The following is a 140,036-nucleotide window of genomic DNA, read 5'->3' on the forward strand; positions in this document are numbered from 1 at the left end:
ACTGACCAGCGCGTGAGGCTGATGAACGAGATCCTGAGCAGCATGAAGTTCATCAAGATGTATTGTTGGGAAGATGCCTTCGCGCAGAACATTCACAGTGAGTTCCCTGTCATGGTACATCAATGATTTCCAGCTTGTGGCCAGAAACGCAAAGTCATGCGGTCGCATGCTAATGAGGCTTGGCGTGGACTCATTTTAGCAGCTGTCCCTGAAGGTCCCGACTAACGTGAATTTACCACCTGGAAAAGAAAGTCATATGCTCTTAAATGGACTGGCAAGATAATCCCAACCATAAATCCATTTTCATTAGCTCGGTTAAGTCATCTCCCTGTGCTGCCCGCTATCCGAAAGGCCAATTTGAATCCCTTGGCCCCAAGGTTAATTTGCAAGGTGTTTGGAGCCTTACGATACAGAGAATGACTGTCGAGGTCCGCTCTACTTGCGCATGAATTAGTGACGGCCTTTTCTCACCAGGACCTTTGCTGTAGGTTGTTGATAAAGATCATTCTCCCCGTTTAAGTGGTATTCTCAATTAGCCTTTAGGGGCTTGTTTTAGCACTGTCCTGTAATTACTGGTTCGAATTATGATTCATCTGATTTACAAGATACCTCAGTCCACAGGGTTAAAGTGTCATGAAGTCATGCAGATTACCTTGCGTTTGGTGATGCTGGAAAAGCACGTTTAAGGAAATAAGCTAATGTGATTTTTGGATATATAGACCGAGCAGAAGCAGGACAGAAATAATTGATTTAGACTTGACAGGATTTTTTTTAGGGACCTTTGAAATAACATGTTTATTTTGGTCCGCTCATGTGTCCATCAGTGTGTCTACAGATACATAAAACTTTATAAATAATAACCACTCTCAAGCGCATTCGCTTTCAAACGGAAGACTACTTGAAAGACTGCTCGAAAGACAGTTGTGTCAAGACCGTTATGGAGAGAGACTTGTTGGTTGCACAGATAACGTAACCTAACAATGTCATCTTTTGATGAGCAGCATATACTTGATTGCTCAGTAAAATTGTCCACGCAGTAGGGAGCGAGGGGGTATTTGTTTTGGGCGATGTGGCTACTGCATGCGCCGCATATGCGAATCCACACACTAATTAAAAAAAGTGTAATTCAGGGCCTTGCTGATGAAATGCTAACTCCACAAGGGAAAATACAATCCATACTGTCTTTGTGAGGGATCACATTTGCCCGTAGTCATTGTGTTAAGGAAATCTGCACTCACCATTGGCAACAGCAGCGTATTATGCATGTGAGAACCGAGACTGCTCTATGACCCAGCAGCTGCAGGTAAGTAAGAGGCAACCTGCACGGGAATGATTCCAAACCAAAGTGAATTAAGCGACAGAATGGGACCATATGGCCCTTTGTTTCGTTTTACCCGGGGGACTTTTATCATCCAATTTAATATTAAATTTACATTCTAAGCTCGGGCTCACTTGCATGAGAGAAGGCCGCCCTTCCCCAAAAAAAGTAGGATGTGTGAAAGGGGTGCAATAATTCTTTGTTTATGGTTTTCCGAGTGTGATTAATATCAGTGAACTGTTTGAAATTATGGAGGAATAAAAGCATATGTATCCTTTCGGTTTGAACTTGCCTCAAACTTAGTCACTGACTCATTCGCATTAACTTCAACGATGGCAAATTGAGCTGAGTTCTGTGATGGTGCTGATTATTATTGTCTGGAGTGACAGTTGACCAGTCCAGGATGTAGTTCACCTATAGCAGGTTTCAGGCTCCCGCACCCCCGCGACCCTGAACGTGATAAAAGTATAGAAAATGGAATCATAGCGTGATGGCTTTAAACATTCCTGTTTGTCTTGTCAACAGAGGTGAGGTTAGAGGAGAGGGGGATACTGGAAAAAGCTGGTCTCATCCAGAGCCTCACAGTTGGTGTGGCTCCTATCGTTGTGGTGATAGCCAGCGTGTGCACGTTCACCCTGCACATGGCCCTGGGCTATGACCTTACTGCAGCAGAGGTATTGCACACAAAGACCATATTAATGAGACTCATACACTCACCAATTAGATACACATGCACAAACTAAAGAGAGCTGTTTCCAGAGATGTAGTAAATGTTAGTGATGACAAGAGAGGATCAAGAGAATAACTGATTTTTCCACACACAGGCATTCACTGTGGTTACCGTTTTCAACTCCATGACCTTCGCCCTAAAGGTCACGCCTCTGGCAGTCAGGTCCCTGTCAGAGGGCGCTGTGGCAGTGAAGAGATTCCAGGTGAGAAATACTCGTGAATTACCAATTTGTATTTAAAGCGCCCCCCTCCCTAGAAACTCCCACTTACAACCAGTCCCCCACCACACCTGTGTTAACAAATATTTTGCAAAAGTCACATGTTAGTGGCACATATTTTCACACAGACAGCAAGGGTTAAGTAAGCAAAAGCACCAAGAGGACATTCTGTTTATCTGCAGTTTCATGATGAAGACACAGTGTGCTTGTTGGTGTTGTAAATAGAGTGGAACTTGTAAACTTAGTCATCTTTGAATCCAGAATTTAGCACATTCCTGCCTCGCCGCTTAGAGGTTCAGGGTTTGAATCTCTTCTTCCCTTGTAGCGTATTTCTTATTGTGCTTCATCACATATTCACAAAATATGCATGTTGGGGTGTACTCAAAATTAAGTGCCCATACGTAGGTGCAAATGTGAATTTGAAGGGTTGAGCCCTGTGATTGGGTGGTAACCAATCTTGGGTGTACCTCTCTCATAAAAAAGGTCAGAGCTAGTGGGGCAATTGGGCGGGGGGGGGTAGAAACATTCTCGGGACCCCCAGAAGCAAGACATCTGGGTATTTCTTTTGGGGGGAGGGGGTGATTCAATTTTTTGCGGTCCCCCCTAAGATACACTTGGCCACCCTATGTGCATGCCACCCCCAAGGAAAAAATCCTAGTGCCACCAGTGCTCCAGCTGACTAGCAACCATGATAAGGGCTTTTTAGAAAATTGATAGTTAGTATGTAATCACAGTAAAACGTTTCATACATTTACAGTTACTAGTATACCTTTTGATATTATAAGTCCCAAATCCTTGTTTTTGATGAACACTGAGCCTATTATGCCAGTTAATTGTGGTCATGATGGTGGTACTTTAATGGGCCAATTTTTTATTTTTTTTTAGATGATACTTGCTCGAAAATGTTTTTGAACCCGAGTCAACATGCAATTGAGCTGCTTTTTGAGGTCTTAAATAAATCAGCCCCGTAATGATAACACCAGCTTTACCGCAACCTATACACAATCCTCTTGAAATCTCTATATTAGACGGGTGATTGATGGAGAAAAATTCCCTGCATATGGATCATAAGTCATCTAAGCTCTACTGTCTCCACAGAGACTTTTTAAGATGGAGACCCGACAAGCTGTGTTGATAAAAATGCAAGACCCTTGCAATGCGGTGGAATTCCAGGACGCCACACTGGCGTGGGAAAAAGCGCGAACCCCAGCGACCAAGCCTAACCCACCCCCCAAGAAGCAGTGTGGGGGGATGAAACGTATGCTGCGGCGGGAAAGGCTCAGCCTCTACATCGCCACGGATGACAGCAAAGAACACAAGGAGAACCTCAACGCCCTGAGTCTCCTCACCAACATGGAGCAGGAAAGTCCACAAAGTACCATCTCCTCCACGAAAAGCATCCGGCCTCCACTACACAAGACGCTGTACCGTATTGACCTGCGTATTAAGAGGGTATGAGAACCACCTTCAAAGAGATGTCTTCATTTCGTGTCAAACTCATTTTCACCATAGGCTACATCATTGATATGGTTACCCTCGGGGGTGGCAGTTATAACGCTGAGAGCAAACTGCCCATGGCGTGTAACGGTATCCCAAAAAACACCTTAAAAACTTGGTTTGAACTCATGGTTTCGTGACACAGTAAGGGAAAACTGTTCTTCAACGCTTAGTTTCAGCATGCAGACGTAGGAAACAGTAAACATACGTATTATGTTGTTTTATGTACAGTGTAAATATTTTTACTGTAGAACCTTTAACCTCTATCCCTAGAGGCCGAGAGTGGCTGCTGAAGTGTTGCGTTCGTACTGGACCTTGGCGATTATTAGAAAAGAATAATAATTGTGATTATTTTGCCTTACATTGATTTCATGTTTAATAGAAATAATTATTCATTGATTTGAAAACTATTTCTTCAACTACCAAAACTCAACGACTCAACACTACCATAATACCGTCAATTTTCTGTTAGCTTGTCAATGGGACCATACATTTATTTTTAGCATCAGCACCGATGATATTTTCCAAAGTATTTAAATATACATTTCGTCTAATTTTTGTTGTGTGTTAAGTGTTATTGTGAACACGTCACATGCTAGCTACACGAGCAACACAACGCAGTCAGGGTACCCCTCAAAACCTCCGGAGCTTGCAAACACCGAGCGCAATTCGGCACGTTAATCGTTTTTCTTCGATTATAACGTTTTTATGATCGAGGGAAGCTCAAATTGTGATTTAAAAGTTTTGTGTGACCAATGTTGTTCCTGTTTGCTGTCTAGGGTTCATTGGTCGGGATCTGTGGTGGTGTTGGAAGTGGAAAGAGTTCTCTTCTCACAGCACTGCTGGGACAAGTATGAGCCACATGCCGGAATTGTATCTATAGCAAGTAGTCCTTCAATCTTTTCATGCGCTGATCTGCAACGTGCGTCACAGATGACCCTTTTAGAAGGAAACGTCGCGGCCAGCGGAGGCTTCGCTTTTGTCTCCCAACAAGCTTGGATCCTCAATGACTCCCTGAAAGAGAACATCCTCTTTGGGAAGGAGTTTGAGCAAAACAAGTAAGTTATGATTACGTGCGTTAGCAGCAGACACAGTCAAAGGGATCACAAATTTAACCGTCTATTCCTCTTCAGATATGATGCTGTTTTGGAGGCATGCTGCCTCCTCCCAGATCTTGCAGAACTGCCTTATGGAGACATGACAGAGGTATTACTAAGTCTCTTTTCTGTCTGCTTCCTTTTGTGCCGCCAAATTAAATTCACCCCAAAAGTCAGAAGAAGCAGTTCCGATTCAAAGTTGAGTGCAACAGCATCAAGAGGATTGCCTTTTCTTTCTTTGCAGATAGGAGAGAGAGGAGCAAATCTGAGCGGGGGCCAGCGTCAGAGAGTGAACCTGGCCCGGGCACTCTACAGCCAGCGCCCCATACTCCTCCTGGATGACCCTCTCAGCGCTGTAGACGCGTGCGTGGGTGCTCACATCTTCAAAAAGGCAATACTGGCAGCGGCCAAAGGCAAGACTGTGCTCTTTGTGACCCACCAGCTGCAGGTGAGGAAGAGGCAACCTGCTCGGGAATGATTCCAAACCACATTTAATTGAAATACTGCTGGCACTTTGTTGCAGTTTTACCTTAGGGATGACTTTAATCATTCGAATCAATGCTACATTTCCATTTTGCCGTTTTTCAGTTCCTGCCAGAATGCGACGATATTATCCTCATGAAGGACGGGCAGATAGCCGAGCACGGCACTCATGCTCAGTTAATGGCTAAGGAGCGTGACTATGCTGCTCTGTTCAGCAGTATGCAACAGGAGGTAAGGCCAGGGGCAGCAAAAAGAGCTTCTTTTCAATAAGGCACTCACTCCCGCTACAAAATAACACTGCGATCTGAATAATTCATAATCTCATGGGAAAAAAAACAGCCATTAGCTTGGAAATGTTTATACAAACCAAACCAGGTCCTCCTTTATAATTGGCCCCATTGAGTTACTGGAGGGCTGCTAAAAATCCCGTCACTGCTAAAACTGTGTCACAGCCACCATGTACAGTTGTCACTTGCCTTATTACTTTCTTGTTCTTATTTCCATAGAGTCTGGTGAGAGAAAATTTTAAAAACAAACAGCATAAGGTCACTGCAGTGAAGGTTTGCCATGTTGAGGAAATAACTGAGGTCCACCAAAAGCCACCAGGCCAAAAAGGTGATCAAATTGGATGCTTGAAGGCTCGAAATCTTCTTCATTCACATGATGCATTTATTGTGTCTAATCAGCTGTTTTCTTGTTTTGTTTTGTTTTCTCTCTCTTTTTAGACCAACTCATGAAAGCTGAAGAGAAGGGTTCCGGCGCTGTTTCTTTTGCCGTGTACGGCACCTACATCAGAGCAGCAGGAGGTCCAGTGATTTTCATTCTCAACATCATCTTCTTTCTCAGCACCACCGGCAGCATCGCCTTCAGCAACTGGTGGCTGAGTCATTGGATTAGGCAAGGCAGCGGGGTGAGCCTGGATCTTTGCTCTTTTACTCTATTCTTTTTTTTTTTTATTGCACCACAACCAACTTTTCAAAGGTGTATGAATAGTATATTATAATCATACAAAAGGAACAAAGCAGGAAATGGAGACTGGAGACGCCAGAGGTTGTTGGTAATGACCACACAATTCATTGACCGCATTTGTGCAATCCCGCAAATTTGACTCGATATTTTGGAAGTTTTGATGCATTCTTGAAGTCACAAAACGTGTTTTTAACATTGGTTATTAACGTTCCAATTTCTGCTGGTGAAAAAGTTGTTCTTAGTCCTTTAATAATCGCTGTCTCTTTAACAAGCAAAATGAAAACAATGCTGTTGAGTCAGAATGCCAAGATAGCCCTATAAGCATTATTCTGAAGGTGGGTGATTAAAAAAATAAACCTAGTAAACTGCACAACTGTATGCATAATTAAAAACAAGCGCAAGCGGTGAGCAAGAAGATGTGCTGCAAAGCAGATGGCGCCTTTTGAGAAATGAACCCACAAATGAAAACAATGCAGTGATGAGTGATTGCGATGTTTTGTTTTGGTTTTAAACTAGAGTGCTTTCCTACATTAATTAGGGTGAAATGTAACAACATGGGACCCCAAAAAGTTTTGTTCTTCATTTTTTTAATTGACTTCACCTTATTAATGTCTTGCACCATATGCCTCCCCCCCCCAGAACGCTTCATTAATCTCAGCAAATGAGACGTTGGTGAAGGACAGCATGAGGCTCAACCCTCACATTCAGTTCTATTCGACCGTTTACATCATCTCCATGGGCACCGCTTTGTTTCTCAAAACCATTCGAGGCCTGGTGTTTGTGAAGGTAAGAGCCCCGCGGTGCTTTCCTCACAGGCAACCTTCTCTCATCCTCAAACCACAACCAACAAGCTTGAGGCCTTTAAAAAGCAAGGAACCAAATTTATCACTGGGGTTGTGCGTTCTGACCAAAAAATCATATCTCAATATTTTTGCTAGATACATCCAATTTTTGTACCAATTTTTCCATACACAACTCAAGTAAGATAAGCGCACCATACCTTAACTGCAATAATTGTCCAAATATACCAATGTGCGCTCAGTACATTTAGTGTATTTCTTTGAAAAATGAATCAACCTTTTTTTTTTTTTAATGTAAAGTTTTAATCGTAGTCTTGTGAAATTGCCTGGCATTGTCCTGGCTTCCACAGCCTCTGTTATATTAGAAAAATGCCTCTGGGCCAACTCCATTTATCCGTCCATCATTTTTCCCAGCTTCAGAATGTCTGCCATTGATGTGTCAGCAGATGCACCTTAGTGTGTGCTTTTTGCTTTTACTAGCTAACCCGCTGCCCCTGCCTTGCAAGAGGTTAGTTAAGTTGCCATGTTAATGTAGAGCACTTGAAATGTGTCAGTTTTCAAAGAGGTTCCTTTGATTATTTTCCCCTCATACCCTGAGCTACACTGACAACCTTGGGAGTGTTGAATCCGCTATTAATAGAATTAATCTGTTTCTCTACTGCCACGTCATTTCTCAACAAACTGAAGTGCCATCCGATTTAAAGGTCACGACCTTTATGCTAGAGGATTTGACAGCATAGAACCACAAACTTACACACAACTGCAAACATTAAAAGCATGAATCTTTATCTACCCATGCTGTGTGCATTGAACGTGACTAACTGTGTTTTTCCAAGCCGCAACAGTTTCTCTCAGCTGTACGGTTCCACGTATCGCCTCTCGTATTCTAACGCCCGTGTTGGTTTTGTTGACAGTGCACAGTGAAGGCGGCCTCCGTGCTCCACGACAATCTGTTCCACCGACTCCTCCGCAGCCCCATGCGCTTTTTTGACACCACGCCTCTGGGCCGCATACTAACCAGATTCTCCAAGGACATGGATGAGGGTGAGAACAGATAGGTTATATCATTTTCTACACTCTTGTCATCCTCTCACTGGATAGAGCATAGTTAGTAGCCACATTTATGAGCAAAGTCAAGCTGACTGAGGTGCATTATGTTTAGTAAGCAAAAGCGCTCTGACATTGTCACACCAGAAGTGACATCATGCGGACGACCCAGCCTGTGAATTTGGACACTGTTAGCTAGAGTAGCCTGGCTGTAATATAAAGCGTTAGCCACTGTGGTTACAGTGGCAGTGGCATTTGAGGCTACTGGCATGTATGGATTCCAATTTGTTCTAACTAGCAGTGGTAAGTCATATTCAATTCGTTAAAATGTTATTTAAGTAACGACTACTAAAAAATGCAAATTCATTCCCCCTGCAGTTTGTGAAGCAAATTATAGCATGAGATTACTGTATCTGCTATCACTCTTTACTGTAGAACCAAATTTGTTGAAGCAAAGATTATTATTATTGTTAGTTTACGAGTTTGGAGTTGACTTTGTAGCTTCTTCTTTTTGTCTTACGCTGCTGATGTTTTCTCCTTAAAGTTGATGTGCGTCTGACCATGCAAGCTGAGATGCTGCTGCAGAACCTCACTCTGGTGCTGTTCTGCCTGGCAATGGTTGGTATCGTCTTTCCCTGGTTCCTCATCTCCATCCTGCCCCTGGGAGCCTTCCTTTTCCTTGTCAACCGTGTCTGCAGGTCAGTCAGACTCACATTCTCGACAGTCTTGCTCCAATGTTTTAGTTTGACAACATTAAGGGCTTGTAAAATTGGCCTGCCGAGAGTATGATCTCATGATTATGGATTAGATAATGCAGATAGCTTGCATGCACGAGTTCTTTCCGAAGAAGTAAAAGCGCAGTAAGTGCATTGTTATCTTTATTTCCGAGCATGCCAACTGCTATCAGTAACTGGTTTCCTTTTTACAGCTTCTCTCTGATATAAATGATTTAGACCAGACAGGCGCTTCTCTTTTTCTGCAGCTCTGCACAAATTTAGCAGTAGATGTTGGTTATGAGCTCCTTGGCATCTTTGGATAGATGCAAGGTTTTCCCTTATAAAACTGATACTGCTGTTGTGATGACTGAAATCAAAAGGCATTGAGAAACAAACTGCATGTGTGTACTGACCACATGTGCTTCCCAAAACAGTTTTTAACATGAATGTTACTAATAACATACGAACTTTGGCAATTATATTAGGAGTTTTAGATCCACTTGAAGAATGGAAATTGACATTTTTGAAAACAAATGTTGTGTTTGTGCTTTTATCACCACTCGTGTTTTTATTTTAGTACTGTATTCCAACATTTTATGCCCACTAAAACCACATTACATTGATAGTAGTAGAATCAGTAACGCCTCACAATAATTTACTATACTGCTTGAATGCATATATTCATTTTGTTTTTTCAACCTCACAATTGACTGGGGGGGGGGTTAAAATGACAAGCCCCGTTTAATGATGACGTCAACCACTAGCCTGGCATGTACCGTATTGGCCCGAATATAACACAACCCCTAAGACGGCCCCCTCTTTTTCAATCTACTAGGCTAATAATCTTATGAAAATCTGAATAAATTAAAAATGTATGAAATAAACTGCTATCAAACTTGATTGCAAGTCCTAAAAAGGCTCTAAAAATGTCTGTAGTAATTGCTACAGGTTAATTAATAATTGGTTATATTATATTGTTCCTAATCGTGACTATTCTTTGCCCCTAATGAATCATAGCACAATACTACACAATCCAACTCTTGTCTTTGTGATACTGGATGCTTGACATTTGGACAAATCTCTGACTTATGAGCCCTTTTATTTTGTTCTCCAAGCAATGCAAGGTGATTTCCTCTGAACATGGTAGAGGCTGATTGCCTGAAATGACCCATTCAGAAAGAAGGGTGTACAAAAACAAGTTTCCTTTTCCTTCATTGATTGTGCTCAGCACACACTATGATTGTAAGACTGCCTGTAGTGTCTGAGTCTACAAACGAGCATACATTCAGCCCTGCAAATTTATGAAAGCACCTTTTATAGCACCTTGTTTTGCATCAGCAGATAAGCATCAGGCGCCGTCAACTATAAATCTCATTGCACGTGTGTGTGTCTGTGTGTGAGTGTGTGTATGTGCCGACGGCTGTCGTCAAGGCAAGTTTGAATCGATGTAAATTTATAGCCGAGCTCCCAATCACTGCACGGGCCTCTGACTAACAACTTAACGCGTCAAACTGCATTTTTTGTTTTTTTGCTATTTTTTTTCTTCAATGTAGGTCTGATACAGTTATCCTTACTTGAATTTAGAAAAGACTTTTTTCATGTGCGGTGCACTCACGAGAGATCTCATCTCGCTAATACGTAATGATCACCCTTGGCAATTTTTAAAGCGATCTTCCCAAGATTTGTGGCCATGTTACATCAAACTCCTGTCAAAATTACCCACTTCACTTCTAAAGCAGCTTTTTTATTACTAATACATTTTGAAATAAAACTGCCCAGAGCGTAAACATGTTTGTCAAGATCAACGCATCCAAGAGGCAAAGCTCGTTGCATCTCTTTTCTCAGGTTTTGGGAGAAAAGTAAGACCTTCTAGTCGAGGCCTCTAAAAGTAGATGAGACGACTCCCACCTTTAGTCAATATATCTCACTCAAACTATTTTGCCGTGTCCAGGGTCTCTCTGGATGTCCATCTGTTTTTGATGATGCTCAGAATATTATTATAATAGTGGAAAACAACCAGCACTCTGCCAGGAGAAAAGATATCTCAGGATAGAAAAGCTCCGCAGTCATTTGTCATCCTTGCTAATTCTAATACCCATTTCTCAAGGTTGGTTTTAGCACTGATGTGTTCACAAGATGTCTAATTCTTCTCAGATATTCAAAGGCACATCAGATATTGCCTGTATAAGTCAGCATTTCTCCACCTGAAAGGAGGGGGGGGGGCGAGAACGTCTGTCAGTAATGCTGTTTCAGCCGTTTATTGAAGAAAACAGTCAGACAGTATCATTAGTGAGGTGACATTTGCACAAGTTAGCTCACTAACAACTTAATGGGGAAATGTGGATGAAATAATTCTGGAAAAAATGAAGGGAAAAAAAAAAGCGTTTTCGCTGTCACTCTACAATATTGATGTGGATGGACGTATGAACCACAATGCATTTTCTATAATTATTGAATAATTTTGAAAAATTACAAATAATTTACTTGTGCTTAAGAATCTATGCGTATCTACCCAATCAAATGTCCTATGTGTGAATTGAGACACTGAGTCTGGATTCTGACAAATAATTCAAAGTAAAGGAGATCAATGTCCATTTTTTTTTTTGTCAGGGTTTTGATTCGTGAGCTGAAACGGCTGGAGAACATCAGCCAGTCGCCATTCACCTCTCACATCACCAGCAGCCTCCAGGGCCTCTCCATCATTCACGCCTATGGAAGGAAGCGTGACTTCCTCCAACGGTGAGCTTTAATAAATATAATGTCTTCCGTGCAAGCGCACTTTTACTTGCTTTAGCCTCACCTCCCCCAGTGGGGATTCTTAAAAAGTTGTCCTTTTATCTCTGCTGGTCATATTTCTCGAAGGTTTGTTCAGGAGCCCTCAGTGAGCAAGGATGAAATGAGTTTTTGCTTCTGTTTGGCAGATATCAGGAATTGCTGGACAATAACCAGGCCTCCAACTACCTCTTTAGCTGCGCTATGCGTTGGCTGGCCGTCCGCCTCGATCTCATCAGCATCTTGCTCATCTCCGCCGTCGCTCTCATGATTGTCTTCATGCACCAGCAGATACCTCCCGCCTATGCGGGCCTGGCCATGTCGTATGCGGTGCAGGTTCGTAAGCCTTTTCCAACATGTCGCAATTAAACCACATGACACCCGGAGCCTTTTCTCACATGATTAATGAGGTCACAAATACTGGGAATGCATTTCTATAGCAAGAGCGATGAGCGGCGTCCATTTAAAGCTCGCAAAAGCCACATCGTGAGCCAAAAGTGCAACACAGTCGCAGCGGCTTTGAAAGTAGGTCATAACCACATATTTAGTCTCTTGGTTATTTTTTACTTTTTTGTGGTATAGATTTGACATGAATAATTAGCTACACTATATGCCTTATTTCAAATAGTGGTTGGGGCGGTGAGGCGTCTATTTTTCTTCATTTTTGTATACGTTGTTGCTCGTGTACTGGAATTGATGTTAACTGAAATGGAGTTTAAAGAAATAGAGAAATGCAGCTAAACTGGGCCGAATAAGTGACAAAGAGTCGACTGGAACATTAACTCACACTGTCAAGTGGGCCGCCGCTCATGTACAGTACACTAACTGCCAAACTCTCACATGGTGGGCATTGGGGCGAAGATCATTCTCAACTTTCTCTCCACGCTTTATTTGGTCTACTTGTATGGGTACTGCTGTTTTGTTTAGCAACAGGGTTCAAATGGGCTCAGCAGTTCAACTCCACGTGAACTAAAATTATTGATTCAATTTTTTGTTTTTGCGAAAAAGCAGTTGCTTGCTAATATTTATCCATCTGTACCGTTTGTCCCCACGGCGGTCGCGGGCATGCTGGAGTCTATCCCAGCAGTCATCGAGCAGTCGGTGGGGGAAACCCTGAATTGGTTGCCAGCCAATTGCAGGCCACACAGAGATGAACCATCCGTACATGCACTCACACCTATGGGCAAGCATGTTTTTGTGCTGTGGGAGGACACTGGAGTAATCCCGGGAAAACCCACGCAGGCATTGGGAGAACATGCAAACTCCACACAGGGAGGGCCAGAGGTGGAATCCAACCCGCGACCCTCCTAACTGAGGCGGGCGTGCTAACCAGTGCCGCCAGCCGCTTGCTAGTACTGTATCTTTTTTCTAAAAGAAAACCAAGTGTCATTATTTCAGTTCATAGAGGATATTGTCGGTTTGAATGCAAAATTGGAATTATAAATGCACCCAGCCACTGTATCCATTGATTAATTGATGGGTAGCTGGAGTGTGTTTCATAATAATAATTCAAAATGCATCGTGTCAGTCGTTAACCTTCCACCTCTTTCTTTTTTGCTCTCTCCCTTTCTTTCTCCTCAATGCTTGATCTCACCTGCAGCTGACTGGCCTGTTTCAGTTCACTGTCAGGCTCCTCACAGAGACGGAAGCTCGCTTCACATCAGTCGAGAGAATTAATCACTATATAAAGGTAAGTGACAAATACACCGACGTACCCTGGTACTCCAAGCTATCAGATTCATGGCATGTCCCGGCATACCTGTACATGGTTTTCGGGGAAATGTTTTATTTGCGTGGTGGCAGGCTTCAACATGCAACACTCCTCATGACTGAAAATGTGTCATGGATGTGACTGGATGAGTCTAAATTCTTGAATTCTTCAAAACTTGCGTGTTTTATTATTTGTCTCAGTCTCTAGAAAGTGAAGCACCATGCAAAAGTCAGTCAAACACTCCCGCCCTCTCCTGGCCTGAGCAAGGAAAGATCACCTTTCACAACGTGGACATGCGTTACCGCGACGGCCTGCCGTTAGTGCTGAAGGGTCTGTCCTTCACCGTCCAGCCAGGAGAGACCATCGGCATCGTGGGCCGCACCGGATCAGGTCGGTACCCCGCAGCTTTCACTTTTTGAATCAATCTCTGCCGTCGTATTGACGCCCTCTCCTCTGCAGGGAAGTCCTCTCTGGGTCTGGCTCTATTCAGACTTGTGGAGTTGACGAGTGGCTCCATCACCATTGACGGAGTCAATATTGCCCGAATCGGCCTGGACGACCTGCGGAGCAAACTTGCCATCATCCCTCAAGAGCCCGTGCTCTTCATCGGCACTGTCAGGTGATTCGCTCTGACATATTTGCTCGAGCAAAGTTCAAGCTTTGCTATCTGATAAATGAAATAGATTTTGCGCTATGGTCCTTGCTTGACAAAACTGTGTTGATATTTCAAATGGCTCACAATGAACTAAATGTGTTCTGACATGCAGTAAGTTCTAAATAATGTAACAGTAACTACGTATCATAACCCAATTGTCAGATGGTCAATAAAACAGAACTTCCTTAAATGGGCGTCCGCCCTGCTTACATTAACATCTCTGAACAAGTGGAGTCTTCAATGAACAGAGATGTTTTTGAAAGAGAACTGAAAGGCTGCAAATTTGAACCCTCAACCTTTGAGTTGTGAGGCTGGTGCCCTCGCATAAAATCATGTTACAATGTGACTGGAGAAGTGTGTGAACCCCTCCTGAGTGTCCTAATGTCAAATGGGTATTTGTTTGTCCAACAGGACCAATTTAGACCCATGGGACCAGTACTCCGACTCGCAGATATGGGAAGCACTAGAGAAGACACATATCAAAGAGATGGCAAGTGATGACATGCCATGCAGCAAATGAGCCTCCATTGACACTCATGTGTGATCCTCCTCAGGTGAGCCAGCTGCCTCACTCCCTCCATTCCGAGGTGACGGAGAACGGCGAGAACTTCTCGGTGGGCGAGCGCCAGCTCTTCTGCGTGGCCAGAGCGCTGCTGCGCAACAGCAAGGTGCAGCTTGTTCACGTTTACCACTCGACCGTTGCTTGGAACGTATAGCTCAAGGAGACGTTTTATATTCGAGGTTCATGATTTAAATAAAGCAACATATTTTCATATACTGAATGAGTTAGCCTGAGACAGCATTGCCCCCTATTGCCCTGTATCATAACTGCAGGCCTTGACAATGAATGGGAAGTGCAATTCAGTCTGAGATGCTTATCCTCACAAGGTTGCAGACGTGCGACATTTTTCTTTATTCAAAACGCTCATTTAAAACATTTCATTCGTTCTGACCTTTCTTTCCTTTCTACCTTCCTTCCCTTGCCTGTGTTTTGTTTGGGCATCCTTATATCTGTTAGATTAGACCCCTTAATAATTTGATAGCTGACTTGGCCGTTGTGTCGATGTGATCTTTCCTGCTGGCTTTGTATCCTCTTATCTATGACACACATGGCACACTTATTAGTTGATTTCAGTTAAAGTCAACTAACTGAATATGTATTCAGTTACATGGGCTAGGCAGAGTCGCCTTCCTTGTTTTCTGTTTGTCTCCCTACTCCCTTCCCGTCTGTCACACCTATTTTTTCTTCATCCATCCTTACATTATTCTGTTTCTCATGTAAGTGTGCTTCTCCGTCTTTCTTCCACCTTCGACCTTTGTTTTGTCTTTCCTTCCATTGTTCACCCTTCATTGCTTGCCCCAGACCAGCTTTTTGTTTTCTTTTGTTTGACTTTTTATTATCTTATCTCACCATTGTTAAAACAACTACAAACTACTAATACGCTATTCAACATTTGCCGCATTGTCTCAGATCCTCATGCTGGATGAGGCAACGGCGGCCATCGACACCGAGACCGACGCGCTGATCCAGGAGACCATCCGCTGTGAATTTGGCAGCTGCACGCGGCTCATCATCGCCCATCGTCTCAACACCGTAATGAACTGCAGCAAGGTCATGGTCATGGACAACGGCCAGGTGCGGCGCCATTTCAAAATCCATTAGCACATTGAAACAGACCTGATGGTAATGTACACTTGCATCAATTACCACGTAGTCAAGAAGCCTGCATGCTAATCATGGTTCTAATTAGACTTTTTCAAGGAACTTCGAAGGTTCATCAGCTTACAATGGATCAGCCATAAAGTGGTGCACTTAGTAATTCAACCAAAATGTTCTGAAAAAAGTATGTCTCAAAAATCTAACGAAATTATTATTTGTAATGTGTATGACTTAAGCGCAGATGGTATTTAAAAGATAACTCTGGAGTTTTTGTTTTTGCTGTGGATGAGGAAAAGGTGTGGGAATAACTATAGAACCAGAACTTGCTGCAACTTTGGAAAGGGTTTGACTGCAAAGTGAATTATGTCTTATACGAAAAAAGTTGTAACAATTCCATCCATCCTTTTTATTGCGCACATCCTATTTAGAGATACCCAACGTAAACAGCGTGTAGCCGGAAGCATTAATGGCTAGTGACGAGCATGAAAACCACATCGTCACATCTCAGAAGTCAACCAGCTTCACAAAACCGATTGTTCTGCCGTGTAGTGCAAAACACTAGTCCAGATGGAGAGGCAGCTCTATTGTGATAGTCACCTTAAGGATCTTTACGCCTTTGATAACTTATTTCTGTGTGTCGTGGCACCCGTTGGCCCTCGTCAAATCCCGACGGAGGTAAACTGGCTTTGTTGTAGCTTTTGTTCTCTTTCTTGCTCAAAGAGTTGTTTTTGCGAGACTAAGGAGTAGAGGGTAGAAAGAGTCACACTTGCAAGAATTAAGTAGATGTGTAAACCACGATAAGCATGTAGCCTGAAATGACCTTTTTTTGCATACGTTTCGTGGCACACCATCAAAACGAAATTCCCAAAGCATATACCTACTGAAAATACTGACGTTGTGTTCTTTGCATTCCGGCCGGGTCTGATATTTTGTGATCTATTTTCTTAAATGATCTTTCTTTTTTCCCCCCTAGATTTTGGAGTTGGACCATCCCCTGACCTTGCTTTCAAACGAAAACTCCAAATTCAGAAACATGATCGAGGTGTCCTTAAACCAAAGCAAATAAAAACCTGGAAATCATGCACGCTATGCACAAAGAAAAATACAACTCAATAATCAAGTCAAGTCAAGTTAAATCCTTAAGGGAGTTCAAAACAACAAAAAAAGACAAATAACATATGGTAGATTGTTATACGTAGTAGCAATGACAATGTGACTGATGACAAAAACCAAAGATCCTGGGTTCATGTTTCTCTGAACAGCATTGCACGGTACAAATGACTCTTTTACTTCCACAACACCTGCAAGCCAAATGCTACTCTGCAAATGAAACAGAGCAAGAACTCTGTCGAAGGCACTTTATTCAAATTGATGTTGACATGTTTCTTTTTGGTCCTCTGCCTCCAAGAGGACCGCTACCTAGTTCTTTTCATAGTGTAGGTCCTTAACCTTCAAACATAATGATGTCGGTAGCAATTGTTTTCACTTTAGTTCATGTAAAATTATATATTCAGGAACCATATTTATGAGGCACTTAAGTCACGTACAAGGTTTTTCTCAGATGTTTGAATATGTGCCTAGAGCTGCGCAAAGGTACATTTTGCAATTAACCATGTCGTTTAACACTGCATATCAGTACTGTTACGCTCAAACTGTTCCTCTTAATCTTGATGCTGGAATTGAAATGCACCTATTGTTTGTAAGGCCACTGGTTGGTACAGTGTATCTACCTGTAGCTAAGTCAATGTGTCTTCACAAAAGCTGAGGATTGTTGTTGTCTGCCTTATACTGTATGATCGCGCTAAACAATCACGAGTGCAATACGATTGAGTGCATTGCTGCATTTTCCACATTGCCTTTTGTACATAGTTTAAATTTCTAATGTGTAGATTTTGTAAATGGTTGAGTTTAAGAGGAATTGTTTTCTTTTGTTTGCCAATAAAAAAAAAAATTCTATGATTTTCAACGTATTGGATTCTTTGTGCAGCCAGTATATAGGACTAGAAATTGCAGCAATATTTTTTCTAAAGTATGTCTGTCTTGTAAATTGGATATTGGAGAATGTTGGTTGAAACCACACCCGCTTCTAATTTGACCTGAAAAAACGTATGCTAATTTGTCTTGCATCTCTTGTACCTGTCTGTACATGCTACATGTTCGAATATCAAAACGATAGTGCCGTACAGCCTTCGGTGGCTGAAATATGATCTTACCCTTGTCCATATGCAGGACTTTTTCCCCCCCCCACCCTTCTTGCAACACCCTTTTCTGTATGATGTGTACAGGCTCACAACGAGGAGCTTTTCAGTACTCACGCCAGCCTGAAGCTAATCTTCTGTTTTTGGTGTGCACACACCACAACCTTGCTCAACACATTCATAATGCAATCAGGAGAGTCTAAGAAAAAGCAATATTTTGCCGGGCTTAATTTATTAGATGATACAATTTTGATCATTCATTTATCTTTTTCTACCTTTCTCTCCTGCACTTGTTTACTAGCTAAAAAAAACAAATATTGCAACCAATGGCCAACACCATTTTCCATACTACGATTGATGTGAACCATTCAAATCATGTAGAAAAAGCACAATGACAAAAAAAAAAAAAATCTTCATCCTTCACAAATCTCAAATCGTGCTTTTTTTACCTGGATTTATTCCTGCTTGTACACATCTGAATGTTGGAGAAGATTGCATGGTGTATTAGTGCAATTTATTTCAAGTCAAGTTTATTTGTATAGCCCTAAATCACAAGCAGTCTCAAAGGGCTTCACATAGACAATCAATTGACAATTATTCTCAAAGCATCCCCTGATCTTGGGCTCCCAAAAGGGCAAGGAAAAACTCAAAAAAAAACTACCAGGGGAAAAATGAGAAACCTTGAGAAGGGACCACAAATGGAAGGATCCCCCTTTCAGGATCACCAGGCTCACCATTGTTTCATGAAACAATGACTTGTCAGCCATGTTGTTTATTTGCTGCAGGGTCAAAGTCATCTTTTAGACTGCCATGAACTCTAAAAATGAAGTGACCGCCAGCAAATATGAACTCACCCGCAACCATTGTGCGGATGGATGGATGGATGGATGGATGGATGGATGGATGGATGGATGGATGGATGGATGGATGGACATTACAGCATTTTTAACACGCATTTCTCCCCATGTATTAACTATATGTTCAGGTTTTCAATTGACATGAGTGTAGACCCCAACTGAACTGGTCGCGAGCCACAAACAACTGTTTACACTCAAACTCACTCCTCCGGGCAATTTGGAGTGGTCAGTCGGCAAACTGCGTGATTTTGGAATGTGGGTGTGGGAGGAAACCGGAGCACCCGGAGGAAACCCACACTGGCACAGGGAGATCATGCAAACTCCAGACAGGAAGACCGGAGCCGGAATCGAACTCGTCACCTCTTAACTGTGAGGCAGAAGTCCTACACCAGTGATCACCGTATCGCCCTGTTAATATATGAAAAACACTGCACGGTGGAATAGTAGATGTGGAAATATGTCACTTCATTTATTTCTCTTATTTTGAAACGACAGACCCTTACCGGAAGTGCTGGTGGCTCTCAGCACTGCGTGCAGACGGGCTGAAGGAGGCAAGCAAAGCACTGGCTGTGATGCCGCTGGATGATGGCTGCCTTCGGAATCCTCAGCTATGAACACCGGCCGTTAAAGCGGCCCCGGCTCGGGCCTCCGGACGTTTATCCACAAGATCCGAAGCAGAAGGAGGTCAGAAAAATTTCTGCCCTTTGTGTTAAAGTAGACACGGGACTTTTTAGTGGAGGCGGCTGTGTGCTAGCTGCGAGGCTAAGGTTAGCTAGTGGCGGCTAGCCTTCTCCAGCTAGCCCACTCCAGAAACGACTCGGGCCTGGGCAATAACAATGAACAACACCGCAGGAGACTTGTCACTTCTCGAGCTTGCGCGTCGGCTCCAACAACGAGCTTGTTGAAACACCAGACTTTTACTATCTTAGCACCAAAGCGATGCGGTTTTTTTAAAAATGGAAATGACCTCATTGTTTGGCAAATGAAATGCGTTGCATTTAGGGAAGAGGGATTTAAAAGTTAAACATCGGCTTGTTAGTTGGCTAACTATGCGCGGTTAAGCGTGTTTTAACTCATTTACTTTGAACGTTTGCTCGGCGGAGCTATGGGACTTGGGTAATTGCTCCTGATCTATTATTAACCTCAGGTTATCCGTTGATGCGAATAACAAACGGATTGGATGTTAATCTGAAGGCATTGATGCAACGTGTTTATTGTCAAGAGCTATACATTTTACTGTTTCGTTTTGACTTGCACATAGTCTAAAGACGACGTCCATCCATCCGTTGTCCATACGATTTTCCTTAACCCGGGTCACAAGTGAGCAGGAGCCTCGCTGACACAGGGTACACCCTCAACTGGTCAGTCTTCAATTCCTGCCGACTGTTTTGAATATTTACACATCGACTTTCTCTGCCAGAGACTTGGAAGCTAGGCCAGCTGAAATTCCAGAGTCAAAAAGCCACAGTATCCAAAGAAGCCAAAAGCTCGAGGCATCCATCCGTACATCAATTTAATTTCCCATTTATCTTCCTCAGGATCCCAAGTGAGCTGACCTGCTACTTCAGAGCCCAGAATATTGACTTGCAGCTTTTAGTTAGTTATTAAGTTATTGTGCTATGTCAGCACAAACACTGTTGAAAATAAACTCCCCGTACCACCACGTTGAAATTAACAGGAAGGCAAGACAGTCCCTGGTACACACAACAAACATGTAGAATTTCATCACCAATCCACCAAAATACACTTGTCAAATATGCGGTGTGGCGCATGACGTCAAACACAAATAGGGTCGCATAAATAGCTGCAACAAAAGCTAACACTGGACTTTGGGTTGGCTTTGACATTAGCTAGTGTTTTGGCCACCATTTCAAAGACTTGAAAGCGCATGCAACTTAGGTGCCATGTCATTGGGCTGGTGGTTATTATGTTCGTTCACTGTGGAAGATGTGCAGAACGTCTCGTTCTAAATATATTGGCCTAAATGTACTTGGTAGTTGCCTAGGAACTTCGGACTAGGGCTGCAGCTGTCAAATAGCTGTTGTGAAATACGCTGTAAAAATAAAGTTATAAGTTGTTTTAGAATCAGGTTTCTACCGATGATCCCATTGATTAATCGTATAAAAAATAATTTTGCATTGTTAATCGCAATTTTACACGTGAGATGTTATTCTTGACAACTTGGGTCGCATTCCTCATGTTTGACTGCTGTATCTGTGACTTTGAGTGTGAATGGCTTTAAAAGGCAGGGACTGACCTGTCGATTGGTAAATTGCAATATTGCACGTGAGATGTTATTCTTGACAACGTGGGGTCACGATCCTCATGTTTGAGTGCAGTATCTGTGACTTTGAGTGTGAATGGCTTTAAAAAGCAGGGCCTGGCCTTTCCATTGTTAGTTGCAATATTGCACATGTGAAGTTGCAATATTGCACATGTGAGATGTTATCCTTGAAAACTTGGGGTCGCAATCCTCGTGTTTGAGTGGAGTATCTGTGACTTTGAGTGTGAATGGCTTTAAAAGGCAGGGCCTGGCCTGGTGAGTGACGTGAGAGTCAGCGAAGGACTGTTCATTCACTCTGCTTGTTGAGTTACTCAGCATTAGTTGTGGCCACTGGCAGCTCGTGTATGAATGTGCTGATAACATGTTTGGTTTTCTTCCGGTTTGTTCAACTAAGCCATTTAATGAGCACCAGACGGCTGAGTCTGTCGTTGACCACTTTGTGGGGGGCTTTACGATATGTTCTAACTAGCAATGGTAGGCGATATTAAATTAGCTTTCGATACATTCCTTGTGTTGGCGATCATTAAAGTGTTTGTGGTATTTTGTCATCTTGACTCACGGCCATTGCTCCAACCTCGATCTTTATGACTACTTTTTTACAGTTTTAGGGATAGCCGGGATTATTTCTGATTCGGAAAGGGGGAAGTTCACGGAAGCACCTCATCTACATAGTAATTCGCAAGTCAAAGAGCATGGTCGGACACTGTAGTAGAATAAGTGGCTGTTTTATTCTCGCTTCCATCCAAATCACATAGCATCACAATTTACTCAATCTGCCTGATATTGTCTGTCTGCATATTGCTTCTCTTTTCATAAAATGTCAACAGACTTCGATGGGTGGCCAGCATTCACAGTGGCTGATGACTTCGGCTGCCTAACAACATTGCCTTACCTAAATTAACGTAATAAAGGACCCCTTCAGCTGCCTAAAAACATGCCTTTCGAAAAAAAGCAAGACTTTCTATACAACGCGCTTTCAGCATTAATGCGACTCCCAAATTCTGGACCCCAAAGTCAGCGTAAAATTAAGATTTAGGTGTATTTAACAATAAAAAGGACAGACTGGTTTCTTGACCATCCATCCGTCCATTATCTGTACCACTTGTCCCCACGGGGGTCGCGGGCGTGCTGGAGCCTATCCCGGCAGTCATCGGGCAGTAGGCGCGGGACACTCTGACCTGGTTGCCAGCCAATTGCAGGGCATGCAGAGACAAAAAAACATCCTCCCTTGCACTCACATATTATCCTAAAAATAATTTGACAATACGTACAAGCATTTTGAAAACTGTTACCTTGAACAGAATATTTCAATTTATTTTGGGAAATGTCACAAGCAACAAAAATGTGTTTGTTTAATTTCACACTTGATGGATGTGCACTGTTCAGGTATTACAGTCTAGATACACATTTACTATTTGTATACATGACAAGACAAAGTAAATATGTTTTCTCCCACTAGGATGAGCTGACTGCATTGAATGTGAAACAAGGATTCAACAACCAGCCAGCTGTGTCTGGTGATGAACATGGGAGTGCCAAAAATGTTAACTTCAACCCCTCCAAGGTTACTTTTGTATTTTTTAAATCTACCGTGCTTCTCCCCACATTTAATTACTGTTTCCGCTTGACATTTTGTCCGACTTTACAGATCAGTTCCAACTTCAGCAGCATCATCGCTGAAAAGCTACGCTACAACACTTTTCCCGACACGGGCAAGCGTAAGCCGCAGGTCAACCAGAAGGATAATTTCTGGCTGGTCACAGCCAGGTCACAGAGCTCCGTCAATAACTGGTTCACGGATTTAGCGGGCACAAAGCCACTCACACAACTGGCCAAAAAGGTAGGAAGACCCCAAATTGAGGTCTCTGGAATTCTCATGAAGGCATTGATTAATATTGATTTAGCAGACAGTATCATCACAATGAATTGATTTCCTTGCTTCATCTGTAGCCTCTGTAGATTCTCCACAAGTGTTACTGTTATAATTTCCTGGGTTGAAATAGAGGATTCTCTTTGGATTGCACTGTTTTTATTGAATCTCGCACCCAGTGATTAATTGGGGCACTGCATCTGTAAGAAAATATGAGTTAATGTGAGTTAGAGGAACCATCAACAGTATGACGTATATATATATATATATATATATATATATATATATATATATATATATATATATATATATATATATATTTTTTTTTTTTCCATGTTGCCATTTTTTTTTTCATGAACTCGTTTTCCCAGGTGCCAATTTTTAGTAAGAAGGAGGAGGTTTTCGGGTATTTGGCAAAATACTTGGTCCCCGTCATGCGCTCAGCGTGGATGATCAAGATGACATGCGCTTATCATGCTGCCATCACAGAGACGAAAGTCAAGAAGAGGCACGTGATTGATCCTTGTATTGGTAAGAAACACGTGTCTGCTCTCACCATTTTGGCTTCACGCAATGCGAGAATTTCTTTGACATTCAAATACGCGTCTATAGAATGGACCCAGATTATCACAAAGTACTTGTGGGAGCAACTCCAAAAGGTGGCCGAGTTCTACCGGCAGTACCCAAGTCAAGGTTGTAGCTCGCCGCTCCCAGCCACACCCACTGACGTGGAGATGGCCACCAAGCAATGGGAGTACAACGAGAAACTGGCCATGTTCATGTTTCAGGTCAGTGCCATTGATTGAAATGGTAATACCAGTGGCTAAAAATGATGCCTTTCTTTTTGGATGAACTCTTCTGCAAAGGGCTGAATAATATTTGATGAAACTATAATTTATCAAAAAATGGTTACAATCGATGAGTTTTCAATAAATGAATTGATATGTTTAGGACGGAATGCTGGACAGGCATGAGTTTCTGACGTGGGTGCTGGAGTGTTTCGAGAAGGTCCGACCCGGTGAGGATGAGCTCCTGAGACTCCTCTTGCCACTTTTACTACAGGTAGACCTTTCTCACCTACCACTGACGGCCCAATTTCACTCCCTGAATCTTTTATTATTGGTCCTGCTGGACCGCACGTGCACAAGCACACACACACACACACACACACACACGCCTCAGTATGTGGTGATAAGTTGTCAAGATTTTCTCATAGCAGCTGCTTACCTTCATCCATGAGAAAGCCTTTCATTATGTTTCTTTTAAACCTCATGTCACAGGTCAGCGTCTAGATAGTATGTATTGTAATGCCTCTGCATTTCTTCCCTTCCTACAGTACTCGGGGGAATTCGTTCAGTCGGCCTACTTGTCACGCAGGCTGGCTTACTTCTGCACGCGACGCCTCAACCTGTTGCTAAGCGACGGCAGTCTGGGCCCTGGCGCAGGCGGCGGGCACCCGACGCACGGCATTTTGACGCCACAGGGAAATGCCCTTCCCCCGACACCGACTACCCAGCCAGCTGGAGGGAACCAGCCCCAGACGCCCTTCACAGATTTCTATATTTGCCCCCAACACCGGCCTTTGGTGTTTGGCCTCAGCTGCATGTTGCAGGTACAATGACGCTTGAGTGCCATCAAGGAGCTGATGCTTTCACTTTTGTTTTGATGCGTGCGTGCGAGTAATGTCATAGTATAGAAATAGTCCTCATCATACAATATAATGTAAACAAGTCCTCTTAAGACAGAAAAAGACAAGTCGTTAAACAATGACACCTTTGAATGGGAAAGTCAATTTTGTGAATGTCAAAAAGGTATAATATATTCAAACAAACAAAAGAACTAGAATTAAGACCCTAATTTATGCTATGATGATGAGTTCCAACAGTGTTTTGCCATCATTCATGTGATATTTGTTCTCAGTACTACGTCACTCACTGACTGTTGTGTTGTTGTCTTTCAGAGCATAGTGTTGTGTTGCCCAAGCGCACTGGTATGGCATTACTCTCTCACAGACAGCAGAAACAAGACTGGCTCCCCTCTGGACCTCCTCCCCATTGCCCCCTCCAGCTTACCAATGCCAGGGGGAAACACTGCCTTCACACAGCAGGTACGTTGTTCTGCTGGAGAAAAATATATTATAACTTCAAAATATTCATTCGCCACCATCCACCGCAGGTCCGTGTAAAGCTAAGAGAGATTGAGGAGCAAGTTAAGGAGCGAGGCCAGGCGGTGGAGTTTCGCTGGTCGTTTGACAAGTGCCAGGAGACCACGGCAGGTCGGGAAAAGTGCCCCCTTGTCTGCCTTTGACATCTGTTCGCAGCATGAGGATTATGTTGGGGAGCACTGGACCGTTGTTTGACAATGTTCTTCATTCCGTGGTCAGGGTTCACCATCGGGAGGGTGCTGCACACCCTGGAGGTTTTGGACAATCACAGCTTTGAAAAGTCCGACTTTAACAATTCGCTGGATTCCTTGTACAACCGAATATTTGGCTCAGGCCAGAGCAAGGATGGCCATGAGGTACTATTACAGCTGTCTTAAACATTAATAAAAGAAAGACAAATCACATAGCGCAACGTTGTTGACTATAGTGCTGACAAAGTACGCTCCTGTGCAGATGTCGCCGGACGACGACGCGGTGGTGACCCTGCTTTGTGAATGGGCCGTTTGCTGTAAGCGGTCAGGTAGACACAGAGCTATGGTGGTGGCCAAGCTGCTTGAGAAACGACAGGCTGAAATAGAAGCGGAGGTGAGTAGCCCGCCTTCTCCCCGGCCTCTTTGCAGGATTGACCCGTTTCCTACCACTGTCTTGTTCGCAACGTAAACTAAGCATGTCGCTGACTTAAAACCAACTTTTTATAACTGGTCTCAACGCAAACATGCACTTTGGACAACTTATTCTTCCATGTGCAATATATTTATACTTTAACCTCCTTAACTGTGCATTTGTCAATTTGCAAACTTGTCTACATTGTATATATATATAGTTAAACATCGATCATATTTTTTGGTATACTTTATTTTTTCTATATACTTCATAGTTTTATTTTGCGCTGTTGTGTTGTACTTGTGGTTGACAGGCACCCAGAATACGGTGCAGTTTTAACTTTTCCTCTTAATCCGATGAGATATGGATAGAAGTGACAATTCCAGTTTCCATCAGAGAAGACTAGTATACATAGCAATTGTGAAACTAGCCCTCAAAGGCTTCTATTCTGCCCATGTATGAGTCAGCGATGCGGTGAGTCTGAGGTAGTGGATGAGAAGGGCTCAGTGTCGTCGGGTTCCCTTTCCGCCGCCACGCTTCCAGTCTTTCAGGATGTTCTGCTTCAGTTCCTGGATACTCAAGCCCCCACTCTCAGTGAGTCTCTGCCTCTTATTATATCACCCAGAGTACATATATTAAAGAGGATTTGAAACAAGCTTGAAACTTCTATTCAATTATTCATAACCAATTTTTGTCCTTTCTTTAGCGGAACCCGGCAACGAGAATGAGCGAGTCGAGTTCTCCAACCTGGTGCTGCTCTTCTGCGAGCTCATCCGCCACGACGTCTTCTCGCACAACATCTACATGTGCACACTCATCTCCCGTGGCGACCTATCCTCCGATGGCCACTTACCACGCCCTCGCTCTCCAAGTGAAGAGCCCTCAGATGAGTCTGATCGCAAGGAGCAGGACGCGGGCGGCAGCATTAAGATGGAGGACACCGCCCTGTCGGAGTCTATGGAAATCGACCACAACTCGAGTGCCAATTTTGATGAGGTATGCCGGTTATGAATAATACCAAGGGAAAGGCTGGGAAACCAATTTGAATTTGACAGCACTTTTTTTTTTTTTTCCTGCTCGAGTAGTTCAAAGCACAAGACTGCCACACGGCTGCAGTTGAGCTAGTTTACAAAAGTAAACTGTTGCCGATTCTCAACTCCTCTAACCCCTTCATTTTTTGTAAAAGGTGGCTAGTCTATCGTGCTGACAACTTCCCAAGAGATTGTGCGAATGTATACAGTGATCCCTCACCACTTCGCTCTTCACCTTTCGCTTAGGCTCTAGTTAGCGGGTTTATGAGTGACGGGACAACGGCATTTAAATACACGCTGATAGCACGGGCCGTGCCTCTGAGCATTGTGCAGGAAGCGCGGCAGCCAGCCTGTCATGAACGAGGCAGGACAACCATGAGTAACACGAACTGTTTATTTAGGGAATGCGAAAAAAGGAAAAGGGTGGGTGGCTGGGATGCCAGCATAGCAGGTAGGCAACTGATGATCTGGCGGCTGCTTCTTTTTTTTTTTATCAGCGATGGGAAACATTCATTTCTTTATTTTATTTTTTTTTACAAAAAAATATCGCATTTTCTTTTAGGGCCATATCGCTCAACCCAGATCAAAGGATATAGGCTTTGTCTCCCTCCTTGCACTGTTATTGCTGTAATAATATGTGCTAAACTATAAACTATATCTTGTGTGTCACATTTCACCACAATTCGCCTTGCAGATGTTCTCTCCTCCGATGCACTGCGAGTCCAAGGGCAGCCCCTCCCCAGAGAAATCAGCACCTGAGCATGATGGCAAAAACACCTGTAAGGACAAGTGCATGGACCCTGCCTTCCCCCAACTATACGACCAGCCTCGACACATTCAGTACGCCACCCACTTCCCCATTCCTCAGGTGAGGAAAAAAAAATATTTCAGATCTCAATTAGAACAAGATTCCTGTATAGTTGGAATTAGATCAGAAAAAAAGTGATTTCATTGGCTTTGTTATGCCGCGACTCCGGTTATTCGGGTCATCTCTCCACCGGTGGTGCCTTGTCACGCGTCACCAAACCTGCCTCATCACAGGAGGAGAATGCCAGCCACGAGTGCAACCAGCGGCTCGTGGTACTCTACGGCGTGGGCAAACTGCGGGACGAGGCCCGACACACCATCAAGAAGATAACCAAAGATATCTTGAAGGTGCTCAACCGCAAAAGCACTGCAGAAACAGGTATTTGGCTCTCTAGTTCAGTGATGAGTCATTTGTTTGGCACTTTTTAGTCCTTAGTCCGGGTGTTGATGCCTGCAGTCAAATTCATCCTCATGATCTGTGAATGCAATTGCATCACTCGGTTTTACATTACATCCATATCAGTCTTAGCTTTGAATATTTTTTTTAGTCTTGATAATTCATGAAGATATTTTAAATATTCATAACAAGATATTCTTGGCATGACTTCTGAAATTTTGTTCTTTGAAAAATTAGTGCACGTCACGTTTGGAATCTATTATTGGGTTTAACTGAGTTTGACACCGTCAGACATCGATTGTTTCATCCCCTTTTGTTTTGTACAGGGGGTGAGGAGGGACAAAAACGAAAAAGGAGTAAGCCAGAGGCCTTTCCCACCGCAGAAGATATATTTTCCAAGTTCCAGCACCTCTCCCACTTTGACCAGCACCAGGTCACCTCGCAGGTTAGGTTGCTTCTACTAATTTTCACAATGTTTCTTTACCGTGACATTTCAGTGTGAACTGAAGAGGTTTCACTTTTGTCTGAGCCGAGGATGTATATCACCAACTGTGACCACTGTTGTGTGTGTGTGTGTGTGTGTGTTTTACCCCTTTCCCTGGTGCAGGTGTCCCGAAATGTGCTGGAACAGATCACCAGCTTTGCCTTAGGAATGTCTTATCACTTGCCTCTCGTGCAGCACATTCAGTTCATCTTCGACCTCATGGAGTACTCCCTCAACATAAGTGGCCTCATCGACTTTGCTATTCAAGTAACTGCACTTGTCAAATTTTTAAGCGGTCGCTGCCGTGGCTTCGTCAACGAACAGTTTGTTTTTGTAGCTTCTGAACGAGCTGAGCCTGGTGGAAGCCGAGCTGCTGCTCAAATCGTCCAGCCTGGTGGGCAGCTACACCACCAGCCTGTGTCTTTGCATTGTCGCTGTTCTGAGGAGGTACCACTCCTGCCTCATTCTCAACCCCGAGCAGACGGCACAGGTTTTTGACGGGTACGTCGCTCATGAACTTTTGACCATCATCAGCAAATAAGCGACACGCAGAACAATTAAATGCTTTTCCACTAGTCGGCAGATGGTACACGTAACCCGTGTCAGAATAATAGCTTTGAGTTCAACTAAACAGAGCCAGATTTCACACTAATAACATTTTTTAAGCATTGGGCTTAGGATTTTATTATTACAGTCACTGAAAATACTGACAAGGTAAGGTTAAATATTTCTCACGATGCTTTAGCAATGTCTGAATGTGGCTGAATTAGGATGACTGCGACTAAAATATGAATCCAAAAACCCTGCTCAACTGACATTGGTTTTTTTTGTCAAATGGTGCCCTAGGCTACGTATTGTGGTGAAGTCTGGTGTGAACCCAGCCGACTGTTGTTCTGCCGAGCGCTGCATCTTGGCCTATTTGTATGATCTCTACACCTCCTGCAGTCACCTCAAGAACAAATTTGGCGAGATCTTCAGGTACTGAATGAGTTTACGATTCATGAGAAAAATCGATTAATATGCTTATGAAGTACATAAAAGTGTGTAAAGTATTAAGATTTAAAATAAACATTCATGCATTTTCTTTCTTTTTAGTGAGTTCTGCTCAAAGGTGAAGAATTCCATCTATTGCAACATCGACCCCTCCGACTCCAACATGCTGTGGGACCCCGTGTTCATGATGGAGGCCATTGCCAACCCTTCGGCACACAACTTCAACCACTCCATGGTGGGCAAGATCCTCAACGACAGCCCGGCCAATCGCTACAGCTTTGTGTGCAATGTGCTTATGGACGTGTGTGTGGATCACCGGGACCCCGAGAGGTACTACATGTATATTGAGATATGGGGATACATAACCCAACTTATAACTTGTCCCACAGTGGTTGAGATAAGAGTGATGTTTCTCTTCCAAGGGTGAACGATATTGGGATCCTGTGTGCCGAGCTGACGGCGTATTGTCGCTCCCTGAGTGCCGAGTGGCTCGGCATCCTCAAGGCGCTCTGCTGCTCCTCTAACAACGGCAACTGCGGCTTCAACGACTTGCTGTGCAACGTCGACGTACGTTTGTGTTTACCTAACTAAATGCCGTTTCTAACTTTCAACACCCAGTCTCCAACTCAAACACAATTGGTTCCCTCTTAACGGTTGAATTGCAAGGGTTCAGTTCTAAGTTGTATACTTTTGATTGTTTGACTTTGGAAGGTCCGCTGTAAATTGTCAGTAAGAAAAAATTTGAGAGTGATTGCTTGTTGTTCTTTATGTTTCCTGCAATTGGCTGACAAGCAGGTTTTTGTTTTTTTTTGCTCATATGTCCCTCAGGTTAGCGATTTGTCTTTCCACGATTCCCTGGCAACCTTTGTGGCCATTCTCATCGCAAGACAGTGTCTTCTTCTGGAGGACCTGGTGCGCTGTGTGGCCATTCCATCACTCCTCAATGCAGGTAGTCTATATCTGCATGTTTCCTCAAATAGTGGCTGTCCCTCTAATAGGTCCCCAGACTCAATTAGTTACTATGTAGTCTGTGTAATATTTAAGATTAACTGACACCCCCCCTTCCCAGACTTCTTATATATTTTGACAAGGCACGGGTTGGGAAATCCTTTTCCGCCCCAGCTTGTTTACAGTGTATTTAGCGGAGTTTTAAAGTCTAAGAAGAGGAAACCCGGTTTCCTTGAACGACAGTAAACCGCCGTTCAAAATCACTCATTGGCCCCAAAATGAAGCGCGTTCACAAAAACGCTCACGAAGCTCAGTTCTAAGTTGTTCATCCAAAATATGAACAAGTTCATGAACTTTTGTTCATTTAGAACTGCGTTTTAAATATGGGCCAAAGCTCCACTCTGCGGACACGCGTAGCGGTTGAGTTGCGCATGCACGTCTCAGAACAGAAACACCAAATTATCATTTTTCCTCGATCATATGAATTTTGAGATCGTCTGGAGCCAAAATCGGGATCATAATTAAAATTTGGTTAATTAAGCAACCCTAAGTGTTCCCCCCACTTTGTACTCATGTTACCTTTGTTTCCTCCACTTCTGGTAAACAATTAATCTAAGAGGGACATATTTTTGAATTCTGATAGATTTTGCAGTAGTTCATTGTGTCTTGTTTTGAACAACCTCATCCTTTTAGCATGCAGTGAGCAAGACTCGGAGCCTGGAGCGAGGCTCACCTGCAGAATCTTATTGCACCTTTTCAAGACGCCGCAGCGCAACCCTGTGCCCCAGGATGGCATTAAGTCAGGTAATAAAAAAAGATTATATACTAATGTTTATGTTATGTTTCAAAAAGAGGAGGGAAAAAATAAGACTTTGCAACAACTTGCAGATAAGTCTTCTGTGGGTATCCGGTCATCATGTGACCGCCATCTCCTGGCGGCGTCACAGAACAGCATAGTTGTGGGAGCTGTTTTTGCTGTTCTCAAAGCTGTCTTCATGTTAGGTAAGGAAGCGTTTGCGTGGTAGCTTACCAGAACGGCGGCCACAAGTTGACATTTGACACCAGTCTTGTTGTCGTTGCAGGTGATGCTGAGTTAAGGGGCTCCGGACTGTCTCACTCGGCTGGCCTTGATGACCTGTCAGAGGGCCGTAATGTCTCCATAGAAACAGCTAGCTTGGACGTGTATGCAAAGTATGTTCTGAAGACCATCTGCCAGCAGGTGAGCGTATCTGGCCGAACCCAAAAACTTTTTTTCCCTTCATTAATTAATTTAAGCATTGTGGAGGAAGTGAAGCAAAATCCAAACCTAAGCGATAAACATTTGTATGGAATATGACTTGCAAAATGTGACACAAGTGACTTACACTGTCCTTGTTCTGTGCTGACCTCTCGTTTTTCTTCTGTACAGGAGTGGGTGGGGGAGCGCTGTCTGAAGTCTCTGTCTGAGGACAGCAGTGCCCTTCAGGATCCGGTGCTGGTCAACATTCAGGCCCAACGGCTGCTGCAGCTCATTTGCTACCCTCACCGGCAGTTGGACAGTGATGACGGTGACAACCCCCAGAGGCAGCGCATCAAACGAATCCTACAGGTTGACCATCTTTTTTTGCTTGTGCTGGAAGGTTACTTTCTGATATTAAAATTTGAGTGAACATGCAGCTTATTTTATAAAAAGGGGCAATTTGAAGTGGGCCCTCTTCTGGCAGTGCCATGTCCTAATCTCCACAAATTAACAGAATGAAAAATGAAATAAACTCTGTTCTTATAGAATATGGACCAGTGGACAATGAGACAGTCATCTCTGGAACTTCAGCTGATGATCAAACAGAGCACAAACAATGCAAGTCACTGGACCCTTACAAGCTAGTAGCATCCATGACCACCATTTAAAACACATTGTAATTTCCCTCTTGCAGGAGCTCTATTCTCTTTTAGAGAACATAGCCAAGGCCACAATCGAGGTCTTTCAAAAATCAGCTGAGATGAACTCCAATAACCCCTCAGGAAACGGCGCAGTGCTCCAAAGTGGCTCTGCGTCCAACAGCAGCACCACCACCAGCAAGATAAAACCTATTTTAAGGTGAGCGTGTTGAAAAGTCTGGGCGATAAGACCTTAAAATAAAGAAATGAGATTTTTTTTTCTTCTTCTTTAGAGATGACATTATTTTGTGCCGTTTGTTTCAGTTCGTCAGAACGGTCAGGTGTGTGGCTGGTGGCTCCATTGATAGCCAAGCTTCCCACTTCAGTTCAGGGTCATGTACTGAAGGCAGCCGGAGAGGAACTGGAGAAAGGACAGCACCTTGGTTCGTCCTCACGGAAGGAGAGGGATCGCCAGAAGCAGAAAAGGTAACTGACAATTATTTTTCATCACTGGATCCCTGTTGATGCTTGTCAATCCCCCCCCCCCCTCTCTCTCTCCATTTCTCAGTATGTCCCTGCTAAGCCAGCAGCCATTCCTGTCTTTAGTGTTGACCTGCCTGAAGGGTCAGGATGAACAGCGGGAGGGTCTTCTCACCTCCCTCTACAGCCAAGTTCAGCAGATTGTCACTAACTGGAGAGAGGACCAATATCAGGACGACTGCAAGGCCAAGCAAATGATGCACGAGGCCCTGAAACTGCGGCTCAATCTTGTAAGGAAACTTAAAAAAAAACATCTGGATTAAAAATCAAATTGGGCACCTTTTATAGATACACAATTTAATGTTTAATTAATTGATTCAATGTTTAAAATGTCTACGTATATAGCATACTGGATGAGCACTTTATTTTTCATTAAATGACTGTCAGTAAAAACAAATCCATCTGTCTGTGGAAAAATATGGCTAGAGCAGAGTCAGTTGTTGCTGCCATTTTATAAATCGTGCATGAACATTAACTGTACATTTGCCCGCCACTAACAAGGTGGGCGGCATGTTCGACACGGTACAACGCAGCACCCAGCAGACCACCGAGTGGGCCGTCCTCCTACTCGACATCATCAGCAGCGGAACGGTTGACATGCAGTCCAATAAGTGAGCCAAGCCACTTTTTCACCACCGTCAATCATGTGTGGATACGTAACATGGTCTCAAAGTTTCTAATTCTGTCCAACAGTGAGCTCTTCACAACCGTGCTGGACATGCTGAGCGTACTGATTAATGGCACATTGGCCGCAGACATGTCCAGCATCTCTCAGGGCAGCATGGAGGAGAATAAAAGGGCCTACATGAATCTAGTCAAGAAGCTCAGGGTAAGAACAACACTTCTTTCTCACTCTAGCTGGAACGATAGTCACATTTTAGTTCCTGGAGTAATTTGTATTAGTATTTGTACAGCATATTTATGATCTATCCAGAAAACCCCAAAGTGGTGTCTGAGATGCTAGCCTAGAATAATGTAGTTAAACAGTAAAGCACTAAAATTCCTGAAACTTAAGGCAGAAACATCTGTCGCGAGCTCTGATGATATTTATAGGGTTATCTTGCTAGGAACAGAACGATTAAACTGTTAATATGATCTGTTTTAAATTGGAAGCCAATAGCCATACAAATTCCACATCACCCACTAGTCAGTGTAACCACAACAATGACTGCATCAAAGGAGGCATGGTCTATTTCTGAGGCTACACTTTTCTGAATATTCAAATTTGGAGTTACAGAATTTCTAGTTGGCCTGGAATGGCAGAAAAGTGCCAAAAGTCATAACGTAAGTATAAAAGTAGTACAACAAATAATGCCAAATCTAAGTCTCAAGTTATATTTTAATTTTTTTAAAAATCATTTCTTATTGTTTTATGTTTTTTTTTCAGCATGTCCAAAATTATCTTAATTCATATCACATCTTAATGTGTAGTTGGTTAAATGTTGATCACACTACAAGTTAAGAGGATCCTTTAAAATGTTTTACTCAAAATCATAAGTGTTTGTGTGGTTTAAAATAAAGAATCACTTTAAAATTGATCACTGGTTTAACAGCTTAAGCTTTCTGCCATTTGGCATGAAAACAGTTAATAACTTATCATTGTAAATGAATTTATGAATTGAACAACCTCTATGGTACATGCACAAAAATAAATCAATAGGGCGATGCCTGGTGTGATATATTGAGCTTGTTGTGCATTGTCGTTTTTTTATTCCAGTAAGTGCTGCAATATTTGCCATGTCTCCAAAAGCTTAGTGTCAGTTCTTCAATGTTTAGAGGCGTCTTCACCACTCAAGATTAACACATTTCTACAAATATTCATGCATCTGCAGAAGGAGCTTGGGGATCGGCAGTCGGAGAGTTTGGAGAAGGTTCGCCAGCTGCTGCCACTACCTAAGCAAACACGTGACGTCATCACGTGTGAACCTCAGGGCTCACTGATCGATACCAAGGGGAACAAGATAGCTGGTTTTGAGAAAGAGGTAAGCTGTTGTAGAGTGACAGGTATCAATCACCAAGCTGTTGTTTTAAATCAGGGAAGAGCAAACTATGACTACCTTGCTACATTGTATACGGCCCACAGAGTGTTTGCTATCAAGAGTCCTGTAATATCTGTAGCATTAATTTAGCATCTCACTAAGTTATTTGTTGATCAAGTTATTGTAAGTAATGAAATAATAAAAAAATCATCAGGTTTACTTATACATGTGCATTTTTTTCAATTCAGTAATCCATTGACAGTTTTAAATATAGTTATATTATTCTACATACGTTATTTTAAATGTTATCATTTTACCATTATTATTACCTGATTATAAATAATTCAACTGCAAATTAGAGTGAATTATTTCAATTTGAACAAACTATTTTACATACTCAATTCCACCTAACAACCTTAATGCTGACTAAATGTCTAATTTCCATCAGGGGCTCCAAGTGTCAACCAAGCAGAAGATCTCCCCTTGGGACGTCTTTGAGGGCCTCAAACACTCAGCCCCTCTTTCATGGGGCTGGTTTGGTACAGTGCGCATGGACCGCAAGGTGACCAAATTTGAGGAGCAGCAACGCTTCCTACTCTACCATACGCACTTGAAGCCCAAACCGCGCAGCTACTACCTGGAGCCGCTCCCGCTGCCGCCCGAAGAAGAGGAGCCGCTGACACCCATCTCGCAGGAGCCCGAGAAGAAGATGCTGGAGGCCGTGAAGCCGGAAAAGAGCGTGCCCTCCGTGCCCTCTGATTCCAACAGGAAAAAGTCAAACAAGAAAAAAAAGACTCCGTCGGCAAAGACGGAGGTTTGGAAATCTTCTTGTGCTCTGTTTCAATAGTGTTAGAAAACAAGCTATACTCGGTATTTATTTGACGACTGATCTTGTTCACTCTTACTTCCGAAAGGATTACGTGAACCGTACGCCTGGTGTGAGCTACGGAACAAACATGCCACCAGAGCTCATGCAGAATCCTTACAGCAGGTTACCCTATGGCCAGCAGAACATGGGCATGTACACGCAGAACCAGCCTTTACCTCCTGGTCAGTACTTAATACCAGCATATTTAAAAGAGACATATTATGGCTCACTTTTTAAAACTGTTCCCAGATGTCTTCAACAAAAGTCTCTGGCATTCTTCTACTAAAAAAAGACTTTAAAATTATGGCACACCTAATATCCTCTCGTCACTCATTGGTTCCAATCAGTCTATATATTATTTATTCTCAGCAAAAAGCGTCATTTACAGCAGCTGAACAATTGAGAGAGTCCTCTTTGTCACTCATCACCCAAAATGGAGGAAAAATAAGTTCTTAACTAATATTCAGTAACTTCCTGTTTTGTCATTGCGCTCAAAGTTCTTTCAGAGTCTCCGCTTATGCATGATCTGTCTGTCATGATGACTTGTTAGTTTTGGTAGTCTTTCCTGGCGCCTCTCTGAATGCTGCTCCTTGCTGTGCAGTACGCGCACATTTTGACCAGGCACGGCACTAAGCGCTGCTAACAGGAGAAGTAAACAAAAATTTCCTTCAGCATGTTACAGGAAATATGTTTTTTTTTTAAATGTATGTTAAGTAATGTACAATATCAGGCCCGTGTATCACGATACATAAATATGCTGTATTCTCAATCCCTTCAATATGGCATAAGACTTTTAGGAAGACAGTTGGGAATAGATTTAATTAGTGGAGGAATGCCATCATGTATGTACCTTTACGTCATGCTTGCGTCATCGTCCTGTTTCGCACTCTCAAGTGGGTTCTCCTCCCGCAGGGGGACCTGGTTTAGATCCTCCTTACAGGCCTGCTCGCAACCCCCAAATGAACAAAATGATGACCACGCGGCCCAGCTACCCGGGCATGATGCCCACAATGCAGGGCAACATGCCAGGAATGATGGGTATGGAGAAACCTTACCAAATGGTCTACAAGCCTCAGCCTAACATGCAGCAGAACCAGATGCTGCGTCACCAGCTGCAGGTCAGACTGGTGAGTCAGGCTCCACTGACAGGTCAAACTGCTCCTCACCAGGTAGAGTTCATTCAATGCTCTAGTTAAGATCAAGTAGAAGTAGCAAAGACTCCTAGTTGCTCTCATCAGCCCTTCAATGGTCTTTACACACTGGAGATGTGATCAATGATAATCAACTGCGTCTATCTTAGTGCAAAACCGCTTGACAAGAATAGATAGTATATAAAGTAATATATATAATATATAAAGTGTGTGTGTGATTGGCTTCTTCACTGCAGAATAAAATCACCACCCCGGTGTTTGAGGACCTGAATTGTAAACCTCAAGGATCATTTGTTTTAATTATACACTGAAGCTGTATTTGTTGTTTCAGAATCACAGCATGATAGGGCAACAGATCAGACAAATGGCACCCAACCAACCTTACTCTTCAATGCAGCCATCTCAAGTAAGTTGATTTCCTCTTTCTTATCGTCTAATTGCGTTAGCCAGCTACGACTGTAAAACACACAAATTAATTGCATACACCATTCCGTTACCAAAACTAGTGGCTGGCCCTCTAATAAATGCTGTGGCCCAGTTAAATTCCATCCACTTAAGACAAATTAAATCCTCCCTCAAGTTTTATTTTTCATCTGTAAATGCTATCATTCATGTGCGGCGTTAACTCCTCAGCACATTTGAACTCCGTTGCTAACCAGAATAGCAGAACCAAAGCATGTGAACAGTGTTTTAAAATAAGTCTTGTGTCAAACTTTGTGCATCGCGGAGGAGCTAATTGGGCCTGGTTTGTTAAGGGAATGTTTTTGCCAGATGGTTGTTTTTTGTTGGGTTTTTTTTGCAAAATTTTAAATTGTGATGCTGTAAAATGAGTTCCAAAGTGAATAAGATGTCTCGGGATCATCGTTTCTGGGGTATTTATGCATTAAATAAACTATTAATATAGCCAATTGCGCATAGATTTAGCTATTTGCAGCAGGGCCTGTATTCTCTAAAGGTGGGGGATCTAAGATTTGATATGACTACAAAAATATATTTGTCAAGATATAAGCCTCCCTCTTTGAGTAGTTGACCCCAGTAATAAACCCTTGGCAACTTCTTTCAGAACTAGAGTACTATACTGTATTTTAGAAAATGTTCCACACTGGTCACGGTCACATTTTCCAGCTCATCCACCGTCTCCTGTTGTTTATCCAGAACTTATCTCAGGGCTACACGTCATACGGCTCACACATGGGGATGCAGCCACACCCGTCCCAAGGTGGTGCCATAGTTCCCTCCTCTTTCGGGAACCAGAACTTCCAGGGCGCCCACCCAGGAGCCAACCCAACCGTGGTGGATCCTCTAAGGCAAATGCAGCAAAGGCCCAGTGGTTACGTTCACCAGCAGGCACCGGGATACGCACACAACATGCAGAACGCACAGAGGTCAGTTTGTCATGCGTTTTTTTCTTGTGGACTGCCATGATGAATACACGCTTTACTTTATCAATGTGCCGCCAAGCAGGTTTGCCCACCAGCCCATCCAACAGAATCCCATCATGCACGGTCTCAGTCACATGGGAGGCCAGGGTGGCCCTCCGGGCATGAGGCCCAATCAGATTCTTACAGAACAGCAGCAGCAGCAGCAGCAGCAGCAGCAGCAACAACAACAGCAGCAGCAACAACAGCAGCAGCAGCAGCAGCAACAGCAGCAACAACAACAGCAACAGGCAGCAGCACAACAACAACAACAGCAGCAGTACCTCAGACAGCAAGCACTCAGAGTATGTAACTCACAATAACCTTTCCACACGGGGTTCTGGAGATCCTTTAAAAAGTCTTAAAATCTCCAAAGAGGTCTTAAATGGCATTAAGATTTTTTAGATCAGTCTTTCAAAAGTCCTAACGAAATGTTCTCGTGAGAGCAGATAGATGCACATTAGGAATTTTGATAAAGTCAACTTTGGACAACACTGGAAAACCCCAAAGCCTTTATTTCTTTTTAAATTCTTGTCATTTTTGTTAGTCTTGTAATATTTGGTAAGAAAAGCAAGGGCATGTTATAAAAATTAAGAATATTGCCATTGTTTTACTATTTACGTCAAGTTCAAATCGAGATCTATTATGGAGAAATGCAGAAAACTGTTAAGAATAGGCTGACTGAGTGAATGCCACACATTTTTCTAAAAAAATAAAATTAACACAGTAGAGCAGAAGTAATAAGAGCGTGTGTAAATGTGTCCAAACAGCAGCAGCAGGCTCAACAAGTTCATCAACAACAGCAGCAGCAGCAACAGCAGCAACAGCAACAACAGCAACAACAGCAACAAGTCCAGTCACAGCAGGTCCCTCCTCAACAGCAAGTCCCTCCTCAACAGCAGGTTCCTCAGCAACAACAACAACAGCAGCAACAGCAACAACAGCAGCAGGTGTCAGGCGTACCTCCACCAGGGCAGCAACAGAACCAGGGTCTGGGCATGCAACCACTGCCTCCACAGCAACCCATGGTACGACCCAGCACAGTAAGACTCGACACAGTGTGTTTGTGTTTGTGTGTGGGTTGGTGTTTAATAGAGTACCTTAAAAACAAATAGGCATGTAACGTTTAAAAGTACTTGCAAGCCCAAGTATCACAGTTTAGAAAAAAAAAATAATAAATCAACTCTAAATTTCTTTATTAATAGAATTGCATCTGCTGTGTTTTTTTTCCACAAGGCAGTTCTCGATACATGGGATACTGTACGATTCAAGCACTTTACAGCATTTGGTTAATCAAAACTCAATTTCAATCAAGTCTGTTTTTACTACACTCTGTGTGTATATAGTTGATTGTTTGTGTGGTTTTATTGATTTAGTCTTTCCTATTGAAGTAACACGTTCAAAGTTTTACAGGATATTGGAATCTAAAGCTGTACCCGGTGCTCCTACACAACAGTATCATATGCGTATTCATGTTTTTAGTTCCCGCGTCAGGGCATGCAGCAGACACAGCAACAGCAACAGACAGCCGCTCTTGTCAGACAACTGCAACAACAACTCTCAAGTAAGTTCCAGTCCCTTTCGCTTGTTGCCTCATCTTCTCAAACTTGTTCTGTATAACTTTCTATTTTTTTTTATTTTATCAATAGATACACAGCCAGGACAGAGCACCAATTCATATTATTGACCATGAAAGCGCATAGCTGTGAATGGTTTATGTAGAGGCACAAATCTGGTGGGAGGTCCGAGGGTAATGGCAAAAAAAAAGTGTCTTTACGTCACTTTTGTCACCGTCGGAATATGGAGACCAAGATACAAATGGAAAAGGCCATGTAAAAAAAACAACAACAAAAAAAAACTGAAAGGACAACAATAATGCATTTTTCCTGTATTTTATTTTTCTTTGTACATTTTCAGTTTTCTGTATTTCTCATTAAATCATGTCAAGTTTTTGTCTTGTAACGTCTTGTTTGCTACCTGTATTCTGTATTTAAGTTAAAAGAAATGTGAAATGGAAAATTTTGATAAAATCAAAAGCAAAAAAAGACTTCCCTGAAATTGTGTTTTTATTTGTTTAGACACTTGTACCTTTACTATGACTAAACTACAAAATCACATTTTGGACATTTGTTTATGGAAAGATCAGCAGCACTGGACTTCCAGCGAGGAGGACGACCCTTCAGCTGAGTTTGGCCGTTTAAAGCGCCTCCTTTTCGGATAGGCGGCTGAGGTGGTACCACATGTGGACTTAAGGGGAAATGTAAGTCAAATGAACCTTACCAATTTCAATTGACTATATAATGACATATAAGCAATTCAGCTTACATAAATTCTTTCATGTGTGTAGCACATGGCTCAGGAGCTTTCCGCTCTAGTCTGCTTTTTAATTTTCTTAGTTTTTTGCTGATCTCCACTAGGACTCTCCAGTCGATTAAATAACACTCCTGTATCAGGTCCGAGCATTCTACCTGGGAAAGGACAGGCTTTGCCACGGTAGCTCGGCAGGAAGTCCAGGTCATTCAAGTTCCTCTCGTTGGCTCGCACGCCAAGTCTGGACAGCAGCTTGTCAGCTACCCGCGGTACGGCGGGCTGTAGGAGGGTCCCGTAAATCCTCAGACATTCCAGGGAGACGTGGACGATGGTGTCCAGCCAACGTCTGTCACTGCCGTCCATCCTGTTTAGCTTCCAAGGCGTGTGGCGTTGAACGAAGCCGTTGGTTTGCCTAACGCAGGAAACGATGGCCTCCAAACCTTTGTATATGTGCAGGCTTTCGTAGTGACGCTCCACCACCGTTGGAAGTTTTCGCACAGCGTCCAGCATGTGGTAGTCTTCTGGCACCGCCCGACCATCCCGATCATTGGGGAAAGAAAATGGGCAGAAGGGCGGGTAGGTCTGTGTTGGATTGAGAGCGGGAGCGGTGCAGCGGTTGAGGAGGCCGCCCAAGGAGTCGGCCAGCTCTGCGTTGAGCAGTTTGGTGACTTTGTGATCTGTGTAGTCGCAGTCGGAATCGGGCACGCCTTGACGCAGCAGGAAGTACCGCAAACCATCGGTGGTGAACGCCAGCGAGCGCTCAAAGGGATCCACCACGTTGCCCAAACTTTTAGACATCTTGGTTCCGTTGACTGTCCAGTGAGAGTGCACATGTATGGACCGCGGTGGCGGCAGTCCCGCACCAAGGAGGAAAGATGGCCAGTAGATGGCGTGAAATTTCAGGATGTCTTTGCCTACTATGTGGTGGGCCACGCTCCACCAATGATCGTGGTCGTTGGGGTAACCAGCCACCGTGAGATAGTTGACCAGAGCGTCTAACCATACGTAGATACTATGCTCGGGATCACCTGGCACGGGGATCCCCCACTGAAGGCGGCTTCTTTGGCGGGACACGGAGAGGTCCGGAAGGTCTTCCTGCAGCCACTTGATGACATCCTGGTGGAAGCGCTCAGGCTGGATGGCACCGGGGTTTTTCTGGAGCCATTCCAGCAGTTGAGTCCGAAATGCCGACAAACGGAACATGTAGTTCTCCTCTTTTAGCCACTCCACCTGACAAAACAGGTAGGTAAAGATGTTAAAACTATGAACATTTGTCATTCAACAGTAGAATTATCATTTATTTAATTATTTTAAGTTGTTTGTGCATTTATATTTGTGTAAATGTCCTTTTTTTTGAATAAATGGACACAATGTTTTTAATTAATTGATAAGATAATCAACAGATTAATCAATCATCAAAATAAAGCAGCACTACAAACAAATGACAAACATTACGGTAGTTACCAAGCATGCCTTCTTGTGCCATATGAAAACATTCTCTCTATGCAACACAACGCTGCAACTATTTCCTCGCCCACACCTAAAACAACTGTTTCTTGTTGATGAGAGGCTCAAGATGGGGCCAGAGATGTGCTACTTTTTCAAATGTACAAAAAAAACAAAACATTTTTGCTTTAAAATTGCAAACTCCAATTTACACATATCTTTGTAGATGCACCTTGTGACCACTCTCCAGTGACACCTTGATAGCCTGGCCCTTCCCGTCAACAGCGTCGGCCACCTGGGACTGCGTAAGGAAGCTCTCATCCGGGGTGGAGTACCAGCCCTCATAGCTCCCCTTGTAGATGAGCCCTTTGTCGCGTAGCGTGCACCAGAAGTGCTCTACGGCACGCCGATGCCTCTCCTCAGTGGTCCTGATGTAGTCCGTAAAGGTCACGTCACACTTGCTGAAGAGCCGCCGAAATTTGTGAGACACGCCTGTGCAGAAGGCCAGGGGGTCTTGTCCTGCTGCATCGGCCGCCTGTTGGATTTTTAAACCGTGCTCATCTGTGCCTGAAATGAACAGACGGACGGACATCACCCACCATGAAGACATGCTACTTTTGAATTTAAGAAGCAGTAACGGGATGCATGTAAATTAATTATTACCTGTTGCAAATTTTGACTTGAATCCTCGTAGAAGCTTGTATCGGTGCATGCAGTCGGCTATAATGACTGAATACAGGTGGCCCACATGAGGAGAGGCATTGACATAGAAGATGGGAGTGGTTATGTAGTAGCTTCTTTCCTCTTTGCACACAGCACTGCTTGAGCGCGAGACGCTTAATTGAGTCGAAAGTGGTGATAAAAAGGTGCCAACCGCTTTGTAGCCTCCTGTGATGAAGCGTAAAGACGTCCTCATTTTTTAATTTTACTCCAGCTACGTAATGTTTTGCTAAGTGCTCATTTAGCTAATAGTAAACATAGGTAACGTAGAAACACCCGCGACAGGCTTCGTGATTACCGGAATATCACATTTAAATGCGAAACGTAATAAAAGGCTTGAGTGTTTACAAAGAAGTGCATTCCAATAAATTACAGTATAAGTGATCAAGTTTGCAGCATGTGAGCCTCGACAAGACCCTTCTCAAGGGTGGACTTTCTTCCGGATTTTGATGTAATTGTCTTCCAATCAAATCGATGGACAAGTGCTGTCATGACCTCTAACGAGCCAATCAAATTGCACCTCAGGAGCCTTGGTGCGTTCAGAGCCCAAGTTTGGATCGGAATTTTAAAACACGACTAATATATTACAAGTGTTGTTCTTGTTCTTAAACAAATAAAATAAATGCAACTATTTAGAGCTCATTAAACTTGAGTTCTTTGCGTGGTCTTGTCTGAAAGAATTGTGGTAAGAGTTGCATTGGGTTGAATAGACCAGACCACAAACGTTGGCTTGTATGATCACGTAGCTCGGCTGTCACGGGTCACATGACGGTCCGTGAAGTGTCGCTGGACGTGCCGCCCCCTGACAGCGACGAAGACGGATGGAGTCGACTTGACCAACGAGGTACACTTTTTGTTTTTGTCCTCTATGAACGTTTCTACTTTTAGGCTGTTGAAACTTTCTTATCAAATTGTTTGTTTTCCCCACTCTGACTTACCACACCAAAAAGTAGTTGAGTTCATTCGCCTCGCAGACAGTCATGTGATGTGGAAACAAGCTTGTGTGTATGTGAACGGGAATGGGCGGAGCGGTTTCTTTTTACTGTCAAAAATGTGTGCCTTAGTTGCGGACTCTTATCTTAGATGGAAGCGGGTCGTGTAGACTTCTACATTGGCCTCTCTTTGGCCGTGTCCTCCAGTCTTTTTATCGGCGCAAGTTTCATCCTGAAGAAGAAAGGCTTGCTGCGGTTGGCCAGCAAGGGGTCCATGCGAGCAGGTACTCAAACGCCAGGAATAATAAATAAATAAAAAACTATGACTGCATTTGTAATGCTAAAATAGTTTGTTAATGTTAAAATACCTTCCAATAGAATATATGAATTCTACAGCGTTCCATAACATTTTTATTTAATTATTAAACCATGACTATTGTAATAGTTTTACTGTTGTTTAAAACTTCACACTTTAAAAGAAGTCTATATTATAATCGACATCTTTATTGTCTTCAGGTCAAGGAGGATATGCTTACCTGAAAGAGTGGTTATGGTGGGCAGGGCTTATTTCAAGTAAGTGAATGGTGTTATGAATTACCTCCTCAAAAAATACATCTTCAGTACCACAAAAATGAACAATCAAACTGAGTAAATGTAAATACAGGATGTATTGATACTGAAAAAAAACAACTGAACTGTCGTTACGGGGATAGTCAGTTAACGTAATAGTTCGGTGGTGCTCTTTGTTTTTCCAAAATGAGCACAAACTAATTGTGTTGCAGTGGGAGCCGGAGAGGCCGCCAACTTTGCCGCGTATGCGTTTGCGCCGGCCACGCTCGTCACCCCTTTGGGAGCCTTGAGTGTGCTCGTAAGGTACGTCATTTGGTTCTAGTCAGTTGAATGGTGAAATCTAAAATGTTGGCCATGTAGGAAAATTACGTATAATATTTGGTCCCCTGTTAATCATACAACTTTAATGTCGGAAAATGTTTTTCCTATCCTGCCTGCATTTTATTCTACTGATATTACTTCAATCTCATAATTCTAGTTTTATATTCCCACCTTCTTTACTCCATTTACATTATCCACATGCTGTTCTAACTTTGAGTATTGTTTTGCTTCTTAGTGTAGCTCTAATATTGTGTTAGCATTCACGTGCACTGTAGCATTAAAATACCCTTGCATCTCAAGAGAAAGCTTTTGTTCAATATGTTTGCCTGCAGCGCCGTGCTGTCATCGTACTTCCTCAACGAGCGTCTGAACATTCACGGCAAGATGGGCTGCTTGTTGTGCGTGCTGGGCTCCACCGTAATGGTGGTGCATGCCCCCCAGGAGGAAGAGGTGGCCTCCCTCAGTGCCATGGCAGAAAAGCTGAAAGACCCAGGTGACGTGTGCTTAACCAACGTCTGTGTACTAGTCGGGGAGAAGTAACCATGGTCCAAATAAAAGAACTGATGTTGTCGGCAACAAGATTACCAGCAGTTGCTCCTTCCACTATGTACTAGTCTTTTTGTCACTGTTTTTGGACTCAAGTATATGTACCTTCACTTAAGTATCTTTTACTGAAGTACAGAATGTGAGTAGTTTTGCCACCTGTGCAGAACACGACCTAACATTTTGTTGTTGTTGTTGAATGCTCCCAATAGGCTTCATTGTTTTTGCTGTGTGCGTTGTGGGTAGCAGCCTGGTGCTTATCTTCGGCGTGGCGCCTCGCTTTGGACAGAAGAACGTGCTGGTCTACATCATGATCTGCTCCGTCATCGGCTCCCTGTCCGTGTCTTGCGTCAAGGGGCTGGGCATCGGCATTAAGGAACTGGTAGCCGGGATCGCCGTGCTGAAAGATCCCCTCTTCTGGTGCTTGCTGGTGAGCCTGGCACTGTGTGTCAGCATCCAGATCAGCTACCTGAACAAAGCCCTGGACATTTTCAACACCTCCATCGTCACGCCCATCTACTACGTGTTCTTCACCACGTCCGTCATGGCCTGCTCTGCCATCCTCTTCAAGGAGTGGCTGCGCTTGAGCATCGGCGCCGTGGCGGGCACCATCAGTGGCTTCCTCACCATCGTGCTGGGCATCTTCCTGCTACACGCCTTCAAGGACATCACCTTCAGTTGGGACTCCATGCCCCTCTATTTGAGGGCGGGGCCGCGGGACCTACGCTTGGGGCCCCGGCCTTACTCCGCCCTCCCGAGCCTGGACAGCCCTGCCGGGGCGGGGGAGAAACAGCCTTTGGAAGAAAGTGTCAATGGTGGAAGGGCCTCGCGGCAATAGAAAGCCAATTGAAAAAAAAATACACTTTTTTGTATATACACTGCACTTACTAGAAAATAACCCAAATTGAGTCAAAATGGGACTAACCCAACTTTTTTACTTGTTCATTTCACCCAAAAAGTTGGATCAAATCAATAACCCATAAAATTGGGCTTAAAAAAAAAAGGTTGGGTCTATCCTTTTTGACCCAACTCGTAGGTATTATACTCTGTGCTCTTCTGACCCACTTTATTTTCATCATCTTTTCTCCATGAATTCAACACAGTTTTACATAATTATCTAGTTTTCCTTGTCAGAACACTGGGTTATTTAACTTCAGGCAAGATAATTGCATAACCTGCACTTCCTCCAAATGTTGCCTGTGATGAATTCATATTTTGGTGGATGCATGGCTAATGCAGCTACATCCAACCTAAAATTTTGCTTTGTCATGGATTTCCCAACATTGTGACTTGTTTTTTCCCCCCATTTATTGATGACTGCATCATAAACCAAAAACTGCACTTCATTCACATTAGTGGACACTGGGCAAGTTGGAATAATAGTTCCAATAATTCTAATACTGTGAGACCAAAGATTCTCCTCCTGTTGACTTTGTCTCTTTTGTTTGCAAGCAAGCATGACAGACTGAAGAATCGGTAACATTATTTATTACTTATGTACAATCCAACTTAACAATTTAAGCACATGTACATCAACACTCAAGGTGTGTCGTCGCAATACGAACCCATCCTGCAGTTTTGGTGGATTGTGGGCACAATGTCCCACATGTTTGCTTCTCCTAAAATGTTTATGGCTTGCAATGTCAGTTGACACCCATGTAGTTACTGAACTGATCTCCATGTTGACATGATTAAAGAAGAAGAAAACCAGCCAGCAACTGAACAGTGTTGCAAGTCAAAAGGGGAAAACAAACATGCTGTGGATGGGAGGCACTTTTGACAACAACAAAAAAACCTTTTTGTTTATATCTTTCGTCCAAACGTTGGCGTGATTTAACAAATGTCCTTCAGCGCACACGTTAGTCCTCCATGCTGTCCGAGAAAGATCCTCGACTCCTCTGCGTCTGTTCCAGTCTATTGAGTATGAACTGGCTGGTGTCAATGAATCTCTCCACACAGTTGACGAAGCACACATCTGTCCTGGAATCCAGTTTGGGCCCCGGTTTGTCCATGCACTTCTCCTGGTGTGGAACCAACACAAACTGTGAGGTTAATAAATCACCCAAAACCCCCACATCCATCAAATTAATCAACCATTGGACGATATTAAACGCACTTAAGTGCTGGGTGGCAAAACGAAACCAGTACAGCGGTAGTAATTCCGACCCTAGCACAGGCACGTAAACACATCACATCAGATAAACTACGATTAGTTTTGCCTAAAACGGCCTAGATAATGTTTTGATCATTTAATTTACCGTATGAAGTTATTTTTTTAAAGGTGGTAACATTCTGTCTCCGTTGGACTGTTAAGAGTCTTAACAGTACTTGGAAAATGAACGACGTTTGGACCTACCCATTAGGATCTATGATTTGCAACTCTTTAATTCTACTTTGTACAAGAGCAAAACAACGTACTCAAGTTAACTAGCCCACAAATTACGAACGACTAGCCCACACTTACCCAGCACACTTCCGTCATTTGGTGCACCAGCTGCTGAAACTTTTGCTTCTGAGATTCAATCTCGATGAACTGTTGCAACTGAGGGTCCGCGCTCGCCGATTTTCCGTCCATGTTATGATAAATGTTGGCGTTCGTCTGAAGAAATCCACGACTGAAGTATGCTACAAATGCTGACCTTCACGTGGATGTATGGGCGCTCGTGTTGGCTCGTGAGTGAACGATTCGTTCAAATGAACGAATCTTTTTAGTGAACGAGTTTTTCAGTTCATGTGACTCAACCAGTGGGTGTCGATAATGCGCATTGAAGCTGGTGCCACCTCGCCGTAAAACAAAACGAAGATTTTAATAAACATTTATGTTAAAACTTGTCTGGTGTTTTAATCCATGTTTTTATATTCGCCAATTAAAACATAAAAATCAGACATTTGATTAACATTTGGTTAAGTGCTTTATATGACAATACGTATGTGTTTTATGTTGTTATAGGAGTTGGTGTCCCCCAAAATAACAAATGTCGGCATAACGGATTTGTTTTTCAACCTTTATTTCCATCACAAACACATGCAGTATAATAACACCATCACCATCAACTGCAATGTTCTGTCACTCACTCGTGAATCTTCGCGAACGAACCTGAAAATGGCGGTGTACCTAATAGAGTGTCCAAATGACGTCACAGATCAAACAGCCAATCAGAAAGTGTGGCACTTATCACTTTCATTATGCTTTTTCCCTAATGAAGTGGCCTGTGATGAGGAACACCTGAAAATGGAGGTGTACCTAATAGAGTGTCTGAATGACGTCACAGATCAAACAGCCAATCAGAAAGTGGGGGGTTGTTTGGGTGTGGCACTTTTCACTTTCGTTTAAGCTTTGACCATGATTTTTCCCTAATGAAGTGGCCTGTGATGAGGAACACCTGTAAATGGCGGTGTACCTAATAGAGTGTCCGAGTGACGTCACAGATCAAACAGCCAATCAGAAAGTGGGGGGTTGTTTGGGTGTGGCACTTTTCACTTTCATTTAAGCTTTGACCATGATTTTTCCCTAATGAAGTGGCCTGTGATGAGGAACACCTGTAAATGGCGGTGTACCTAATAGAGTGTCCGAGTGACGTCACAGATCAAACAGCCAATCAGAAAGTGGGGGGTTGTTTGGGTGTGGCACTTTTCACTTTCATTTAAGCTTTGACCATGATTTTTCCCTAATGAAGTGGCCTGTGATGAGGAACACCTGAAAATGGCGGTGTACCTAATAGAGTGTCCGAGTGACGTCACAGATCAAACAGCCAATCAGAAAGTGGGGGGTTGTTTGGGTGTGGCACTTTTCACTTTCATTTAAGCTTTGACCATGATTTTTCCCTAATGAAGTGGCCTGTGATGAGGAACACCTGTAAATGGCGGTGTACCTAATAGAGTGTCCGAGTGACGTCACAGATCAAACAGCCAATCAGAAAGTGGGGGGTTGTTTGGGTGTGGCACTTTTCACTTTCATTTACTCTTTGACCAAGATTTTTCCCTAATGAAGTGGCCTGTGATGAGGAACACCTGTAAATGGCGGTGTACCTAATAGAGTGTCCGAGTGACGTCACAGATCAAACAGCCAATCAGAAAGTGGGGGGTTGTTTGGGTGTGGCACTTTTCACTTTCATTTAAGCTTTGACCATGATTTTTCCCTAATGAAGTGGCCTGTGATGAGGAACACCTGTAAATGGCGGTGTACCTAATAGAGTGTCCGAGTGACGTCACAGATCAAACAGCCAATCAGAAAGTGGGGGGTTGTTTGGGTGTGGCACTTTTCACTTTCATTTAAGCTTTGACCATGATTTTTCCCTAATGAAGTGGCCTGTGATGAGGAACACCTGTAAATGGCGGTGTACCTAATAGAGTGTCCGAGTGACGTCACAGATCAAACAGCCAATCAGAAAGTGGGGGGTTGTTTGGGTGTGGCACTTTTCACTTTCATTTAAGCTTTGACCATGATTTTTCCCTAATGAAGTGGCCTGTGATGAGGAACACCTGAAAATGGCGGTGTACCTAATAGAGTGTCCGAGTGACGTCACAGATCAAACAGCCAATCAGAAAGTGTGGCACTTATCACTTTCATTATGCTTTTTCCCTAATGAAGTGGCCTGTGATGAGGAACACCTGAAAATGGCGGTGTACCTAATAGAGTGTCCGAGTGACGTCACAGATCAAACAGCCAATCAGAAAGTGGGGGGTTGTTTGGGTGTGGCACTTTTCACTTTCATTTAAGCTTTGACCATGATTTTTCCCTAATGAAGTGGCCTTTGATAAGGTACATCTAAAAATGGCGGTGTACCTAATAGAGTGTCCGAGTGACGTCACAGATCGATCAGCCAATCAGAAAGTGGGGTTGAGGGTGGGTGTGGCACATTTCACTTTCTGTGAAGCTTTGACCATGATTTTTGATTATTTGATTTATTACAACAACAACAACAACAACAAAAGGATCAGTGTATGTGTGGGGCGATTCGTTGAAGGAATCTCTTGAGAACTGATTCTAAATATTCAGTTCACTTAAAAGAACTGGAATGCACATCACCAATGGGCGCTGCTTAAGGGACCGGAAGCAGTCGAACCAATTGCACGGCGCAATCGTATGACAACGTCAATACGTCATCTTTCATCGCATGCACACACAAGTAATAATAGTAATAATAAATTGCTAGAAATTAATCACAGTAAAAGTAGACACTGTATATTAAAAAGATGAACAGATTTTTTTATTCATCCAATTAGATATGCATTCAAAAGCACTGTTACACTTTAACATTCATCTATTTTTATTAAGACAAAAGCACAAAATCAAAAGTTCATTTTCCGGTCTGCTGTTGTTGTAATCTACTGGAGTTCATACAGCAAATCCTGGACAATGTACACCAGCTCCTGGAACGTGGGCCTCTCGTCAGCCCTCTTAAATGGGAAGAAAAAAAAATTGCTAAACCCCCGTCTTAATTATGTATACATTGAATAAATAAACAAATACGTTCCAAAATGAAAAAAATATTAATTGTTATACAGAACAAAACACCAGAACCTCATGAGTGAATTCAAATTGTAAATAATTTCTTTCAATTGTAATTTTCATTATCTATTCTACATTGGAAAAAAACCTGTGATTTCACATTACATTAAAAGTAAAATATTCAAGGCAAGATGGGGCCTATTCCAAGAACTACTTGGACTGGTTGCCAGCCAATTGCAAGGCACATAAACAAATTCAGAGTTTTCATTGAACCTAACACACATGATTTGGAATTGTGGGAAGAAGACAGAATACCCAGAGAAACCCCACAAAAGCATGGGGAGAACTTGCAAAGTCAATATTTGAACCCAGAACCTCTGGACTGTGAGACAGACACGCTACCCTCGAGTCAGGCGGGTCGCCGCTCATATTTCTCTAAATCCAACATTTCCGATAGGGATTTGTACTTACATCGACCCAACACGACGACATGATGCTATAGACCTTCTCACATGCCATCTGAGGACGGTACAGTCGGAGGCCTCCGGATACTTGAGACACAATTTCGTTGTTGTTCAGACGGTCGTACGGGAGCCTCCCCAAAGTGTACACCTCCCACATCAGCACCCCTGGAAACACATTGACACATTTACCGCAATTTATGAAGCCAAACACAGGGATGTAAAGTGGATTTTCAGATGATACAATCACTCACCGAAAGCCCAAATGTCTGACTTGCTGCTGAATCTGCAGTAGAGGAGAACTTCGGGAGGCGACCAACGGACGGGGAATTTGGAACCCGCAGAGCTTGTGTACTCATCATCTAGGACGTACCTGAAGAAGAAGGCCGATCAGATGACTGTGACGTAACGGCCCTCCTCGGCCTTGATCGCCCTGAATTTAAGTAGCATGATTCTACCTTGACAAGCCAAAGTCTGCCACTTTGACTGTTCCGTTGCCATCCACCAAGCAGTTCCTGGCAGCCTGGGGCGAAGATGAATAAACATTTGACTGAAAAAAGTCCACCCAAGCGAGTCAGATGCTTTAGTCTGCGCCGTCTTACCAGATCCCTGTGAATGTACTGCTTGGACTCTAGGTAAGCCATTCCCTCTGAGACATCCTTGCACATCTCTAGGAGCTGCACGGAGGTGGGTTGCTGCCTGAGGCCCTCCCTGAGGTAGGTGAGCAGGCAGCCGTTGGAGAGGAACTCTGTGACAATGTAGATGCTGCTCTGCTTGGTGCACACGCCGTACAGTTGCACCAGGTTCTCGTGGTGGAGCATCCTAGCTTGAAATAGGGGGTGGGGGGGCTTGTGATCCAACGCATATCACTTCATCTGTCCCGCATGGTTGGGGGCTTACGGCTGATTGATTGCTCACATCATGACCTTGGCTTCCTCAATGAAGTCTTCCTCTGACATGGCCCCGGCTTTAATCATCTTGATGGCCACATCATACTGACCCTTCCATTTTCCGTACTGCACCACGCCAAACTGACCAGTACCCAGGACCCGAATGAAAGTGAGGCAGGAGGGGTCGATCTCCCACATGCCTGTGGAGCACAAACAAGATTTGTGTCTTCTTTGTTGTGTTTGACTGTTATTTCAATGATAAAATATCATCTAGACTTCCTTTTATATATTTTCGTGTTGCATGAAAAATTGTCCTACGGTTTTCTGTCTCTCCCTCCGTCTGTCCGTCATCTAGCTAGCTAGCTAATTGCGTTATGTATATAGCTATTTATAACGCTATCTATTTTGCTAAGAAGCATCATTTCACTGTTTCCTCAATGCCACTCACCATAGCCAAGACCTGCTGTCGATGGAGGCTGTGCCCGGTCGGACACAATATATTTCAGCCTGCAAAACATGCCTAGTGATGGAGACAATATGACAGCGTCACATAAAATCAATCTCAAGGTAGATACAATAAGGGCATCCTGGTCATTTCCGAACAAAATGATCTTGCAACCGTGATAAAAGAAATCAAAGAATATTTTTCCAAAATGATGGCATAGGATCTTAAAAAAAGGCTTGCTTGGGTGATATCAGTTGTAGATTTAGTAACTTAATGTAGTGAACCTGCGGCATTATGCTGATGATAGTTGATGAGCTCCGGGATAGTATTGAAGTTGTGCGTCACGGCTAAGAAGAATTGTCCTTGCGGGGTGGTGCAGATGTTGTAATGTTTGCAGCTGCCACCAGCCTCTCTGCGGACAGGAAGAAGGAAATGATCACATGGTGCATGAGATTAAGTAGAAGTATTATTCTTATGAACCACAGAGCAGACGGTGTCAGAGATAAAGATGGAGTTTTGCATTGACAATTTTCATGTGACTGCCATCCACTGTCTACTTCTTTTTTTGTGTTTTATCCAAAGTGTGCAAGAGTGAAACTCACCCGCCTCCTTTACTGAATAGAGACACCGTGTACTTCCCTGGCTTGCTGGAGTCTCTCACTAGGAAGCCGCCATCTTTATTCTAAGGGTCAGAAACGCAAGGCAATACAAATAAAGTATGTTGTGAACAACTATGAGCATGCGTTTGTTTGGTGTTGTATTTTTTTTTTCCTTACGAAAACAAGCACGTGATCATCAGTTTACAATAAATAATATCATTATTCATTGTATGTACATTTTTTTATCTTATAGGTTAGGGTCATGTTAAAATAATAAAAGTAAACTAAATTAATGAATGAATAATGAATTAATGTGAAAGACAGTTTTAATTTCTTCTGCAATTGGAGACATCTTGGCTTGCAGGCTTTTGAACATTCGCTATAACAACTTCACAAATGTCTAACATCTAAGTGTAATGTAAACAGATATGTCAGATTACAATAATATTGGCAACAAATATGTGGATTTACATTTTACTTTTTATGTTTCATTGAATCAGAGTGACGCTAACCCTAACCCTACCCGAGACTCTTGTGAGGATAAGGGTAAGGGTTAAGGGTCCATTTCAGTCATTGACAGTCCTGCAACGGCCATACTAAAAATGTATGCAAACATTTTATTGTGTGAAGGCGAAGGCCTTCACACATATGTTATTCTACTCCATTCACTTTATTATTATTATTATTGTGTGAAGGCGATGGCCTTCACACATATGTTATTCTACTCCATTCACTTTATTATTATTATTGTGTGAAGGCGATGGCCTTCACACATATGTTATTCTACTCCATTCACTTTATTATTATTATTATTATTATTATTATTATTATTATTCTATTTTATTCTCCGCGATTTCTGTCCTTCTACTTCTTCCACACAATTCAACCCATTCACTCCATTCCACTTTTCACTCATTCCAACTATTCCCGAGATGAGCGCTTCCATTTTTGGTATTCCGTAAATTCTCAGATTCCGCAAAATTCCCAAATTCCCGACAATTTTTTCCCCATTCATTCTCAATGGCACATTCAACATTTCACATTCACGTCATTCCAGTTTGAAATTCACGTCATTCCAGTTTGAAATTCACGTCATTCATCACATTCACGTCACATTGGGAAAGATTCCCAACATTCCCCAAATTCCCACTTCCCAAAAATTCCGCCAAATTCCACCAAATTCCCCAAAATTCCGTTTTTCACCTCTAAATTCCACGTTTTTCAACCCATTCAACCCATTCCAGCTTTCAACTCTTCATATTCTTCCACGCTATTCCCCAAATTCCCACTTACCAAAAATTCCGCATTTTCAAATAATAAATTCCACCAAATTCCACCAAATTCCACCAAATTCACCCAAATTCCACCAAATTCCACCAACTTCCCCAAAATTCCGTTTTTCACCTCTAAATTCCACGTTTTTCAACCCATTCAACCCATTCCAGCTTTCAACTCTTCATATTCTTCCACGCTATTCCCCAAATTCCCACTTCCCAAAAATTCCGCATTTTCAAATTTGAAATTCCACCAAATTCCACCAAATTCACCCAAATTCCGTTTTTCACCTCTAAATTCCACGTTTTTCAACGGATTCAACCCATTCCAACTTTATTCACCTTATGCTTCCCATATTCACCCCCTTGACCCCCACTTCCACTATGTGGCGGCCATCTTGGATTGACCCTAAAGTGACCCCAATGAGCCCTGATTGGACCGGAAGTGACCCCAGGGACCCCGGAAGTGACCCCAAATAGACCGGAAGTGACCCCCAATGAACCGGAAGTGACCTCAGGCAAACCGGAAGTGACCTCAGGCAAACCGGAAGTGACCCTAAATAAACCGGAAGTGACCTCAGGCAAACCGGAAGTGACCCCAGGTAAACCGGAAGTGACCCAAATAAACAGGAAGTGACCTCAGGTAAACCGGAAGTGACCCAAATAAACCGGAAATGACCAAAATAAAACCAGAAGTGACCCAAAAAATATTCAGCTTCTTCGCCTTCACACGCAATTTCTCCAGAAATTGCAAATTCTAGTTATTATTATTATTCTATTTTATTCTCCGCGATTTCTGTCCTTCTACTTCTTCCACACAATTCAACCCATTCACTCCATTCCACTTTTCACTCATTCCAACTATTCCCGAGATGAGCGCTTCCATTTTTGGTATTCCGAAAATTCTCCGATTCCGCAAAATTCCCAAATTCCCGACAAATTTTTCCCCATTCATTCTCAATGGCACATTCAACGTTTCACATTCACGTCATTCCAGTTTCAAATTCACGTCATTCAGCACATTCACATCACATTGGGAAAGATTCTCAACATTCCCCAAATTCCCACTTCCCCAAAATTCCGCCAAATTCCCAAAAAATTCCCCAAAATTCCGTTTTTCACCTCTAAATTCCACGTTTTTCAACCCATTCAACCCATTCCAGTTTTCAACTCTTCATATTCTTCCACGCAATTCCCCAAATTCCCACTTCCCAAAAATTCTGCATTTTCAAATTTGAAATTCCACCAAATTCCACCAAATTCCCCAAAATTCCGTTTTTCACCTCTAGTTTCCACATTATTCAACCGATTCAACCCATTCCAGCTTTCAACTCTTCATATTCTTCCACGCTATTCCCCAAATTCCCACTTCCCAAAAATTCCGCGTTTTCAAATTTGAAATTCCACCAAATTCCACCAAATTCCACCAAATTCCCCAAAATTCCGTTTTTCACCTCAAAATTCTACGTTTCTCGAGAAATTCAACTCATTCCAAAATCATTCCACAGTATTCCCCAAAAAAAAAATTCAGCTTTTCGCCTTCACACGCAATTTCTCCAGAAATTGCAAATTCTAGTTATTATTATTATTCTTCTTCTTCTATTTTATTCTCCGCGATTTCTGTCCTTCTACTTCTTCCACACAATTCAACCCATTCACTCCATTCCACTTTTCACTCATTCCAACTATTCCCGAGATGAGCGCTTCCATTTTTGGTATTCCGAAAATTCTCCGATTCCGCAAAATTCCCAAATTCCCGACAAATTTTTCCCCATTCATTCTCAATGGCACATTCAACGTTTCACATTCACGTCATTCCAGTTTCAAATTCACGTCATTCAGCACATTCACATCACATTGGGAAAGATTCTCAACATTCCCCAAATTCCCACTTCCCCAAAATTCCGCCAAATTCCCAAAAAATTCCCCAAAATTCCGTTTTTCACCTCTAAATTCCACGTTTTTCAACCCATTCAACCCATTCCAGTTTTCAACTCTTCATATTCTTCCACGCAATTCCCCAAATTCCCACTTCCCAAAAATTCTGCATTTTCAAATTTGAAATTCCACCAAATTCCACCAAATTCCCCAAAATTCCGTTTTTCACCTCTAGTTTCCACATTATTCAACCGATTCAACCCATTCCAGCTTTCAACTCTTCATATTCTTCCACGCTATTCCCCAAATTCCCACTTCCCAAAAATTCCGCGTTTTCAAATTTGAAATTCCACCAAATTCCACCAAATTCCACCAAATTCCCCAAAATTCCGTTTTTCACCTCAAAATTCTACGTTTCTCGAGAAATTCAACTCATTCCAAAATCATTCCACAGTATTCCCCAAAAAAAAAATTCAGCTTTTCGCCTTCACACGCAATTTCTCCAGAAATTGCAAATTCTAGTTATATTTATGATTACAATTATGAGCACTGGGCGGAATGTTTGTTGGCTTTTTAATGAGACTTACCTCAGTCTTCAGTAGCTTCTCTGCCTGGCTGCGGTTTGTATTCTTGCAGTACCAACTTTGAAAGGGAAGAAACTGTAGTTTGTCTACATTTTTTGATCAACTACATAACATGCAAAATATGATATGATGAATTCTGTCAAAGCACACATGTTGATACTCACTCATATCTGTCTAAGCCGTGTCCAGCTTCCACCACATAGTTACTGGGTATGTAACCCTCATTTCTACAAAATAAAGTTGTTGTTTTTTAAAGACAAATTTACCAATAAGGCAGCCGCCCTTCGAGGAGAGTCTCACCCACCCGTATTTGTCTCTGGCTTGCCACCAGTTGGGGTCAGACATGTCCAGGATGGTGTACTCCTCGTCCTTCTTTAGCTCCAGGTTGTGGGGCATCATGGCTGGGTGGTTGTACTGAGCTATGACCCTAATCTCCGGAGAGGGCTCTTTGGCCTCCGGTAGTTGCGGAGGTAACCGTCGGACGGGCTTGTCCTTAAAAAACAACGACGTGCTGTTACGGCGGTCAAACGCAAAAAAAAAACAAAAAAACTAACAACCTCAAACCTCAAAGACAATCGTGATTTGGTTGGCTAGTGAGCAAAATTAGGCAAACAAGCGTGACAAGTAACACAACTAACTCTTGATGATTTGAATGTGACCTCCTGGGCTATACTTAGCCTAACATAGCTTTAGTGAGTGACATTCAACTTTTACACATTTTTACAAAGAATTCATAAATGTGTGTTTACCTCTGAAGGAGTCGGAGGCAGAGGTTTGCGGGTTCCCCTCCGACACATAAAGCCTATTGGGAAGAAGATGTTCAGTAGTGCAGCATTTCCTAACCTTTCTCGGGCCAATTAGTCTCAGAATGTAGATTTGAAAAATGTCATTGCACACAAAATGTACTATTCATGGTGAAATAATTTTGATAGTGTCAATTATCTGTAAAATTGACTCATTCTGTGTAAAATATTTGGTATTTGAAATTGGTAGGAGTGCCTGCAGTCGTGCCATCTTTCAGAAATGGAGTGTGCCTCATTCTCACCATTCTTGCTATCCAGAACTTTGCATCCCATTGCCTGCTTGACTTCCTGCTGGCAGCACAGCCAAATACCGTCGATCCAGAAGCACGGGTGATACTTTAGCATCAAGTCCTTGTTGCTCTGCACCACTACACAAAAACACACACATGGCATTTGCATGAGCGCACACTCACTTCCTCCATGAAGTGACGATAGTGGCGATGTTATCTGTTTGCATGCTAACATTCTTTCAACTTCTTTATCCACTGAGCCCGAACTTCCTCTGTCTTTGCGAAGATGTACAGTGGCCCCTCATCGTAAATGACCTAAAAAAATAACCACACTATTAGTTTTAATTTTGTGTTTCACCAGTGCCTCACGCTCGTCCTTCCTGTATGGAAGGATACACCTGCAACCACCACAAAACCACCCACATCTGGTCCACTACTTGCACTTCTTGCATTAATTCACTGATGTCAAACTCAAGGCCAGATACGGCCCGCCACATCATTTTATGTGGCCCGCGAAGACAAATTGTGCATCAAATTCGTGTGTCATTACTAGAATTGCAAATTGTCTTCACTTTTAATAATATATATATATATATATATTTTTTTTTTTATAAATAATTGACCAGATTTTACTTGTCTGATTTAAAAACGAGTTATTTGTCAGTTTGTTTTGTAGCTTTTACTGTATATAATATGAGGTGCTCATACATTTATTTGGGTTGATAGTCACAATGGCCCTCCGAAAGAAGCTATGACTACAATGCGGCCCGTGAAAAAATTGAGTTTGACACCCCTATTAGTATTGAATATTGTGCAATTAGTGACTAATTGCACAATATTCAATACTAAACGGGCGGGCTATCTGTAACCATGACAACTGTCATCCAACATGGTAAAATCAATGAATGGTACCTGGAATGCATACATGCGCTCCTGCGGGCTGTTGGGCTCCGTCTGTACCGTTTCTACACACTTGATCTTCTCCAGGTCCACCGAGCCCCTCAGGCCTTTCCGCTTCTGGGTGACAGATGGGAAAATATAATAATGTTTTGTTTAATGAGTAAATTGAAATATTAATCATGTACCAAAGTGGTGTTTCCAAACCTTACTGGAGCCAAAGCAAGTATTTGCAAAATCTCATACCACCAAACAGAAATGTCAAAAAACATGCACAATAATTACATAATAATTAAATTGTTTGAATTTACACGCAAATTTACTTGGTGTGGAATCTGGACCTGTTTAGTTAAAAACAACAACTTTGAGAAGAGTTAGTCACCTTGTAGAATATTACTTAACTAAAAGTCTGAATGTATCTGGCAGTTGGTGAGCAAGTAATGTTCTGATATTAAGTGCACAAGTCTTGGCGGACAAATTAAAAGTACAACAACAAAAAACAAGTGCTTTTAAAGAACAATACTCACTGAAATGGCATTTTGTAACAGTATTATAATTATTGCAAAAATCTCCATTATTTTCAACTTTTTTGAATTGTCACTTAATCATTCATGAGCTTTCAGGTTCATGTAAATATTTATTTTCATATTACTGCACGGCCATACAGAAGAGGGTTGAACATTTATCCAGGAATCGTACTTTATATTACTTTATTCGACAATACTTTGTGATTTTTTTTTTAAATATTTGACTTAGCTAATATGCCATATGAATACAAAACTAAAACTAGTAATAAGACAAAATTAAAACAAAGTATTTTCCATCAAATAAAAGCTAACAGTAAATGGAAATCACGGATTATTTATATTAAAAAAATTCTTGAATTGCTTTAAAACAGTCAAGTAATAAAGTTCCACTTGTAATTTGTCATTGGCCTGTAGGAATTGCTCAGGTTCTCTACGTTCTCATTTAGTGACTGACTAGTAAAGTGCCAGATGTTAACTTTATAATATCACTAATATCACACAGCTATCAAGTCATGCACAGTTTTTTTTTTCCTCCACACTTACCCCTTTGTCGGCGTCGTAGTCGTAGTAGGAGAGTTTGTCCCGCGTAAGGATGAACCATCTCTCCTTGTAGTTCAGCGGTGATGTTTTCCTCCTCTGTTGTGAACGCTTGATGAAAATGTCTTCCAAAATGCTGTCACCCATGGTTCACACCCTGGTTAACCTGAAATGAGTGAGCAACAAAGTTGTAAGGTCATTGAAAGTGGCTACTGTAATTTGTTGTGCATATATGGTGTCGCAGTTATTCAGATACTTGGGCTTTTTATTGTGCAGTCATTGTGACTACTTCCTTGTGTCGCTCATGCGTGTGGTCAGTCTCCCACAAGTGGCAACGCTGTTCATTTGCGTGATTATCAGGCAAGATTAGCAACACTTTGTCATTCATGCTCATTTTCATCAAGCTACCTTTTGTCTTTTTGATGATACAGTAATGTACAGTGTCAGTGCTATATGGCAAAAAAAGTAGTCACGCTGTACCAAAGTAGTAAAAACAATAAAAAAAGAATGGTCAAGTCATGAAGTCAACTCCACAAACGCTAGCTCTCGGCCAGTTAAAAACTCGGACGATTGTGAGGTAGCATCACGTAAATTAGAAATTCCTCCATTGTTTTCAATAAGATTTCAATGAAAATTTAAACTAAAAGCATCTTTTTGTAATATAAATGCATTTTTATTAATACACAACAGATGTGATTTGAGAAGATGCTAATGTATGACTTTATGTTGACGTTGATGTTGACGTTCACATTATTTTTCAACTTTATCTTGGAAATATATGGCCATTTTTGTGATATTATTATTATTTTCTTGAAAAATACAGCTGTATTCTGCTACCTCTATTCCTCTAAAACTCAAAATTTGGTATTGTAACATTCAGACTTTTTTTTCTTGAAAAAAGAATCCTATAGTAGTCATGTTTGTTATATTTGGTTGGAATTAAGCTTATGTGTGTCTGGAGGGGGATCTGCCATGTAAGGGAAAATAAGTCTGAGAACACAAATGAAGTAAAGCACCAAAACCTCATCTTTGTGTCTGTTATTTTTTTACGAATATGAACGGCAGTTGACTCACAGTGACTCCAGAAATGCAGACAGACTGATGGGGAAGTTGCGTCATGCTTGCAGAGCAGCGATACTCTTTGTCAACTAGTTTCAAGTGCGTATATGTATATCTGGTGCTCTTCTCTTACAGCGTGAGATGCCACATGGCCTCAAAGTCCCGGCTAATAGGATTGATTGACTGTATGGCACACGGGCCATTGCTTGCCCACCTCAGCTCTAGTCTTGTATTATTTGTTCACTTTTACACTAGCATACAGTATAGTCAAGATTGAAAAAGATTACTCAGTGATGATAAATATTAACATGTATACAATTTATTATATTAATGTATATTGTAGCAATAATTTAACTTTTAAGAATTGTGCATTGTACTCATATATAACGTTTTTTCTTTTCTTATGTTCAATGTGTACTTGCCATTGCTGCTTTTCTATACTGTCTCTATCTCTCCCCTTATTTGTTTTTTTACTAATGGGATAATGACTTATAAATTGAATAAATAAATTGAATAATAGAATAAATTGATAGATTTGTATTCATGCCATGAGGAAAAATGAAATTGTTATCGTCGCAATACACAGGGTAACAGAAAAATACAGTCGACAGAAATATTGAATTGAGTTGAATTAAAAGAGGCATGTGACATACCCAGGCATCAAGGAGCGGAGATCAAGTTGAAAAGTGGTGTCGTGAAGCTTTACCCTGCTTCTTCGATAGAAAATGTATGCCGTCTGTGATGCGAGAAAAAAAACAAAAAACACTTACAGAGGAACTCACACTTCCCATTTCTCCTCCCTCTCTTTCGCTCTTGCTGCTCATTTTGAGTGTCAAGTGAAAGACGGGCTAAACATTAACACAGGTTAATATTCCTGCGTGGTTTATACTAAACGTTGTTTATTGAAATAATTGCAATTTAGAAAGCCATGAAAAAGATCGTAAGAAAATAAAACAGTTTTTTTCTATGCATATTTCAATTAATTATCTTTGACATGTTTCAGTTCAAGATGTTATTTCACATCCAAGAAGTTAAAATAGAGTTTAGTATTATCATTGTGTGGTTTGTGCGCTTGGTCCTCCTTGTAGATTTTGGTCGTTAGGGGGCAGTGTAAGTAAAAATTGCAGCGCCGCACTAAATGTAGTGCTTCCTTTTTCGGGACTTCCTCTTTTGCTCTGCATCGGGACGCAAACATGGTAGGAAACCAATACACTGAAACACTTAGATGAATCCACCTCAATCTTACAGTTAAATACGACATCGGCACCATTTGGTTGTTCATATAAATGTGTCATGGATCTGTAGGCACAACGACCCCGCTATTTGCCACGTATGTTGAGTTTTCGGACCAAAACCGACCTCTGACGATGCTACATTCTGAAGCGGCAAGGCTTTTTATGCTGAGCCGGCCTTTCGAATGATGGACGTGTCCTTTTTAAATTGGCTGAAGTTAATACTCGTCACCAACAATACATGTATTAATTTATTTTTTCAATGATTTTGGTTTCAACGGTATATCATGCGCTAATGCTATGGCGCTATGTGCGGTCTTCACTAAGACGTCCAAAATTATACTAGTTGTACGTTTTTAAAAGATAAATCTGATTATTCCGTACGTACAAACTGTAAGCTTTTGAAAAGATGAATCAGTTTTTTTCAGTACCTGTTTATACATTACAACGATTTCGCGCTGTCATCAGGTGAACGTCCCGAAGACCCGCAGGACCTACTGCAAAAAGTGCAAGAAGCACCAACCACACAAAGTTACCCAGTACAAGAAGGGCAAGGATTCTCTCTATGCTCAGGGTAAGTGTCATGTTGGGTGTGTACTTTGGACGTGGTATACACTACACGCATGACGTGATCCAATTGATTGAAACTTTATTGATTTAATTCAGGATCCCAACAGTAGGTATATAAAAGACTCACAGATGACATAAATAAATGCAAAAGGTGAAATCCATCAACAAGACAAGAACAAAAGAAAAAAACAGCGGGCCAGCTGTGAGAGGCCTAAATACTGTAAATAGTCCTGCCAGCCAGTTTAAGGTGTAAACCTTTTGTAGATCAACTTTTATGATGCATTTGTTTACCCGTGTCACTGCAATCAGTATTATATTATCCAACCTTTGTGTTGAAAAACTTTGGATGGAGTGGCAAAGACAAAATGCAATGACAAAGTGGTGATCATATACATACAGAAAGGATGAACCTTTAATTGCAACACGCAACAGAACAGGATGTTATATTGACACAACAAACTGAATGGCTCAATTTGACCACGACTAATGAACGAATTTCCTGCAGGAAAGAGGAGATATGACAGGAAGCAGAGCGGCTACGGAGGTCAGACCAAGCCGATTTTCCGTAAAAAGGTAAATGACTATCAGTCATCCTGATTGCTAAGGTGCATGTGAGCCCACGCGTGCTATTATCACCTTGTTTCCAGGCGAAGACAACAAAAAAGATTGTGCTGAGGCTCGAGTGCATGGAGGCCAACTGCCGTTCCAAGAGGATGCTGGCCATAAAGAGATGCAAGCACTTTGAGTTGGGCGGTGACAAGAAGAGAAAGGTAAGTCCATTCAGGAGATTGACAATTGCAAAGTATGAACTTTATTTATCCCACAGCAGGGAAATTTACTTGTCACAGTAAATTTCCCTGCTGTGGGATAAAGTTCTATCATGCTTTGCAATTGTCAATCTCGTGACTTGAAATTTGAATAGGAACTTGAAAGATCTCCACGTGTAGATGTAAATTTTGGCGACTGTGGAGTGGGCATTTGGAGATAGAGATCCTTCTCCCCTGATTTTTTTACTCTAGTTCTAAACAGATGTTTGTGCTATAACGATGCCCGAAAAGTCAGCGTAATTTCAAGTTGGTAGTCAGGTTGCCTTTTGCACAATGACATAAGTACAAAAGCTCCAGAGTTGACGGAAAGGCAACAAAAAAAGTGGAAATTTTACTCTGGTTAACAAAAGGAGTGTAAATCAAGCATATACTGTATTTCTCCTGCCTTACTGTCTAAAGGTCAGAACAGGGTTAACTGGTAGAATGACTTGCGCAAATCCAAATTTGGTTTCTATTGTTCTGCCTTGCGGCCTGCTATTGACATATTGTGAGAGCAGCTCAAAGAAACATGCAATTGTTAATGGTGTGATTTAACCCTCCTGACATGCTTGTGTTCTCTCAACAGGGCCAGGTCATCCAGTTCTAAGCTGTGGGCCGCTCTTCTGGGTCAAGTCGTCACAATTTTCAATAAATGTGTTCAAATTTACCATACCTTTTCTCATTCATTTTCACCGTACTAGAGCTGCGAGTTGCATCAAGTGAAACGTTGATGGCCTAAAATGGAAGCTCTCAATCCATAGCATCAGATTGTAATTGAGAAAACCAAATTGTCACGGTCTAGAGAAGTGTCTGTTTTTCTGACCATTGCATCCGAAGGAGTCTTTTGTCCTGCTTTTTTCTGCTGTTGGGCGTGATTACAAGCAGGGCGGTACCTGCAGGGTTAACGGAGACCTGGTGTCCAATCTGAAGCCCCATCTCCTCATACTGGGGCAGAATCTGGCTGACGTTACAAAGCGGGTTGCACCTCTCCCAGCCGGGAGCCGCTTGTAAGGAGAACTTGCGTGGGCCTCCTATCTCCAGTGTGTTGAGTACTGCTATAGCAAGTCGGCCATTGGACAGTGGCCTTTCCCACACCTCAAAACGGTCCACCTGTTGAACAAACAATCCTAATAATTCCGTTGTGTGGTGTTAAAGGACTAGATGTGCAAATTAAATAAATATTTTGATGGCAAAAAGTGTTTTCTGTATGCACAAAAAGCTGTCCCAAAACCGTACCAGAAACCGTGGCGCAAAAACTGATGTACGGACCGCTCCGTGGGTTATCTGTGATGTTGCACCCCTTATAAAAGACCAACCTTGGCTGTGCAGTGTCCCTGCTTGCCCAGCTCGTCCTGGCTAATGCTGATGATGTGGTGGTTCTGCAGCAGCTCCTTAGCGTGCCGACAGATGGACCTCAGGTCGTTAGACATGAGCAGCGGGGCAGCCATAATGGCCCAGAGTGCCATCTGAGACTCCTGCTGGTCCCGACTCAAACCGAAGTTTCCAATCACCAGCTAGAAACCATAGAGCATGCAATTCTCAGGAGCTCAACCGCAGGCTTAAATTAAAGACATTAGTACCATATCTGGGTCATTCCAGCCCCCGAGACCAGCTGAGGGGACAATAATGTCCTGGTGAGTAGCAGTCCAATCCAAGATGGACTTGATGCTGCTCCACGAATCGTACACGTCTGCGAAGTTGCGCCACTGGTTGCATGTTTCCGCAATGGTGTTGTAATTTGGCTGAAAGGGGGGGTCACAAAAAGGCGACAACTTGAACCACATCTGGGGGATTCAGAATCAATACGTCAGGGATCAGGTGTTACCTTTTGGAAAGGCCACTCATACAAAGGCCACTCACAGGAATATAGGATGGGTCTTCCTGTTCTGTTTAGTGCTTTGGACATGTTTATGTACCCTGAAGAGAAACAAGTGATGCGTTAAAGCGCCTTCACTCCATGCGGAATGGGGGGCGTTCTGACCCGTACGAGGCTCAAAGCGTCATCAGGTCAGACAAGGGAAAGAAATGCCATTTCTGCTACGGTTTCTAATGTGGCCACCGCAAATTACAAAGATTGAGAAAACAATCATCTCAAATTGTAGCCTGAATGATCACACAATGGACATGCTCGCCTTCCTCAAGCAAAGTAGCGTCCATGGAGCAGCCGTCAAACTTGAGCAGGTCAACTTCCCACTCAGCAAAGGTCTGGGCGTCCGTATCGTAGTGGCCCAAACTGCCAGGGTATCCAGCGCAGGTGGTTGTGCCGACATCTGCGTAAATGCCCAACTTCAGACCCTTGGAGTGCACCTGGAAACCAGAGCTTTTACTTTCAGACAGTCTCAGGAAAAGGGCAGTGTTGCAATAAGAATCAGGCCTAAATGTCCAAAAACAGTCTTAAACGATCAAATGCAACCATACTGAAACCTATTTAACGTTAAACACAACTGTACATAACAAATGTACTGAAGTGAAAGTGAATTGCCACTAGGGGAAGCCAAGTATCACACAGAACATTATATAAATTGAGACCCGTGTGCATCATGATAAATATTCACCACACACTTATGTATATAAAGCACTGGCTCACTCACATAGTCAGCCAGTTTCCTGATGCCTCCCGGGAACCTGCGGGGGTCTGCTTGCAGCCGGCCCCCATCATCTCGACTCTGACCCATCCAGCAGTCGTCAATGCAGACATATTGGTAGCCAGCCTCTCTCCATCCCTCTGTTGCTATGACGTCTGCCATTTGCATGTACAGACGTTCACTGGGAAAATGACACAGGTGATTAACTAATCTGTTCACGTCGTAAGGTTAAAAAAAAAACGTAAATACAAATTTCACCCAAATTCCTGTGCACAGGGACAAGTTTATCCTAACCATAGCCTGAAAATATTACAATTTTAGTTGCAATATTTTGGATTACACGTATTGTTATATGATGTGTACATACATTTTGTTCACAATCAGTCACGGGTTTTGTACAACTGGACTATTAGGGTGCTTGCTGGCTGCAGCCTGTTACTGACGCTGTAACTCTCCTAACTCTCCTAATTTTCTTTCTCCAAGGAACCGAAAGATCCTGAGATTGTTAGGGGTGCCAAACTATGGCCATTTGGGAGAAAATCTACAACTAAGGAAATGTGCGAATCCAGAAATTTGTTTTGACTTGTACATATAATTCTCAACATGGTTACAACAGTTTCCGTAGTGTAGTGGTTATCACGTTCGCCTAACACGCGAAAGGTCCCCGGTTCGAGACCGGGCGGAAACAAGCTTTTAATTTTATGACAATTGCAGGTTACCTTTAAAGCAATGATTACTATATAAACATGGCAGGATAGGATACAGCCATTATGAGCAGTCAGCAGTTTCCGTAGTGCAGTGGTTATCACGTTCCCCTCACACGCGAAAGGTCTCCGGTTCGAAACCGGGCGGAAACATATGCTTTTCAATTGGTGACAATTGGAGGTTGCCTTTAATTCAAATAAAAATGATTACACTACGAACATGGCAGAATAGGGCATGTCTTTATTTTTCTGTGCGACATAATAATAATAATAATAATAATAATAATAATAATAATAATAATAATAATAAATAAAATCACAACAATACCTTCGTCTTCAACTAGATGGGAGATTTAACCTATGTAACCACCTGCTGGCGTTCATACAACAGACTGGTGTACTGTATTTTTGTGTGAAACTAAACAAGCCCATTTCACATAAAGTAAAATTGTGAAGGGATATTGAACATTTGTGTAATTAGAACGGAATAATCACCACTCGACAAACTAGCTCCTCTATTGGTCAATAGAATATAGAATAGAGTCTATTCAGTACAGCCATTTTGATTACCTGTCTGTTTCCGTAGTGTAGTGGTTATCACGTTCGCCTAACACGCGAAAGGTCCCCGGTTCGAGACCGGGCGGAAACAACCTTTTAATTTTATGACAATTGCAGGTTACCTTTAAGCTTATTACAATATAAACATGGCAGGATAGGATACAGCCATTTTGAGCTATCAGCAGTTTCCGTAGTGTAGTGGTTATCACGTTCGCCTAACACGCGAAAGGTCCCCGGTTCGAGACCGGGCGGAAACAACCTTTTAATTTTATGACAATTGCAGGTTACCTTTAACTTATTACAATATAAACATGGCAAGATAGGATACAGCCATTTTGAGCCATCAGCAGTTTCCGTAGTGTAGTGGTTATCACGTTCGCCTCACACGCGAAAGGTCCCCGGTTCGAGACCGGGCGGAAACAATATTTTAATTTTATGACAATTGCAGGTTACCTTTAAAGCTGATTACAATATAAACATAGCAGGATAGGATACAGCCATTTTGAGCAATCAGCAGTTTCCGTAGTGTAGTGGTTATCACGTTCGCCTCACACGCAAAAGGTCCCTGGTTCGAAACCGGGCGGAAACATATGCTTTTCAATTGGTGACAATTGCAGGTTGCCTTTAATTCAAATAAAAATGATTACACTACGAACATGGCAGAATAGGGCATGTCATTATTTTTATTCTGTGCGACATAATAATAATAATAATAATAATAATAATAAATAAAATCACAACAATACCTTCGTTTTCCACTAGATGGGAGCTTTAACCTATGTAACCACCTGCTGCCGTTCATACAACAGAATATTGTACTGAATTTTGTGTGAAACTAGCCCATTTCACACAAGGTAAAATTGTGAAGGGATATTGAACATTTGTGTAATTAGAACAGAATAATCACCACTCGACAAACTAGTTCCTCTATTGGATGAGGAAACCGGGCGGAAACACATGATTTTCAATTGGTGACAATTGCAGGTTACCTTTAATTCAAGTAATAATGATTACACTACAAACATAGCAGGATAGGGCATGTCATTATTTTTCAGTGCAACATAATAATAAAAATAAATAAAAACACAACAATACCTTTGTAGATGGGAGCTATAACCTATGTAACCACCTGCTGCCGTCCATACAACAGAATAGTGTACTGTATTTTTGTGTGAAACTAAGCAAGCTTATTTCACACAAAGTAAAATTGTGAAGGGATATTGAACATTTGGGTAATTAGAACAGAATAATCACCATTCGACAAACTAGTTCCTCTATTGGATTCGATAATAGAATATAAAATTGATTCAGTTCAAAACAACTATTCCAGGCTTTCAACGGTTTCCGTAGTGTAGTGGTTATCACATTCGCCTAACACGCGAAAGGTCCCCGGTTCGAGACCGGGCGGAAACAATCTCTTAATTTTATGACAATTGCAGGTTACCTTTAAGCTATGATTACAATAGAAACATGGCCGGATAGGATACAGCCATTTTGAACAATCAGCACTTTCCGTAGTGTAGTGGTTATCACATTCGCCTCACACGCGAAAGGTCCCCGGTTCGAGACCGGGCGGAAACAAGCTTTTAATTTTATGACAATTGCAGGTTACCTTTAAAGCTATGATTACAATATAAACATGGCAGGATAGGAAACAGCCATTTTGAGCAGTAAGCAGTTTCCGTAGTGTAGTGGTTATCACGTTCGCCTCACACGCTAAAGGTCTCCGGTTCGAAACCGGGCGGAAACATATGCTTTTCAATTGGTGACAATTGCAGGTTGCCTTTAATTCAAATAAAAATGATTACACTACGAACATGGCAGAATAGGGCATGTCTTTATTTTTCTGTGCGACATAATAATAATAATAATAATAATAATAATAATAATAATAATAATAATAATAAATAAAATCACAACAATACCTTCGTCTTCAACTAGATGGGAGATTTAACCTATGTAACCACCTGCTGGCGTTCATACAACAGAATGGTGTACTGTATTTTTGTGTGACACTAAACAAGCCCATTTCACATAAAGTAAAATTATGAAGGGATATTGAACATTTGTGTAATTAGAACGGAATAATCACCACTCGACAAACTAGCTCCTCTATTGGTCGACAATAGAATATAGAAAAGAGTCTATTCAGTACAGCCATTTCGATTGCCTGTCAGTTTCCGTAGTGTAGTGGTTATCACGTTCGCCTAACACGTGAAAGGTTCCCGGTTCGAGACCGGGCGGAAACAATCTTTTAATTTTATAACAATTGCAGGTTACCTTTAAGTTGATTACAATATAAACATGGCAGGATAGGATACAGCCATTTTAATCCGTCAGCAGTTTCCGTAGTGTAGTGGTTATCACGTTCGCCTCACACGCGAAAGGTCCCTGGTTCGAGACCGGGCGGAAACAATATTTTAATTTTATGACAATTGCAGGTTACCTTTAAAGCTGATTACAATATAAACATGGCAGGATAGGATACAGCCATATTGAGCAATCAGCAGTTTCCGTAGTGTAGTGGTTATCACGTTCGCCTCACACGCGAAAGGTCCCTGGTTTGAAACCGGGCGGAAACATATGCTTTTCAATTGATGACAATTGCAGGTTGCCTTTAATTCAAATAAAAATGATTACACTACGAACATGGCAGAATAGGGCATGTCATTATTTTTCTGTGCGACATAATAATAATAATAATAATAATAAAAATTATAATAATAATAATTCCTCTATTGGATTAGATAATCGAATATAAAATAGATTCAATTCAAAACAACTATTCCAGACTTTCGACGGTTTCCGTAGTGTAGTGGTTATCACGTTCGCCTAACACGCGAAAGGTCCCCGGTTCGAGACCGGGCGGAAACATACTTTCCAATTGACTATTGCAGGTTGTCTTTAAACCTATAATGATTACAATATAAACATGGCAGGATAGAATATGACTTTATTTTTCTGTGCGACATACCACCTTCTGCCGTTCATACAACAGAATGGTGTACTGTGTTTTTGTGTGAAACTAAGCAAGCCCATTTCACACAAAGTAACATTGTGAAGGGAAATTAAACATTTGTGTAATTAGTACAGAATAATCACCTCTCGACAAACTAGTTCCATTGGATTAAATAGAATATAGAATAGAGTCTAATTAATACAGCCATGTCAGTCAATAAGCAGTTTCCGTAGTGTAGTGGTTATCACGTTCGCCTTACACGCGAAAGGTCCCCGGTTCGAAACCGGGCGGAAACACATGCTTTTCAATTGCAGGTTACCTTTAATTCAAGTAATAATGATTACACTACAAACATAGCAGGATAGGGCATGTCATTATTTTACACAACAATACCTTCGTATTCCACTAGATGGGAGATTAGACGTAACGTTAAATGTAACCACCTGCTGCCGTTCATACAACAGAATGGTGTACTGTATTTTTGTGTGAAACTAAACAAGCCCATTTCACATAAAGTAAAATTGTGAAGGGATATTGAACATTTGTGTAATTAGAACGGAATAATCACCACTCGACAAACTAGCTCCTCTATTGGTCAATAGAATATAGAATAGAGTCTATTCAGTACAGCCATTTTGATTGCCTGTCTGTTTCCGTAGTGTAGTGGTTATCACGTTCGCCTAACACGCGAAAGGTCCCCGGTTCGAGACCGGGCGGAAACAACCTTTTAATTTTATGACAATTGCAGGTTACCTTTAAGCTTATTACAATATAAACATGGCAGGATAGGATACAGCCATTTTGAGCCATCAGCAGTTTCCGTAGTGTAGTGGTTATCACGTTCGCCTCACACGCGAAAGGTCCCCGGTTCGAGACCGGGCGGAAACAATATTTTAATTTTATGACAATTGCAGGTTACCTTTAAAGCTGATTACAATATAAACATAGCAGGATAGGATACAGCCATTTTGAGCAATCAGCAGTTTCTGTAGTGTAGTGGTTATCACGTTCGCCTCACACGCAAAAGGTCCCTGGTTCGAAACCGGGCGGAAACATATGCTTTTCAATTGGTGACAATTGCAGGTTGCCTTTAATTCAAATAAAAATGATTACACTACGAACATGGCAGAATAGGGCATGTCATTATTTTTATTCTGTGCAACATAATAATAATAATAATAATAATAATAATAAATAAAATCACAACAATACCTTCGTTTTCCACTAGATGGGAGCTTTAACCTATGTAACCACCTGCTGCCGTTCATACAACAGAATATTGTACTGAATTTTGTGTGAAACTAGCCCATTTCACACAAGGTAAAATTGTGAAGGGATATTGAACATTTGTGTAATTAGAACGGACTAATCACCACTCGACAAACTAGCTCCTGGCAATAGAATATAGAATAGAGTCTATTTAGTACAGCCATTTCGATAGCCCGTCAGTTTCCGTAGTGTAGTGGTTATCACGTTCGCTTAACACGCGAAAGGTCCCCGGTTCGAGACCGGGCGGAAACAATCTCTTCATTTTATGACAATTGCAGGTTACCTTTAAGCAAGCTTATTTCACACAAAGTAAAATTGTGAAGGGATATTGAACATTTGGGTAATTAGAACAGAATAATCACCACTCGACAAACTAGTTCCTCTGTTGGATTCGATAATAGAATATAAAATAGATTCAGTTCAAAACAACTATTCCAGGTTATCAAGGGTTTCCGTAGTGTAGTGGTTATCACGTTCGCCTCACACGCGAAAGGTCCCCGGTTCGAGACCGGGCGGAAACAAATTTTTCTCCTACCAATTTATAACAATTGCCGGCTGTCTTAAAGGCAAGTGCGATTAAAATACCCATATGGCCGCATAGGCCATGTGATCATTTTAAAGGGAGTGTTGCTTTAAAATCTATGGAATGAATGTTCAATGTCACAAAAATTCATAGTCCATTATGTTGAGGATTATGGTGGCGGACATACACAGGTTCACATCAATGGTCCTTCGTCATCCACTAGACGGCAGCTTTAACCTATGTATCAACCTGCTGCCGTTCATGCAACAGAATATTATACTGTAGTTTTTTGCGCAACTTAACAGGCCTATTTTTCACAAAGTAAACAGAAGAAACATCTGGAATCTTCTTCCCTTTGCGGTCTTTTTTTTTTTTTTTTAACAATGATAGTAGCAGTTTCCGTAGTGTCGTGGTTATCACATTCGCTGCAGGATGGGGCAAAGGGAAACGAGGAATAGGGAAGGTAAATTGGACCAAATACAAGTTTCCGTAGTGTAGTGGTTATCACGTTCGCCTCACACGCGAAAGGTCCCCGGTTCGAAACCGGGCGGAAACACTTTTTTTTTTCAAACACTTTTTTTTTTTTCAATGATTGCCGGGTGCTTTTACGGCTGGGTATAACGATTATCGGCAAAGGGGAAAAGGGAAACATTATCTTACAAGTTTCTGTAGTGGTTATAGCCGTCATAGGATTAAATGGGGAAAACTAGACCTTTTCAACAACAGTTTCCGTAGTGTAGTGGTTATCACGTTCGCCTCACACGCGAAAGGTCCCCGGTTCGAAACCGGGCGGAAACATTATTTTTTCACAATGATTTCTGGGTACCTTTACGACTATAATGAGTAGAGGGAAATGTTTCCAAGTTTTAGTTTTATTTTTTAAACTTCTCACTATTATTTATCGTTTATATTTCATTGGTCATTTTTTAACCCCTGAAGTGGATTTCCTGTTTATCGCGACGGTTCGGGCGCCCCCACTATTCGCGGCGGGCCCTTGTTTTCAAGGGTCTTACCTAATGCAGTTATCCGGGTCCGCCTCGCAGTCGGTGTTACACATGAACCTCTCCCAGTGCAGCCAACCCATCGTGGGGGTCCTCGCCAGGCCGTTGTCGAGAGCTATGGTGGGCGTCCACAGACCCACAACAACAAGCATCCACACACCGACCGTCAGGAGCATATTTATGATTTATTCCTCCGGCATTTCATTACATTTACAGGCCTTTTTTTTTTAATTTACTTCCTGGTTGCGGGATTACCCCCGCCTTTATAGTTGATTGACATGAATCTTACCCAATAAAGTTGAAGTCCGTCTTTAAGGGTTTGGTTTTCAGCAAGTGTTCCACCTCACCACCAGGAAACAGGGAGTTCACGCCCCCTTCAAAAATCCTAACAAAAAAGTAATGCATTTTTTCACCTCGATTTTGCTTATATATGCTAATTAAATAATAGATAAATCAATAAATAAATTTAAATGTCATTAATTTGTTCCAAGACCCTGGAAACTACCACCAAAAACTGGCAGGGTTTCTGATGATTTGTTTTCTATTGTAGACTATCCACAAACAAAATACTTGTTCATCTCATTAAATGAAATACAGATTGGTTTGTTAATTTGACACCACGCCATGAAACCAAAGAGGACGCTTTGTTGAGTGAAACTGCCTCCCCTCCCACAAACACGCAGAGAGATAAATGAATTTTACTTGGCAACTCTGCCGTTTTCTGCGAACGCAACAAGACAGCTGCTGCTTTGATTATTTGCTAATTGTTGCTGGCGCGACGACTTCATTTATTTATAAAAAAAAAAAAAAAAAACCCAGCAGCGTGCATAAACACTGTTTTCAAGTCATCACAAACTCTCAGTTGACACAATAGGGTACCAGTAATGGAAAAGATGAAAAACAACACGGTAACAGAACAACTGGAACACGCATTTCAGTCTTGGCTATTCAGTATGGTATGCCCGCGACGCTTATGTGGATTAAGTCAATAGATGTAAATGTAAATAGTTCAGCAAATACATAGATGGATGACTAAAGAGAATAATAATTGTGTCCTCAGACCTGACTGTTTGGTCCGCTTTAAACGATTCAATCAATTTGATTTCCAAATAATTGGATCATTAAGAAATGTGACATGCAGTGGAGGGCGTCAAAGCCCTCTCTGCTGCCCTACACATTATCAAAAGCACTGAACTGCATTTGAAACTGACGTGAAATTTTATTAATTTATTTCCAATATGATGTATCTCCATTTCATTGTGTTTGTGTTGCCTATGCAGCTTTATGGATGAATTCAATCAGATTTCAGCCTGTAGTATGTGTTGCTGTATGAACGTCCTCTTTCCAGGGCCTTGAGGCTCAAGATTGTTGGCTGGTGCCAAATAGACAAATTGAGATGTCTTGTTTTGTTGTTATTTTTTAAAATCAATCTAAACCCGTCAGATTTCAGATTGAGCATGTCGGAAGGCATAAGGTGACATCAGCATGTTTTTGTTCCCTAACAGTTTCAGAGCTACTTGAGTTGGATTCCTGTTCATTGCTTGAACTGAGACTGAGAAAGAACAGCTGTCGGACATTATTGAAAGTTCATTTTCAAGGTGGTCTTTAGGGGTTCAAAAAGATGTACTGATAATTCAAATAACATGTTGATGGCTAGTTTCAACATGGTCAAATTTCCAGAGTGGCAACTACTATGTATGCCACACGATTCTTTTTACACTTTTATCGCAGTTAACAATGCCTCATGTCTCCTCTCTGATAGAATACAAAAGAAAACCAAGGATGACATTTCAGCAAAGTGTGGCATGATCAGAGGCCTCCGCCAGGGACAGGGCTGATGGAAACAATTTGTCACTTGCTATAGTTCATATGTGAATCAGTGAGTGAAGGCGTGGAGGCTCTAAATGTCAGATTTCAATTTGACATGCTGGCCTCTGCATGATGGATGCACGCTTTTGGATGTGTTGTTTCATGCTTGTAAAACACAAAACAAACAAAAGATCTTTTTTTTTTTGGTAACCACAACGGCATTGCTATTAATTGAGAGAGGTGACGGATTGCTTTGCTTTTGTCTGCCCCTAAGGCCTGCGACAGCCATCCATCGCCTTCCCTTTTCTTGGGCGCCGTCCCGTAATTGAAGGAGATGTCACAGCTGGCTTATGTTGGCAATTTTTTGAGGAAGCTTTGCAATTTTGTAATCTATCATGACAGACGCAAATGTAGCTATTCTGTAAACACATCACCTGACACACTAAAGCACCATCCAGCTATCCATTTTCTAAACTGCTCTTTTTCTTCATTAAATTGGCGGGTGACCTGAAACCTACGCAGTTACCTTTTGGTGCAAGATGTGGTGTACACCTTCAAGTAGTTGATGCCATTCCCAGAACATATAGTATTTGGAAAAAATATTCAGAATCACACTCATTTTCAAAACAAGGCAGATTTTGAGCACCGGCCGAGTTAGAGTTACATTTTATTAAATATTGGCAGGTTTTTTTTATTTTAATTTTGCCAAAGAGTTAGAGTTACATTTTATTCAATATTGGCTGTTTTTTTTTTAGTTTTGTTAGTTTTAATTTCCTTTTACAGCAAGTTTGCTTATTTTTATTTTCTAATGCTTCATTTTTGTATCGTTTTGATTAGTTTTAGTATTAGTTTTAGTTTATGCATTTAGTATTTGTCAAGTACAAGATGAAATAAAAATCATATTAAATATGCATGTTACACGTTCCTTGTTCTATACAGCTGTCTAGTAGTCCTGATATAAATACATGTAAAATGAACCCCAAATGTGCTATAATTTAATTTTTATATTTTTTATGTACATGAAATGTAGTTTATCTTTCTTTTTTTTAAAGTATTGTATTTTTCTCTTTTAGATATAAAAACAAACAATGTCGCTCTGCTGCTCCTTACCTCATAGATTACATTGTTTTATTGCTATGTTCAGTGATGAAAGTCAAAAAGGAGCCCAGAATAGAGCAGGTAATCCACTCACATTCTTCTTCTATGATACACAATTCAGCGAAAGCAACAAAAACTTTTTTTTTTCACCTCTTCCTTTCCAGATTCCGAACTCCAACCACTCAGGTTATTTTAACACATTTGACCGTTATTGAAAAAAGTATGGGTGTAAGCAATAAATTGGAGCTTTTTTTGTGAATTTCAAATAGCACCCCAAAAAAAAAGCATCTGGAAATGCAGCATTTTATGAATAGCATCACCATGGTAACTAGGCATCCCAGATCCCATGATATCAATTCCATGTTGCTCCACACATACGCTCCACTGTTTACAGAGCTGAGGGTCTCTGCTCATTACTCAAACACTTGAAGCCTGTGGCAAAAGAATAATTAGGTTGGACCCATAAAAACAAGAGCATTGAATCTGAAATTTAGCGCAGATCTGATTATGTTCTCAGAACAACAGATATATCACATCCTTGTTGTTTTTTAACATTGACAGTACCGTTCAAAGGTTTTGGGTCACCCAGGCAATTTAGTGTTTTCCATGAAAACTAACATAATTTCAAGGGTTTTCTAATCATCCATTAGCCTTATAACACAATTAGCAAACTCAATGGACCATTAGAACACTGGAGCAATGCTTGCTGGAAATGGGCCTTTATACAACCTACATGGACATTGCATTAAAACCAGCTAGAATAGTCATTTACCACATGAACAATGCATAGAGTGTATTCCTGATTAGTTTAATGGTAACCTCGTTGAAAAAATTGCAATTTTATTTTAAAAATAAGGACAATTCTAAGTGACCACGAACTTTTGAACAGTAGTGTATATACATACTTATATATGTGTATAATTACAATTACAGCAGTTGACTTAGTATTTATGGGCACATAGGAACCGTCAAGCATGTTTCATATCCAAAGCTGGTTCATTAGCAGGTGAAGTAGTTGTGATGAATGTATGAACAAATGTTCCCATTCTGTACTGTTGTTGAATACCATATTGTCAAACTGTAGTTGAAATCATTTTTTAAAAAATTGCTCATTTCTATTTTAAAAACGTTATGCAACGTAACTTACTGTTACTATTGAAATGTATGTATGTATGTATGTTTTTTTTTTTTTTTAAATCAAATGAGAGGGTCTATTTCATAAGATATACACCCAAGACAAGTGACTCATGTTAAATGTCAGAGCGTCTTTCCTTTGTCAGCACACTCAGCTGCCAGAGAGAGTCATTTTGACTTTGCCATTTATTTCAAAGCAGAACTGCGATAATGCTATGCGGGCGACTGCGAGTCTTACTGCAGTGCTCTTGCAGTGAGATTAGATTCACTTTGTTCTCAACACTAGTGTACAAAACAGAAAATCCTGACATGAGAGGTTCTTGGTGAAAAAAAAAGAGTTCATCATCTGGCGCTTGCCCCTGGCTATAACTTCACCCATCTCAGCAAATGAGGGTCAACAACAAGAAAGGCAGATTGCAGATAAGGAACTCAACTAGCCTTACACATCATCACTGTCTAGTTCATGCTGCAATACTAGACGAGACTGTATTGTTCCGTTCACGTATGAAATAGTATAAGGCCGTTGCTATGTGCTGTGCGATGGGTCGATTGCTATTGATTTATTTTTAGAGCCTTCATGTACATTTCAGCATGCTAATACAGTCAACAAAAGGCTTTGAGATGAGAGAGACCCTTCAGGACTAAAGAGTTGTATTTTTTAGCAGCCCTTATATGTGAGAGGTGAAACACGTCGTTTTGAAACTAATTAAGTGTGAGAAAGAAATCTGACAGGGTCTTGCCACTTCGGCTTTGCGTTTGACCCAGCCGGTAATAAAACAAAACAAAAAAACAAGCATGATGAAGATAGAAAGGCTAACCTTAAGAAGCATCACAATTCATTATCTTGCTGTCTTTGGCATTCTCAGGAATACATGGTATTTGAAGAAGCGTCTTTTGAATTTTTTTTTTTTTTTTATGTAGGCTTCTTTTAATGCGGACCCTCTTAATGAGTGCCAACTGACCTTTTCGATTGTCAAAGCTTTTGTCACCCTTTTTCAACAGGAAACAACATCTCTCAGGTATTTTTGCTCCAAATGAACAGCGGCTCTGATCACAAACTTCTGAGCATAAACGTCACTGTTCTTGTCAGCAAATCGAGAGGTTTTATTTCTTTACTATGCTTTCAAATGTCTGTAAAACCTTTGCTTGTAAATGCTGTTGTCTATGCACTTAAAAAATAAGAATTATTGGTAAGCTACTTTTTTTCTCCCTGCCCTGCCTTTGAATGTTAGGTGTTTATTTGAAAATGCTTTTAGTACTTTTATTTTGGTTGTGTGAACCATATTAGGATTGAGTATGATATGTGCTATATAAATTAAATTGCCCTGTGATAGAAATAAAACTGCCTTGCCTTGCAATCAGAGGTGATATGAAATGCTTCTTTTTTACTTTAAAATTTAAGTACAAGCCACAAGTATGTGGTCAGGAGCAAAGACACTCCTGGGGTGTGAAGTAGAACAACTTTCAAGTATCTTCAAATGTCCTGTTGTGACTGATCCATCCCTCCTTGGACAATGCGAGAATCAATAAAGAAGTCTTTTGACTTTTCTGCAGATTTGGCTCTTTCAAACTTAGGTAAACTCCGCTGGGAAACGGTGTGAAGTCTGAGGTGCAAAAATACAAGCTCGGAAAGCTCAGCAGGAGGATGTTCTTGCAGATTTAGGGAAGAATTAGTTATTGTTCAACACCCGGCACACAACACGCATGCATGTGTACATGCCGGCATTGTCTCCTTGGGGATCCAATGAATACCCTCTTGTCTTGTCTCCACCAACCAAGCTGCAGCACCGAGTCGGAGCGTCGAGGTAAGACGGCTCTCGTGGGCATTAGGCTCACTGCGACGGGTGTGTGTGATGGACAGGGGAGACAGGCTGCTGTAGAAAAGCCTATGTTTACTGAAATAGCAGCAGTAGCTGATGTTTGGTTGCTGGGAGAACAGCATGAAGGATGTAAAGAAGGAAGCAACACTATGCTGGAATAATAATTCATTATCTGGGAATTCAGCGGTAGGCTTCTTAATTGTTAGCGAACAATAGAGCAAAACAAATCATAAAAGTTCGATAAGGTGAAACAACAAGGCAATCATTTGTAAGTCAAGGCACCACTACATAGGTGTTTGGAATCTTCTCATTCCTTGTTTCTTCTGTTGGTGCGTCGCCCAAAAAATTCCTGTTGAAGCCTCTTCAGCAGCGTGGGCTTTCTCCCAGATGTCGGAATTACAGGGAACGTTGTAGCACACACAAGGGATTAACGAAAAGGAATCCACGTGTGGATTACTTTCTCAAACAGTTTACACAAGGATGAGTTTTTCAGTGATGCTTGAAATGTGGAATTTCCTCTTGAAAGCTTCCAATGTATCTGTTTCTTGTCCAATGATTTTCGTATTATATTTTTCATTTAGAGGGAAGGAAGAACTTTCTGATCAATGATGTTAGGATAAAGTGCTTTTATACTTCATTGATTCCTTGCGTTAATCCCCAAGATCAATACATGTAACAGAAACTGTCATCTATTTATTTATTTATTTATTGGGGGATCAATTTTGTATTGAGACTGTCCACAATTGCAGTGGTTACATTGATTTTGGTGTCAATCGATTATTATTATTATTATTTTTTGTGGTGGGGAAAAAAAACCCTGCATGTCATTTTGTGTTCTAATTGACTTCATTATTGCATTGTGACTTGGACACAGGTTTTTTTCTTGTGTTTCTTGATCAGTATAATTATTTTGTTTTTCAGTATTCTGGATGAAATAAATGAATGCAACATTTTACGAAAAAAAAAACCATACTTTGGTTGTCACACGCAATTAGCAAAAACAACTCTACAACAACACTATTCATGTAATAGATGTTTTGGTCAAGGTTATAGTTCTATCCTGATTTCTCCAAGTTTTACCTGGAACATAATAGAAAAAAAATCTCACACTTACAGATTTGTTGTACCCATTTCATAGCCTGTCAGCATAAAAGACATTCATGATACATTGTTAAGTAGCATACTCTGGCGAACGTATTGTATAATAAAATAGACACTACAGCAACTGTTATTGCCCACTGTTAAAATAGCTGAGACATGTTTGTAGCTTCAAGGGGCCATGAATAGAAGAAAAGAGAAACCGCAAGGGAGCGGTGATACACAATGGCTCTATCAAAGCATGTGACATTGCACTTAAAAATGTCACGCAGTGAAACAATCCAACGTAAACATGAGTGTGTGAGTTCATGTGCTGATGTGCATGGAAGAGTAAGCGCTATCGATTGGGAGGACTTAAAGGAGGCTTTGGGTTGGCGCCACATTGATGTTCAGCTGGGGGGGCGGGAGGAAGAAGGGGTATGCTGATTATCCCCCGGAGACAGGACAAGGGCACAGTTTGGACACAAATGGACCCACGGATGCACACATTACAAATCAGATGACTTAAGCAGGCTTGCAAGAAGCCTTTTCATTTTCTGGGTTTGTATTTTGATATTTATGATGCGCATTTATGAATGTAATACTTCTTTAAAGTAGGTCTTGACATTTATTTGGTTTTAGAATTGCAATGCAAATAATCCCACGGTATGTTAATGTAAGGCCTGAGTGATGTATGTTGTCCACTTGTGTGGCTTGGGGGAAATATCATACAGATCTTTCAATGTCAGGACCTGGAACAATAAATATTTAATGTTCTCATTTGAGTCCACACTTCTATGGATCAGATGGTATTTATTTAAGACACCACAGTGTCAGGAAGATGTGTTTAATTTAGCAAGTGAATGCCAAGGTCTCGCGTTATTGGAATCCATCAGTCATCCGACAGTGTATAAGATCTGACGGGGATACGCTGATTTCCAGCAAAGGCGATGGGTCGGAAATCAAGGGGCCAAACAAAAACGGTCATGGTAGGCTGCTGGATTTAGAAAAGCTTCTTATGTTGTCACCAATGTGCTCTTACGGTCATCATGACATTAGACAGACCATCTCTTGACTTTGAAGGCAATGTGTGCTTGTACGGAAAAGGGATACTGTAAAAGACATTCCTTTCTGTTTGGGGTTTTGGATGTGAGTGTGTCAACAGGGACACTCTTTAATGTATGGATGAGAGAAGTGGTCCTCAACAGGAAGACTCTGGTCTGGGTCTGAACCAGGATGTTTTTCTTGGGAGCCGGACCAAAGATCTGCATTATAACTCCACCCATGTGAACAAATTGCTGATGATAATTTTGCGTGGCACACAAGCTCTGTGGCTACTTCTTGGTACTGTTGACCAATTGTTGAATGTTGTCTTGGACTCATGATGTCAAAATGGGAACATGATGAAGTGGGCTGCTCAAAACCTGGAGGCGCTCTATTATTTTTTTTTTAAGTCATCAGTGCAGGCAAATTGACTCGAGCCCTCCCACTGCTGGTGCTATTGAACTTGTTGATGTGCATTCAAATGTTTTGCTCTGTCTCTGAAACTACCTGTGTGATTGATAGTTCTAACTTCCTCCATTGTGTGTCAGTGCACTATTGTGTCAAGGCAAAACAGCAGCCAAATTTTGAAGGCACCCTAAAAGTTAATGCTCAAGTACAATGTACTGTAATACGACTAGTTGACCTTGATAGTAATATTTTTTATCAGAATCAGAATCAGCTTTATTGACCAAGTTTGTGCATGCCAAACAAGGAATTTGACTCCGGTTGATCTCAGCCTCTGTACAACATTTAAGTGACTAACAACATTCAGGGGACTAACAATATTTGGGTGGCAAGAGGTGCCCAGTGATGTCTTTGAGACTCTATGAGTGGTGTAAGTTCATCAGAGTGACAGCCTGGGGGAAGAAGCTGTGTCTGTATCTGCTGGTTTTGGCGTACAGCGCTCTGTAACACCGTCCAGAGGGGAGTAGTTCGAACAGACTGTGACCTGGGTGAGAAGGGTCTGTAGAGATATTACTTGCACGTTTCCAGGTCCTGGACAGGTACAAGTCTTAGATAGATGGGAGGTTTGTCCCGATTATCTTTTCCGCAGTCCTGTTGCAGTCTGTGCTTGTCATGTTTGGTGGCTGATCCAAACCAGACAGTGATGGAGGTGGAGAGGATAGACTGGCTGATGGCAGTGTAAAAGGTCTTCAGCAGCTCCTGTGGCAGGTTGAACTTCCTAAGCTGTCTCAGAAAGTACAACCTCTGCTGGGCCTTCTTCTGGACAAAGTCTATGTGGCCAGTCCATTTCAGGTCCCGGGAGATTGTGGATCCCAGGAACCTGAAGGTGTCTGTGGTGGGAATAGCATTACTGAGGATGGTGAGGGGTGGGAGTGGCGAAGGGTCTCTCCTGAAGTCCACTGTCATCTCCACGGTCTTAAGCGGGTTCAGCTCCACATGGTTTTGGCTGCACCAGTAGACCAGCCACTCCACCTCCTGTCTGTACGCAGTCTCGGCACCGTCCCGAATCAGTCCGATGAGAGTGGTGTCGTCCGCATACTTCACGAGCTTCAAAGAAGTGTCTCCTCAGGGCCTATTGTTGGTTTAGAGAAAGAAGAGCAGTGGGGAGAGTACACACCCCTGGAGGGCACAGTGCTGGTGGTCTGGGTGTCGGACGTGATGGTCCCCAGCCTCACCTGCTGTCTCCTGTTGGTCAGGAAGCTGGTGATCCACTGACAAACTGCTGCTGCTGGCGAAGATAAAATCACCACTTCCAATCGGGCATTATTTTTGGAATTAATTTCAACTCACTTTAGTTTCATTGAAGATCAGGAGATCAACAGTATTGTCCTTCATGAGGTGCTGATTGCAACCCTCCAGCCAGTGTCTGATCAGACAGTTCTTCAAGGGTACCTTCCTCAGCCCAATAAGAACCACATTCCTACAAATATGGACTCAACTCCAGGTGGAGGTTTGGTAATAGAGTATGTGCTGCTATTTTGGGCTCTGCAGCTAAGTGTCTATGAATTTAGGTAATTACAATTCCAACCTTTTTTTTTTTAATCCACAGAGCCGGTTATGAATTGGGGCGTCGTATCAGACGGATGATCACTACTTTGAGAGTTTCAGCTTGTCCTCGTCATCTCGTCACGCAAAAGCAAAAGTAAAAGTACCATAAAGTAAAGCGCCAGCGATTTCATCTTGTTGGAAACGGAAGAGCACACGCAAACAAGAGTTAGCATAGGATGGAAGGACACTGGATACGGATGCCTCTTTTGAATTGAAATCATTTTCATTAGCTGGGGAACATTGAGCCCATTTCGAAGTCATTAGTTGATAAAACAACACTCTGATTCCCCATTAAAAAAGTCATTTGTCGTCTCTCTCTCTCTCTGGGACCACCCCTTCTCCACCTCACCCCTGAGCTTTTCCACCTCCTATGCCAAGCTGGCAACTTGGAATGGGAATGTCAATGAATTCTTGGGCTCTGATGAGAATCCAACTGGCAAATAAACCAAGTCTATCCCATTTAGTTACTACTGTAGAACCACCAAATACTTCCATCTTCAGTTCAGCATGTATTTTTGTCTTCTAGCACTTTTTCACTTGCTGGTCCATACACCAAAGTTTCTTCCTGCTAACACGATGAAAACCAGTTATGTGGGAGTTCACTGTCTACCAGTGAAAGCACCTTGAATGTGATGAAGGTATTCTTGTATTTGATTTCATAGGAATACAGTTATCCAAGCAGAAAAAAAATATTTATTTTGACTTGACATGAAAACCTTTTTGTGCGGTTCTGTCACGGCTTCTTTTATTATTTTACAATTTATACAATGTCAATATATCTATGTATATAATCTCATTACAAGTAGCTAAAATCACCACTTACAGAATACTTGTAAATATCAAAGACCTTTTTCAGACACCCTTGCCTGTAGAACGTAAAGTATAGAAAAAGTCACCGTTGTTAGAATTTTGGAAAACATTCAGATACACAAAGTGTTGAAATTCAAGTCTCATCAGTCCTCACTTGATGAGATCGCCGCCAAGGATCAGCCAATGGAATCTAACCTGAAGCAAAAGCTTAGGCCTGAAACCACTCAGTTACATTTTTTTTATTTTGGCTTGGAAAACTCTTGAGAAACCGGAGACGCTCTGGAGTGCAACGATCATGACCAGTTCCAACAGGAGCGCTGCCGCTCCTCGCCCCAATAGAGGCAAATCCTGGCAAAATCCATAGAAAGGTGGACGCCCTTTACAAATTGGCATGGATGTCCTCGTGCCGCAGCACTTTGTATGTGACCCAGTAGAAGATGTTGAAGAAGAGGAAGCTCAATGGGAAGACAGCTCTGGAGATGGTGTCGATACGCTTGGCCCGGTCCACGAAGCGCTTGTGGAGGAACTCGCTGTCGTGCACAGTCACGGGACGCTGTGGGACGAAAACAGTGGGCGCCTCCACGGCGCTGCCGTCTTTGGACTGCATGCAGTGGCCCAGGCCGTAACCACGGAAATAGAAACCACGACTCTCCCGCAACATCTCCTCGTCCTGTGGAGTCGAGCCGAGGCGTTACTCATGTAAAGAAATATTACAATAATTTAGGTTACGGTCATTTGTTTATTACCACATGCGTCTGATAGTAAGAGTACTAAGAACACAACTCATAATGGGTTATTAAATTAATATATATTTGGTTTTAACTGTGTTTTTGGACTATTTTCACATTAAGTAAATATTGCAAACAAGTAACGACAGAAATACAGAACATGCTTTACAACATGCTTTTTTGTGACTATAAAAATATAATATTAATATAAAATATAAACTTTTAACTATAGTGATTGAGTGAGTGCATTGGTAATATGATTTTGTACATATTATCTAGTGCTCATCTGATTGTGGGTCACTGATTGTGGCCACTGATTGTGATCGGCCGATTTAATGATCAGCCACTGATCGTGATCACCCAATTTCCATTGGAAAGTGTGATGGGCATTTGTCAATTAATGCCTTTCATTGCCAATCACAAAAAGATCACTCAATTTTGATAAATTGATCTGATTCATCAATTAGAAAAATCCGATATATTAATGTGAGCATCACTAAAATTGAAAAATGTGCAGCTAATCTATGGAATAAGTATTGATATCGGACATTCTCACTCATGGACGATTGGTACCGTAATCGTCAGCATAAAACCCAGATTGGAACACACCCCGTGTTATCAATCCCGAAGGTTTATAATTGTACTCAAAACCAAATGTTTTTTTAAAGGATTTGTGAAAATGAAGTAAAAAGAAAATGACTCACTGCAGTTTTGCATCTAGGTAGACAGACTGTTTTTTTCGTACTGTGACAGCAAAATTATTTTATTATTTAGTTTTAAAAAGTTGTGAGATAGCGCAACTAAAGTGGAAAGTTGTCATCAATGGGGAGAACACATTAAAATAACATTATAGCTTTTGACGGTTCCTCTTTTGGGACTTGTGAAGTCTGCGTTGTGACTACAGGCGCTGAAGCCGTTTACATACTGGTAAACAATGAGTAATGGCATGCATATAGCCCTGTCTACAAATTGGACCAACTTGTAACAAAACTCACAAATGCCGTGTTACAGTTTATGAACAGGTAGCAGATAATAAAATAATGATATAGTAATAATAAAGTTTCTTTTACTGAAGAAGAATGTGGGTGATTGTCTTAAAAATGATAAAATTGGTTAGAAATGTGCACTGAGTAGAGCACAATCCCTAAAAACAGGCAACACAATGAGAAAATGTAGGGGAAAAGCACACATTTATAAAGTTAGGAAACAAACACCACGTCAGTAGGGTTGGATTATAACACTGTTGTGGACTCAACACAAAGTGCGTGTTAGGGTAAATTGAACTTTCAGCATTTTCAGTAAGTGAGGGTTCAAAGTTGAGGGTTCACACAGGGTTCACGCTTTACCCTGATACAGGCGTTGCAGTGCTCAGTCACATTGCTGCAGGTGGTATCGTTAGCAGGAATGACGTTCACGTTCCGCAACGACTCGACACTCCCTTTCAGATGGGCGAGTTCCTCCAAGACACACAGTTGCAATTATTACCATTATTATTGCCAGTGCTCCTTTTTAATGGAATCGTTTTTTATAAGATAAAATATTTTGATTAGGGAAGATAATTCTAGGAGCTGATTGGTTTTGGTCCACGCATTGAATGAAACAAATAGCAGGTATGACAGAAAATGAATTAAGATCCAAAGCATGTCGTCAAAGGTACACAATCGGACTAGATAGTATGGATTCAGCGGATGTTGAGGAATTACTTTTTTTTTAATATGAGTTATGTGAAGGAATATTAATGGAAGATCTGATTTAGTGCTTCACTTGATAATTACATACCATATTTCCTCCATTTAGTCATTAGTCACCATCCACTTAGGACAAATAAATGCTTCCCTTTTTTCTTTTAGGAAAAAAAATGTGTTATACACACTGTCAATTTGAACTCTGTTTCTTAAAGATGATCTGATGAGGAAATTTGATTTAGAAAATAAATGGCCCTGTCCACCACATGAGGAAATAAGGTAAATGAACAGGCAATAGAGGAATCCATCATAATAACCAGGGACTGTTTATCACATGGCTAAAAAGCGTTTAAGAGGACATGCAAGAAGCATGTTTCCTTATCTATAAAAGCACATGAAGACCATTCCGATCAGATTATCACTATGAGTAGAAACTGTGTGATCTGCACAAGGATGTGTGGGATACTTTAACATGATTTATTACTGTGTACTCTCTGTTGCTTACTTGCAAGATACACTCAATAGGGGAGAAAATAAATAAATTGATTTTACACACCTCACGTGCACCTCTTCAGAGTTCAGCATTACAGGGATCAGCTTGTAATAACAGCCGCTGGGGTTCTGATTATGTTTGCTAGCAAAGTCAATAAAACGTGATAAAAACACACAGTTGGAAATAAATGAGGTTTTGAGTGAAGGCTGAAAGATTTTTATCATTTTGTTTTGTTGATTGATTTTTTTTTTTTTGCTGCTGCTGCTGCTGCTGCTGAACTAATTTAAAACCAGGATTTAAGTTTTAAAGCGACGTCATGTACTGATTAGACACAAACAACTTAAAATATATGGTTGTGGACCCTACGATGTAGCCTACCACGACCTCTCCATGTATAATGTTGAAAATCCAGGTCCATTAAAAGTATCAGATGGAATGAGAAGGTTAAACCGTTTGAATGACATTGAATTTATGACAGAAAATGTCAGAACCTCTTTCTTGCTTTAGTTATTGTATTGTAAGTTTACAGGATTGCCGAGTGCAGGAATACCTGTGTGTACTCTGGAATAAACCCATTGTGCTTTACTTACAGTATGTCTGTTGCTGTTGGGAAAATAGACCATTTAGAATGCAAAGTGATGGACAGCGCCCACATTCCATTGTTATTATCGTTGACTCGGCCATATTTTACTGAGCAGCCGAGACCGACACGCATGCATCGTTTACCTACAAGTCCCATTTGTAGTGAATTTGGTAAAATGGATTTTGCCGGTTTGAGTACCTGCAGGATTGTCCAGGTTAGCTGTTGCGCTGTGTCAAATGTAATTTTAGAAGGGAAAGGACAGCAAAAGAACATTGAGGGTCATTGGTCACCATGACAACAAGGGGCAGCAAAAGAGCTGATCTTTTTCATCTGACATGACAGCCAGTTGTAGCGTATTGATGGTGTCACTTCCTAGAAAAATACCTCGCTTCACCGTAGCGGGAGGAATAAGTTAAAGTTATGGAGTCTTTTTTTTTTTGCATGCAGTCTGCAGTTTGTCTTTGTTTTTTTCCTTACCAAAGTGGTAAGGCCCGCTTGATTTACACTCACGATTCTTTCCTGCCGCTGCTTTTTCCTCAGCCGAATGAACTCTTTGTGCTGCCTGGAGACAAAGTTGACCGCTGCGTACTCCAGTAGGGCGGCGAACACAAACAGAAGACACACCGCCATCCAAATGTCAATGGCCTTCACGTAGGACACCTGCGGAACACACACAAACGCGCAAGGTCACGTGGGCTTTGTCAATACGAACTAAAAGGAAGCAGCTGTGCCCAGACTCGACAGAATGGTAATGAGTCAGTGGGTTTCTAGGGCAGTTGACACATAGCCAGGAGACAAGTCACGGTGAGGGCTCGGGGAGAACCCCCGGTCCAGTCGCTCAGGAGAAGAAGTGTCATGGCGCATCAGGCAACAGCCGCCGAGCACATGTAGCAAATAGATTTCATCTAGTGGAGTGGTACTTTGCTGACTGTCACAGACACAAATACTGAAGAAGATAAAAAAGGGAAATGACACCCCATCATTGACTCGCTCAACTGTTTGAGAGTAAAGGATAAATGTATTTGAATTCCATTCCATTGAGTTTTTGTATATTAGGACGACTGGTTTTCATAACTGCAAATTGATGTTGGTGATACTAGGCGCTGGATTAAGTCAGGTACGTTGCACATAAAGGCCCAAGTACCAAATACAGAGCCTGCCACTGTGTGAAAGTTCGAGTGACTTAGTGATTTGTATCAAAGGTTCATGCAAGTGAGACACTGACATTTGTCACGTACAAACAGAGCCCAAAAAAAAAAAAAAAAAACAGCGGCTGGCATCCATACAGACATTAATACATGTGTACCGCTCGGTTATTTTTTGACCTGATCTTTAAGCTGTCTCACCTGTCTTCCTTACCCACATGTCCCTGGTGTGATTCCAAGTAGGGTTGCAGCGAGTTTGGTATTCTGTTATTCTACTGAAACCTCTGTCAAGAAATCAAATATTTGGCTGAAATTATAAAGCCATACATACTGTACATAGAATATATATATGTGTGTGTGTGCTTACTCAAAGGCCACTGGGATGCTGCAGTCCACTTTCAACCCAAATGAAAAAGAGTCTTATAAGAAGTGCGCACTATAAAAAGCGCAAGATAGTTGTTTGATGTCAGAGACATATTTCATTGGTAAAATAAGAGCCTTTCAAACATCTCCGTGCCAGCATTACATTCCGGGGAGTCTCTAAACTCCTTTACTCATCTTGATTAATGCCACATTATTATTCATAGCATTATTTAAATGTTGTTGTTTTTTTGAAAACCCATCCACTGCACATCTCTACATAATACAGCTTGAGGCCAAATACTCTAAATTTTGTCATAAATCTAGTCATAAACTGTTTGTCACATTTGAGGAGGAACTTGCTGTTTCTTTTTGCTTTACAATCAAATTAAAAACCTGATGTTGAAATAAAAACATGTGGGCAGACTTCCAGCAGCGATCAAACGTAATGGATGCGGTTAGTGCATACTTAACGAAACAGGTGTCTCCATCGCGTTTGTGGTCACTAACCCTGATTACAGCCGATGGCGCGGAGGCAATGTTTTTCTCCACCATCTGTTGGGTCACTGGTACACTAGTCGTACTTTATATGCTGAGAAGCAGGTGACAATTAATACTGATTTTGTGATTTCGAAAAAAAAACACAAAGTGCACTCTGTGAAAGAGATGATACTGTATATATTTAAATATACAGTGTTTACTTTTACAGTACACTAAACGTCAAGTACGAAAATAACATTACACTTCCTTTTAACAGTGCCTAATGTTGCCTTAAGTTGTGGCTGGGGGACTAGAATGTAGAACATGTGCAACCTCGCAATCCATTAAATCCTGGTCATAATTCCGAGTTATGTTGTCTTCAGTTGTAAGTGTAGCCGTTACATCCCGTGAGGTGGAAATTCAGTTGCCATGGTTACATGCTGCAGTTTCATACCCTAAAACACATTGATCCCCTGGCCAATCAAGCAGAACATGTGTTTGGTTTTTCCAGATGACAACAAAACAGCCTGACTTTATCACACACCAAGAATACGACCTCATCATCTGTGTTGTTGTTGTTATCCTCACCTCACCAGAGACTTTTGTCTCATATTTTCCGTCTTGAGCTTTTTTCTACATTCATTGCAAAGTCACGGGTTCATCACCGAATAACCCACCTTCCCCGTCCGCCCCCACTCGAGAGTGCCCTGCCCCCTCTTCGACATCTTTGGAAGACTTTGGAGGACGAGGCCAGTCAATCCCTTTCCTGATCCTCACTTAACCAAATGTGAACTCCTGACTTTGAGCATTTGAGTTGGCCTTTTCCAGGCTGGGCTATATCAACTATGAAACAAAATAATGGATCACTCTTTGGCAGATGAACCGTGTGAACAGCCTACAAAGACATCCAAAGGAAAACGAAGGTGAGACGGCGACTATATTTAACCACTCTGATTCCCCAATTGTGCAAAGTATGTGGAATGAGTTCCTCAAGCTTTTGTTTTTCCTCAGAAAACTGAGTGGGCATCTTGATGATGGCTCCATTATTGGACTATCCATGCAGTAGAATACAGACACGTAGTGATGATGTCAAAGGTCAATGTGAAATGTGATTTAAAATAACTTTTTTTAAACCCATTTTGGTTGGGAAGTATGCCATATGTTACAAGCTCAAAAACACAAAGGTTGCCTCATTCAACATTTGTGCTTCGCCCCAGTCATCATGATCCTAAAGCTCTCTCATTTGCATGAGACAAATATCGACTAATTAAAAAAAAATATATATATGGTCAGTAAATCATGCTCTAATTCTGTCACTTTGGGATATTTTGACATTAAGACACTAAGAAAACAAATCCTGCCAAATCCTCTGAAAGAGTTTGCAGCAAATGATAAAAGGTTGCGCTGTCAATCTCTTAAGCGAAACACATCACTTTTAAATTTTCATCGACACGACTCACCTTTGGCAGGGAGGCCCGTGAGCCGGAGCTCTGTGTGGTCATGGTGAGCACAGTGGTGATACCCAGGCCCACTCTGGCGGGGGCGGCGTCCATGTTGATCCAAAAGGACACCCACGAGAGGATGACGATGAGGAGCGAAGGGATGTACATCTGGATCAAGTAGTAGCCCATCTGGCGCTCCAGATGGAACTTAACTTCTATGCAGGTGAATTTACCTGCATTTTACACCGCATAGGTATCACATCACTCAATGTGACAGTTAAATCAATCACAGAGCTCTGTGGTGTGTTACCTGTGTTGTAATACTTTGTGCAGTAGCCCAAATCCATCTCGTCTTTAAGCACAAACTGGGGCAGGGTGAGGTCATCGGCTACTTGGACGGGATTCTCAGAAAGCCACTCAAAGATCAGGTCATTCATGGTGTAGCCGACTGTGGGAAGAGCGGCAAAGAAGGGGTTACACTTGTACACCATGGCAAACTACAACTACAATTAAAGAGAAAATAACCTAACAAGAATTCATACGGTTCAATTAACAGTGTCACTTAAAACGGTAATTTAATTTGGGGGCAGAATGTTTGAATTGGATCTCATTTAAATGGGGATCCCCAAGCACCATGCTGTAGTCTGTCGCAAAGGTTTTTGAACAGTGAGAAGGCACACGACAAGCATATCGTTTTGTAAAATAAAAAGTGCTTTGAGCAATTTGGCAAATAATGTGTGTAACTCCAGTATACGTAATTGATGAAAAGACATTTTCTTTGTTAAGCTTTTGAAAAGTCTCACTAAGTGCAAGTCCATTAATGGAGCTCACACATGCAATGTTTTGTATATGCTCTGTAATTTATTTTCTCAGCTGCCTGATTATACAGTAGATGTGTTAAAAATGCATGCCACATGCAACAACAATGCAGAATGCTGAACAGATTTGAATAATACTGATGTGTACACGGACCCATAAGGCCTCACATAAATTATTCACGTTGTTCTAGCCTTGCCAGTAGCAACTGGCTGGAAAAACAACTCCAGTGAAATTCACTTTATCTTGTTCATGAGAGGAATTTTCTGCCATTCACCTCCTATAGCAAGTGAAGGGAATGACAATGCTTCACTGAGATAATCAACGATATATTTTTTGTCTTTCTCTACGCGTACGCACGCACGCACACACACAGCTGGCTGTGTTTTATATATGTGTATATATATATATATATATATATATATATATATATATATATGTGTATATATATATATATATATATATATATATATATATACACATACAGTATACACACACATGTATGCATACATATATGGCTACACACATTATATTTATACATTAGGAATTTTCTCACCCTCTAGCATGAAAGAGGCAAGAAGAAAAATATTGGATTTGGCAATCCCTTCACATTCCCAAAGGTAACGTCTGTTGTTATTGTTCCCCCTTACTCACTTTCATGTTGCCATGACGACACTAGTAGCAGTAAAACCTCCAATGTCCTCTCGACGTCCGGCACTAGCCAAGGTGATTTTCCCCTTGGGTGGTGCACTAGTGCTCGTCAACATACATTTTTGCCATTGTGGCTTTTTAATCTCATAACAGCAACAAGTGTGAGCATTAACTTTTATATTTTTATTCATATATTTTTCTCATGTGCTGTATGTAATACACAGCGTGGAGCAGTGGGCTGGGGGTGAAAAATAATATTTGTAATGGTCATCAATTTTCACAATTTGACGTTGGGGTGAAAAAATATATTTACAATGGGCATCCATTTCCAGGAATTGTGGGCCGGCCCGGTCACACAAAATAGAGTGGGTCCACTACACGTGCAGAACAATTTTAGGGTTCGCAATTTTAATCGTCTTTTAACTCCTTTTGCTCATTGTCAGTATTGTAGTTCAATATTTGTTCCAATATTTTTATTTTATTTTCCATTTATTTGTTTGTCGGCCGAAGCACATTCTGCACGAAATATACCAGATTTTTTGTTTTTTTATGACAGGTTTGAAATAAATCATATTGACTCCAGCACAAAGAGGGCGTATCTAGCTTGGAGCAAAACAATACCTTTTGTTTGTGTCCCATCAGATAAGCACACACGGGCAGAGATGGCAGCGCCAAGCTTGAATTGTTTATTTGTTTGTTTGTGTGTGTGTGGGGCACCTTTGTCCTTATGACAAAGGGACGGGTCACGGCCAGGCACCAAGAGAGGGGTCATGTTTCATAACAGCCACAAAAAAATTGAAGTGTTATTATTTATATGCTGGAAATTGGCTCCACGGGGGCAGATGCTATCTCTTCCGTGGGTAAGGGGAGCCCATTATTTCTCCCACTGACTTTATCAGTGAAACAGAAAATCACATATAAAAGTGGTTTAATATACCTAATGCAAAGAAGATGCTTTTTCTTACTTCACGAAACTTGCAGAAATAGTCAAGGCACAGGGGATGCAATTAGGAAAAGATCAACGAGCCCTCCATAAATGAATTTATGAATACAAAATATACCATCAATAACGAAACACATTTACTCTCCAGTGGAGAAACAGTGTATCCCCAAACTCTCCTAATTGGACACTTTACAGAGTATATGAGGCATAGAGGGAAAACAGGAAAAAGAGAAAGCCAGACATAAAGGTGAGGGAGGAAGAGAGGCAGACGTGAAGAAGACTCACAGCTCTCAAGCTGCATGGTGCATGTCTGAATGTCCATGGGGAAATTCTTCAAGTCCATGGGGCAGGAAAGGATGAGAGTCAGCCTGAGATGGAGAAGCAGAGTGAAAGGAAGGAGAAAGAACTGCAACAGGGGACAGCAGAAGGCACGAAACAATGCACAGAAATAAGACAGAAAGCTGGGAAATGATCAAACAGCGCTTGCTTACATAAATAGACCTTTTCATCATGTATTTTATTTTACAACATTATATATATAAATAATCAGGGTTTATTATTAATGTGTAAATATATATATATATATATATATATATATATATATATATATATTAAAAGTTCCAATATTAAAACCTAATTAAAACGATAGCAAGCTCAAAATAAAAAAACAATGAAAACAAAACAAGCAAGAATTAACTAAATAAAATCCCAAGCTATTAAAACCCTGCTAGTGTGATGGTAAAAATGATATTTTATGCAACTGTGAGCTTGTTTGTTTGTGTTTAATCCAGCCCAATAGCTGAAAACCCCCACATATGGACCACTTATTGCCCTGTGCATCTCCGCTTATTTGTTGTGGCATCGATACCACGGAAATATTGGGAGGAGAGGGAGCAATTTGGGAGCATGCCGAGAGCTATGTAATTACCTGCCGAGGCACGTTTGCCAAAGGCGACACTCTTGCTGCCACTGGTAAAATGTTCAGCGACGAGCATTTGACAAATGTCTCAGACTCCACTACAAATGATTTCCTCACAGTGTTGCTTGACAATTAGGGATGGGAAATTCTTTTGTGCCATATTAGAACACATCAATTTCCTTTCAAACTCATCGTCATTAGGGCCACAGTGGGGCTGGAGTCTATCCCAGCTGACTTTGTAGTTGCCCACCAATGGCAGGGCACATAGACAGACAACCATGCACAAACAAACATTCACACCTCCGGAGATTTAGAGTCTTCAATGAATCTAATATGCATCTTTTGGGAACATGGCAGGCTAGCCTACACTACACAATCACTTCCAAATATGGGCAAACTTGCACTGGAGCACTGCCCCTTGGTGAGCACCAACAAAACCAGGTGCAGTGGGGAAAGCATTTTGTCATTAAAGTTTGTTGTATCAGCCTTTATTTGTTCTTTACAAGAATGATATCCAGGTTTATACACTTGTTCTTAACTTCCATTGCTTCATTCCAACCTAATTTGTGCCTTTTAGTGATATCTGTGATGTCCAGTTTGACTTAGCTCTATGTGACCAAGTGCGGCTGGTTTATAGCGGCGATACAACAAATACATCCAATAAATAGTTGTATGAAAAATGCTCCTAGGCCATAAATGTTATTGTTTAATCAGATGTTTCAAAGACAAATACGTAGTCTTTACCTGATGCTGTACAGAACGCTGCCATCTTGGAAAATCCTCAGTAGCTTGTTGTCAGTGGTGACCTCATGGAAGTTGGCGCCCTTTTCATTGGCAAAAAACAAATCAGGCTTCCAGATGGAGTCAAGCATAGACGGATCCAGATCTAGCGAGTCGTCCGGGTATTCGCTGTACGCCAGACGGGGATCATTCCATTTTTGCCGTAGGAACACATTGAGCCTGTAGTCCTGTATAGTAGGTGGGATAGCAGTTAGTACGCAATAATTCTTTTAATAGTTGCTGGGTGCAGCATCCATTTTGGAGAAAAGAAAAATATTGTTCACTCATGGACATTCTCACACTGTGTTTAAAAAAATTAGACAAATAATTAATTTACAAACATTTTCTACTCTTAATGTTAACAGACATAACTATTTTATAATCATTTTGAAGGGGGATTGTCTAAATGGACAACTGATATATAATAATGTGCTTGCACACTCTCGAGTAACTTGGATGTGGCTGTGGTCAGAATAAACATATCACATTCAAACTCATGTAAAATGAGAGTCAGCGCACGCCTGCCACCATTTTAAGTGGTTCCAAAATGCGTTTAGATGTTTGAGTAGGCTTTTTGTGATGTCTGGCTTATGCAAAGCATGTTTATGAAGAACTGCATGATTTGATGAAAAGTTCTCCATTGCAAAATGGGCCCTAGGAGACCGACTTCACTCAACTGTATATACGAGTGCGAACATGCGTAATGTGTCAGAAAAACCAGTAAAAATGTTGATAATTGTTTTCAAAATAAAACTGATGTTTGCAAATGTCTTATCCTTACTACTGCTTACATACACAGTCCGTCTACTTTCATTGAGGACTACACAAATCTGAGAAGAATTGCTGTTCAGTGGCTGAAAATGACAAATAAAACATGGCACCTAAATGCTTGATAGATTGAAAAAAGAATTAATTAATTTGATAATCCATTAAATATTGCACTTCTAGTTTTGTCGAATTATAACAAAATCTCCTAAAGGTGGGAAATAATTGTAATAATCTCACTTCACCATCTATTATCACTAGACATGCAGAAAGTCTGTGTAAGCGGTAGTGAAGATAAGCAATATAGAAAATGGATGGATTTCTCATAAATGCATACAAATGAAAGCCTCCCCCTCATCTGGAGAATAAAAATATGGTAGCCATGATTTACAACTGAGGTGACATATCCATTATGATCTTTGCTTAAAATTTGAAAAATGTTGATATTGTGCCTTTTTCTAGAAAAAGGTTTGCCAATGCATGCAATATCATTGTCATTCTTGTTATGTCTTGATGGGAAGTCCAGGGGTCCAAACCTCCTGTCAGACTCGGTTAAATAGTATTCCACTCCCTAATGCTGACCTAGCAGCTAGATCACTGCGCTTGTAATTCCCGAGGGCAGTCGTTTCAACATGTAGCGCTTTGGCCCCCCACCCCCATTCATTTTCCCAGCGTCTCATTTTAATTGCAGAGTGGACACTTCATTATCCAATGTGTTGGTTTCGGAACGTTGCACTGCTATGCTCCAGGAAGCGTAGAAATGAGGCAACCGGCTTTAATTGTTAGAAAGCAAGCAAGCGTTTTTGTCATTTTGAAGATGCGAGCAAAAAAAAAAAAAAAAAAAACAATGGCGCTCCACGATGCCAAATGGATTCCAGTGAGATTTAATGAGACAGCGGCAACGATGTTCCGCACTGAAATGCGGGATTTTCTCACCATGGTGGTTTCCGTGATGGAGCCGAAGCTGTTGATGAAAATATTGCAGGTGACATTCACGGGTGGGCCTGAGGGAGGAAGCATGTATTTTTTTTACAAGCAGAACTCACTTCTGAATTCTTCTAATATACGTACATCATAATAGCAATTATAAACTGTTATCAACTGACTCGGGTCAAAAGTTTCCTACATGTGGATAAACCCGTGTTTCCACAACGCATGACTGGATCATCATGGGTTGCATATCATGCCCACCTATGAGGACCAGATCTATAGAAAATGGCTGGATTTAGATCACAACTCAGTATAGCTTCATGCTGTCTGGTTAATATTAAAGTCAGCATCGGAGCCAATAAAGAGCGCATGCTAGAGTGTCGTCCGCTTTCTGCCCCTTACATCACATATTTGCTCCGCTTTGTTTTCCCCATGTCTGGGCTCTCTCTTCTTATTTTTTTCATGGCATGTCTGCTCTTGGCTCCCTCGCTTACCTTTGAAGTTGGGTCTGATGCGGGCATCGTACCCCGACGTTCGTCCCATGAGCTTGTCCAGGAAGTCGGAAGGCGAGAGTTGTGGTGCCCTGCCAGAGGGCTTTATCTCCTCCTTACAGGAGCTCAACCTGACAAGTTGATGGAACAAAGACAAAGATGAGGAGAAGGGGTGTTAATTGAGATGATGTAAATTGCCTCTACAACCACCTCAGTTCTAGTTTAGTGTTCGATGCTCGGGTTCCTGGGCACCAAACACATCCAAGTGCGCTTTTAGGGACCTTGATTTATGCACTCGGTAAAGGAACAGTTTGTACATTTAAATTTTACAAAACAGTATGCTTTTGGGCCTTCAATTAATTTCAAGAGAGAATATTAGTTTAGAGCTTCATCATGAAATGAATCAAACTTGTAATTCAAGGTACAATACATTAAAACATGACGATTTTTGATGAGCCTGGAACTAAAGAAGCCGCTTGACACGATTTCCTACTGAAAAACTGTTTTGCAATTAGCACAACTTCAAAATCAACCAGTGTCACAGTGGTAAGTCTTTAGAAAAGGAAGATTCTTTAGCTCAGCGGCATACAAAACAAAATAAATATCATCTTCTGCTTGGCCTTCTCTTGTTGTTTTCATGACAGATCGACCGCTCAATCGCAGCTTTGTGAATGTCACAGCACAGAGAGAGGGAGGTGTGTAAGGAGAGGGTCAGGGCGAGAGTAATCAACAGCAAAGAGAAAGGCGAGGCAAAAGTCATAAATAAGCAAAATACCAACAATGGAGGCTTTGGCAGTGAATTAGATTTCTTAGATGGAGGATGTATGCACACAGTTCATAATGTAAAAGGAGAGCGGATTTAGTTCCCTCTTGAGTACAGTTTGACTCCATCCATTTCTGCAAGGTTCACACGCATCGGGCCACACTTAAGCATTCTCGCTCGCTCAGTCAGCAAAGGCTCACTTGTCAGATAACCCAAGTGCAAATGCTTATTATATGTGTGGTCACGCATTTGCACCGTTGCATTGTGACCTGAAAGCCAATAAGGAAAGAAAATGAAGCTTACCCTCTTGTCACACATAAAGAGAGGACAAACTGCTTCTGTTGAGATGTTGTATAATGTGTCTCTCAAGTTATTTGCCACTATCGTAATAATAACAGTTTGCAACCACATTTGCCAGGTGAGAGAGCAAGTAGCCTAGCTTCTTTTATTACGTTTACTCGAGTCAACTCCCCCCTATGTTACATTTGAGCTATTTCTCACCCTGTTTTATTGTAGATTTTAAAGTGATCATTTGAAAAGTGGATTTACAGTACACACCCAAGTCCAAATTTAGCACTGAGGTTCAGTGTTGTAAAATGTGCAGCGACATTCCAGGCAGCACTCTGGAATAGATACTACTGGAATAGATGCCCTCTATTTAGAGAGCAAGAAGAAGCGAGAGAGATGTTGTATGGTCGATTTGTATGTGCTGCTCTGTGTATGTTAGAATAGCAGTTGTCTGAAGGTTTACAATTATTGTTACATTAGTTTCGGATTAAGCTAGCAGGTTGGTAGGTTGGTCAGTCAGGTGGGTGGGTGGTTGGTTGGTTGGTTGAGCATGTTGGTGTGCACAGATCGTAATTTCCCCTCTTTTGTCTGTTTTTCACTCATACACATATTTACTTGTTTATAATGTTGACTCACAGTTTAAAATTTCTTTACAAAGTGTGTTTTAATAAGTTCAAATGTGTTAATGCATGAGGGAGAGGTATAATTATCAGGATACAGGTATTGGAGATATTCCTAGTGGTAACTGTATTACTCTTGTTCTTTTTTTATTGCCCTATGGCAAGGGATGTGGTTAATTGTGCTGTTCTCGTAAGCTTATCTACACAACAAACCATAAACGCAGTAAGCACAGTAAGACACACATGGCAAATATTTCCTCATAAAAAACAGTAATTAAAATTTGGTTTGTGTGTACTCCCTGCATTACATACTGATAGCAGTTCCAGGAAACTCAGAAAAGAGATAGTTTGGGGTGGAATTTGGAGAGCCATCAGCTAACAGAACAATATAAGCCTCTGGGGTGGGGTGGGGGCTATAGTCACGATTGCAAAAAAGTATTATGATTCCCCCCCTGGGACCAATTAGGCTTGAAACTTTCTCGCATTGTTACTCGGACTGTTTTTTTGTGTGCAAATTTTATGAGCAGATTCTCACGCACGCACGCACACAAACACACACACACACACACACACACACACACACACACACACACACGCACGCACACACACACACACACACACACACACACACACACACACACACACACACACACACACACGCGCGCGCGCACGCACACACACACACACACACACACACACACACACACATCTAGCAGATGTTTAAATGGTGAGAGAACTACAGATGGTAAACAGAGTTGCGGACTATGTCTTTTGTTAAGTACATGTATACTGTGTGTGATTAGCATGTGGTTATACCTACACTGTGGCTGTAGACCACACTCTGAATAAGAATAAGTTGCTTGTAATTATCTGTCCAGTTTGATGATCGATAAATCAGCAATTCTTTGGGGTCTGTCTAATCTTCTTTAACACAAGGGCAATTTTAGGGCAGATTACTAATCTTGGGGGAGCCATAGAACCCAAATTACCCTAAAGCTAAATGTTCCTGCAGTCGTACAAATCAAGCAATAGCATTTTATACTAAACAAAACAATATAAGGCTTTTAAAAGTCAAGAGTTGAACCACTGTCATGCATGACATCATGCCAGGCAATAAAGCTATTGCTTTTTTTCTTTAGTTTTTTTTTTTTTAGAGGGTTTAAGTAGTGCATATTTTTCTTGTCTTTCTTCTGGTACAACATTCCAACACACACATTCCCTCCTAGAAATAATCAGTTGTCAACACAAATGTACACAGAAAGGAATTGATGGTTAGTTGTATGTAGTTGCAGGAAGACATCGATTCCGGACGGTCTCTCGGCTTGTGCCAACACAAAGCTATAAAGTATATCCGCTTTGGTCTCCAGTGCAATTTTTCTCTTGAATGGCGGTCACAAAGCTGCACAAACAAATGACTGCGGCCATAAAGTCCTGAGTTTTCAGTTAAAAGTATTGATGGGACAACAAGAGGCCCAGAAGGAAGATGGAGTTCAGCAGAGGAGCCTGAGATTAGGCAGTGAGCGATCAAAGTTGTCATCTAATCGGACGGGACACCCGTCAGCCCATAAAGGGAGCATATTCTCTTAATTGACTTTTCATTAACAAGGCTGCTGATTAGGAAAGCACATCGTTGTGCAGCCGGGCGGCTCCCTACTAGGAAACGTTCTGAGCCATTAGACAGCCACGTGTGCATGTGCTAAATTTAAGAGCTATTAGTTTAATGGAGAGACAGAAAATTGGACTTTCTCCATGTAGGAACACACTGCTCCAGTTTGCTGCTTGCCAAATTGGCCTTGACTTCACATCAGAGAGGGTCAACTTTCCGCCACGGCACAAGAATTGACTTACAGTCTTTATTTACACATCCAAGAGCAGCATGGTTTATGGCGACGCTGTAATGTTTCATTATTTTGGCCTCAATGGTTCGTGCAGCACCTCTCTTTACACTGCTGCTGTATGTAATGACCTATTAGCTACTTCTGCCTATGCCGTGATAGATAGGTTTGAGGTTTGATGGGGAAAGGGATTTGAAATGCGATGCAATTTAGCCTCACTCATTTGTCTTCACAGACAATCACCACTGACACCAACATTGCTTCTTTCGACCGCATCTAACCTTCTTATCCATGACAACTCGAAAGCCTTTTTCACTATGATGGACCATGTGTTTGGAAGTAAATTCCCAACAAACAAACCAAAATTTGTCAGAGGTCATCTTCCTTTTGACCCCGAATGAGACAAGCTGTATAGAAAATGGGTCAATTGAACGATAACCCAAAATGACACACAAATCCATGCATAATATATATATATATATATATATATATATATATATATAAAATAATTGTTTATATATATATATATATATATATATATATATATATATATATATATATATATATATATATAAACAATTATTTTTTAAATGTACATCTTCTGGTAAACTTGACCGAGATTCATTCAACACAGCCAAAATGCCCAACATCTCTCAAGGGTAATTTTGTGGGCTAAAAGTATGAATATTTAAATAGGAATTTGATTTACAAGACCCCCCCCCCCGGCACAAGTTTACTGAGCACACATTGTTGCTGTTGGTTTTAAATGAGACCATATTTTATCTCCATCTCTAAATGATCAGTGTACAGTACTACTTGTTTTGATTGAAGTATATTCTACTTGTTCATGAAGTGTAAAGACTATCTCTGAAAAGAGTGAGCCATGACTTCTGGACAAATGGGAGCTGCTGACAGTGATTTAGATGCCTGGAACCAGTCAAGGAAAATGACAGGTGAAGGCAAATGATAGCGATTTAAGTTGAAAGAATAGAATAGAGGAAGAAATAGTGGGAGGATTAAGTAGTTTCAGCAGTGGCACTGGGAGTATTCTCGAAGAATAAAACAGTGTTTACTGTGCTTGCTGTTAGTCCTCCATCATTTCTATTGTTCTCTTTAGCAATTCTGATATTTTTGTTTTGTGGCAGAACATAATTAGTTGAGACTGGAGCCAATAGAAAATGCTGAAAGTGTCTCCTGTCAAAGTTTATTAAGCTGTCTCTATGCAAAGCACAGAGTTTAATGGTTTCGATCAATCCAGGCTAACCCTGAGTAAATTTCAAATCCGTGCCAGGCATACTAATACACTGTATGAGAAGGATATGTGTCAGTCTTGTGGGAGCTTGACATCTACAGAGCACAAGTGATGTTTCTGGGCTCGGTAACCAAAAGGGTGCAATGCGAGCCAAGCCCGACGACAGATTTATGGCCTCAATGGCTTGTTTCTTACTCTGAACGCCGGCTGCCACCTCAGGCTGTTCCAGCGCGGCCCAAACTGATCTTCGCCGCCTTTTTTCAGCCTGGCGACTTCAGAGATGTATTTGTGTGAAAGGCAATATCCGTCCGTCTCTTGGAGATTTAATGCTTTTACCCTCCAGGTCCCCGAACACTGCATGCTTAGAACTGATCTGAGCACAACGACATCTTGACTCCTCGACTGCTAATTGCTATACAACAATCTCAAACGAACTGTTCCAATTGCAAATCTTGCTCTTACAGATTGTCTCTGAGAGTGCACTGATAGCAAGTATCGAAAGATGCAGCTATTCATTTTGGGTTTAAATCAAGATCAATGTCTTTCAGCTTCAAGGGACTTGGGTTGACTCTCATAGACACTATATTGACAAAAGGATTTGTGCCCATTGCACCAGAGAGAAAGCTTCCATTCTCTTGGAAAGATATTCAGGCAAAGTTGATGAGTGGAGGCCAAATATCAATACCAAAATACCAAAATAAAATACCAAATATAGATTGATGCATTACTTGAGAAGTGTCTCTCATTACGTTTTGTCCATAACTTCCATTACTGGTCAGACACCATTGCTTTGCATGGAAACGCACTCACTTATGAGCATTGTAACATTTGAACCGAGGCGTTCTAACATGTCATCAAACGTCTATTAAAATTAAAAATACGATGAAGCAATTGCCGGAAGCAATGTTGTGACACTCTTGTAGACAGGCCAACAGGAGATGAATCTTACATTTGGCATCCCCTCCTCAGACACAGATGTCTCAACAAGCTTCTCTGTATTCAGAACACATTTCACCACGGCTCAACATCTGATATCAACGCGGACTGCCTCCTGTCAGTCTCAGCTACAAAGAGATTGTAAGATTTCTAAAAACGGGAAGGAGCGACTTGGCTGAGAGCGAAGGACGGCTATCATGTACCAGCAAAAGGGCTGGAGACCAACAGTCGCTTTATTCTCAAATGCTCGAATGCTCCTTATCACCAAAACCTTTCAGTTTGTTTTCTCATGTTTGTAGCGGGACAGCTTGAAAGCAATCAGTCATTTTTGGTTCTGAGGGGACACGCTTTGAAATCCCTGCTCATCAAGATCAATATCATTTAACCCAAGCCTACAGCTTCTCTCTGCTTGCAAGTGCGCATTCAGCAAGATATTAAAGCCACTGAGTATTGAGATATGATCTATCTATCTATCTATCTATCTATCTATCTATCTATCTATCTATCTATCTATCTATCTATCTATCTATCTATCTATCTATCTATCTATCTATCTATCTATCTATCTATCTATCTATCTATCTATCTATCTATCTATCTATCTATCTATCTATCTATCTATCTATCTATCTATCTATCTATCTATCTATCTATCTATCTATCTATCTATCTATCTATCTATCTATCTATCTATCTATCTATCTATCTATCTATCTATCTATCTATCTATCTATCTATCTATCTATATATCTATATATATATATATATATATAATATTTTCTATATTATTTTTGAAGCCATATAAAAAAATGCATTAAATAAAATATCTAGGTTAATTGTAGCCTGGACAAATTCACAACATAACCTGCATGCTAAAACGAAGGAGTATGAAAATACATGCTTCAGCCTGCATCCAGATGAGTTTCTGCTTGCGAATTTTCTGAACATTAAAAGACGGCGGAGGAGGGTCTCCACATATACTTCGTCGTGTCCCCCAACCCCCCCTATAATTTTTAGGCCGTTGGGAAATCTCTCCTGGCGACTGAATAGAAATACATTACGCTCAATGTACAGTGAACATGTAATTAGAATCAGTATACTGCTTGACTGCGATGATTAATGCCCTCCTTTGCGACATGCAGCAATACTCATGTGGATGGATATGTCCGCTTCCATCAGTCTCAGTGTGAACCCAATCCAGCATGTGTGCTCTTCTCCCTTTCCCAGAGACCGGCTTCCAGCTGCCAAGATCTTGTACTTTGATTAGCCACATGCTAACCTTACGCTACTTGTGGGATGCTGTTTTCCCTTCTTAATATGGCATTATCCTTGGAATGGTCTTTCGCTGCCCTGACCTTGCATTAATTGCTTGTGGTTGCTGTTTATGGAGGGACCGTTTCTGTGGAGTGACCATGTACACAAAACATCATAGGCTAAGCTTGAGAAATGAGTCAGTGTGCATTTTGTACCAGTTTTGTTCCACCTGTGCTTTGGACCAAAGAATAGAGTCATTTGGATTCTGTAGTGCTATATTAGGTTTCAACCTTTAGGGCAGTGCAGATATTCAGTGCTTAACTGTGTTGGTTGGATGGTTCATATATGCAGTTTGGATGTTCAACTTGTCCCGCCACCTTAACTTGTCAAGTGTGAGCGCAGTCTTAAAACTGCCCATGGTTGTGAATGGCTGTCTGTCAGCCTGTGATTGACCAATGATTGTCCGTGGGTCGGCGAGGATAAGCATTCTAGAAAATGGATGGATGGATGCTCACTGCTCAGGAGTCACACAGACAACAACTGATGCATTCCACATGACCCGCATTGTAACCTTGACCCTGAAGTTGGAGCAAAGATGCTGGCTGGAGATGACATCATCGTCATGGGCTTTCTCAGTCTGACCTACAAGAAGGCAGTCCAACAACTGTGTTGAGTATCTGTCATCTATCTAATATGGAAGAACCAAACCCACATCTTACTTTTCCTTGGTCAAAGTTCTTGCTTTCCTATTCTGGTAAATCCAGAGACATGATCAGCATTTCAATGAAAGTGGATTGAAGGACTGTATTGTTACATGTTGAAAAGATACGTCAAATTACCTAACTCCTCAGCTCGTTTCGTTACAGCCAATATTATTGGAGAGGAAAAACAGGAGAGGCTAACAAAAGGAACCGTCGTGAGTGAAAACATTAACTCCCTGGTGAAAGAAATCATTGAAGAAGAAGAATTCCTTTCACTATGTCAGTTGTACGGGAAGAGGAACGTGGACATTTCGGTCATTTTTTCTCATAGAAAATGAAAGTAAGCAGCAACACAAAACATCACACAACGATTCATGCCTGAAGTAACAAACATAAATTGGCTGTTTAAATGCATGTAGGAAGCTGTAAAAATAATACTTTGAATGCTTCCAGGTGGCCCTGCGATTGGTTGGCAACCGGTTCACGGTGTCCCCCACCTATTGCCCGATGACTGTTGGAATAGGCTCCAGCACGTACGCAACCCTCACTGGGAAAAGCGGAACAGAAAATGGATGGCTGGATGGATGAATGGATGGATGGATGCTACCAAGTGTTTGTTGTGTTCCCTCACAAAAACACATCCACAGACAGCGAACTTTTGAATGATGAAGTCAAGCAAAATAAACCACAATCTAATAATCCACACAACTGTCTCTTGCAAAATAAGAACAGCTGGTCCACTTTAAACTTCTCTTCGGTTTTGAAGATAAGTTATTTTAAGTAAATTAGTGTCCAATTTACACTGTACTGCTAAATCGCCCAAAGTCAAAGCAATTGTTTGAAGTGCTCACACTAAGTTATAGATGTTACGATTCCATTTAAGTAGTGTCGGTGTCGGTCTCAAAACAAATAAAAAAGAAAACATTTCCACCTTCTGTGGACTTGCTAAAGCTAAAACAATGCTATCAAGAAAACAATGTGCTTCTGATTTCAGTTTTAGTTTGATCTGACTGTCGACAGTTGGAAAATCTCTTGCAGATGGCTGCTCTTGCAGTATACAAATTGTCAAGTGCAATTCGGCTTTGGCGATAAAGCGCTGTGCTGAGTGAAAATACAACCCATGCTGTCTACAGGGGGCTGGAGTTTTGGAGAGCATTTCTTTAGAAGTGAGACCGAAAAGCAGCAACCGCCTAGGATTATAGTACCTCATTTGTATGAAACGGGACCTCCCTGTTAAAACAGATGCGATAATTCACTCATCTGCTAATGGTAATGACAACGCGATCGCTTAATGTTCTTCCCACATCAGTTGTTTGAAGAAATAAACGTAAGTCCGTATGGAAAACAGACTGGGTATTCGGGAGCTCACCGATTGTGGAGAAATTCCAAACAATGCATTTCATTGTAACGGTGCAATTTTTTTACATAATGCTGTGTGGATAAAACAGTCACTTCTGCTGTCATGGATCTAAAAGCCACAGTTGAGACATCTGCGAGCTTTCCACTGATGCAAGTCCAAGTGACAAGTCCTGAAACAGCTCAATTTGCTTTGAGCACTTCTTTTCCCCCCCAGGGTAATGTCTTTCTCAAGACTCTCTCGAGGGGCCGGACACGCATTGCATGTCTTGCAGTTTTTCCGGAAAACAAAAGGCGGATGACTGCATAAATCTTTGAGCCCCAACAGAGGAGGGGAGAAAAGGTAAGACAAGCAGGCTTTAAACCACAATCCTGTTTGACATACAGGGTTGCACTTTCCGCCTGTCTCCTTGTGAGATAGATTCAATTACACTGGAATGATTTAATTCCAATCTCTGCTTTAAATAGAATATTTAGGCTCATGTAATTTGTCTCACAAATGTGATACATTTCATCAAGTTTATTCCTGCACAAACGACAATATGCTTGCACCTGTTAGCAGCATCTTTTCACAACTCCAAGTTTTTCAACTAAAAGGTTTGTTTGTCCACTGCTTTTTTCCAATTTTTATATAATTATGCTTTAATACGGTGCCTCACCTGTCAAGGACAACCAGTCATCTCACTAATGTGTGGAGAAAAGACTCTGCCAGAAAACTGGAGGTCAGAGCACGGGGGATTTATGGAAGTAGATGATCTTCAGAGTTTAATCCTTGAAACAACTTTGTGCCGTGTATAAAAAGGCTTTCGCTAAAACTACTTAGGAGAAGCACAACAAACTCTCCCGTGTTGTCCGGTAAAGGTTAAGAGACTTCTCTTCAAAGTGGTGTGACGAGAGTCGGTGTGATAGCAATCTGTTGGAGCACCACTGAGATAGACATTTGATTACATAAAGACTTTTTATTGTCATCCCTGCGCACAGGGGGTTAGACTTTACCAGCCTTTAGAGGTTATGACTGCAGGGACAAGTTTTACTTAGCAATTGCCTAGGGAATGACCAGAACAAGTGCATCAGTTGTCTATCTCCCTGTAGGATTGTGTAGCAGAATAACGTAGAATTGATAATATTAATCTGAAAATGTTTTGGGCATTGAGAACCGAATGGAACCAGGTCTTAGGTTATGGTTGTTCAAAATGTCCATGTCTCGTTCAACTGGCATAGACTCCAGTTGAACCACGAGCCAAATGAATTCAAGTGAAAATGAATGGATATTCTACAAAGTGAGCTGGATTTAAGTAGCAGGAAAATATGTCATCCATCACAGCTTTTCTTTAGATTTGATAAGAGCATGTTGCTAGAACTGAGGTTCAGTCAAATAATATATGGTGGAAAAAGTGAAACTCAGCATCCACTCAGCTTTCCAGTTTTTCCACTATACATTAAAAGTTCTGTTTTACAGGGGGCAGATGTTCCTCTCACTGTAAGTGAAGTTTAATTGGCCCGAACTGCTTGGTCAGACATAATGACATGATGGGAGGGCTCTATCATGCGTCCCCTCTTCATCGTCCTAATTGCAGCCTGCACAAAAAGAGCGACAGCACTAAACCCTCGGAGCCAAAGTGCGGCCCTCGTCGATAAGTGGACATTTCGACCTGAGAGAGGTGGGAAAATTGCATTGCATTACCATATTGCATCATTGGTGCTGGGGCTCGCATTGCATTGGTGCTCTTGGGTATTTTATCGCATCTAGCTTGTCAACTCAATGTCACCTTGGGCGCCAGTAAACACATTCAATGAAGTGTCTTTTTTGAAAAAAGGCCTCAAAAGCAAACAAGAAGCTGATCCTTTTATCCATTGCATAAGGAACAATTGGACAATGAAATGTTACACCACTGTTTTGGGTTACTGTTGGCGTAAACTTCGGGTATTAATATTTTATCTAGCGGGGATAAGTCTAGTTTCCTGGCATCGTTGTGCCGCGCTTACACTTTCAGAATTAGCCAGCTACCACAGGTGAAATGTTTACTCTTAAGCTGACGCAAACGTGATACACTTCACCGTGCATTCATTATTCATGGGCTTGGCTTTTCATTCCAGCCGGTAGCGGAAACATGTCAGAAGCTCATGGTTTAGTGCGTATGGGGCCGAGCAGGGGTGGCTGGGGGCGTCTTCATTTCTCTCTCAAGATGGAACATTTTAAAGCCAATGTTGCGATCGATAACAGGGTGGTTTTAATCATACGTAATTGGGACATGGTGCATTGTATGGAACGGAAACAGTTAAAGGTAATGTATAGAGGGACATACTGTTGTCCTCAAACTCGTTTTTTTCGCAGGGCGCATTGTAGTCATAGCTTCTTTCGGAGGGCCATTATGACTGTCAACCCAAATAAATGTATGAGCACGTCATATTATAAATGTAAAAGCTACAAAACAAACTGACAAATAACTCGTTTTCAAATCAGACGAGTAAAAACTGGTCAGATATTAAAAAATATATATATTATTAAAAGTGGAGACGATTTGCAATTCGAGTAATGACACACGAATTTGATGCACAATTTATTTTCACGGGCCACATAAAATGATGTGGCGGGCTGTATCTGGCCCCCGGGCCTTGAGTTTGACACCAGTGTCATAAGGGACCGAGATGAGTTGGAGCCTTTCTCAACTGACTGATCACACGATACAACTTTTGTTGTTAAGTTTTCTTAAAGCTTGTATAATCCTCAGCTTTTCATTAGTAAGACATGTCGAATAATAATTATACAGAATCTTTTGATTAATGAATTGCCTCTCGCTCATACATTGCGCCTGTGTTGGCATTGTCGTGAGTCAACTGTTTCTTCACTTATAACCAGCTTGGCTTTTATTTAATTTAATTTTTATTTGAAGTCATCTGCTCGTGTAAAAATCCCATCTGTCCTCTTTTGGCACTCCCCATTAATCATTGCTTTTTAACACAATAGCCGGAAGAGGGAAACATGAGGATTTCCGGCATTTTTTTTTGCCTTTAACTTTGTTTTCAGATGTCACACTTCACATCCACTCCATCGTGCTTATCCCTATTAGGGTCACTCAAGTCTTTCACAGTCTTTGGGCGGGAGGGACCGTATCACCCTAAAGAGAAAACGCAAAGTGCAGATTGATGCAGACATGTTAAGCATTCCGTCACCCATGAAATGCCCCCAAAGAATTAACTTTTAAGAATTAAGCCACACTCTTAGAGAAGGACTGGATTAAACCAACATGCAAATTTGGGGAACAAATTAACTTTCTTCAATGTGCAGGTGATCAATCCTTCTTCTTGCGATGTCTGCTTTCATGTTACGTTTCATTTTTTTTTGTGAGGACAGAAGTTAGGAGTACTACAGTGGCATATGTCATCTTAATTGGAGCGGGCGTCTGCAGGGATCTGACAAATGTGACATAAAACAATAAAGTGAAGGCAGTCATGCAAATGCTCAAATGATGAAACGTCTCCAGGCTTGATTATTTCCTGTGAGCCCAGTGACAGGACGACAGGACTTTGAATTCAATTCAACTCATTTTAAACTGAAACAATTAAATAGAGTTTGCTGTGTGCTTTGACGTTTTATTAACCTATTCTCTGTGGAGGAAAGTAACACATGTCCAATAAATCAATAAGAAGCAAAACGGCAGGATAATAAGACTTATTTCCTGATATTTCTCCACATCATTGACTGCCGGCACAAAATAACCTTGCTCGTCTCCTTTGACCTTTATGTCAATGCCTTTCGCTTCACCACTCTCACATTGTCATGGGTCTGATACACATCACATGACCACAGGGAAGAGAGGGTATAGTATAGGAGAGCATGTTTACCACCCTGCTTTCTCCTAAATCAATCCCACAAAGATCTTCACTTGACTGTTTGACACCTACTGGAATCTTCCATTACTGTTGTCCGCTGTCAAACTGTCATGGCTGTAAGATGGTGACCAATGTTGTTGTTTGTTTTTTATTGGGTTTTTTTCTCTAAATCATGTTTGAAATAAAGATTTATTTATTCATTCATTCATTCATTCATTCATTCATTCATCCAATGCTAGAAACTCCTCCCATGAAATCAGGCGGGAATCTTTGGATGTTACAGATAGAGCAGAAAAATACACTGACAGGCATTAATAGGTGAATTTTTCATTGGACAGTTGGAATTATGTCTCGCAGAAAACCTCACCGACTTGCAATTGGCGATTGACAAACCAGCAAAGGTTACAGCGTCAGTAGACCTGGACCAGAAGGAAGTGCTTGGTCCGGTTTTTGCTGCTTGCATAAGTTGGTGGCACAGAACCCCTGTTCTATTGATCAAATTTTATTAATCAGCCAAACACATGAACAACTTTTCTTCACACTGGTGGTCAGTCTGGTTCACACGCACACACACCGCCTTGGTTAGCTAGACCAACTTTATATCACATTCTTCATTCCACATTCTCATTCTCTCTTGTCAGTGACCTTCCCATCCACAGCTTATCAATCAGCCTACATGACAATCTTTTTTATTTCTAAGACACGTCCCATCACCCCCCCCCCCCCCCCTCGCCTTCTCTTTCCTATCTGAACCCTTCCTCCCAATGCCTCCAGCCAAATGAACCAGTCTCTCCATTTCTTTGTTGGCATTTTTCCCGAGCATCCCATTTTGCTCCATCCCCTTCCGTCAGATTCTGCCTGACTTCCATCCCTTGCCCCCACACGGGTTGAGGATCTAATTTCTCCAAGATGCTGTCACTTGACTGCTCTCGGGGGGCTAAATGGGCCCATCTCCTCCTCCCCTCCTCGAACCTCTGGGCCCCCACCCTGGTGTTGCTCGGCGGGATTATGTGACTCTTAATTCCTTTTCCGCTCTCACCTGAAGAGTTTGGCAGGGCATGAAATAGGAAGAGTGCTTCAATGCAAATACAGTTTGGAGATTGGGGTTGAGAAGCCATGGAGGGGGACAAATGGGACATGCGGGTACTACATGAACATGAACCGCCAGTCCACCTGTTTTGAGGGGTCGGTAAATTCTTGTGGAAATGAGCCACTTCTTACCCTGCCCTATCAACTACTGTGTAAACCTCCACAAACTGAAAGTAAAAGCCTCAATTGTCATTTCACTCGTAGAAGCAGCACTTCATCACTAGGTCACCATATTACCCCTGATGAATTCTATACTGCATTTCCCCACAGGAAAAATGTACTTTAAATTTAAACTAATGATGGATGGATGTTAGAAATCAAATCTGAATCACATACATTACTATATACTATTCATACAGTATACTGTAAACATATTCACTGTTGTACTCCAAACCGTGTTTGGGTAAGGTGGCTTCAGAGGGCATTCAACTAAATTGACAATTAACTATTCACTTTTACAGGGATGTGAGATGTAGATGGGAAAAAGTTAGAGAGAGTCAATGAAGATGAATTGAACAAGTCCAGAAGACAGAGAGAATGAGTATATCGGTTGAAGGGTGATGAGCATGGAGCTGCCAGGAAAGAGAGCAAGCGAAAGCCCTGAGAGGAGGTTGATCGATGTAGTGAAGGAAGACATGAGTGCAGTGGGTGTTAGAGGGGAGGATGCAGAAGATAGACTTTGATGAAAAAGGATGACATGCTGTGGCCACCCCTTATGGAAAAGCCGAAAAGAAAAGATGAAGAAAGGGATGTGAGAAAAAAACTGTTTGAATTTTCTGAATTCTGTTGCAATAATGCAATGGATTTAAGTTATCACTTTAGATTTAGTTCACAGCTTTCATTACTATTTTCTTATTCATTGATTGCAGACTTGTTGAGACTCAACACTGCCTCTGCTGGCCGCTGCCAAGTAGTGCACTCCATTTGGACTCAATACTTCAATCCAAATTTTCAACATATACTTAGGTCCTTTCTTTAAAACATTTAGTCACCTGGCGTGTATTGTAGCGCTTTCTGTCAAACATTCAAAGTGCAGATAATTTTCTTCATGCACTGACCTTATCAAACCATTAGCCTCATTGACCGTTCCTCATGTTTTCCCTTGTGCAATGTGTGTTCTTCTGCTACAATTCCCGTTTCGCATTAAGCTTGTTGCCTAGCTGGAGCTAGGGACACCCTTCACCTAATCAAATTCTTATTGATTCCTTATATTACTTCGATCCCTTGCATTTAGTATTTCCTGACAAAATGCCGTCATCACCCAGTAGCCCGGCATACACACTACAGCCATGAAAGTTGGTTTTATAAGTTTGTGTGAACTAGAACCTTGGTCTTTTTTTACCCTTACTGATCAGCTTTTGTTTTTTCTCATGAAGTGCAGTTGTGCTGTTTTCTGTAAATCCTCTCATAAACCAACCACACGTGCATTACTGTGTTTAAAAACTGAGTGAAAAAGCACCACTTCACTGTGGCTTTTATCAAAGAGTTGATACAATGGAATGCAAGAGCGAGCCAGAATTCCACAGGTAACTTCATTAGTAATTTCATTCATTCATTCATTCATTCATTCATTCATTCATTCATTCATTCTTCACCGGTCGCCAGCCAATCGCAGGGCACACATAGACAAACAACCATTCACACTCACACCTGCAGACAATTTGGAGAGGTCAATCGGCCTATCATGCATGTATTAGGGATGTGGGAGGAAACCCACAGGAGGAAACCCACGCAGGCATGTGGAGAACATGCAAACTCCACACAGGAAGACCGCAGCCAGAATCGAACCCTGCACCTTTGAACTGTGAAGCAGACGTCCTAACCAGTGCCCCTCAAACCATTCTCTATTTCCATTTTCGCTTGTCCTTATTTTGGGGTCGCGGGGGAGCTGCAGCCCAACACCCTGGACTGCGCAGGACACATAGCGACAAACAAGCATTGATACTCACATTCACACAATTAAGAGTCATAAGTAAATACATGTTTTTCCAATATGGGAGAAAGGCATAATAACTAGAGAAAAGCAGAGGAACAACATGAAAATATCCAACTCCATACACTATTTGGAGTATATTTAAAAATACAAAAGTACATAACAATAGAGTTCCTGAATTGTGGCTGACGTGTTAACTAGACTTCCATCATGGTGCATCCTAATAAAATATTAAAGGTTATTCGCATAAACAATGATTTTTTTTCTTATGCTGTGTGAAAGGTTAGAGTTTAATTGATTAGTTCCAATTACTGAACAATGACAGAGAAAATACGGACAAGATAAAAAGTAGATCATGGCATTCTAGTCATCAGGCTTTTTAAAAGAAAAAGTTGACACACGCAGCAACATACCATGATATATGATCGCCCCTCACCTGATAAAGCCTCCCTGGAAAAAGCAAAATGACAAGACGTAAAGGATCCGTATGACCTGTGGGAGCATTCTCCGACTCGAAAATCTCTGCACGGCCACGTTGAAGAACTTGACTTGTAATAATGTCGCCAATCAGCAAATCCAGCGTCCACGGTGCGAGTGTGAGCGAGGGTCGTTAGGCATCGTCTTTTTTCCTTCCGACTATCAGCGCGTCTGAGAATGAGCGTGCCTTTTGGGGGCGGTGGGAGAAACTTCTTACTCCTCCTCCCACACACACTCCACTCCAGGGGGACTGAGCGCCTCCAAGCCGACGTGGCGTGCCCGCAGGTGGCTGTCACTCAGTCGGAGGCTCGGTTGTGCGCTGGTGGTCGTGGTGACTACCGGTAGATTTCTAATCAATATTTTATGGTCGAGTTAGTCATCAAAACATCCAAAACAACGGATAACGAATAAACTGAAATTGGACTTAATTGAGACAAAGGTGGAGGGGAGCGGGGAGCGATATGACTAACAAGGCTGCTTGATTTATAATAAAAAGATAAACATAAATAATTGTCCCTATGTGTGTAATGAACAATTTGGCTTTCATTCTTATATTAGATTCAATGCTTTTGTTTGAGTATTTCCTATTGTTTTTGAAAATAATACATTTCCGCATGAATGGAATGTTATGAAAACGAATCCTTATTCATTAAAGTATTTTGGCCAAGCGTAGATGGTGTAGGACTTAAAATGCTAATTGGATAGAGAGATGCAAATCAGGTTTCTATGATTGGCGCGATGCTAAATTACCATGGAAACAAAATATTCGTGCATTTGCTCCAAAAACCGAAAGTGAACAACAGTTAATTCGGAGTGACACAAAAACAGGCTGTTTTTGTTGCCATGGTGACAAGTCCCGTATACACACGCTGACCTAACCAGAATATATACAATTAAAGGTGTGCTCAGAATGTGTCGGCGAACTGCACACTCTATTGTGCCTCATGCAAGTGCGCTAAGGCCTCAACACTTCAGGGGCCACAAATAGCTGCGAATGACAATGGTTTTGGAAGGCTTGTGATTTAATTACAAACCAAACATAATCTTAAACACAATATCTAAACAGTTACTGGAGGTAAATCATAAATGTTAAAGTGACTCAGGTTGTTCATGTAAAACTTGCTGTTTCGTGCACTAGAATGTGGAAGATGAACTCCATTAGATAAATGAATGGAGGCTTTCAGTCATGTCAAACAGGTCAGGGTATAGATAGTATGTCAATGCACACTTTCAAAAGTCATGAAAGGATCGTGTGGATGTTGTGGATGAGCACAATGCAGCACATTACTCACAGAGTTGGGCCATCAAATTGCTTCCGGATCAGTCATCTGTCTTTACCCTGGTGATTCCATGTAGCACAGGATGGCAGATACAGTATGTCACCTTTTTCTATTCATCATGGCAAGAGGCAGTAGATTAACCTTTAGCCGGCAGCATCTTCCCATCTTCAGCGAGACTGGCATGCTAAAATTGAATCGGATGTGTCGCCTTGAATTCGGGTAATGACATTCTCCAAAGAACTCCTGGCTTTTCACTGAAAACTAGGATATAGAAGGAACCATGTGAGGTGTGTAAAAATGAAGATAATGACCAACATATTCAAAATCTTAAAACTGTGATATGAATCTTGTTCTTTTTTGCAATCCTCCGGTCAAAAAAAAAAAACACTTATCATCCTTAATGTTCTTTAAACCTAACCGGAGTGCACCTGTCGTAAATTCAATTGATCCTACATAATTTGGAAAGGCACATACCTGTCCATATAAGGTCCCACAGGTGACAGTTCATGTCAGAGCACAAAAAAAGCATAAAGTCAACGGAATTATCAGTAGACCTCAGAGACAATATTGTCAAATCTGGTTACTGAAAAATTTCTGCTTCTTTGACAATTCCAACGAGCACAGCGGCCTCTATCATCTGTAAACAGGAGAAGTTTCGAACCAGCGGGACATTTCGTAGAGCTGCCCACCTGTCTCAACTGAGCATTCAGAGGAGAAGGGCCTTCATCCAAGAATCAGATGGTCCGCGATCAGAGTTCCAGCAGTCCCCTGTGGAGATAGAAGAACCTTTCAGAAGGACAACCATCTGTAGCACTTCACTAATAAGGCCTGTATCGCATAATCGCTAGGTGGAAGCCCCCCTTAATAAAAGGCACGACCACCCACCTGGACTTTGCCAAACGGCACTCGAAGGACTCTCAGACCATGAAAAAGAAAATTCTTTGGTCTGACGAGACAAAGATTGAAATCTTTGGCATGAATGCCAGGCACCAGGCACCTGACAATAGCATCCTCAGAGTGAAGCTTGGTGATAGCAGCGACAGGAAATAGGCGACTAGTCAGGTTTGAAGGGAAAAATGAATGCAACAATATACAGAGATATCCTGGACGAAAACCTGCTCCAGAGTGCTCGAGACCACAGACTGGGATGAAAGTTCACCTTCCAACAGAACAATCACCTTAAACACAGCCATTCCAATGAAGGTGGAGCTTCAAGATGTCCTTGAGTGGCCCAGCCAGAGCCCAGACTTGAATCCGATCTACCGTGTCTGGAGGGATTGGAAAATGGAGCTTGAACTACCCAAATTTACCCAAACATGATGTGTGGCATCGTCTTCAAAAAGACTTGAGGTTGCAATTACTGCCAAAGGTGCACTGACAAAGTATTGAGCAAAGGTGGTGAATACTTATGTACATGTGTCTTCGTTCATTTTTTTTATTTTGAGAGAATTAGCAAAACATTCTCAAAAACATTTTTTTAATGTGGTTATTGTGATGTGTAGAGAATTTTGAAGAAAAAAATATACATTCATTCCATTTTGCAGTGAGGCTGTAATGGAACAAAATGTGAAAAAAAATGAAACGGAACAACCTTTAGATGTCTATTGGATCATTTAATGTAACAGATCCCCGGCTTATTTCCGGCTGTTGCCTCACAGCTTCTCCTCAAACCATCGGACATGATTCCATTCTCTGAGCCCTGCAGTAATGTGAGAGGGCATCTCAGTGGGGCATGTGAGGATGACGATGATGAAGAAGATGAAGACAGGGGAGACCGAAACAGAGCAAGGGAATTAAAAATGGGGTGAGGTGTTGTGTTCCTGCCAGGTCGACGGTTGCAGCTGCTCGTCGACACTTTTCACTCGCAGTGTCATGTCGCTGTTATGAGGTCTGACATCAGTTCCAGCTCTACGATACGGACAATGCCATTTAACGTTTTCAGCCGCATGATAAGCTTGGAGCTCATTTATGTTTCTTTGGCCACTCGGGGAGCATTGTCACAGCTAATGGCCTTTTTTTTTGTAATTGTCATTCATGCAATGTGGTCATGTTCTTGTAAGGTCAAGACCAGAAATGCTACTGTTGTCATGGTGACAGCAGCTTCCCACTCCATCCAAACGCTGTCATGCATTCCATGTCTGTTCATTAACCATTGTTTCGAGGATCCATCTGCTCAATTCCGATATTGTTTGTCCTCATTTGACTCATGGGTGAGTTGGAGTCTATCCCAGATGATTATGGGTGAGGGGTCACTCATAGTACACAAACAATCGATCACACCGATAGATATTTTACAGCCTCACATATACCTAACATGCATTTTTTGGGGGTGGAAATGTGGGTGAAAATTCATGAAAGTAATATTTTAATTGTGTATCCCAACATGAAACTTAGGTTCCTCACAGACAGATGATGAACAGGTGTCACATGTCTGGATGTCTTCCGCTGTGAAAAGGTCAGATTCCAGCTATGGCACAACCATCCTAAGCATCTTCTTGCTCTGTCTTAATATAACCAAGAGGCTACTCTTTTGCTTTACATTCATGGTCATGTGACTATTTGACACACTTTCTATGTGGGCTATGCGTGATGTTTCCCTTCTCCCGCATAGTTCATAAATAAATACACTTGAGCAACCCTATAATAAGAAAAAACTCTCTTCCTGAGTTCTAAGCTTTCCCCCTTATAGTTTGAAGTACAATTTAAGCATGATTCTTTATCGTACATGTGAAAAGAAGTTACCCATTTTAATGCTGTCACAGTAAAAATGATAATCACAAAAAAACATTGAAATTAAAATGGCTAGTCTGTGTCATGTTTAAAATGTTAGACAGAAGCTAAAACAAGAATGGTGTCAATTACTAAGAATGAATAACAGATCACCTCTGACCAAGTCGTTCACATTACTGGTAATCATCTCCTATATTCTGACAGTGAAATACGTACGCACCAGAAAATATTTATATGGCATTTTTTCCCCCACATTTTTCAGTCATGGCTTATTCTCACATGTTAGATATTTATATATTTCCTTTGAATATTGTGACATGTTAGTTTTTATTATATTTTTCTTATAAATTGGTTCTAAATCTTTTGAAGTGAAAGTTCCATGTCCAAAACGTGTACTTTAGTTTGCTAGCTGAGGCGTTCAACTGTGGAGGTTTCACTTTATTTCCATTTTAGGTGCAGTTCTCAAAGTTTGTTTTCTTCTTTAGACAGCTTAGTTGTCTCTTAAAAGCTTTCCTCCTTTTTAGATTGAGAAAAAAAAATTACCACACTGTCCCAGTTGCCACCCTGAGGGTTTGACCCGTGGCTCCGGCATCCTCGTTCTTATCCTTGCTCGCAGTATCTGCTGTTATACAAAAAGCTTTGTGCAGCAGTCTGTGCTGTTTATCACCTTGACAGACTATCCTTGGAAATTTTAAAAGAAACCTATATTGAGAATACGAGCAGTGGTGCTGTGAGGGTTCTTTTGATAAGATTGTTAGAACTTTCCACTCTTCCCCCTTTGACCACATACCTGCTCTACTTTAGTCCTCATGTCCCCCATTTATGATATAAGTCTGTCCGTCCGTCCGTCCGTCCGTCCGTCCGTCCGTCCATCCATCCATCCATCCATCCATCCATCCATCCATTTTCAACACCGCTCATCCTGGTCAGGGTCACAGGGGGTGCTGGAGCCTATCCCAGCTGACATCGGACAAAAGACAAAGATTCAAATTGTACGGAGACAAATCCCTTGGAAGCAGCCGCGTACATAAAAGGAAGGAGGAGAGAAATCCCAACAGACTCAACCATCCGTCCTCATGCATTACACAGACATTCAATTTGTACGGCCGGCCAGGCTTCCAGGAACGCCGCCCAGCCACGAGAAAAGGCTTTGACAGGGAGAGACGTGCATTGCTGTAAAGCACAAGTGATGAGCCAGTCGGCCAAATCATTGGACGATTACAACGTCACACAAGCACAATATTGGCTCGGCATGTTATTCACATCGCGGAAGATTGTCTTGTGAATCCCGAGCACGTACGTCACTGCCGCCGGGCTCGCAAAGAGCCAGACGAATGACAATAACTCCCTGATGTCGTCATTACATCTGTCTGGTTTTGCTTGCTTTTTGGCTTTCTTTTCTTTCGTAGCTTGGCTCTTTGATGGGTCTCTATTGATTATTTTCAACTGCTGTAAACTTCCCCTCTGTGATTTACTCACGCTAAATCCATTAAACTGCCTTCTTAGTCATAGTGTACAGTCAGACCTCCCAAACCTCCGCTCTGTGGTCCTGGGTGACTTTAAAATTGTTCAAAACTAGTTTTTATTAAAGATATATAATGCATGGTGGCGTACTGGGTCGCACGTCCGCCTCACAGTTCAGAGGTCATGGGTGTGACTCCGGCCTTTCTGTGTGGAGTTTGCATATTGACCCCCGTGCCTGCGTGGGTTTTCTCCGGGTACTCCGGTTTTCCCCCACATTCCAAAAACATTCTTGATAGGCTGATTGAGTGCTTCAAATTGCCCATATAAGTGTGATTGTTAGTGCGGATGGTTGTTTGTCTATGTGTGTCCTGCGATTGGCCGGCAACCGGTTCAGGATTTTTCCGCCTCCTACTGTCCGAAGTCAACTGCGATAGACTCCAGCAACCCCGCCAAGAAAAGCACAAGAGCCCTTTAATGCTGTATACCTTGTATTGCTGGCCTTCATTCCCAGTGTAATGCATTGGCAAAGAACACTATAACACAAGTGGCTTCATCAACAAGACTAAAAATACATCTCCTGCGTTAACTTACTTTCTCTGTATGTTTGCCCTTTGAAGGCCCCTCCAACAAGTGTGCCACACACACTCACGTGTGAGGTATTTCAAGTGCTGGCACAGATACATGGACACGCTAACCATAGTGCAAAGGTCAAACCTTATTGACAAACATGAATACATAGGACACAAGTTAAATGGGGCACTGAGGGAAAGGTCAAAAGGCAGAGTGTTTGACGGCAGACTGGAGTGACTGATCATTTATTTCTATCTGCTCATTTTCCTCTGCCAGCAATTGCAGTGAAATAAATTCTATGATTAATCCAGCTGTCCATTTGCTCTCGCACTTGTCCTCATAAGGGTCACAGGTCAGCTGGTGCAGCAGTGTTACTTCACTGCACATCTCGATGGCAATAAGAGCGCTGCGCCACTACGGCAACACCTTCACGCAACGCCTAATTGGCTGTGGAAGCCTTTTAATCTCTTCACAAACCCGGAGTAGTACATTGTAGTCTGTATTATTCTATCTCTGAAGTTGTTTTCAACACTCATCCTATCTTCCACACAAATGCCTGAGACACTCACAGCTAGAAACAACAATAATGTACCCCTGAGCTTTCTTTTTATAATGACGGACATGGAATACAACACTGGTAAAGTGTTACGTTTTAATTGGATACCAGAAGCAGCAAAGAATTAAGAAGTCTTCCTGATTGTAGTTATTTGTTTTGTTCCCCCAAAGGATGGAGTTTTCTCATTTATTTTGTCCCCGAGTGCCCTTTTGAATTAATTATGCTTCAAATTACTCATGTATGTGACACATGATTCACAACAGTTTGAAACAACGGAATGAGGAGTCTATGGACTTTTCTTTGTTAAATGTGCCATTCTTGTTGAATTCTCCAAGTTTGCCTTTTGTTTTTTGATTCTAACTTAGATGACAATGTGCTTTAACAAACTGTCTACAACGATAAAGCTAACATACTGCGAACCTGTTTATTTTCAATTTATTACTCTTCAGCATACTTTAAAACCCATTTAAATACGTATTTAAATGAATTTGTTGGACTTGTCAAAAAATTGGAGCTTTGCAGATCATCAAATAAGAGTCCTTATCTTTTTAATTGCATGACACTAAAAAATGGTAAATTGTTGCTTGAAACGTATGTACTCAAGGTTCAGATAAAAAGACACAATATACAGACATAAAAGATTTTGTAGTTTATAGCAATTTTATGGTCACAGGAGAGACTAGGTGCTTTTTTTGACGGATATTGTGCAGTAATTTTAAGTATTGTTGATGCATTTGCATTGAAAAATCTGGCAAATGTTGCCAAGTCAAAGTGGCACTACAAATGGGCTGCAGAGTCTGCCAGAATGAAAAGAGAGACAATTTACATAGAGTCGATTGGCCCCTGTGAGGCGTAGCAGCGTGAATCTCAACATGTTTGTTTGTCTTGCTTGCAATTGCTATTGATGCATCTGGGATCTGTCTCTGTGAGCGAACACCTCTGCTTTTCTCAACCGTCAACAGCGTAAAACCTGAGTTCTGTCATCCCAGCGATGATGAAACCTCACGCAAGTTTCAACCTTTTTTTTCTTCTTTGGAGTTTTTTTTCAAATTTGTTTGCAAGAAGATTGGACGAGAGATTGAGTTGCTTATTGCGTTCTCGAGGCCATTTTGTTCATGTTCCAATACAATTTGTATATTCCATGTGCTTATGGACTTTTGTGTTCCTATTGTCACGGCAAATACATGTGCATCTAGGTTAAATTGTTTGTTTTTGTTTTATGGGCAAAATTTTTTTATCACGCTTATGTTGGTAAAAAAAAAATCATAATCATTTAGTTTTGGATACAAAACAAGAAAAAGGTTAAACATTAAAGAAATATTAAATATTCTATTGCGGATTATGTCAGATTTTTTCTCGTAAACCACCCGAAGACTGAAATTAAGGTGATTGAAAAGATTGGTAGTGTTGGTCGTGTGTATTTAAAAAAAAATTTCAATAAAATTAATGTGCTTAAAGTGTGTTGGAGAGATAACCCGTTTTAGAAAAATATTTTTGATATGATGTGATCTCTCATTATTGTGGCTTTTCACAAAATGTTCGTGGGTCTGGAACATCTACATTTTGTGCAATTGTGCAGTAAAATGTGAGGAAGAAAAACACAGTTGCTCTCATTAAATGCCAATAGCAAGTCAGGTGGTCCTTTAATATACACTCTCATGTCTATGCCTTTGTCTTTTACGAAATAGACTGCCATTTACCTTCAACTTTATGTTTTGAAGAATCACATCAGTGCTTTTGATGCTTCAAAAACAGGTCCTTGGGTGTTTTTTTTTTTAAACCACAAGAATAGCAGTTATCCTCTGGGACCTGTCTGATAGAATGTTATCAAATGTGTATGTTCCTAAATTAAAGGCTAGCAATCAGAGTATAAAAATACCTGAAACCATTTCCTGCCTTTGGTTTTAGAGTTCTATTTAAGTCCCCCATCACTTTGACAGAGCCCAAAAACTCCTCTGCAGCACTCACGCGCATCTCTACCCCGTCGGAGATCTGCTTAACATTCAGACTTACAGTATCCCCCAGGCTCTCTCGGCCGGCTGTCTCTCATGGGGAATGCTGTAGAAACAACATGCTTGAGATACCCGGCGGCCTCACATGCTGGGCTACATCGACATAGCCTGAGATCAAACCGATGTTAGGCTATTTCTTCTGTTCAGAGCTTGTCCTTTTGAACCTTGTTGTGTGTCATTACGCCGTCGCTGAGCAGCACAAACAAGTTTTCCGCAAAGACTAATGCTGTATGTGTAATGTGGGGTGCATTATAGTCAGTCATACAGTCCATGCGCCACATGAGTTATGTTGCATGTCTACCTTGTCTTGTTTGATGGAGTAAGCGTCGCAACATAACGACCATAATGCACACGAAGCTGCCGATCAATGCCGAGGCGGAGCTCCGAAACCCCCCCGCCCCATTGCTTTCGATGCCCTCGACTCTCCCCTTTGCTTCCTAATGAGTACAAAGTGCAGTGTAGAATTGAATAAAATCCAAACAACACAATGGAAATTCAATAAAAATAAATAAATGGGGCTTTTCTACACGCCCGTGGGGACATTAGTGTAATCCTTTAATTGGACGTCAGGTCCCCCACATTCTTTCCCTTCATTTTGTGATGGCTATATAGAGATAAAAGAAGCAGCATTCATTTGACGTACCACATTGTTCCAATTGTGCTACTTAAGCAAGCCTTTTTTTTTTTAAAACAGGTAAACAGCACTGTTAAGCCTGGTATAATAATAAAGTGGTAGTATTGTATACCAAATATGGTGCATCGTAAGTTGCTGTAAAATGTGTCAATTTTCATTCTTAAAGAAGACATGTTTTCACAATCTAAAGCAGTTCCCAGTTGTTATGATAAAACGTCTTGTTTTGGGAGTGGTTCTGTCTCAAGGAGCTATCGAGTACAGGTTTTGTTACCAACGACTACGGCATGGCATAGAACTGAGGTAGTGATAGAAAAATGAAGCTTCAAATTTGCTTCATGAACCAGTTTTTGCCTTTTTTGTGTCCTTTGGGTGGCACTGTTCAACACTGAGCTGAAAGCACATTGACCTGCCATCCATTTTGTTAAGCCCCTACTTAAACCAACATTACCATCTGGATGGGTCACGCAAATTTGAAGTTTCATTTTAATGTCTATACCCGGGCAGCAACTCACTGTTGCCAACCAAGCAACTTTTCCAATTCTTGTGATTACCTTCTTTTTTTTTTTTTTTAAAGAAATGGGCAATGAATCAACAAATAAAGTTGCTTTCAAAGTTGGGTTATTGGAGACATCTGGAGACTCTGAGACTCCCTCCACAGAAGTTTGTGTCCTGACTGCAAATGAATGGAGCTTGCGTAAAGTCACCTCTGGCTGGAACATTGATTCTTGAATGTTTTCTATAGAATTAACCCTGACCCCTTGAACTTGATCTAATTTTGAAAGATGACAGTATATTTGTGGCAAAATCGAGTTCATTCAATACAGCATGATGGCCGTGTTTATTGAGTGAATTGTGCAATGGTGAGTTCATGGTGGTACAGTGGCAAAAAACGACATATTCACATGCACTGTACTGTACTTCTTCAATAGTAACCTCCCCATAAAATGAATCGAATTAGATTATTTTAATCAGAACACTGTGCTCATGACTGAATGCATGTTTGGGGTTCCATCAGTAAAAAAATATGAGGTGTGCTAACCATGTTGTGAGTGACTGAACTGAATTAGCTTCACCGGTCACAAATTGACCCCCACGTTGCCCCCTGAGAACATACTAGATTGAATTAAAATGATTAAGAACTCAGTAATGTTTCTTCTTATTATTATTATTATTATTAGTTATAGGCCAAAGGATAGTCAAATGTTCAAGTGTGTTCATGTTTAAAAAGATTTCAATTTGTATGCGTGTGAAAATCTAAAAGAAAGCTTATTTTCAGAAATGCCGGTGCAGTGTGTCAAAAGGCACCATGCAGGTTTGTTTGTCCAGGGAGCTCTGAAAGATGACGCTCTACAAGAGGCCACTATCTGCTTCTAAATTGCCCGTGGGGCAGTCTCTGCCATGGGCTGGTGTACACAGACTACCAGTGCGCTGAAGCACAAATGGAGAGACTTACAGCCCTCTGTGAAAAACAAAAATCGTTTCGTAGCACAATTTATGCCGCTGGTGTGCCACCTGTAGCGCTTTGTGCCACACAAGAGATTGGAGGTGGCTTCTGCCTCAATTTAATTTAATTGCGCTGGAGGAAGAAGTAGCATCTACTGTTATGTACCTATGGGGACTATTGCTTTTCAAATTCCGATACAAAATCGATCACAAGTTTAAAAAAAACAAAAAAATAACAACCATACCACAGAAGGCCAGATTTGAGTCTGGAGGAGGGGCTTTGTTATGTATGTTGGAAGATTCTTGCTGTCTTAATACAACACAGTAACAATTAGACCTGCAAATGTGTACATTAGTGTACATTTCACAGTTATAGGCGGAAGGCAACAAGGGAGGCTAAGCAGTACATTGCAATAGTAAGAACAAAAACATAAAGTGCCAGCACCGCTTCCAACCTTCATTTTCTATTCTTGTCTCTATGGCAACCATTGGCTTTTGAGCCCCCTCGCAGCAGCCGGCACTCACAAGCACCGTACCGTATTATGTGGCAATAAAGCCACATTTGTGTGTTTGAAATCACTTTTTTCCCTTATAGGTCAGCGGGAGCAAATAACACACGTATTCAATCAAAACTATAACAATATTAGAAGTTGGCCGGGCCCTAAAGCAACATATTGATGAATGCAAGCGCTGCAGCTTGCGAGCAGCAGCCACGTACAGGTGATGGGACAAGGTGGGATGTGATCACCGTGCAGTTCACGCGCCACTCGGACATGATGGAAACAAGCGGGTGGGGAGGTGGCCAATAAAGATCCTGAGCTGTGCGCTTGTAAGATGAGATGGTGGGCAATAAACATGATGATGTCATCTGTTCTCTCCCTGAAGCCATGTACATTGTTTCACAGGAGGGATGCACTCTTCCTCCCAGCATGGATGACTGATCTTTTCCCTCTAAGTGATGTTTAAATGTTGTCAACTGTATAGTGGACAAGACTGCTGGAGGATTTATCCTGGCAGCAGATGCTCATTTCAGTTTGTGTCGAATACAAATCGCAGCACATTTGCAATTTTTGTTTTAATCAAATCTACAATACTAATAATAATATTATCCTCCGTTATTCACTGAAAAAGTGATTTGTTAGGGACTCTTGTTTTCGCAATGCTTTCATTGCAACGTGGTTTTCTCCCACTGTACTATATCGGCACTGGAAAACTGCTAAACTCAGTATTTTAAAATATTGTTGTGCAAACTGCATTTTATTCAGATTCGTTTCCAGCTAATCTGTCATTTTTAAAGTTGTCTCAAGTTTTAGTGAGACATATATGCCCGGTGACTCTTCGCAAATGCTTCTGAATGTTCCTTAGTTATCATAAAGATGTTTATTGGTGTTTGAGAGACAAAACGATATCTGGCATTACATAAAAACTCCCACACCATCCCTGCAGTAAACATTTCAACAACAGCAAAATTCAGCACTGCCCAGTATGCAAAGTGGCACCTGTGCCAAAACAAATAGGATGTTCTCTGCATCCAAATGACAACATGTAAACAACAGCAAATGCTTCTGCCTGCATTTTAAATTATAATATAGTAAAACCACACTAGAGCAAAACGCTTTTTCCATTACTAGCGGCTCATTATTGCAGATTGCCCTTGCATAAATGAGCACACGGCAAGCTTTTCACTGAACCTCATTTTTGCAGAGAATAGCCTTGGCCTAATATCACTGCAGAATGCAAGACACAATTCACGCACTTTCTTGGCCTGTGCTTCACTTTGCATCATCATACCTAGCTAAGATTTGACATGATGCAATGTAAAATCCCACTCTGCGTTAAAGACCTTGTGGCTTTTTTCTCTCAAAATAATTTCTATAAGCCAGAGATTCTTTGTTTTTCCAATTGGTGATCTGTTTTATTTGTGATGTTGCCAATACAATAGCACAGTGGGTGTGACCAATGTTTTATTATATTATATTATATTATATTATATTATATTATATTATATTATATTATATTATATTATATTATTTATTTATTTATTTATTTATTTATTTATTTATTTATTTATTTATTTATTCATTCATTCATTCATTCATTCATTCATTCATTCATTCGTTTATTTATTTATTTATTTTGGGTGTTTGTGCCCAACAAAGTCTGCTTGTGCCCCAAGTTGCCAAGGATATGGTGAATTATTTAATTAAATTAGGTTTTGTGCCCCACAAATTCTGCCTCACAGCAAGTGCACGATCAGGCAAAAGAAACAGCAAAGTGGGCATGGCTGATATTTATACAAATATATTTTTCTGTCCGTCCCACAAATCTGCCTAGCAATACTTTGATGAATACTGCACTTCTTAGTAGAAATATTATTTATCTTGTATTGTCCTTCATACGTGCAATAATTGTAATGATGTTAAAAGTTCTCAGCCATGCTATCAACTAACAGAGTCAAAACACAGTTATTCTAAAGTTTTATACTATATTTCAAACAAATTTTCCAAGAAATATACAGAATATCCTTTAACCTTGTCACTAACTCGAGACTCACTATGTTTGCTGCGCCTCTGACTCACGCTGCAGTATTAAACAAGTTAATTGCATCCCTGGGCAGTGTGCAGCGGTGAATAAATATCCTCTAATTGAGTAATTCCCTTAATTCCAACTCATTTAGAATGGCATAGGTTCCAGATAGCTCTCGTGACATCCGGCAGAGTTGATGAGAAAATTGTATTTGACCAGAGGAGTCAAAGCTACTGAGCGTACGAACGACACAAGGTTCCAATTAAACGGGATCGTAATCTCTGGAAGCCTACTCGCCCTGTCTTTTACATATACATTACAGAGGAACATTCACCACATACTTTAGAAGGCTGTAACCTTGAATGATACTTTGATAAGATGCTTCATTTCTACCCTTGTGAAGCCGGCCTCAAATTGCCATTGGAACATTATTATACCGTGATCAAGGTTTTATTGCGTAGCGGGGATCAGAGAAACTGATCTGAAATGTAACATTACTGCTTGTAGTGTTTCCTAACCTTCAGTGAACCAAGGCACATATTTTACATTACACATGCACCATCAAACAAAATGTGGAAAAAAGTATAGAAATACTGGAAAGATTTATATTTACTGGGCATGTTTATATGAACACAAAGTTAATATTTTGTATCAATGGCAGCATGTGGATAACTTATACCTTGTAAACCCACAATGAGTAGCGGGCCTGTTCAAATATATAGCTTACCAGTGATGGGACGTTGTGATTTATAACGTCAGAAAATTTATCAGACATCAATAAGGTTTTTAGAAATAAAGTTTTGCTTATTGGTATTTGTTTCCAAATGATTGCGAGAAAGACAAACTATTAACATGATCTGTAATTTCACATGAATTAAACTCATTAATAATGGATGACATGTCACACATGTTTAAAGTAATTTGAACAAATTTGTCATTTTAGATGTGTGTATCAAGCTGGGTGCCCTTCACAATAATCAGTACACAAGAAGTAGCTTTCAGCTTCAAAAAGGTTGGTGACGTCCCAATTGGGATCAAGCACACATGATAATTTACTGGGATTCACTCATACACTACTGTACTCCAGTACAATATTAAAGTAAGAAACAATTTCAGTTCAACACAACATTTTATTGAAAGATCGAAGTCAAGCATACGCTAAGAATAATGGTCAAGGCAAGAGGAGGTTTTGGATAATTGCATAAAATGGCCCCAAGGTCTGACATGTCAGTATGTCACTCACAGAATGGCAGCCCAAAAAAGGAGGGGAGGGGGGAATCGACAGAGATGGATGCGGGGATAGCCACCGGTTTAGTGTTAAGCATACACCGTGTCTCTGTCCAGTCCCGCTGCCCTTTAAGGAGCGTCAGCAGATGCACCATAACTCAGATGCAGAGGGGAGAAGAGTGGGGGGCCATTGGGCACTGGTCAGCCCTGATAAAGGACTTTGTCCTTGAGAGGCGATTAAAGAGTAAACAGGCCGCTGTGATCCTCACCTTTTGTCAAGTGACACACTGGTGTGTGTGTGTGTGTGTGTGTGTGTGTGTGTGTGTGTGTGTGTGTGTGTGTGTGTGTGTGTGTGTGTGTGTGTGTGTGCGTGCGAGAGAGAGAGACGAGTGTTGCACTTGGACAAAGTCAAGGCTAGCCATTCTTTGTGGACACCACAGAATACACAAAAATGTGATGAAGGTGGGCGGGAGATTTTAAAATCCAGTCACGCAGTTTGCCATTGCCACTTGAGCTAAGGAGAGGCAATACAAAAGCCGGTCAAAAAATATGTATTGGAATGATGAGTCACAGATGGTGTAGTGGCACTTGCGCCTGACTCAGTGACGGTGTGACTGTGTGAGAGTCAATGATTGTCTGTTTCTGCTGTACATGACGACCATTCCAGGGTGTAGTATGCGATATGAACGGTATAGAAAAAGGATGGATGCTGATGGTGTACAGCGGCTCACTGCTATTTGCGGGAGCAAGACACTGGGACTGACAGTGAAACACGAAAATCCGCCAATAATTGACGCTCAATGTAATTGCCATGAAATCTTCAATTTCATACCACCCAAAGTTTGCAAATATGAATTTTGGCAGCAACACACTAGTAACACACTTTAAACAGTAATGTCAACCTTGTAAACATACACATAGTTATAGAAATTGCATCTTGATGGATGTATGAGAGGATGGACAATTTGGTATCAACACAATAACAATACACTCTGCATTAACATAAAACTTGATTGTAGTACTGAGAACCGTCATGAAACTTGATACCTCCAATTAAGGCCGGTACCAGGGCGATACGATACTTGGTACCGGTTCTCGCCCGTCCCTAATGTGCCTGAGATTTGTAGTATACTGAGAGGTGGTTGTTTTATGGAGGCATGGATCTAAATAACACAACCCAAATATGGTGACTTATTATTTATCTCACTGCAGATGTGCTGCTAGTTCGGGCATCCTAAAGGAGAACCATGTGGGAGTTCGTCGTAGATGGGGACGCTGGGGACTCAATTTGGGTACAGCCAGCTGTCCTGTATCAGGTGGTGTGAGGCTCGGACTCAGCTGAAAGTCCAGCTGCTGCCAACCCTGCTGCGCTATGTTGCTCAAGCTGACATGCAAGTCCTTATGCACCACATAATGACAACACCTTCAGAAGAAGGACCACCCCTCATGGATCACATTATATGAGACGTCAGCATATTACACAAGGCGTCATTTTTTTCCTTGAGCTTTTAGTGACACTTATTCTTCCAAAAGGACATAAGTCAAGGTGACCTCAGAACCAGACAAAAAGACCCCCCCAAATAACCCTCTTTGTTATTTATAAAAAAAAAATCTTAAACCTTTGGCAGCTTGAGGTGGATTGTTTTTATTCTGCAGTGGCTCATCAGATGTCAACTGTATGGTGTGTTCACAGTGGGCAATCCTTTGGTCCAGATACACGAGTCGTGAAGTAATGAGGCAGTTGGCCTTCATTGCAGGTCTAGTTTGGTGTGTGGTATTTATTAGTGACCTTCACTGTCACACCTGTAGTGCCTCATTTTCCATCCCTATATGGACTCATTTGTGGACCAACACCCTGAAACCTTTTACCAAGTATTAGAGTCTGATTGGTGAATATTTTAAATTGGAACTCACTCCGTGTTCTGGTTCCAGCAACTTACTTTTGCATTAAAACCTTGCCTTTAACTTTACTTTTCAAAGCTACCATGTATTGCCGCAGCACCTTGGGTCGAGAATCCCAATTAACGAGTCCTCTTTCTACTCTCTACCCTCGTGGGGGAGACTCAAATTGGAAAGGCATTAGTCCTTTGTATAAAGAAATGAACTTTTGACCCTGCTGATCTGAACATGTGAAAGAATAATGCTGTCTATCTGCCCGGCGGGTGGGAAAAAGGTCACAGTAAGCACCTTTTTGACCACCGCCAACACCTTTGTCAACCCCTTTTACTCATTCTATTTGTCCTCAAGACTACAGAAGCACCCCGTCATTTTGTTAAACTTAAGATGTCACATTTGACAGCATATGTAAAAAATGTGCAAACCAGTGGGTCAGCAATTTATGAAAAGATGGAATTTCTCATTTCAAATGTAAATGCAATGATGCAATGATGAAAACTAGACTAGTGGGTTGACTTCAATTGGTTCACTCACTTCTTCGTCCTTCGATACGACCATCTAGTCATCCTAAAATTATTATTATTATTTTTTTTTTGGGTGGGTCCGCAGATGGCTGGAGAGGCCATCTTGACTTCAATTGGCTAGCGACCAGTTCAAGATGGACTCGCTTCTCCCCAGTCAGATAGAATAATTCGGTTGCAGTACATCCTGGAGCACTCTCTGAATTTTTTTTTTTATTTTATTTTGAAAGTTAATTATATTTTTTGTTACAATCGGCCCCCAAAGCGACCATGTATCTGTTGATCTGTATGTAAAAGCTTTATGCATTTAGTGTGTGAGGTCCAGATATTACTTTTGTTTGCTTTTCGTTACGTTCTACACTGTAATATCTGTGACTATGACAGTCCAGACTATCCTCCCCTGTTGAGTGACATTACTGCACGTCCGTTAGAGAGTTGAATGGGAGTTGTGGTATGAATTTTTATGTCAATGCATTGTTTTTTTTCAGGTAGATATTTCTGCCCTACTAAAAGACAAAGCAAACCTCCCTCTCACTCACGCTTGGTGGATGTAACAAGGACACTGTATGTAGATGAGGCGTTTAACGGGAACCATCCCATTGTGTTCATCTTGTTCTTCATGGCCACGGGAGAGGAGGTGTTATGGGAAGCTAAGAAAATCAATACGTTTGAAGTCTCTCTCCCACTTGTGCAGGTGTTAATCACAGAGACAATTGTTCATTAATCAAGTAAGCCGCCTCCCTTAAGGTGGAGGCAGATTTTACATCTTCCTCCTTGTCTGTCCCCCCCACCCCACCTCACTCTACTCACTGTGTTGTCAGTGCCTGGCAGGGAGATAACTATCCCTAAATGAGAGAGGAGATAGCGGTTGCCACTGGGAAGCTGACAGGCTGAGGTGCATCACTTAAAGCACTCACACTTGTGCCTTTGTTTCCATTTATTTCCTTAATTTGCACATACAGGAGGAAAAACAACTCAATCAGCTTCATAAATCAGACGTGAAACACAGCTGATTGATTGGGCCAGTGGGTCTCGAGAGGAAAGCTCGCTTAAGGTCAGTTTTGCCTTTTGAATTATGATGAATGTGTTTGCTTTAATCACACACGTGTGACGTCGATACTGAATGAGCAAACGGTGCATGGACCACATTGGCACCGAGGGACACTCGTGCAATCGTTAAAGCCCGACAATAGCTGCTATTTGCCATTTTGCCAAAGATAATGCTCAGTGAATAGGCCGTGTTTGTAGACAACACAATGAACACTGTCACAACACTACTGTATACCCTCACTCTTCACTTGAACATCACTCTTAAGCCTGTTACATACTTAAAGGAGTATTTATTTGTAAAAGAGACCACTCAATTAATATAGAAAATCAGGCATTTAACGGTTTTCAACATGTTGTGTGTGGTCTGCTCCAACAATTACAAAACACACACCTAAAGAGTGGAGACAGAAAATTCTTAATGCCATCTGGGGAACCCACTTTTACACAAAAACCAATATAGTGTAGTTTGTTTTATTGCCTTCCGCCTCCATTTTGGATTGTAAATGCAAATAATCATATTTAAGATTGTCAACCTGTTTCTGATCCACTTTAAACACACGTCAGACCAAAGGATAACTTTAAAGGGAAATCCTATCAGGCTTATGAATGCCAGGCGTTTTACGTGCTTGGTTGGGGCAAAATTGGGACAAAACGATAGCCTCCATGTATATACCAGGCCTTACTCTCAATCGACTCACACTGTTAACTCATTTCCCTCAAACTCGCCATTCTGCCCTCATTGTTATTTTGCAATTTTTTTTTTCTCCGCTACTGACACGCTTATATTAACCTCTCACTCTATTACTCTTCTCTAACTACTCTCACTTGCAGGAACCCTCTTCTCTCCCTCCCATTCAATTACACGTAAATTTACACTGAAGTGGGAGAAACTGTTTTCCTTGCTCAACGACGGACATCTCAAACAACACGCAACAACACAAATCGGAGAATTGTGGTAGATTATTCTCAATGTGTCGCTGGCTTAGTATACATAGAGCAAATGACGGGCATCCGTTCTGTAACTCAGAGACGTATGGCGTTCCGGATACTGGTAATAAATAGAGGTCATCAGTGAGACTTCTTTTGCACACTGTCCAAATCACGTGGGGACTCAAGGGGCTCACCGGTCTGACAAATATGTTGAGTGGGAGATGGAAGGCTGATTATGAGCAAAGAGAGAAAGACCTCCGTGCGGTGAAATCTCTTAATGTTCTTTGACCGAGAGCCAAGTCACGCTTGTGCGTGTGTCTGTGTGTGTGTGTCTGTGTGCGAGTACGCTAACAAGCCTAGCGGAGTGTCATCTCTGCCTTAGCGGCCTGTCACTCATACTTGAAGTATGTTTGTGTGTGTCGTGTGTTTGTGTGCGTGTGTTCACATATGACCCAACTCCACTCGCCATTTGCTTTGACCGCTTTGAAGGTGTTTAGAATGAGTTTCCATGCACAGGAATGTTGATGTTTGCCTTCCAGTCCAATAAAGCTGAAGACTCCACTGTAAGCTTGACAGATTACATTCATTTTGAGATGAATGTTTTGGGCAGGACCAGAGACATGTGACTTTGATGATTGTTGTCTGTGTACATTCCCAGTGGTTTATGTCATGGTGATACGCAAAAAGTGAATTTGAGGCAACTCAACTCGTCTTGGTTGATAAAGGTTTTTCATCCTCCAATTTAATAATTTGTAGTGAGGAGTGACCTCTTCTTTGGAGAGACCATATAACCTCATGCAACATAAAAGGACAGCCACTTTGACTCCAGACTCCAGCAGTTCATATGCATCTCTAAAAAAGGGATGTCTGCTCAAATTCAGTGCTCAAATTCTAGATAAAGAGGACCACCGATTTGTGACTCTAATAACTTCTGAGCCTCAAATCACGTGACAGATTGGCACATCGGATTCTGGTGGGAACCCAACTTGCTCTGGCAAAAATCAAATAAAAAAATGACAGGATGTAAAAGGGAAAGGACAAAAGAATGAACAGATGCTAATGGAGAAATAATAGCCGTCACATAAACTGGAAAATATCTGGACTTCATTCAGATCACATTTTTTTTCTCCTATGCCAAGATTTTTAAGTCATCTAATAACCTTAAAGTACATTTTGAATGTGAATTAAAGTGACAGTGAATGGAGTGTGTCAACAAAACACCTCTACAGCATACCAAGTGAGGGCGAACACGCTCTCTTCTTGCAGCAGTTTATTTATGGCTGCAAGCCATACTCATTACTTAGATTAAACCTTTTTGTTTACATCTTTGTTGTCTATCACACACCGATCGTGTAGAAACTAGAAACAGACAAGCTTTTCTCACAAAGCGATACTGCAAAATGACATCGTCATTTACTCAATTTTGGCTTTTACACAAGCCCAGCAGACGAGATGTTTTTGCATTGGCATTACATTTTCATAGTAACTGGTTTCAAATCTCTCAAATATTCTCGAAAAATTCTTGAAAAGCTGTCGTGAAACAACTTAATGATTAACAAGCCACTAACAATTGATTTGAACTTCTACAAAGAAGATTAATGGCCGAGTCGCCCCTCAATTGAGATGGCCCTTGCTAAAGTAATTAATGATTAAATAATAATTACTCTCTCCTGACTTGAGGGGGTGGGGGCCGAGGTGACTGAATTGGAAGTAGTTTTCTGCATTATGGCCCACTGACTAGCACAATATTTAAAGTGGACCACCCCCTCGGAGGTGCCCCTTTGGAGAATTCTGCGTTGATCCCACAGCGCTTCATCTGATCTGCGGCTCCTTGTCAAGGTTTCTGTCACATCAACTGACAGAGGCAGAGATCATTCAGTCAAAATATCTACTCGTCCCCCTCGAGACCTGCAGGGGGCAGAAAAAAAACAGCCACATCACAATTCACCAAACTTCCTGTCAGATGCCAGGGATGGCCATATTGCCTATAGACCAGCATGTGAGCTTGGGGTACAAACAAGGGAAAGCCTGTTAGTGAAAGAAAAAAAAAACCAAGGACACTCCTCAGTTCCTGATCACACACAACTGGTAGGAAATAGACTTGGATGCTATAGTTTTAAGTTTGCTTAATGCTTTGTTTGTTTGAAATGTTTGGTTTGAGCAGCAAGCTGTGTTTATCTGAACTTTGAGTTGTTCAATCAATTTGAAGTATTCACAAAGGCAAAGTGGATGTTTATGTTTGGCATATGGTTATGTTTAAACACTCAATTAGGTTGCTTATTTACTTTTACTTAGTTACTTATGCTTAATATTTTCCTGGGATATAGAAGATCAGAGTTGTTCTCTTTGCTGTTGTCCCAATCGTGGGAAAAGATGATGTAGTTCGTGAAGTGAATGCTATGTAAAAAAAGCCACTGTTGTTTTATAGAAGAAAATCATCAAATAATTGAGTCAAAGACGCTTGTCTGCTAAAAAGCAAATTTTGCAAATTGCAAATTGCTTTTTGTTCATACTTTCCTGTTGAGTTTTTAGGCCACTGTCACTAGATACTCTGCTGGACGAATTTAGGTACCAGATTGTTCATATGGTTTCTTTGTCAGTGGGTATCAAAAATTGCTCCATCAATAAGTGAGAAGATTATAGAGGGAGGAGGCAGACACACCGGAGGGTTAACCTTGGAGCGAAGCCTCAACCTTAATGTTAATCTCCTTCATGAATTTTTCAAGTCTTCATTAAGGCTTTGGCTGTTAAAAGCGTGTTTTTTTTTTTTTTTCAACTCTGCCCCGTCAAACTGACGACTGATGGCTCAAAGTGTTGCTTTATGTGTCTGTGCGCCTCATTTGCATAGGCTGATGCGTCTTGATAAAGTCCGCCTGAGGCGCAACTTAGAGCCATTTGTTGCCAGAAGCCGTGCAAGTAGAATATAAAACAGACCCATCATCATCTTGTTGTTATTGTATAGTGTAAGTGGGTTTCCTATATGAGAAAAGCGCATGTGTGTGTAAAGGACTTTCTTTTTGTCCTTCGTTCCGCCTGCTGTGGCGATGGAAATGAGATCGGTGGAGCTCCAGTGAAGTGGAGAGGTAAATATTTGGATGACGTTGGCAAACCTGTGCTACATTGCATCCTTCCATTAGTCTGTGTCATCATGCACAACATGGACTGTAATTGGCCCACAGCTCAATGTGCGCCAAAACCACACAACTATTTGTCATTACCGGTCAATCTGCTCATGTTATTCCTGTGCTCGACTTTATATATGACCCGCAATTCTGGATTTGTGCATCAGAAATCCTGAAGGTCAATAAGTTGTAACAAATAAGCTCAATGAGCTTCGATTGATTTGATTTTACCCAGCAACTGTGGTGCAATTTCATTGCTTCCATTTCATCCACTTGTTTTGTTTTCGAGACGGATGATTAAAGTCGCCCACGTCTCAGTGAGATGTCTCTACCTATATTCAGTGCAGCGACTGACAATGGAGCGACATTCAGTTAAATGACAGGGTGAGGCTGTAGTGAGAAGAAGGAGACCTATTTTTGCAAGGACCTTTAAGTCTATTGATCAGTGATGGGACTGCTTCTATTATATATATTAAGGAGACACAAACCTCTTCCGCACAGCTTAACCAAACTACAACCTACTTTATTTATTCTGCTACATTTAATGTATTAATTAACACATTTTATGTGAGAAATGGCTTAGGTAAAATTTATTTTGCATTAATTAACATTAATTAATGAATCAGGATGCCTCCTGTTCCGGGCATGTCCCACCGGTAGGAGACCCCGTGGATGACCCAGGACGCGCTGGAGAGAATGTGTCTCTCAGCTGGCCTGGGAAGACCTCGGGATCCCCGGGATGAGCTGGACAAAGTGGCTGGGGAGAAGGAAGTCTGGGCGTCACTCCTAAAGCTGCTGCCCCTGGACCCGACCCCGGATAAGCGGAAGAAGATGGATGAATGGATGGGTGGTTTAAGTAAAATTTATTTATATTCCAAGGACGTTCAAAGGGCGGTTGCCAACAGGATGGGGGTACCAGTCATGTCATTCATGGATTTAAAAAAATGTAATCCATGAATGAGAATGCTTTGCCCACCTGGGGTAGTATAATACAAACATTGTGACACAGATGAAGAAGACTTTCACAAATGACAGAATAGCTTGCAGTAAATATTACACATTTTTCACAAGAAGTAAAGTACGTATATGCCTGTTGTCAGTATTGTTAGTGTCTGTCTATCTTAATGTGTTTCTTCAACCTCAGTGACTGCAAGTAGAATATCTTTGGCATCTTGCATTGTTGACTAGTATTAAGTGAAACAGACTTTATGAAGGTAAAAGCTATGTGGTTGCTTTAATCCGCCAATGTGTAATTCTTTGTTTTAAATTTAGTTTGACAGTAAACTTTAACTTAATGATGTTGAAAAAAAAAAAAGCATCCAAGCTGCTTTTTTCATTATTATTATTAACTAAGCGAAGGTTAGTGAGGTCATCTTAGCATCAGGACGGATAGTCATGCACGGCTGCTTTGTTTTACTCATCATGCGAGTGGGAGACAAGTTTATTGCTGCATGTCTTCAAACGCATGTCGCTAAATTAGGCCCCACGTGTGCAGTGTGTCTTTTCATCTTACTCGCTTCGGCGCCCTTGTCAAACGAGTCTTACGGGCACACGCAGTCGTTGATCTGTTGACACGTTCCATGTTGCCATCTGAGATATCCTCCGCTAAATTTGGAACTAGATTACCCCGAAAGCACAATCAAGGCCAAGGAGAGGACACGAGATAAGGGACACATCAGTTGTGTCATTGAATGCTCAGTGTGATGTAGGCCAATTCATGGCTTTATACGCAGATCCTGAGGTGAGAGATTTGTAATTCACCCCCACCTTCAGTACACTACAATACATAGCAGAGCTGAGTTGAGAACAGATTACATCATCATCTGAGTTTATTTCACAATTTACCAATGTTATAATGATTTGCTTTTATAAAGTACAAAACTGCAGAATGCAATATTCCTTAATTAAAAAAATATATATATTTGTTTTTGTTATCAACTGTCCAGCCAACACATCTACAGCCAAATGCTGACTGTCAAGACCCTCCGGGCATCTGTACGCTCACTTATGGCCAACAACAAGATGGTTTCAAAAGGCCATGCCGTCCCCTGCTGGTTTTTCGGCCTTTATCACCGTGATAACTGACAACGAGGCGCTCTAATGCATCCACAACAGTCTGAAGGAAAGATGCACTTTCAGGCTGTAGTTTGCCAACTGCATATTACAAAGTTGTTTGAGTTGTGAAATAGCGGCAGAGTGGTGAACTCGCTATGCCTCCAAAATATCTAGAAAATAGGAAATGCTAAAAAAAAAAACAATTTAACGCAGCAAGCACTAGATACTGTTCTCAGTTTTTGCATGTTTTCAGCTATTAACTCCAAACATGTATCTCTGTATTTGGATACAAGTCTCTGAATTAATTTACAAGGTCTTCAAAAAGTCATAGTCTTTTTATTTTCGAATCAAGTATGATGACTGGCAACGACACCACCTCCTCATCACAAAGGCGTTTCTGTCTCGTTCCACAAATAAGAGCAGCTGATTACAAATTAAGAACGGTCTTTTGGGCTGCTTGCATCTATTTATCAGCACATCCAGATGCTTGGATCCACAAGAGCGCATTCTCTCCCTATTGACGTTGAAATTAATTATGAATGGTTTTGAAATCACCGTGCAGGACGAGCGAGGGATTTGTGGTTTTAATTGTGATTGAAGGGGGTCTGTTATTTATATTTGCGTGGTGACGCGACAGCACACGTTGAGAGGCTTTGAAGATTGCCTGTATGATAAATTGAAATGCAATAAGTCGGAGGAATTTCTGTGAAACACTCTAATTCCTCAAAAGTGTTATGTGTGGTCCTATATTTTAATGTCTGACCATGGTGGATTTTATAGGAATAATTTTAAAAAGTTCTGTACATCATAATCTAATACAATTATTATGAAGATATTCTTGGCCCACGCCAACATTGAATACACAGTGTGCATGCAAATTAATTCATACAATTTTTGTGAGGCAAGTTGCAGCACATGTGCCATTACAGATGTGTAGCACTGCCAAATGCCGATGGATATGGTTTGAACAAATGTGCCAAAATTGTGAATTGTGTCATCCAGGACTAATCTAGCACAGCTCTACTCAACCAAACACAAACTTGTGTTGAATCTAACGACCTGACTACCGATCAATGCATCCAAAACACACCCACAAACTTCAACATATTTTTCAATAAATCTGCCATATGGCTCTAATAACCATCTGAATGTCATCTTAAAAGCCCCCAAACCATAAAAGTGCCACGTCTATAAACTAAGCCAAAAGGTTCAGCCGGGATTTGAGCAGGAAAATAGAGCGCTGAACCCTGCCAAAAAAAAAGTGCCCCCCCCCATGCCATCTCGAGTTAATACACCACAAACATCATCTATAAAATGTGTCATATTTTGTAGAGAGGGCGTTTTGGAAAGAGAAGTTGGGCAACTGCAACACCCATCATTCCTCATTTCCACACTGCTGAGCAAAGCACATTGGAGGAGGCCAGTCGGAGCAGCTAGGTAGGAGGTCTCCATGCCCCCCCTCCCACACACACACCTCGTCTATCTCAACATGCATTTGTCTTTATGTCACATGAAAAATAATTCAATATGAGTGTGAGTTATAGTGCTGGACATTTGCTAGCCCTTGTTACATTTTTAATAGCAGGAAAGAAGATTTTGCCCCATGGTAGTGCTTCTCCAACCTCTCTACACTATCCACATAAAAGACCTCATGAACAATAAAGAAACATGCTGACCACCTGTTCCCCAAGTATCCAGTAGGCCAGGTTTTGCTGTTTCAGGTCTACCCTAATTAAGACAAGCGCTATATAAAAAGGATGGATGGATGTTCCAATTCCAGCTTCACTAAGCCATGCCATGGCACATCTATGACAGGTCTCTGGCATGCAAGTCCCCTGCCAGATATTTGTTTACTATATTACCACAGGGTAAGGAGATTATCCAAGCTCATTTCCATTGTGGCATTAATTGCCAAGTACTTAATTAAAATGCACGGCGATTGGCGTGCATGCTATCCCTCAAGGTGTATAGTTGCTGATGTTATGAATGTTTGATTGCTACACCAGTGTAATAAGCACCCGGATGTCTCCTAGGAGTATGCGGTACACATCCCTTATCGTTCTTTTCAACTTCTAGTACTTTGGGAATTTGGTCATTTTTATGCGCTGTCTCTGCGAACCAATTAGGTGACACGTCTATTTAATTAAAGCCAGATTGGCTTCCGTTTTGCAATGCAAACATGGTTATTGATGTGAGATCACCCCAGGCAGTGAGGTTAAATGGGCAGGATTGGTGGACTGATTTGAAATGTAACACTGCTAAATTGAAAACAAGGGGATAACTTGATGTGCATATCTATTGTTTTCTCTCTATCTCTATCTCTCTCTATCTCTATCTCTCTCTTTCTCTCTCTATATCTCTATATCTCTATCTCTCTCTCTATATCTCTCTCTATCTCTATATCTCTATATCTCTATCTCTCTCGAGCTGACTAACTAGCCAACTAGCAAAGCAACTAGATCCATCCATCTATCCATCTATCCATCCAAACCCATCCAACCATCCAAACCCATCCAACCATCCAAACCCATCCTACCATCCTATCATCCTACCATCCTACCATCCATCCATCCATCCATCCACCCATCCATCCATCCATCCGTCTTGTGTGTGTTATGTCACATTTTTACAATGCTGGTGTTTGCATGTTTGGACACAAGCTTTAATTATCTTGTCTTGATAAATGAGGCCTTGCGATGGTTTTTGCATATGACCAGATTATTTTAATTAGGGTACATAGATCTTTTGCATTTTACCAGATAGTTTTTAAACTATTTAATGGGTGCAAAATAGGCTCGAACAGATGGCATGCCCCTTATGAAAGCACTTTTCTCTCAACTGGCAGTGTCACGCTTTTCCA

At 41.4% G+C, this 140,036-nt stretch overlaps 10 protein-coding genes and 21 non-coding genes across 39 annotated transcripts in view; 26 read left to right on the forward strand and 5 right to left on the reverse strand.

The window, feature by feature from the left end:
- LOC147060808 (ATP-binding cassette sub-family C member 5) overlaps window positions 1–17,616 on the forward strand; it is a 28,596-nt gene extending 10,980 nt beyond the window's left edge. For both annotated transcript variants that reach the window (XM_085903407.1, XM_085903396.1), the window contains 23 exons: window positions 1–97; window positions 1,844–1,992; window positions 2,143–2,250; window positions 3,364–3,717; window positions 4,542–4,613; window positions 4,696–4,820; window positions 4,896–4,968; window positions 5,104–5,307; window positions 5,448–5,573; window positions 5,849–5,957; window positions 6,068–6,252; window positions 6,951–7,097; window positions 8,026–8,155; window positions 8,703–8,856; window positions 11,485–11,613; window positions 11,796–11,982; window positions 13,247–13,336; window positions 13,558–13,747; window positions 13,817–13,976; window positions 14,424–14,502; window positions 14,567–14,680; window positions 15,484–15,648; window positions 16,646–17,616. The exon at window positions 1–97 is cut by the window's left edge and continues 51 nt beyond it. In XM_085903407.1, the coding sequence (XP_085759533.1) occupies window positions 1–97; window positions 1,844–1,992; window positions 2,143–2,250; window positions 3,364–3,717; window positions 4,542–4,613; window positions 4,696–4,820; window positions 4,896–4,968; window positions 5,104–5,307; window positions 5,448–5,573; window positions 5,849–5,957; window positions 6,068–6,252; window positions 6,951–7,097; window positions 8,026–8,155; window positions 8,703–8,856; window positions 11,485–11,613; window positions 11,796–11,982; window positions 13,247–13,336; window positions 13,558–13,747; window positions 13,817–13,976; window positions 14,424–14,502; window positions 14,567–14,680; window positions 15,484–15,648; window positions 16,646–16,738 (3,240 nt within the window). In that variant the 3' untranslated portion in view covers window positions 16,739–17,616. The remainder of the gene's footprint in view (window positions 98–1,843; window positions 1,993–2,142; window positions 2,251–3,363; window positions 3,718–4,541; window positions 4,614–4,695; window positions 4,821–4,895; window positions 4,969–5,103; window positions 5,308–5,447; window positions 5,574–5,848; window positions 5,958–6,067; window positions 6,253–6,950; window positions 7,098–8,025; window positions 8,156–8,702; window positions 8,857–11,484; window positions 11,614–11,795; window positions 11,983–13,246; window positions 13,337–13,557; window positions 13,748–13,816; window positions 13,977–14,423; window positions 14,503–14,566; window positions 14,681–15,483; window positions 15,649–16,645) is intronic.
- A 1,630-nt stretch (window positions 17,617–19,246) lies between these two features.
- On the forward strand, window positions 19,247–40,179 carry med12 (mediator complex subunit 12). 4 transcript variants are annotated; one of them, XM_085935732.1, is made up of 42 exons: window positions 19,247–19,411; window positions 22,471–22,575; window positions 22,660–22,851; window positions 23,253–23,412; window positions 23,494–23,669; window positions 23,833–23,943; window positions 24,218–24,493; window positions 24,842–24,988; window positions 25,057–25,156; window positions 25,265–25,401; window positions 25,499–25,630; window positions 26,116–26,242; window positions 26,355–26,644; window positions 27,374–27,547; window positions 27,721–27,865; window positions 28,210–28,328; window positions 28,491–28,634; window positions 28,705–28,868; window positions 29,214–29,345; window positions 29,463–29,690; window positions 29,783–29,927; window positions 30,189–30,309; window positions 31,002–31,112; window positions 31,197–31,310; window positions 31,391–31,527; window positions 31,717–31,896; window positions 32,074–32,145; window positions 32,222–32,385; window positions 32,490–32,651; window positions 32,734–32,935; window positions 33,207–33,316; window positions 33,399–33,534; window positions 34,538–34,687; window positions 35,133–35,498; window positions 35,599–35,734; window positions 36,465–36,721; window positions 37,035–37,109; window positions 37,859–38,088; window positions 38,168–38,426; window positions 38,892–39,164; window positions 39,604–39,685; window positions 39,771–40,179. In XM_085935732.1, the coding sequence occupies exons 1-42, from the start codon at window positions 19,310–19,312 to the stop codon at window positions 39,806–39,808; spliced, it is 6,681 nt and encodes a 2,226-aa protein (XP_085791858.1). In that variant the 5' UTR covers window positions 19,247–19,309; the 3' UTR covers window positions 39,809–40,179. The 4 variants fall into 4 exon arrangements, with proteins under 4 accessions (XP_085791858.1, XP_085791862.1, XP_085791880.1 ...); XM_085935736.1 differs by having other exon boundaries at window positions 38,892–39,149; XM_085935754.1 differs by having other exon boundaries at window positions 36,465–36,679.
- On the reverse strand, window positions 40,063–43,359 carry mars2 (methionyl-tRNA synthetase 2, mitochondrial). Its single transcript, XM_085935765.1, has 3 exons — window positions 42,541–43,359; window positions 42,110–42,444; window positions 40,063–41,661 (listed from the first exon to the last, which is right to left on the reverse strand). Exons 1-3 carry the CDS (start codon window positions 42,791–42,793, stop codon window positions 40,477–40,479), a joined length of 1,773 nt encoding a protein of 590 aa, XP_085791891.1. The 5' UTR covers window positions 42,794–43,359; the 3' UTR covers window positions 40,063–40,476.
- On the forward strand, window positions 41,922–46,670 carry LOC147060811 (magnesium transporter NIPA2). Of its 4 annotated transcripts, none has more exons than XM_085935787.1 (7): window positions 41,922–42,524; window positions 43,344–43,441; window positions 43,681–43,813; window positions 44,046–44,102; window positions 44,312–44,402; window positions 44,753–44,913; window positions 45,213–46,670. In XM_085935787.1, the coding sequence occupies exons 2-7, from the start codon at window positions 43,363–43,365 to the stop codon at window positions 45,799–45,801; spliced, it is 1,110 nt and encodes a 369-aa protein (XP_085791913.1). In that variant the 5' UTR covers window positions 41,922–42,524; window positions 43,344–43,362; the 3' UTR covers window positions 45,802–46,670. The 4 variants fall into 4 exon arrangements, with proteins under 4 accessions (XP_085791913.1, XP_085791904.1, XP_085791921.1 ...); XM_085935778.1 differs by having other exon boundaries at window positions 41,923–42,743; XM_085935795.1 differs by having other exon boundaries at window positions 42,047–42,524; window positions 45,176–46,670.
- Window positions 46,435–47,670, reverse strand: timm8a (translocase of inner mitochondrial membrane 8 homolog A (yeast)). Its single transcript, XM_085935819.1, has 2 exons — window positions 47,428–47,670; window positions 46,435–46,984 (listed from the first exon to the last, which is right to left on the reverse strand). Exons 1-2 carry the CDS (start codon window positions 47,536–47,538, stop codon window positions 46,823–46,825), a joined length of 273 nt encoding a protein of 90 aa, XP_085791945.1. The 5' UTR covers window positions 47,539–47,670; the 3' UTR covers window positions 46,435–46,822.
- A 2,511-nt stretch (window positions 47,671–50,181) lies between these two features.
- btk (Bruton agammaglobulinemia tyrosine kinase) lies at window positions 50,182–62,404 on the reverse strand. The gene is made up of 19 exons (XM_085902399.1): window positions 62,263–62,404; window positions 61,253–61,335; window positions 59,547–59,706; window positions 58,492–58,596; window positions 57,813–57,894; window positions 57,592–57,717; window positions 57,296–57,348; window positions 56,851–57,038; window positions 56,711–56,773; window positions 56,550–56,604; window positions 52,814–52,893; window positions 52,496–52,623; window positions 52,215–52,286; window positions 51,795–51,966; window positions 51,479–51,698; window positions 51,335–51,399; window positions 51,131–51,249; window positions 50,887–51,044; window positions 50,182–50,363 (listed from the first exon to the last, which is right to left on the reverse strand). Exons 3-19 carry the CDS (start codon window positions 59,685–59,687, stop codon window positions 50,292–50,294), a joined length of 1,899 nt encoding a protein of 632 aa, XP_085758525.1. The 5' UTR covers window positions 59,688–59,706; window positions 61,253–61,335; window positions 62,263–62,404; the 3' UTR covers window positions 50,182–50,291.
- Window positions 61,697–63,874, forward strand: rpl36a (ribosomal protein L36A). Its single transcript, XM_085902427.1, has 5 exons — window positions 61,697–61,795; window positions 62,300–62,405; window positions 62,907–62,974; window positions 63,049–63,171; window positions 63,794–63,874. Exons 1-5 carry the CDS (start codon window positions 61,793–61,795, stop codon window positions 63,812–63,814), a joined length of 321 nt encoding a protein of 106 aa, XP_085758553.1. The 5' UTR covers window positions 61,697–61,792; the 3' UTR covers window positions 63,815–63,874.
- On the reverse strand, window positions 62,477–73,042 carry gla (galactosidase, alpha). Its single transcript, XM_085902413.1, has 7 exons — window positions 72,819–73,042; window positions 65,799–65,973; window positions 65,340–65,514; window positions 65,033–65,124; window positions 64,788–64,949; window positions 64,524–64,721; window positions 62,477–64,317 (listed from the first exon to the last, which is right to left on the reverse strand). Exons 1-7 carry the CDS (start codon window positions 72,980–72,982, stop codon window positions 64,006–64,008), a joined length of 1,278 nt encoding a protein of 425 aa, XP_085758539.1. The 5' UTR covers window positions 72,983–73,042; the 3' UTR covers window positions 62,477–64,005.
- Window positions 66,408–66,480, forward strand: trnav-aac (transfer RNA valine (anticodon AAC)). The gene has a single exon. It is a non-coding gene; the product is annotated as a tRNA-Val (tRNA).
- trnav-cac (transfer RNA valine (anticodon CAC)) lies at window positions 66,577–66,649 on the forward strand. The gene has a single exon. It is a non-coding gene; the product is annotated as a tRNA-Val (tRNA).
- trnav-aac (transfer RNA valine (anticodon AAC)) lies at window positions 67,073–67,145 on the forward strand. The gene has a single exon. It is a non-coding gene; the product is annotated as a tRNA-Val (tRNA).
- On the forward strand, window positions 67,239–67,311 carry trnav-aac (transfer RNA valine (anticodon AAC)). The gene has a single exon. It is a non-coding gene; the product is annotated as a tRNA-Val (tRNA).
- Window positions 67,404–67,476, forward strand: trnav-cac (transfer RNA valine (anticodon CAC)). The gene has a single exon. It is a non-coding gene; the product is annotated as a tRNA-Val (tRNA).
- On the forward strand, window positions 67,571–67,643 carry trnav-cac (transfer RNA valine (anticodon CAC)). Its single transcript has one exon. It is a non-coding gene; the product is annotated as a tRNA-Val (tRNA).
- trnav-aac (transfer RNA valine (anticodon AAC)) lies at window positions 68,395–68,467 on the forward strand. Its single transcript has one exon. It is a non-coding gene; the product is annotated as a tRNA-Val (tRNA).
- trnav-cac (transfer RNA valine (anticodon CAC)) lies at window positions 68,563–68,635 on the forward strand. Its single transcript has one exon. It is a non-coding gene; the product is annotated as a tRNA-Val (tRNA).
- Window positions 68,732–68,804, forward strand: trnav-cac (transfer RNA valine (anticodon CAC)). The gene has a single exon. It is a non-coding gene; the product is annotated as a tRNA-Val (tRNA).
- On the forward strand, window positions 69,231–69,303 carry trnav-aac (transfer RNA valine (anticodon AAC)). The gene has a single exon. It is a non-coding gene; the product is annotated as a tRNA-Val (tRNA).
- Window positions 69,397–69,469, forward strand: trnav-cac (transfer RNA valine (anticodon CAC)). The gene has a single exon. It is a non-coding gene; the product is annotated as a tRNA-Val (tRNA).
- On the forward strand, window positions 69,564–69,636 carry trnav-cac (transfer RNA valine (anticodon CAC)). Its single transcript has one exon. It is a non-coding gene; the product is annotated as a tRNA-Val (tRNA).
- On the forward strand, window positions 69,856–69,928 carry trnav-aac (transfer RNA valine (anticodon AAC)). The gene has a single exon. It is a non-coding gene; the product is annotated as a tRNA-Val (tRNA).
- On the forward strand, window positions 70,237–70,309 carry trnav-uac (transfer RNA valine (anticodon UAC)). Its single transcript has one exon. It is a non-coding gene; the product is annotated as a tRNA-Val (tRNA).
- On the forward strand, window positions 70,663–70,735 carry trnav-aac (transfer RNA valine (anticodon AAC)). The gene has a single exon. It is a non-coding gene; the product is annotated as a tRNA-Val (tRNA).
- Window positions 70,829–70,901, forward strand: trnav-cac (transfer RNA valine (anticodon CAC)). Its single transcript has one exon. It is a non-coding gene; the product is annotated as a tRNA-Val (tRNA).
- Window positions 70,996–71,068, forward strand: trnav-cac (transfer RNA valine (anticodon CAC)). Its single transcript has one exon. It is a non-coding gene; the product is annotated as a tRNA-Val (tRNA).
- Window positions 71,462–71,534, forward strand: trnav-aac (transfer RNA valine (anticodon AAC)). Its single transcript has one exon. It is a non-coding gene; the product is annotated as a tRNA-Val (tRNA).
- trnav-cac (transfer RNA valine (anticodon CAC)) lies at window positions 71,731–71,803 on the forward strand. The gene has a single exon. It is a non-coding gene; the product is annotated as a tRNA-Val (tRNA).
- On the forward strand, window positions 72,289–72,361 carry trnav-cac (transfer RNA valine (anticodon CAC)). The gene has a single exon. It is a non-coding gene; the product is annotated as a tRNA-Val (tRNA).
- Window positions 72,531–72,603, forward strand: trnav-cac (transfer RNA valine (anticodon CAC)). The gene has a single exon. It is a non-coding gene; the product is annotated as a tRNA-Val (tRNA).
- A 10,497-nt stretch (window positions 73,043–83,539) lies between the features above and the next one.
- Window positions 83,540–113,449, reverse strand: glra4a (glycine receptor, alpha 4a). 2 transcript variants are annotated; one of them, XM_085900798.1, is made up of 10 exons: window positions 113,120–113,449; window positions 96,826–96,953; window positions 96,338–96,405; window positions 94,601–94,824; window positions 93,223–93,305; window positions 90,838–90,975; window positions 90,546–90,760; window positions 87,611–87,760; window positions 85,686–85,796; window positions 83,540–84,281 (listed from the first exon to the last, which is right to left on the reverse strand). In XM_085900798.1, exons 1-10 carry the CDS (start codon window positions 113,185–113,187, stop codon window positions 83,991–83,993), a joined length of 1,476 nt encoding a protein of 491 aa, XP_085756924.1. In that variant the 5' UTR covers window positions 113,188–113,449; the 3' UTR covers window positions 83,540–83,990. The 2 variants fall into 2 exon arrangements, with proteins under 2 accessions (XP_085756924.1, XP_085756933.1); XM_085900807.1 differs by lacking the exon at window positions 85,686–85,796.
- A 20,549-nt stretch (window positions 113,450–133,998) lies between these two features.
- diaph2 (diaphanous-related formin 2) overlaps window positions 133,999–140,036 on the forward strand; it is a 323,477-nt gene continuing 317,439 nt past the window's right edge. The window contains exon 1 of the mRNA XM_085903879.1: window positions 133,999–134,087. The gene's annotated coding sequence lies outside the window, so the exon portion shown is untranslated. The remainder of the gene's footprint in view (window positions 134,088–140,036) is intronic.

Source organism: Syngnathus leptorhynchus, chromosome 2, assembly GCF_054491065.1.
Source record: "Syngnathus leptorhynchus isolate UIUO chromosome 2, UIUO_Slep, whole genome shotgun sequence".
In the NCBI taxonomy this organism is placed as follows: domain Eukaryota; kingdom Metazoa; phylum Chordata; class Actinopteri; order Syngnathiformes; family Syngnathidae; genus Syngnathus; species Syngnathus leptorhynchus.

Excerpts from the sequence above, each read along its gene's own strand:
- med12 (XM_085935732.1), top strand. The coding sequence starts at position 19,310 with ATGATGGCTGCCTTCGGAATCCTCAGCTATGAACACCGGCCGTTAAAG. Across the intron at positions 27,548-27,720 it reads CCCACTTCCCCATTCCTCAG|GAGGAGAATGCCAGCCACGA; the intron begins GTGAGGAAAAAA and ends GCCTCATCACAG. Across the intron at positions 38,089-38,167 it reads AACATGCAGAACGCACAGAG|GTTTGCCCACCAGCCCATCC; the intron begins GTCAGTTTGTCA and ends GCCGCCAAGCAG.
- mars2 (XM_085935765.1), bottom strand. The coding sequence starts at position 42,793 with ATGAGGACGTCTTTACGCTTCATCACAGGAGGCTACAAAGCGGTTGGC. Across the intron at positions 42,445-42,540 it reads CAAGTCAAAATTTGCAACAG|GCACAGATGAGCACGGTTTA; the intron begins GTAATAATTAAT and ends TGTTCATTTCAG. Across the intron at positions 41,662-42,109 it reads CACTGGAGAGTGGTCACAAG|GTGGAGTGGCTAAAAGAGGA; the intron begins GTGCATCTACAA and ends CTGTTTTGTCAG.
- LOC147060811 (XM_085935787.1), top strand. The coding sequence starts at position 43,363 with ATGACGGTCCGTGAAGTGTCGCTGGACGTGCCGCCCCCTGACAGCGAC. Across the intron at positions 44,103-44,311 it reads GTGGGCAGGGCTTATTTCAA|TGGGAGCCGGAGAGGCCGCC; the intron begins GTAAGTGAATGG and ends ATTGTGTTGCAG. Across the intron at positions 44,914-45,212 it reads AGAAAAGCTGAAAGACCCAG|CCTGGTGCTTATCTTCGGCG; the intron begins GTGACGTGTGCT and ends TGTGGGTAGCAG.
- timm8a (XM_085935819.1), bottom strand. The coding sequence starts at position 47,538 with ATGGACGGAAAATCGGCGAGCGCGGACCCTCAGTTGCAACAGTTCATC. Across the intron at positions 46,985-47,427 it reads AAATGACGGAAGTGTGCTGG|GAGAAGTGCATGGACAAACC; the intron begins GTAAGTGTGGGC and ends GTTCCACACCAG.
- btk (XM_085902399.1), bottom strand. The coding sequence starts at position 59,687 with ATGGGTGACAGCATTTTGGAAGACATTTTCATCAAGCGTTCACAACAG. Across the intron at positions 58,597-59,546 it reads ACTACGACGCCGACAAAGGG|AAGCGGAAAGGCCTGAGGGG; the intron begins GTAAGTGTGGAG and ends TCTGTCACCCAG. Across the intron at positions 51,400-51,478 it reads AGTACATTCACAGGGATCTG|GCTGCCAGGAACTGCTTGGT; the intron begins GTAAGACGGCGC and ends TCTTCGCCCCAG.
- rpl36a (XM_085902427.1), top strand. Across the intron at positions 62,406-62,906 it reads GGATTCTCTCTATGCTCAGG|GAAAGAGGAGATATGACAGG; the intron begins GTAAGTGTCATG and ends AATTTCCTGCAG. Across the intron at positions 62,975-63,048 it reads AGCCGATTTTCCGTAAAAAG|GCGAAGACAACAAAAAAGAT; the intron begins GTAAATGACTAT and ends CCTTGTTTCCAG.
- gla (XM_085902413.1), bottom strand. The coding sequence starts at position 72,982 with ATGCTCCTGACGGTCGGTGTGTGGATGCTTGTTGTTGTGGGTCTGTGG. Across the intron at positions 64,950-65,032 it reads ATGAGTGGCCTTTCCAAAAG|CCAAATTACAACACCATTGC; the intron begins GTAACACCTGAT and ends CCCCCCTTTCAG. Across the intron at positions 64,722-64,787 it reads GCTGGAATGACCCAGATATG|CTGGTGATTGGAAACTTCGG; the intron begins GTACTAATGTCT and ends TATGGTTTCTAG.
- glra4a (XM_085900798.1), bottom strand. The coding sequence starts at position 113,187 with ATGCTCCCACAGGTCATACGGATCCTTTACGTCTTGTCATTTTGCTTT. Across the intron at positions 96,954-113,119 it reads TTCCAGGGAGGCTTTATCAG|GTTGAGCTCCTGTAAGGAGG; the intron begins GTGAGGGGCGAT and ends TCAACTTGTCAG. Across the intron at positions 94,825-96,337 it reads CCATCACGGAAACCACCATG|GACTACAGGCTCAATGTGTT; the intron begins GTGAGAAAATCC and ends CCTACTATACAG.